Source organism: Melospiza georgiana, chromosome 5 (assembly GCF_028018845.1).
Source record: "Melospiza georgiana isolate bMelGeo1 chromosome 5, bMelGeo1.pri, whole genome shotgun sequence".
NCBI classification, from domain to species: Eukaryota; Metazoa; Chordata; class Aves; order Passeriformes; family Passerellidae; genus Melospiza; species Melospiza georgiana.
Genome location: NC_080434.1, coordinates 31,548,706 through 31,688,436, shown reverse-complemented (window position 1 = coordinate 31,688,436; position 139,731 = coordinate 31,548,706). Strand labels below are relative to the sequence as shown.

At 44.9% G+C, this 139,731-nt stretch overlaps 7 protein-coding genes and 1 long non-coding RNA gene across 11 annotated transcripts in view; 4 read left to right on the top strand and 4 right to left on the bottom strand.

Annotated features, from left to right (window-relative positions):
* The window catches only part of BMP3 (bone morphogenetic protein 3), an 11,889-nt gene extending 2,019 nt beyond the window's left edge, over window positions 1–9,870 (top strand). Inside the window, exons 2-3 of the mRNA XM_058024424.1 lie at window positions 5,339–6,228; window positions 8,124–9,870. Coding sequence (XP_057880407.1) covers window positions 5,339–6,228; window positions 8,124–8,315 — 1,082 coding nt within the window. The 3' untranslated portion in view covers window positions 8,316–9,870. The remainder of the gene's footprint in view (window positions 1–5,338; window positions 6,229–8,123) is intronic.
* Window positions 9,871–34,518: 24,648 nt separating this feature from the next.
* Window positions 34,519–36,876, top strand: LOC131084116 (uncharacterized). The gene is made up of 3 exons (XR_009114507.1): window positions 34,519–34,707; window positions 34,953–35,042; window positions 36,634–36,876. It is a non-coding gene; the product is annotated as an uncharacterized LOC131084116 (long non-coding RNA).
* A 5,777-nt stretch (window positions 36,877–42,653) lies between these two features.
* On the bottom strand, window positions 42,654–64,876 carry KLHL8 (kelch like family member 8). Of its 2 annotated transcripts, none has more exons than XM_058024406.1 (10): window positions 64,826–64,876; window positions 56,122–56,431; window positions 52,670–53,218; window positions 50,328–50,514; window positions 49,495–49,638; window positions 48,243–48,354; window positions 46,453–46,621; window positions 45,799–45,958; window positions 44,626–44,827; window positions 42,654–44,219 (listed from the first exon to the last, which is right to left on the bottom strand). In XM_058024406.1, the coding sequence occupies exons 2-10, from the start codon at window positions 56,320–56,322 to the stop codon at window positions 44,096–44,098; spliced, it is 1,848 nt and encodes a 615-aa protein (XP_057880389.1). In that variant the 5' UTR covers window positions 56,323–56,431; window positions 64,826–64,876; the 3' UTR covers window positions 42,654–44,095. The 2 variants fall into 2 exon arrangements, with proteins under 2 accessions (XP_057880389.1, XP_057880390.1); XM_058024407.1 differs by lacking the exon at window positions 64,826–64,876 and adding an exon at window positions 63,131–63,226.
* An 8,113-nt stretch (window positions 64,877–72,989) lies between these two features.
* On the bottom strand, window positions 72,990–80,569 carry LOC131084062 (estradiol 17-beta-dehydrogenase 11-like). The gene is given in 8 exon segments (XM_058025158.1): window positions 72,990–73,561; window positions 74,266–74,382; window positions 74,655–74,792; window positions 75,488–75,594; window positions 76,232–76,363; window positions 77,433–77,540; window positions 79,753–80,241; window positions 80,549–80,569. Coding segments are annotated over 8 exon segments (1,200 nt in total). The 3' UTR covers window positions 72,990–73,473.
* Window positions 80,570–83,404: 2,835 nt separating this feature from the next.
* Window positions 83,405–95,464, bottom strand: LOC131083415 (17-beta-hydroxysteroid dehydrogenase 13-like). The gene is made up of 7 exons (XM_058024121.1): window positions 95,163–95,464; window positions 93,226–93,333; window positions 91,261–91,392; window positions 90,517–90,623; window positions 85,927–86,064; window positions 85,549–85,665; window positions 83,405–84,131 (listed from the first exon to the last, which is right to left on the bottom strand). Exons 1-7 carry the CDS (start codon window positions 95,370–95,372, stop codon window positions 84,044–84,046), a joined length of 900 nt encoding a protein of 299 aa, XP_057880104.1. The 5' UTR covers window positions 95,373–95,464; the 3' UTR covers window positions 83,405–84,043.
* A 113-nt stretch (window positions 95,465–95,577) lies between these two features.
* On the top strand, window positions 95,578–101,772 carry NUDT9 (nudix hydrolase 9). Of its 2 annotated transcripts, none has more exons than XM_058024119.1 (8): window positions 95,578–95,646; window positions 96,918–97,154; window positions 98,187–98,282; window positions 98,766–98,852; window positions 99,744–99,855; window positions 100,025–100,171; window positions 100,420–100,504; window positions 101,447–101,772. In XM_058024119.1, the coding sequence occupies exons 1-8, from the start codon at window positions 95,615–95,617 to the stop codon at window positions 101,620–101,622; spliced, it is 972 nt and encodes a 323-aa protein (XP_057880102.1). In that variant the 5' UTR covers window positions 95,578–95,614; the 3' UTR covers window positions 101,623–101,772. The 2 variants fall into 2 exon arrangements, with proteins under 2 accessions (XP_057880102.1, XP_057880101.1); XM_058024118.1 differs by lacking the exon at window positions 95,578–95,646 and adding an exon at window positions 96,163–96,315.
* Window positions 101,773–103,020: 1,248 nt separating this feature from the next.
* On the bottom strand, window positions 103,021–117,170 carry SPARCL1 (SPARC like 1). Of its 2 annotated transcripts, XM_058024440.1 has the most exons (11): window positions 116,798–117,170; window positions 113,588–113,705; window positions 113,432–113,485; window positions 109,814–110,956; window positions 109,067–109,136; window positions 108,273–108,400; window positions 107,568–107,688; window positions 106,692–106,828; window positions 106,091–106,239; window positions 105,030–105,178; window positions 103,021–104,520 (listed from the first exon to the last, which is right to left on the bottom strand). In XM_058024440.1, exons 2-11 carry the CDS (start codon window positions 113,639–113,641, stop codon window positions 104,492–104,494), a joined length of 2,034 nt encoding a protein of 677 aa, XP_057880423.1. In that variant the 5' UTR covers window positions 113,642–113,705; window positions 116,798–117,170; the 3' UTR covers window positions 103,021–104,491. The 2 variants fall into 2 exon arrangements, with proteins under 2 accessions (XP_057880423.1, XP_057880422.1); XM_058024439.1 differs by lacking the exon at window positions 103,021–104,520 and having other exon boundaries at window positions 104,998–105,178.
* Window positions 117,171–132,090: 14,920 nt separating this feature from the next.
* On the top strand, window positions 132,091–134,397 carry LOC131083841 (dentin matrix acidic phosphoprotein 1-like). The gene is made up of 4 exons (XM_058024813.1): window positions 132,091–132,165; window positions 132,265–132,306; window positions 132,751–133,005; window positions 133,156–134,397. The coding sequence occupies exons 1-4, from the start codon at window positions 132,112–132,114 to the stop codon at window positions 134,395–134,397; spliced, it is 1,593 nt and encodes a 530-aa protein (XP_057880796.1). The 5' UTR covers window positions 132,091–132,111.
* The last annotated feature ends 5,334 nt before the right edge of the window (window positions 134,398–139,731 follow it).

The window sequence follows — 139,731 nt, the reverse complement described above, 5'->3', positions numbered from 1 at the left end:
CTGACAAGGCTTGCCATGAACATGGCACATCCAGCAGTATTCCCCTTTACTTTGTCTCTAGATCCTCTGCTTTCACTGTTGCACTCCTTGGCTCCAAGTTTCAGTCTCCCACTTAATGGGATGCATCAGTTAATTTAATATGTGATGTTGCTATTGCGCCTTCACATTTTACCAGTCCCTCTGCCAGCCCCTTCAGGACTCAACTTTTTGTCTGCTGGGAGCAGAAGTTCCCCCAGAATTGTCCCATGTCTCCTCCATCTACAGCAAAAGGTCTTGAAGCAAATTTTCAGTGGTTTCATTTGCAGTTTAGCCTTGCAATTTAGTCTGACATTTTCAGGAGAGAAACTCTTCTTTTTTTGAAGCACAAATTTTCTGAGCTCTCAAGTGTAGGCGTGGAATCTTTCTGTCCTTGCTTTTCCTCTGCAGGGGCTTCTGCTTCTTCTGCAGCACATGGGAAAGGCCCTTCCCCAATCTCCCAGACAGATTTTGGAGGCTCTGGAGTGTTGTGTGGTGAGACCAAAATCTCATAGGATTTGTTGAAGCTCATCCCTGTTTCTGGTCAGAGAACAGGGGTGTTGCAGGTGGCAGCTGTGGCCCTGTAACCAACAACCAACAAAACCCAGCTAAGACTGATTGATCAAAACAAGCATCCTGATTCCTGATAAAAGCAAGTTTCCCTTTCTGTGGCTCAGTTCTCTGAGGGGATGGAACCAGAGCTTCAGCCCCATGTGGCATCTCTTTGAAGCCTCCTGCCCTGAAATCTCTCATGCACCAGACTTTACGAGGCTGGACTGTTGCTTGTTTGAGCTGGGGCTTTTGGCCACTGATTTTGATGAACATTCATGTGATCATTCAGGCAAATTTGTTTCCTGTTAATCTTGCTAAATTACCTGTGTGCATAACTGTATACTTTGAATAGCCCAGGAAAAGGAACCTGTGGCTGTGACAAAGATGAAAAGAAACCCCAGGCCTGAAATCCTTGAGGAGTGCAGTGAGGATGTACATATATCTTTCTCTGAGTATTTAGTTACACTTTAGCACTGTTCTCTTTTATGGACTTAACTGCTCTAATTTGTTTCTCTGTATGTGAGTGTGATTTCTGCAGCAGCTCTTCTCGCTGTTGCAGGACATTTCTGGGACAGCTCTGGTAGTCCTTGTTTTGCTTTGGACAGGCCTTTTCCAGTTCTTTACCTGTGGGTGCCGCAGGAGTGAGTGGTTTTCCATGCGTTGTCGCTCTAAAAGACATGTAGGAAGAACATGAGCCGCAGTGGAGCGCTGGGGCAGTTCTGGCAAGGGAACTCTGGAGATGTGGTCCTGCAGGGGTGTCTGTACACGACTGGTCTCTCCTCCTGGAAGAGACCTGAGCAGAAGTGTGCTTACTCTCAGCACTGCCTCTGGAGGTGTGCTGGTGGCTGCCCAGGCTCAGGAGTTGGAGGTCACATACAGCATGAAAAAAATAAAAGAGACCGGAAAGATAAAAGCCTCAAATGCAGATTAGATTTGCTTCTGAAAGCATTTTTAATCCTAGCATCACTTAAGGAACACAGCTTGCAAATGAGTCCTGACTTTGTTTGGAAGGTCCTCCTAATGGTGTTATAGTAAAGATATACAGTCAGAAATTACTTTAAACTCTTTTTTAATGACTGAAGTTCAAGTAATTTCAGGTATTACACCTTCCCCTAGGCCAATTCTTGTGGTTTTAGAGATATGTTCTCCTCCCTTTCCAAAGGCTTTTCTTTCCTTTGTTGTGGTGCGAAGTGCCCACGCAAATGGGGAAACGGAGCTCACCAGCTGCCATCAGCCTGCAGAAACCAGTCCAGGCCAAATGCTGGCCCCTCTGAGCACCAGAGTATCAGGGGCTCTTTGCAATAAGAGCGTTACAAATATCCGGTCAGAAGACTTGTGTTTTTTCCTTCTGTGTGTTTCTTCAGTTTTGGGGTTTGCTGGGTTTTTTTGCTGCACTCATATAAATACAATGCAAGCAGTAGCATCCTGGTATTTTTCAGGAACTTGACTAACATTAAGCTAAGATTTGGGCAGATGGGCCCAAATCTGCAAGCCTCTGAGGCAAATGGGCAGGATCTGTAGGTTGGGCCTCTCAGGACAGAATTTTCTGGCTTCTGTCACTGTGTGTCTCACAGCGGTGCCATGCGTGTGAACGACCTGTGTTCACAGTTCCCTGCTGGTCCCTGTTTCTAGAACACATTGCTTCAGCCTGAGGAGCTGTGGCATCAGAGCACAGGCTGTGCACAAGTTGCTTTCATCCCAGCAGCCCAAGTGCAATGAGTCATGGCTGTGAGGATTCTGCCCGTATTTGTGTCTGCTGTGGATGTACCCCCTTAGCCTGCTTGGCTTGTGCCAGCTTTGGGCTAGATGTTGTGTTTAGTCTTCATACCTGCTGTGGTCCTCCTGCTTAAAATATAGAGAGAAGAGATCAAGTGGCCACTGTGCAGCACACTTAGGCTGTGCAATGTGCAGATTTGTGGGTTTCGTACCATGAAACCTTCATGTAAGTTAGGTCCTGGGTATGCAGCTTTGCTGTTTCTGCACAAGTTGTTTATTTGAGCAGTTGATAGCTTTAGTCCGTGGTGAACTTGCTGCTGTTTTATATCAAGTTGCTAGCTGCTGTGATGTTACCTGTTTTGCTAAAAGAGTTAGTAAAACCAGTTTGGCACTCGGTCCTATGCTCTTTCAAAAGGGAGAACTGCATCCCATCTTTTTCTTTTGCACAGAACACAAATTGGTAACTAGGAAGCAGCAGCCAAGTAAGAGGAAGATGGGAGAAAAGAGAAAATCTGGTTTCCAAATCTGTTTTTCTTGAGGAACTTGTTCCTGTTTCCAGCTCCTAGTGAACTTTTGTATATGGGCTGTGAAGTGATGAGAACAGGATTTTGCACTGGAAACGCCAATCCATTCTTAACCAGGCCCTGGCACAAGGGCACCTCTGTAATACCTCCTTTAAATGATGGCTAATGGTGACTGTATAACTAAATAGTCCTCGTTATTGCATCCTTTTTCACCCGTGGGATAGATTTGGCAGTCCATAAAAATGTCAGGGCATCCTCTATAAAGGTAAACACACCACATGTTAGCAGATTCATTCCAGCTTATTGATGCCTGAAATCCCCCTTGTGACAGGAATCTGCCTGTGCCAGCGACCTCGGTCTTGACAGACCTACTGCACTTCCTTAAAAATACGTTTTTAATGCTGGTCGCAGGCCTTCCTTGCAGCTGTGGGTTGGTGTGGGGAGGTGAGGAAGTGTGAACCATGCCCCTAAGATCCAGCAGGTACAAGTACTTCAGCTGCTGTGCCAGGAGCTGGGTTCAAGTAAACAGTCTGGAATGGTTTCCAGCAGAGCAAAAACAGTGTCTCGTTTCAATGAAATGAAATTTTCCTGAGTAAAAGATGCTTTTGTAGTTATTTTAAAGCTTCCTTGGCGTGCCTGTAATTTTTAAGGGTAATTTCTAGCCCAGGGAACACTTATTTCAGTGCAATGCTTACACCTGGGAGTCAGGTATTGGTGTCACACAAGTGGTGTGCTGGACCCAGTGCTCCCAAATTTTGATAGAACCCCAAGTTATGCAGTTGGGTTTCTCAAGACAGAATGTGGTGGATCCACAGATGTCTGTGCTGCCCACTAGTAACTGTTGTTGAGGTGATTTTGCAGATAAAAGATGGGGGAATTCAGAGCTGCTGAAGCTTGGAGGTGGTTGTGTAGGAAAATAGCACCATCTACTGCAAGTGCTTTGTCTTGGCATAGAGCTGCAGGCTGGAATTTAGCTTTTAACCAAAATTATAGACTCCATCTATGTGTGCCCCATGCTATCCAGAATTTCTTGATGAATAATAGGAGCTTCCTTTGTCTTCCAATGCAATATGCCAGTTTAGAAAAGGCAGGATTTTTTAAGTGGCATTGGTAATAAAAATTGAGATCAAAACTTGTCCTTCAGCATACAGCAGTGATGCAAATAATAACTTCTTAAACAGGTGCCCATGAGACACCACGAATTCTGGCTCCTGAGACTGATCTACTCAGTGCCCTGCCAAAGTGTGTATTAACCTTATTACATCCCAAAAGTAATGTGTGTAATAACCTTATTACATCAGTGGTTACAAACCAAGCAGAGATCAGGTCCTCATGTATGCCTGGCGCAAGCATAATCAAGGGCTGGTTTTGGCTTGAGGAATAAAAAATGGGATGGAATTGCAGGTAAATCTAGTTCCCTAGGCATCTGTTATAGTGGTATGTGAGTTTTCAGCACTTAGAAAGTTACCTATGTGCTCTGCTGCCAGATGAGGCTGAATGTGTAAACAAAGATGATTCCTTAGGTTATTTGGCCTTTTCACTCTTTTGGCCCTGTTCTACTGAAGAAAACATGGAGTTTTTTCCATAATTCCATGAAGCAGTGCATCTGCTAAGTTGGGGAGAAGGGTTCTCTCTTTCTTGCTGCTTTTTTTAATGTACTGATTGGAATACTATGACACAAAAGTGTTCAGAAGAGGAGGAAGCTGCTTGGATTGCTGGGGTAGGGATGGGGCTGCACAGGGAGAGTCCAGGCATTTGCCACACTTACCTGAGTGGCCCTGGCCATTGGGATACTGCAGGCTGGAGGCACAGGACATGAAATTGTTAATGTCTGTGAAAGATCAGTACTGGAAATGATGTTTTCACTTGCCTGGGCAGGGTCATCCCTAGTCCATGGCCATCTCTGTGCTTCTCATTGCTTGGACTGACCCTTTGAAGAGGACAACACACGCCGTGTTGTCCAAAAAGCGTTTAATTCTGCATGCTCCCATTTCCCTCACATGTCAGGATGTTTCCAGCCCCTTGGGTGGGGCTGCAGACCATACCTTAGCTACACTGTATTTGAGTTTTCCCTGCCAGCCTGGTTTTACAGCCTAACATTCTGATCTGTATTTCTCTTTTCTCTGAAGGACAGACATAACTGCAGCCCACAGGGATTTTTAGAAAAATTACACCTTCCTCTTGAGCCTTGCTGTTGCACTTTGTGGGTGTTAAGAGTCCCCCATGTGTTCTACCCCATGACCCCTCAAATCTGGTTTTGGATTGGCTTTCTTTGCGCTATTGGGGTTGCTCTAGTACCATCTGCCTGCCTTCAGCTGTATGAGTAAATACCTTCTAACTCTGGCATGAAAACTGATGAAGTGTCCAGGATGGAAGGACTAAATGTAGCCAGTGTAACTGACTGCTCTAGAGGGAAACTTCAGGTGTGATTAGTATCTGACTTAGTCAAAAGGCTGTCAGAGCAGCCCTGTGTCCCCTCTGGATGACATTTTTAGATGCCTGTATTCTTATGTGATTACTTGTTTTTCTAGGGAGCCCCGAGGGCCAGGAGGTGTACGTTTTTAACCTGACATCACTCACAGAGTCTGAAAATGTCCTGTCAGCCTCAGTGTATTATTATATTGGTGATCTGCTACATGTGAAGTGGAACTGTTCTGAGCCCAGTGGCTGTTCCCATCACCAGCACAGGAAACCTGAAATTCAGATACACCTTTCAGTTTGGACCTTTCCTTCAGCTGGGAGCCCAGCTCGGAGCCTGGGACATTTCCTCATCAATGTCTCCTCTGCTTACCAGGATGTCCTCTCCTGGCAGTGGAAGGACATTACTCGGCTCCTGCACGAGGCAAAGCAAAACAACGAGCTGCTGATCAGCGTTAAAATGGATCTGCCCGGCCATCATCCCTGGGAAAGGGCCTCTTCCTCCCACGAGCCCTACATCCTGATTTATGCCAACGATTCCGCCATCTCTGAGCCTGAGAGCGTCGTATCCACTCTGCGAGGACACCGTCATCCTCTGGCCAGGGCCCTTCCCAAGCCACAAGGCCACAGGAGGAGGAGACGCTCTGTGAACGTCCTGTTGCCGCTGCAGAACAACGAGCTCCCAGGAGCCCAGTACCAGTACGGGGAGGAGCAGAGCTGGGAGGGCACGAGGCCCTACAAGACCTTCCAGCCACAGCTGGCAGACAGGGCCAGGAGCAAGAAGAAGCAGAGGAAGAGCCATCTGCAGAAGAGCCAGACTCTGCAGTTTGATGAGCAGACACTGAAGAAGGCGAGGAGGAAGCAGTGGAATGAGCCCAGGAGCTGCGCCCGGCGCTACCTCAAGGTGGATTTTGCAGACATTGGCTGGAGCGAGTGGATTATTTCCCCCAAGTCCTTTGACGCCTATTACTGCTCAGGAGAATGCCAATTCCCAATTCCAAAGGTATGATGCTTTTTCACTGTCTGTTACCATAACCTGGGCATTTTGTTTGCCATGTCCGAGGGAATCCAAAAGCAATGGATCCAGGCCCACTCACTGTCAAAATATCCCATGGTTTGTATGAGCTGATTGCATGAGAGTAGCAGGGGAGGCTGATGTGCTCCTAGCCCTGTGACCTGGATTGATGAACTCTGCTCCAAATGTCCAGTGTCATTCTTAGCAACATTCTTAGTAGGTCCTGGAGGCTGCTTAAACCTGGGATTTGAGGCTGGCCTAAAATGAGGGGCATCAGTAAAGGCAGAGCTCTGGGACTCACTGCAGCCTTTCATTCCAAAGTCTTTGGTCCTGCCACAGAGAAGCCAGAGCAGTTGGTTCCAAAATATATGTGGCATTCAGAGCAAAGGGAGTCTCCTTTTGAAAGTGGTGGGTGGAAGAATGGCACCCAAGGGGATGGAGCCCAGGCAAAGCAAGCTGCAGAAGATGGGGTCCTCTCCTTGGACGAATAGAAGACTTGCCTAGCTCCAGCTGCAGGAGCGGGCTTCAAAGCTGGGCATCACAGGATCTGCTGCTACTGAGAGTGTGTTTGCAGAGGGATACCCTGACCCTCAGGCAATAACAGACTACTCTGGGTACATCACATGCCCTTGCTGAGGGTGAGCCTCTAGAGTTAGCAACCTGGTGGGTAATGGAGAACAGATGTACCCCCCCCATGCCTCCAGATGTGCATGTTTTAGCCATGCCCTGGTTTTGCCAGCTGGTTTGACTGCTGTCCAACCCACCTGTGCTGGGAGCATAACCTGGCATAGAGCTTGTGGGCCACAGATGTTCTCCTGTCGGGAATGAGAGCTCACAGCTGCCTTTTGTGCCCTGCTTGTAACCCAGCTGCAAGGACACCCCGCAGGACAGTAGGTGTTCTGCCTTGTGGCATGTGATCAGCAGGCTCAGGACAGCTGTTGGGCTCCCAGTTATTCTGGGGAGAATCCTGCCCAGCAGCTGAGTAAGGGAACGTGGCTGGGGGCTACCAGAGCTTTCACTTCCCTTTGAAGACAGAAATGATACAGAAATCTGAGTTGTATGATAATCCAAAACTTGTTTATAAATCCCTGGCTGCTACTGCTGAGGGGTATAGGTACTCTTGGATTCAAAGCAAACCAACAGAAATGTCTTTGATCAGCTTAGATGGGGACTTAAAACTTCATGTACTAATGTGCTGAGCAAAAGAGATGACAAGCTGGAATTCACAGTTATTCCTGCTCTTTTTGCAGATCCATATCTAACCCTTAAGACTGACTCTTTTTTCCCAGAACCGAATCATCTCTCATTCCAGCAAAACTGCAAGTTGAACATTTGGCCAAAATGACATGGTTCTGTGTATTTCTCAGGGACATGTGATGGGATACACTCTAAGCTGTTTAGATTCCCAGATTGTATGTGTAAGAACAACTCTAAAAGCCAAAGCAAAAGTCCCTGGCTAAAAGCTGCATCCTGTGCATTTTTTATGCTCACTTATCTCTTGTACAGATACTTGGATCAGGAAGCATTTCAGGGTTCAGAGAAAAACTTTTGTGCTTTTCATTTCTCTGCATTGTTTTTTTATTTTTGTGAACACCTTAATGGCTTCTGGTTTTGTGACCAAGCAGTCACCTTACCAGGCAGATTGGCTTTCTCTTCAGAGCAAACCCAAGCTCTGGTGTCCCTTTTTATGAATTTAGGGAGCTTTGCCCTTTGAAGTTTCTCCTCTGAGGAAAAGATCACTTTAGTATGAGGCAGAGCTGGCTGGAGATGTTCCAGCTGAAGGGTCTCAACAGGGCCCTTCAAGAAAGCAATGTGATTGTAGAGTAGTGAATCCATGGCAGCGTGGGTGCAGTGACATGTTCTGCCGTGTCTTTCTCTTGCAGGCCATGAAGCCGTCCAACCATGCCACCATCCAGAGCATTGTGAGAGCCGTCGGAGTCGTCCCCGGCATCCCCGAGCCTTGCTGTGTTCCTGACAAAATGTCTTCCCTCAGTATCTTATTCTTTGATGAGAACAAGAACGTGGTTCTGAAGGTGTACCCCAACATGACAGTGGAGTCCTGTGCGTGCAGATAACACCTTGGTGGGAGGCTGTGGGCAATGCCAGGGTGAGGGCTTGCTGTCTGGGGAAGGGGTGGGCAGGAGTCTCATCACACCTGCTTCGTGTTTGCACTGCCATGCATCTCCTTTGGACAAGAAAATGTAAAGAAATCCAGTCAGTGAGAGTGGGAGCAGGATGGATTCCAAACAGTGGTTCCAAGGGAAGTGAAGACAAACTTCATTTGTCCGTGATTCTGATCAAGACACAAGGCTTGGGAATGACACCTGACTATACCTGTTGGAAGTGAGAGGGGAAGGAAGGATCTGCAGATTTTTGAGACTGCCCAAAGGACATAATGATCTATTTTTGTACAAGATTTTGGAAGCAGCACAGGCTGGTACTTCCTATCTCTGTTCTAATGGTGACTAATGGCGAGGGGAGGTTAGAAATGTAGTAGTCTTCATTTTAAAGCTAAGTTTCTTGCCATAGGTTTTAGAGTAGTACAAGGCAGCAAAACAAATCTGACATCCTGAAAGCTGTAGGTAAGCCCAGGGGATGTGCATCTCCTTGGTAGGAGGTTACCCACCTTGTGTGCGAGTTCCTTTCCCCTGACAGTGCTCTGTAATTGAGCCCTTGGGAGCTCAGCAGCCCCGGGCACAGGAGCTCCAAGCAGCCCTGCTGAGGGCATCCCTCTGAATTCTGCTATGGACACTTAGCAGGCCAGGGCTGTGGAAATGCCACCCTCAGTCAGGTGGCTGAATGACTTGTTCACCTCACCTCGAGTTCTAGAACAGTCTTCCAAATAATCTGTGGGCTGCCTGCCTGCAAGAGTGCTGTTGCCAGGCTGTGCAGTGGCCTCTACTCCCAGGTAACAAGTGACAGGACGAGGGATCACAGCCTCCAGCTGCACCAGGGAAGGGTCAGGCTGGACATAAGGAAAAATTTCTTCATGGACAGGATGGTCAGGCAGTGGAAGGGGCTGCCCAGTGAGGTGCTGGAGTCACCCTCCATGGAGCTGTTCAGGAAAGGGGCACTCGGTGCTCTGATTTAGCTGGCAAGGTGGTGATTCAGTTCTTCCATCCTCGGGGGGCCCTGAACTCATCAGCAGCAGGGTGTCACTCCTGGGACAGGGCTGGTCCCAGAGATTGGCACCCTCAGCTGAGGAGAGGCTTGTGAGTTTGCAGGATGGGTTTAGTGGCTCCTTTTTCCTTCTAAAACCAGCATTTTTTAATGTTTTCTGGGGAAAGGTTTATCTATGTACAGACTGTCAATTTAAAAAAGTGAAAATCACCCCCAAGAAAGAAAAGTTATTTTGTATATGGAAAGAAACTTTTACAGATGCTTCTAATTTATTTTGTATCCATGGCCCTCCTAATGTATCCTCCTTTATCTCAGCACTCTTCAAGCCTTGCAGTTTTCTCTGTCAGTGCAAAGATGAGCTGCCAGGACTGTAGGGGAGCTCCAAAGGACAGGAGCACCCGCAGGGTGAAGGGCATGTTTCACTGCTGATGGATAAGCTTGTCTGCTCTGTATTGTTTTCCTCCAGTCATGTGGACGTTGTGCTTGGAATTCCGGAGAAGCGGAAAATAAAACGGCTTTAAAATGAAAATCCATGTTTTCCTGTGTGGCACTCAGATGTTTCCAAGAACATTCAGGGCCGCCTGGGAGAGCCTTTCCTGAACCTCTTCAGGCTTCTGGTCTCGGGGCTGTGGGGTTTGTTGTGCAGAAAACATCCCAGGCTGTCTGCCCCGGGTCTGGATGTGCATTTCCACAGTTCCTCAGAGCGGGGAAAGGCCAAGAGGCTGGCAGGAAGGGCTTCCTCCCAGGCCTGAGCAGCCTCAGGACACCTCAAGTTTTGTTTTTAAATGTTTGTTCTCTTTTGTTTCCAAGCCCAGGGCTAAGCTGGAGAAAAGGTGGAGAGAGTAGCAAGTGCGACTCCCATGTTTAGATCCATCCTTGGATTCCAGGCTCTCCTGGTGGGTCTGTGCTGCCTGAGGGAAGGAAACGTTGGCAGTACCTGTTTGTTCACCTGTGCAGCTGGGAGGAGACACTGAGCATGGAATTGCAGGGAAGCTGCACTTGTGTAGTGACTGGAGGAGAAGCATCCTGCCCCAAGTGCTGTGTTCATTTCCCCTCTGGATCCTTGTTTCCCTCTATGTCTCTGTATCCCTCTGTCCTTGTTGTGTAACTGGTTTTTCTCCGTCTTTCTCCATGCCTCACTCCAGTTCCTTTTTATTCTCTGTGGCACTCCCTGAGACATTGTTCCTCACAGGATCCTTGTGTCCCATTCCCTGTTCCTGTTTTTTTGCCTTTTTTCTGGCTTTTCTTGCCTTTTTTTCTTGCCCCCAGGTAGGCTGAACATTTCTACTGCTTATGGCTTCCTCTCCTCTCCTCTCCTCTCCTCTCCTCTCCTCTCCTCTCCTCTCCTCTCCTCTCCTCTCCTCTCCTCTCCTCTCCTCTCCTCTCCTCTCCTCTCCTCTCCTCTCCTCTCCTCTCCTCTCCTCTCCTCTCCTCTCCTCTCCTCTCCTCTCCTCTCCTCTCCTCTCCTCTCCTCTCCTCTCCTCTCCTCTCCTCTCCTCTCCTCTCCTCTCCTCTCCTCTCCTCTCCTCTCCTCTCCTCTCCTCTCCTCTCCTCTCCTCTCCTCTCCTCTCCTCTCCTCTCCTCTCCTCTCCTCTCCTCTCCTCTCCTCTCCTCTCCTCTCCTCTCCTCTCCTCTCCTCTCCTCTCCTCTCCTCTCCTCTCCTCTCCTCTCCTCTCCTCTCCTCTCCTCTCCTCTCCTCTCCTCTCCTCTCCTCTCCTCTCCTCTCCTCTCCTCTCCTCTCCTCTCCTCTCCCTGTAGTAGAAACTTTCAGGCTACCTGGGAGTAAGAGAACCCCAAACTATAATGATTTAAAGAAAACTATTTACTCCCTGGGAGCCTGCCTGAAATTTTCTACTGCACCAGACATACAGCAGGCAAGAAAAACTGCAAGAAAGGCCAAAAAAAAGGCAAGAAAGGCAAGAAAAAAGGAAAAAAAAAGGAAGAAGAACAGCAGGAAGAAAGGCAAGAAAAAAGGCAGAAAAGGCAAGAAAAAAGGGAAGAAAAGCCAGAAAATGCAAGAAAGGGAAGAAAAAAAGGGAAGAGAAAAAGGCAAGAAAGGGAAGAAAAAAAGGCAAGAAAGGCCAGAAAAAAGGCAAGAAGCACCCACTGTAGGACCTTGAAAAAGAGTGTGATTCTATTGTTTACATTATAGGAAATATGCCTTTGTGACCCTGTAGTGGTTCTGACGCTGGTGGATGGACCTGCTGGGGCAGTGACAGTATGATCTGTGTAGCATATTGGCATCAGTTTGATTTAATCAGTGAGAGTGCAGGGGAGTCCTATAGATTGCTTCATGTTGAAACAAACAGGGTAAGTTTTCATCAGTTGAAACTTTTTTGCAGACCCTCACTGAGCATAATTTGTTGCAGACTCAGTGCATGCTGTGCTGACCTCCTAGGAGTGTAAGGAGCTCATGTGTGCTACTTTTTTGCTTTAGGACACTCTGAGGTATTTATTCCTTTTGGGATACATGATGATAATTCCCAAGACAGGTAGTTATAAGATATGACATTGGGAAAAAGCCTGTGTTGTTGTCAAAAGTTAATTTTTCCTTATTTCTTAGCCAGTAGTTAGCTTTTTGCTTTATTTTTGTGGTATCAGTATTTTATTGTTTAAAAAATTGCTTCAAAATAACTTCAGTGGTTGACCACCAGTATCTTGTTCAGATTTGCCTATTTGCTTGTAGCTAAAATGTTTGCATATTGTTTATCATTCTATTTAAGGAACTGCTGCCCAGTCAACTGGATAATAATAACTGAATAACTATCTGTCTAGGACATAGGGAGAGGATTTAGGTAATGTCTTTGTTTTCAGAAGAAAGTTCCAGTGTAGTTTCTAAATAGAGATGTGAACATGTAGCTTTAGACCCAGTTAAAAAATAAAAGGGCTTGAAGGAAGTGCTGTGCTCCTGTCCAGGGCAGTTGGACTCATTCTGTGCCTTCTTTGGGGGTGAGGAAAAGGGAGTGAAGACTCGGGGCTCTGATGCCATTGGGAGCGCCCCAAGGTCCCCAGGAGAGGGAGCCCCACTGCCGTGCAGGAGCAGGTGGGTGGCAGGCAAGGAATTTGTCTCTAAATTCATTTGGGGAGAAACCCTCTCTATCCACTCATTTGTTTACAGGAATGTAGGAAACACTGACTAGAGACGGGTAGTAGTTTTGAAAATATATTGCCATAACGTTTTTATCTAGGAATGAACCAAGCTGTGCCCTGAAACCATAAGAACAGCTGCAGGGCCTGAAGGCAATAAAGGGCTCTCTGGCACCTTTTGCCTCCGTTCTCTGCCAGTCCCCAAATCGTGTCGCAGTCCCGGAAGAGGCGCTTGTCATCCAGAGTGCCAAAATGAAGACCTGTAAAATCCTAGCTCTGGTTTTTTTACTTCATATTTATGTCATTACAGAAAGCAAGGAAAGAAGAAATGCGACTGGTTCCCACTATTGCTTTGTGAAGGCTTTTTTTAAAGGCTGGTGTGTTTATATTTTTTTTTTCCACTCCAAGCTTGACTTTTCCCCTCGTTTTTCGAGGTCTGCTGCATTGGGTGTCCCAAGGTGGGTTGGATTCCTCAGCAAGGACCTTAGGAGTTGGTGCTGATTCTGCTTTTTCTGAAGGTGTATCAAAGTATGCTAGCAGAATGACAGTTTTTTCCACTGGAAAGCTTTCCCTCTGTGCCATCAGTGCACGCACGTGTTTGAATTGTGGAACCAGATGGACTAAGAAAAGCCAACACCTGCAGCAGATTTCTGTTTGCTCTGTTTTTATGAGAAGTGGGCTGGCTGTGTGCTGGACAGGGAGAGGTGCTGCTGCAGAGTGGCATCAGCCCCAGGTGTGAGCTGTGAGGGTGATGGGGGCTCAGAGCACCCCAGGTGTGAGCTGTGAGGGTGATGGGGGCTGGCTCCTGCCAGGGGGAGGCTGTTTTAGGGGGAGGGTTTGCCTCAGCTCCCTTTTGCATAGAGCTGCTGAGTAGAGGGGTTTATGGGGGGCTCCCAGGGTTGTCTCATGGAAGGACTGTGAGAGCTTCTCACAGGGTCTGGGGGAACACCTGGATTCACGCTTGGATAAGTGGAGCATTGCTTAAAGGAGGTGCTGAGGGACGAATCTTTGTGCTGGGAAGCAGCAGCCGAACAGGTGAGCCCCTGTGGATTTGTAGCAGGGCCTTTTGTCCTTTCCCTTTTCAATTTCATCTTGCCAATGCCTCCCCGGTGCCCTCAGGGAAAAAAAATGGAACTTATGAGGACAAAACAAATTAAGCAGAGGGAAGAAGCTACTCTTCTGTTATTGTCTGTGTTTGAACCCCTTCACTTGTGGTTTTAAGGGTGTTGATTGAAGGAAAACTGCCTTTTTTAGGCTGTTGGGGGTATCACAGGTGTGAAAAACTCCGATCACTTGTTTTTAAAATTTTTAAAAGTTTAATAGTAATAAAATGGTTTAAAAGAAGAGTAACACAAAATAATAACAGTTTGGACAAATTGAATTAAGACAATATGAGACAATAAAAACAAAGAGTTATGGACGTCCGGGTGCCTTTTTCTGGCACCACAAGCCCGAAAAAGGACACCCCTGAACAAAGGATTAACCCCCAAGAACAATAGCCCATTGCATATTCACACACCTCATACATGATGCACAAATTCCATTCAAACACAGGATTCTGTCTGTTCACTGTCAACTTGTTCCTTCTAATCCTAACAGCGCCTTCAAGGTGGGAAGAAGTTAGTTCCATCTGATAAGAGGGCAATAAATTCTTTTCCCTGAAAGATTTAGGTGTCCTGTGGCTGCTATGTGGTGGAGTGCCTCATTCCTCTCTTTAAAAAAAAAAAAAAACCACTAACTTAGTTCTTATTTTAACAATTTTTATAACCTAAAACTATATTTAACACAGTACTTAAGAGAATTAATACAGCATTTCTTTCTAACACAACACATATAACATTCATTTTAATATTTGCGAAAAGCCAATCATATAATACATGCATTTTTCACAACAGGGGTGACAGGGAATCCCTGCATTTTATTTTAAGGGGAATGGGAAAAGTATTGTTGTCATATTATGGGTTTGATTTGAAGGTAGCTACCCCATTTTCATCATCCTAAGGTTTAAATTGAGGGGGCAGCCCTGGTGTCCCTCCTTTTAAAGGGTTTGAATTGAGGTCAAAATCCCCCTTTCCCCATCATTTGAAGGCTTTCATTTGAGGAACACCCATTCTTTTCTGCTCTTCTAGGGTATGAAATTGAAGGGGAGAACACATTTATTTGCCCTTGTTGAAGTGAGGTGAGCACCGCCTGTGGCGTCAGTTTCGGGGTTCAATTGCAGGAGCCTGCAGCTCTCGCAGCATTTGCAGGGCTGCAGTCGGGCTGTGCCGCTGCATTTGAGGGCTGTCGGGATCATCAGTTTGTCAGAGGGACCCCGAGAAAGTCTGTTTTCCTAGCCCAGCGCTTAAAGAAGGAGTCAGGGCTCTTAATTTCTCAGTCTCAAGGTTGTTTATTTTATCTTATCTATAAAAAATCTTCTCCTGCCCTGCCGAGGTCAGCTCAGCAACACAGTCTGAGGCACTCTGCCTGCTCACAGGGTGGCGTTATGTCTTTATACTACAAATTACATATACAATGTTTACAATCACTTTCCAATACCCATCACCTCTGTTAGACTGTGAGCTTCTACTCTAAACCAATCGGTAAGTGCCAACATCACAGCAGAAGATGGAGGCCAAGAAGAAGAAGGAAAAAGGCTGGACACACGCAGTTCCCTCCATCTTGCCTCCTGAACCCCCATACCAAAAACCCTAAAATCTACTTTTCCACCTTGTGATAACTTTATTAATATTCTGCTTAAACTCTTGTGGCTTGCTGATCTTCATACAAAGTTGGTAATTTGCTCCACAGGTCATAATCCAAACCACAGGCATTTTGAGCTCTATGCCAGGGTCTCTGAGACCTCTGGCAGGGGTCTGGGCTGCTCAGGACAGCCAGAGGGATGTCCTGGGTCCTGAACAAAGACAAGACTAACAGGGAAGTTCCTCCTGAAGGGGAAAAAGCAATTCTTATCTCTGAGGTTTAAGCATAGGGGGCGTCTTCTTGCATCTGTCACCCCCAGGATTTCCAAAGCCCGGGCTGCAGAAACCCTCGGGGTTAGCAGGAACTGACAGCGATTCTGGCAGCCAACACTGCCCTCCTGTGTGGGTTGTTTGAACTCCATTCTACAATGGATTTCTTTTCTGGGGTTAATAAATGCATTTAGGGTGCATGGACGAGCATCTCACTTCATGACTCCATCTAAATTCCAGAAAATAATTTTAAAATCTTCACAAATCATTACTTACCTTTTTTTTAGGAATTAATTTGAAAACATAAATGACTGTGTAAAAATAGAAATATTCCTTCTAAATTTATATACAATTTTATGTCCTGTGTAGTCATTTTTAAAAGCTCTACAGAACTCTGCTGGATCAGCTTCAACAGTGAAACTTGTCAGCTTCAGTGCTGGATCAGCTTCAGTGAAACTTGTGAGAGAAAGGGTACTTCATTCCTTCATATACTGAGCATTCAAACTATGATCTACCACAACTCACTCAAAATAGAAAAACATGGTGAGGTTAGAAACAGACAGAAGCATTTTGCCATAACCTTTGCAGATCTTTAAAACACCATCAAGAGAAATCAGAATGTTGTCAGACTATTATCCCAGCAGATTTCTGATAGTCCTTATAGTGTAAAAAACAATAAAATTCTTACAAATCTAAACACCTTCCAGCACCCTCAAAACATGAAGAGCTGTTCATCTCTAACCATGGAACTCGTGTCACAGTCTGCGCATCATGTGGATATACACAAACATGTCAATCTCCTTCAGAAATAACTGAGCCCCTTTCAGGCATAGCTGATTTTAATTTATTATGTAATCATCTTACTTCTGTCATTCATCTAGAAATTCCTGTGAAATTTCAATCCAGGATTGCAGTCAAAGACAGCATTAATACAACATTGAGTTAGTGTGCTCAAGTAGTTCCAAACAACAAGTCACAGAAAGATTAATTTAGCCACATTTTCTCTCTTTACTACCAAGTAAAAGGGCTAGGACACAAGGCAATAGCCTCAAGTGGTGCTAGAAAGAGCCGGACATTTCTCCATGAAAGCCTTTCAGGTTTCTTCTCTGCCCATAGCCCTGTAACCTCACTGTGCCATAGGGAAGATACCAAGGAGACCAGAATTTACTGAAAATGCAGACAATGGGCATGTTCTGTGTCCCATACACTTCCCGATGACTGCAAAGGCACATGGGCTGCAGTGACATTCCATGTGCCAGGTGGGATCTGGTGTCACCCAGGTGCCCTCAGCCCCAGGCTGGCAGGGCTCTGGCCCCTTTCCCTGCAGCTTTCCTGGCTCCATGATGGCCACAAGCCTTGCCCAAAGCCAGATGCCATGGCAGCTTTCCCCCTTTGGCCATGCACAGTTCCCTCACCCTGAGTGGCACCACTGGCACCCGGCTTGCCTGCCTGGCCCCTGCGCACCGCCAGCCTCTTCCAGGGCACCCTGAACCCTGCTCTGCCCAAAGGGATGGCAGCAGCCCCTGCACACGTGCTGGGGGTCTATGTACAAATCGTGAAAGGGATGGGACTGCTGTGGAACGTGCCTCGAGCTGTTTATTTTTCAGCATCAGTCTCATTACATGGTTATGCCAATGGGAAGATGCTAGCAGCTCATGTCCCCGACAGCACACAAGAACTCAGTGTTACAACACAAAAGTTTTTTGACCAATCACACAAAGCAAAAACATATTGACAGTAGTTCTATCCAACCACTATAGCACATGTACCTTTGGTTAAAACAATGTTTGCTTATTTTGAATACAAGACCTGCTTATAAGCCTTAAAATACAATGCACAGAGCTCTATTATTAAGCTTAGAACTTCCTAACATCTGGCTAGATATACTTTTCTGTAGCTTAGGGAATTATTCTAGACAAGCATTAATACACAAACCATTGTTCAATTTGTCCTTACTTTTCTACTTCTTTAATTTTTCTGCTGACAAATCTTACGGCTGCTGCTTAGCTCCAATTGCAGTTCTGCTGTCTCTGAGGCCTGCCTTTTGCAGCTTTCCCAAAACCCTCTGATTTTAAGAATTCCATAGGGGATGTGGCAGGAAGCTCTTGGCAAACCTGCTTAGCCCTTCTGAGCCTGGGAGCCACAGCTGCCCTCAGGCTGCCAGGGAGAGCAGCAGCAGCCTCTTGCAGCAGCTGCAGCCTCCTGCAGGTGCCTCCCAAGCCTCCTTTGCTCGGGGCTGAACATGCCCAGCTCCCTCAGCAGCCCTTCACCATCTCTGGACATGCCCCAGCCTCATAGTGTGGTCCCAAACCTGAGCCCAGGATTCCAGATGCACCCTCAGAAGTGCTGAATACAGGGACATTGGTCCTAAATCATAGAATATTCTGAGCTGGAGGGGATACATGAGGATAGATCCTAAAGTATGCCAAAAATTCTCACAATAGTGTTCAAATGTTGGGAGCAGCACCAGAAAGAAGACATTTTTTATATCAGAGCATCAAACAACCTGAATTAATCAAATTAAATGAAGAAACAGGTTACGATGGAATAAACCAAATTTATTCATATATTGCTTTTCGTAATTTTAGAACTTGGCTTTATGTGATTGGTTTTTAGCATTTGTCACTTTCCTTTTCTTGAGTAGAAATGAAGTAGTTCATTTAAAAATAACACCAAGGTGTAACCACCCCTGGCAGTAATGAAGGCCATCAATAACAGTGGTAATGCCTCCAGGATAAAAAAGTCAAGGTAAAAAAAGAAATGACCCCAGATTGCAGCCAGAGAAGAGACCACAGTGCCGAGAGTGGGTCCACCCTGGGGAGAGCCCGTGTGCTGCTGCCTGGCAGGCTGGGGTCCCACAGTGCAGTGCAGCAGGGGGCGTGGGCAGCTCCAGCAGGGTTCCGTGCCCTCTGACCCTTCTTTGGAACCTGGGACATTCTGTTGCTACCCAGGCCGTGCCAACGGTGGAACTGTCTTTGTTGGGGCACTCTTTGGGCAGTGCCCTGCAGAGTGCACAGCTCAGAGAGAGCACAGCTCCACGCAGGGAGTGTTGCTTGGCCTCAGAGCTTGTTTGCAGCGCGTTTATTTACTGCCACTCAGGAGTCACTCATCACCCACAAGCCTGGTGGCTTGTGCAAGGTAATTCTGTGCTTTTCTGCCACGGGGCAACCAGGCCAGCCATGGCTGTCTCTGCTGCATTCCAGCACTGAGCACCAACAGGAACAGCTTCAAACCCAGGCTCTGCTCCTGCCTCTGTAAGGTGACAGCAGTTTACTGGGAAAGAGCCACTGACCAGGGAAATTGCCTTTAAAGCCTTCTTTATGCAACCATTTAGCATTATTATTCCGCAGCTTGCAGTGGGACAAATAACTTTCAAGTGGACAGAGCAAGGTTGCAGGAGGGCTTGCTGCTGATTCAGCTTGAATTTTAAGTGTCTCTGAAAAGCAGAAGAGCCAGGCAACCCCCGGGAAAGGAGGGTGACATGGGAAGCTCAAAGGCCCCTGGGCTCCACTCCATGTGCTGCCAAAAGGTGCCAGCACTGAGGAGAGGCTTAAGGGCAGACCCATCAGATGTGGGCAGGGGGAGCTCTGGGCTTTTCCTGGGCAGTGCCTGCAGCAGGTGCTCCAGCTGGGGCCTGGGATTGCCCCGTTGGAAGTGGGAGCAGCTGCTCGAGGCTGCTCTTACAGTTGAACTGTCACAGCCAGGGACTCCAGGGGGAGGTTGCAAAGTCCATGTGGAAACACCCACATCCCAACATGAAGCCAAATCTATTTATTTATATTTCTTCCAGTTTTAAGGCTCAAGGCCATTATAATTACAATGGCCTTGTCTGTATCTGTATTTGTATATCATATGTATATAAGAACAATGACCACCAGAATATTTGAATCATTCAAGGATAGGTTGGACAAGTCTTTGAAAAACCCATTCTAGTGAAAGGTGTCCTTGCCCATGGCAGAGGAGTGGAACAAGGTGAAATCTTAGGCCCCTTCCAACCTAAAACATTCTATGCTTCTATGGTTTTATGGGGCTGTGGTTCTATGAATCTGACGTGTTCTCTGACTCTATGTCAAGTTTTCCCTTCAAATACCTCAGTATATGCAAAACACCAAAGTTTGTCCATAAAAATATCATGTGAAGTTTAGTGATAGCAACATTTGAAGGAAAAGTTCTTGAGGTGGGTACATAAGGTTTAAGTTTCCAAGCAGCTTCCAAGCTTCCTTGTTTCATTAGAACACCTCTTTGCCTGTGGCTGGGTGGAGAAGGCAGAAAGAAGTGAAATCAAATATGTCCTGCTATGGGATGCAGAAATGAACCTGGCCAAAAAATGTGCTGTCAAAAGCTTGTAAGAATTCCCATCAGGGTCACTGGGGTGCCTGCTCTCCTCTCCACAGCGAGGAAAGCTTATGTTCAGAAGCACAGCTTGGTTGCAAGAGCATTTGTGCCTTGTCCGAGTAGTGTCCGGTTAATGCTGCCCGTGCAGCCTTGAATCCATGGAGCTCCAGTGAGGCTCAAAACCTGGCCTTGTCAAGGGCATTTGGCTGTTCAGTGGAATCTAGATTTCCTGCTGGCCACTTGTGTGCTTTGTGGTCATCTTAAGGATAAGCTGGTGACAGAGCAGGCCTCCCAGCCATGCTGTTTATTCACAAGTAGGTGTGCATGTCTCTCTACACAAGTTATGTCAATGCCAGGTCCACTCAACAGAAGTTAGAAGAAAGCTGGAATGACTTCTCCCTGTATGCTCTTGCTACTTCTGCCACCTTGATTTATTTTAAATTCAAGTGGGCACTTTGTTCTTTTAAGGCAGTTTGTTTCCCAGCCAACATTTTGGTTTTCATGATGGTGAGGAGGCAGCAAACATGCAGTGTTGCTTCCAGATGTGTCCTCTGAGCTTAGTGTGAGTGTCTATTCTTAGGCTTCCCAGCTGCATCGGGAGGTGGGGGTTTGACAGGATTCGCATCTGTAATGGCCTGTGTCTCTCTGTGTCTTGCAGGATGGTTCCTGCTGGTCCCTTCCCTGGTGTTAAAGCCATGGCCTAGAGCCCAGCTGCTTCACCTCTTCCCCAAGTGTCTGTGCTCTTGTTTCACACCAGTTGTTCTCAGTGGGGTGGTGCAGAAGACTTCACAGGATGCTCCTGTAGCCTCCTCCCCAGTGAGAAATCTGCTCCCTCTAGAGTGTGAGATGCTGCAAGTGAATGTCAGAAATTTAAATGTAAATGTTTTCAGTCCTTTTTCTGCATTTTTGAGATCTTGCACTTCAAGATTTCCTCTTGCATCTGCTGAGGGAATATTGTTACTTTTTCATATAGAACTGTCGTTTTATGGGGTTTTTTCCCTCCATTTCTTTCCTTCCTCTTTCCACAAATGCTGCCATTCATGCGGGGCCCATTTCGTTGTCTACAGGCAGGGTTGCAGGGTTCTTAGGGCACTTTTGTTCTGAAAATTGAACTAAATTTCCTGGAGCCTATAGCAGTGGCCTGGTTTGTTGTGCTCTTGGCCAAATCTGGGGTTAAGTGCTGACTTGAAATGCAGCAACACTGCTGAGGGAAGGGGAAAATGGATCTCTTGATTCTCCCATTCTCAGCTACGTGTGTTTGGATGGTTTATGTTTAGGAGCACTGGAATGACTCCCAGTCGGGCACCCAGGTTCTAAGTGTAGCAAGTCCCTGGAGATCTTGACCTCCCCTTTAGGCACAAATTTGTGCAGATAATCACTCCTGGTGATTTTCTGTTTGTTCTCTTCCAGAGAAGGTGACTCGAACTGAGGCTTCATAATGGAACCAGTGGACAACCAGAACAGCGACTATAGGTAGGAATTAATTTGAAGTAATCTTGGTTTTCTGGGTGCTGTGATGAATGTTGTGATGGTTTAGAAAAAGAATTCCTCCTCCAATGCAAGAATCAGAATTCTGGAGTGGGACAAGTGAAGTAAGGATTGTCCTATTAGTGAGAGTGGGTTCAGAGAACATTGCTATTTTAAGAGCTTCTGTTACAGCCCCAGGCCTGGATGTTATCATGGGTCAGGGCAGATCCTCTGCTTAACTTTCTGAAACTAATCTCTTATTACTGGAGCCAGGGCTCTCCCTTCTGCAGTTTGGGATGCTTTCGGCCTGGGAGTATTTTCCTGTTTCAGTCCGTAGGTGATATTTCAGGGCAGGCATTCAGTTTCATCTGCCTCTTTGAACAGTCAGGTTGTTGGGGTTGACACATCAAGTGTAGAGCAGCAGCAGCAAGTACAGGATTATTTTTAACTTTCCACTGCTGAGCTGTTTTCCCCCTGGAGATGGAGGGTGTGGGACTGTGCAGTCCCCCTGCACCAAGGCTCCCAGGTGCTGGGCGTGTTGGTGCTGAGTCTGGAGGTGCAGTTCCCAAAGTTCCCTGGCCTCAAGGGAACTGTGCAGGATTGTGAATGGCAGCAGAGCTCAGCTTTGCAAGGGCTTTGAAGAGTATCTTGACAAACACCTTCAATGGCCAGGTCAGACATGGGCAGCAAAGGTGTGTCCAGGGCTGGGGAGGCTGGGAGATCTGTAGGCTTATCTAAAAAGTCTGGGCATTTCAGTAGCATGCAGACTTATGTACTCTGAATTAGGAATGCCATCCAGTGCAAAAACCTGTTTAGTTTAAGTAATGGCCCCTCAGTATGAGATGAGGCAGCTGTGCCTTGGCTCTAGGAATGATTAAACTTTCAGGAGCTGATTATTGGTGTGGTGTTGGAGTAAGTGTCACTGCTGGAGCAGACAAGGCTCTCCCCTTGCAACATGGGACACTTGGGAAGTTGGATTTGCAAAGAAGAGTTTATGAATTGTATGTATAGAGAAGGCTGTACAGTAGAGTAGAAATAGATACCAGCATCCACTGTGCCTGCATGCTTTCCCTTCCCTGATGTCCATGAATATCAGAGCCAGAGTTTCCCTCATTTTGCAGTAGTCTTTCAAAGGCCAGGGATAGTTTAAAGGATCTGGTTTCCCATGATGGGACACTTTATTGGTGTTTTGTTGTGGGGCAGGTGTGATTGAGTACATGCATAGGTGGCGGAGTAGGAACAGGGGGATTTGACCTGGTGTTTGCTGAATGTCTGAGAACTCCTTTCTAATCACGCTGATAGGATGGCTTTAAATGCAGCTACATGATTTTCGAGGGAAGCAGCTTTCCAAATATCCATTTAAAGTAGAGAGTGAATTTCCAAGATTGTTTATAAAGTGGACAAAGTTCAAGCCTTGAAAGTTGAAACACCTTCAGAATAGAAGATTCTGTTTGACTCACAAGGAGGGAGACTGGGCTGAGAGGTCTGAAGGAGAACAAGAGTGCCAGTTTCTCCCATTAATCATTGCAAGAGGATTTGCCAGCTCATGTGCTGATCACCCCTGTGATTTCACAAGGAAATGGGGGCAGAGTCTTTCCCTTCCCACCCTTCTTGATAGCTGGGATCAGGAGTAGCAATCCCTGAGAAGGATGTGTGCTATGTGTCTCGTTGCTCTGGGGCACAGCACACACTGGACAGAACTGATCTGTCCACTGTCAGCATCCTGAGAATTTCAACATTGCTTTGCTGCTGGACATGTGCCCTTGTGGGAAAGCCCCCATTTCTGCACGGAGTATAAACAGGGGTTTGAGTGTTAAGTATATTTTCTTTGTCTCTGTCTGAAAGCTGGTACAACAACAGAGAATTGCTCCGTATTCTGGAGGAAGAGAGGCGGAGGAGGAAGGTATCTCCAGAGGAGAAGACTCCCCTCTTTCCCAGGCCCTACAAGGTAATGGGAGTGGAGTGCAGGCTGGAAGGAGAGAAGGAGGGAGGCTTGGGGTGGGAAAGGAGAGCTGTATCTTCTGCATGGGCTGTAGCAGACTTGAGCCTCATCCCTGCAAACACAGCATCTTCCCATCTCCATCTGCTGCACTGAACATCCTTGTGCGGATGCATGGTGATTCCACGAAGATGCTGAGCAATGTCTCTTGCTGAGCTGGATCTCTTGCTTGGGGTGTTTCTGACATTTCCCCCTCTATTCTTGTGTTGCAGACCAATAAAGAAGATGAGCTGTCAAGACGCATTAAGAAATTGCTAGGCGAGTGGGACCCCAAGGTGTCCCTGAGCCATGAGTCCCCTCTGAATCCCATATGGATTCCAAGAAAGCCCAAACCCAGCTCCCGGGCCCCCAGTCGCAGGCCAGCCTCCAGTAAGAAAAATCCATATGAGGACATATGGAGAGAACCCTCACCAGAATCACTGGGCATCAGATTTCACCCTGAGCAGAACTACAATGACAGCAATGAAGGTCTCTCAAATCGGAGGTCAGAAGCCAAAGCTCCACAATCCAAAATTCTTCCTGAGCTTGTCAAGGTGAGTTCAATTGTTGGGGTCCTCTGTTATTGGCAATCCCTCAAGGCCAAGGGACCAGCACACAGGCCCTGACTCCTCAGGTCAAAGGCACTTGGTTCCCAGGTGCGTTTTGGGGTTTTGCCAGGCTCCTCCATCACCACTGGGATGTTGCTGTGCCCTATAGAATGTAGGAGCCCACAGTGCTGAGCCATGGCAGCTGGTTCAGGAGGGCCATGGAGATGGTTTTCAAATTGTGTTTGGCCTTTGGAAGGAGAAGGAAGAGCTGGAGGCTGCAGTCAGCTTTTCCTGGAAAAGGGTGTCTATCAGCTGCAAAGGACTGAAGGCAACACCTTGTGGAAAATAAGAGGAAGCTGAGAGAAGTAGAGCACTGCAGGGCCTTGCCTTCTGCAGGAGCCATTCTTCAAAAAGACAGAGCACCATTCTGGATCTCAAGCTCTTGAAAGTGCAGAGTGCTGCAATCAGCCTCAGGGTACCAGCAATGGGCAGTGTTCGTCCTTGCTGCTTGGAAGCCCAGCTGAGGGAGTATCAGTGTGCGGAAAGGAGCAGGGATGCTGCATCTTCTTTGGAGAGTGTGGTGAGGGAGGGGAAGGAGTGGGTGCCCAGAAAAAGTGTTTCTGAGAGAGGGGTGGAGTCCTTGCCAGCTTCTGCCACCAGCTGAGGGTGGACTCAGCTCTTTGGGGTAGCCCAAAGCCAACTTCTCTCCATAGTGTGTCTCTGGGCACCCCTGGAGAACCTCCACTGGTCCAAATTTGGCTGCTAAATCCATCACTTTGTCAAGCAGTGGGAGAGTGAGAAATGGTAGTATGGGATTTGCAAATCCTGCAGGGGCAAAAAGAGGATGCCTAAAGTCAGCCAAAATTTGCACAAACTGTGGTGCATCTTTCTAGAAGTGTCAGAAGTCAGTGTCTTGTCCAGACTGCTGTTGTCTTCAGAAGAATAAGGAGTCTCATTTTATTTGGGTGAATGAGAAATATTCTCCTCTCTCTAGAACTGGCTTAGAAGAATTGGGAACTATTATTTCTGACTGTTTTTCTTTTAACTAAGGAAGCTTTTTGCACAACTTTTTAAATGCAGAGGCAGCCTCTGCCTTAGAAGATAAAGTTTAGCTTCTTCATAGTATAATAGTGTAATTCCATAAAGGGAGAAGACTGCACAGACATACTTATATAATAATAATAATAACAGTAATGATAAATAGCAATAGTAGTAGTTTAAGAATGGAAACACTATTTCCAAAACTGCCAGGTTCCAAAGGGATTTCCTCTTTTTCTCAGAGGCAGAAGAGATGACTTTGGGAATTTCAACTGGTTTTCCACTTGGCCTCCATTATCAATTCCCCTTCAGATGGGCCTTTTGATCCTTCGTAGCGTTTCATTATTAATGAAATTACATGATATTTCTAGAGTTGTTGGCAACCAAATGCTGCTGTGGGTATGTCAATTAGTAAAAAACCAAAACAAACTTGTTCTGCCTCCCTCATTCTTGTTTCAGAAAAAGAAACCCATTGATGTGTCATCCACTGAAAAAACTTTGAAGGTTGGTGCTCTTCCATAATAGATCTCTGTATTTGCTTATGTTTTGCATATATTAAAGAAATGGCTGGGGAAAAATACATGACTCAGCTCCTATTCACTCAGCAGACATTGCTTGCCCTGAAAGTATATTCTGGGGTGGGCTGAGAAGTAGGGATAAAAGCTGGAGTTGCAAGATCAGCCTTCCTCTCAGTCTGTGAGCGTAGCACTGTCTAGAGCAGTTCAAGAACCAGACTGAACACTCATGCCAGGCAGCCAGAGCTGCTCCTCCCTCAAGCTGGGGGTTGCCTTCCCTGAGCTCCCCTCATCCAAAGGCTCTGGACCTGCTGCCTCATGTCTGGGCTTCTAAATTTCCATTTGGGAAACAAAGGGAAACCAGCCCCATGCGTTACTGAGAACCAGATGCCATTGTGCCTTGGAGTGTTTCTGAGTGGGCAATGTGACAGCAAACCTCTCTTCCCTCTTTTCCGTTGTTTTCAGCAGGCTCTGTATCTGTAGAGCTGTAGCATGTTTGAGCCAGAGGAGGTAGATGAATGGAAAATGCTTCAGGGACTCATACTTTTGTTTCAGTTCTGATCTACAATGTGATGTTTTTCATGAACACTTGAAGCATGTCATCTGTGTGGAAGCACAAGCCCCATTTTATCTTGATTGTCAGCAAAAGCATTATCTGAGAGTGTTAGACAGAAGTGGGAGTGTGAGAGTGCTGCCGACCAAGTCAGTTTTAGATGTTGCCTGCACCAGGCACACAGACATGCCTTTAAATCATCCCCGCTGGTTGCATTGTGCTGAGTTCCCTGAGCTAACCTTGCCTCCCCCTCTCCTCTCTGTTTTTGTGAACAAAACAGGTCGTGGAAAAGACAACTTCTTCACTTGGTCCTCCAAGGTACAGTTGTGTTCCCAAACTACCCTCTAGGCCAGACAAAACTGCTTTTCCTTTGAGGGGGAGAGGGGAAGGGGTTCCTGGTTTCCCTTGAAGATGCAGGCTTTGGTTTGATGCTGCTGAGGGCTGCTGTTGAAAATTGGTTTTATTTTGGCGGGGTTACAGGAAAGCTCCCATTAGAAATGAATAATCTAGGCATGCTGGAGTTTGCCTAAGAACCAGACTTGTATTTCCCCAGGTGTTAGTTCTTTTCTCTTCCTCTCCCCCAGTGGGTCTGTAGATCCTATGTTTTTGTATTGACCAAGAATCCATCCTGAAACGTGTTACCCTTTATTGGAAGTGTTTCCTTTGGGGGTTGGGGCTTTCAGAAACACACTGGGCCGTTTTGGTATTTTTTTCAACTTTAGTCAGCTGAATGCATCTTTGCAATGTAGCAGTGAGATCCTGTCTGCATTCTTGTCTGGCTGTGTGTGAATTAAATGTTTGATTATTCCCAGAGTGTTTTTTCATATGGTGTTTTATTTTTGGAGCACAGCAATGTATTCCTCTGGCCTTCTCCCCTCTGCTCTCAGTGCCCAAACTCAGGGCTCAGTTTCAGTTTTGAATGCTGCCATGTCAGTGGAATAAGTAAGTAACCTTCCCCCCTGCTGCTTCCTAATTTTGTCACCTTGTGGCCTTGCAGAGTTTTCCAGTCCCAGCACAAGAAGGTGGCGTCAGCACAGCCCAGCAACTCGGAGTCAGGGAGCACCAGGAACTGCCACAGCCACTCAGTGTCTGCATTTCCAAGAGCACCAGCACCTAAGGTGAGTGCAAATCAAATGCAGAGGCTGCTCCCACAGCCCCTTGCCTCACACTCTGCTGTCTGAGGGCAGTCAGGACAGGAGACCTTAATTACTGTCACTGTTCAGGTATCCCCTTGAGACCTCTGCAGCAGCATCAGACATTTCTTGCCTTTCTGGATTTTGTCATTAATAAACCCTTCCTGGACTTCTGGTTCCAAACCTGGCAGTGTTGCCACTTGTCCTTTGGCATCATTGTCCAACCCTTCTGGAGTTTTCACTCCAGGATTAGTCCATTTTGAAGCTGAGGGATGAAACTTTGAGTGAATGTGCTGAATGATCCTCCTCTACAGTAGGGATCTCTGGACTGGCTCCTGAGTGACTGGTTTCTTTCCATGGGTGTTTTGGACAATGGCTCTGTGAGCGAAAAATCCCTTTTTTCATTTTCTCCTCAGTTCTGTTGATGTCATATAGTCTTCCTTCTACTTGCTCTGAACGATGAACCTGTCTTTGCTAACACAGTCCTGCAGTGCTGAGGCCTGGAGAGGGAGGAGGAGGAAGACACAGTGAGGCTGCAGCCTTGGATCTCTAGCCTGTGTGCTGGATGTTCAGTATGGGAGAGGTGGTTGGGCCACAGGGCTGGGCTCCTTGGCTCTGAGGAAATATGCAGTGAGCCGTGCTGCATGGAGGAGAAAGATTCAGCCAGAGAAAGGATCTTGGGAAGGCTGACCAAGGGGGCCCTTTGGCTGAAATCTCACCCCTCCCTCCTGTTTTGGGTGAAACAAGAGCTGTGGGGAGACCCCTGCCCTGCAGGGACCCAGACAGTGAGAAGGTCTAGAGCAGAAGAAACTCTGATGTTCTTCCCTCCTCCTGCTTTGAATTCCATCTGAATTAAAGTGTTTGGCCTCAGTTATGCTAAACAGCCACACACCAAACAGGATTCTTCCTGGGACCTCCCTGGACATCCCCTAGGACAGCCACTTCTTCCAGGCCAGGAGTTTGGCTCATTCAATGTCTTAGGCACATGTCACCTGCAGCTGGGAATTCCTTATTGATGGCTTCTTTTCCTGGCAGCACTAAATACTTGAGGCTTCCAGCTGGAACAGGCAAGCACAATCCAGTGCAGAGTGAATTAATCCACAGGGCATAACTGTGCAGGGACTCATTTTGCCTTCACAGAGACACTGAACAGCTCTTTCCCCTCTTCCCCAAAGCAGAACCTTTGCTCTCCTCTATCACCCTGGTCTCTTTAAAGCATCTTTCCAAATGAGCTGTGAGAAGCCTTAAAAGTAGTGCATCAATGAAGCTTAGATGTATCTCTTGTCCTCCTGTGCCAGGTTTTACCTCTTCTCTGAGCACCTGAACAAAGATGTTGGTAAAGCCAGCCTCCTTGTTCATGTCTTTAGGAGCCCCTCAGCCCAGCAGACAGCCTTGTATTGCCTGCCCTGACAGACTGGGGTGTGTGAGAGGCTTCATGGCAGGGCCAAGAGTTAGGAAGTGTCAGGGTGCAGAAAAAAAAGGGCAAGTCAAGCTGTGCTCCTCTGCAGTTTACCAAGTCTAGAGCCAAGAAGAAGAATTTGAGGACAACTCAAGATCACTGCTATTCTCAGGTAGAAGAGGTCTTCCTTGAAGTTCACTGAAAACAGATGAAGAGTCTGCTTTGTCCTGCATGAGCTCCATGTGTGGGTGCTTTTCTTGTGCCAGAAACGCTCACCAGAATCAAAGCAACCTTGCAGAGCTGGTCCATTACCTGGGCTTAGTTTGAAGTTCGTGATCTCTGCTTTAGTCCTTCGGAAAAACTCCTGTGCCTGAAAGCCTGAACCTTTTTCTGTGTTCAAGTGCTGTGTGTAATAAGCAGTAGGATGTCTTTCCAGGAGCCCAAGTGATGATGGTTAAGTGCTTTCCCAAGCAAAGGCTCAGTCTTGGCAGGAGGACCCAGCCTGGAGCCAGCCCGAGTTACCTGAGTAGGAACAGTGTTCTGAGCTGGAAGCCAAGTACCAACTGCACCTTGCAGGGGTTGCAGTTAAATCAAGGTTGCTTTGTTTTGTTTTGTTTTTTTTCTTACTTCAGAAAAATGAGTCTGATATTATTTAGGTGAATGACAAATATTACTCCCTCTCTAGAACTGAATTGGGAATTTCTCTAGAACTGGAAACTTTTATTTCTGTTTTGTCTTAACTAATGAAACTTTGCTCAACTCTTTCACATGCAGAGGTTGCTATGCCTTTGCAGGCAAAGCTTAGCTGCTACAATAGCAACTAAAGGAAGTGATATTCAATAAAGGGAGGAGACTGCGGAGACATACTTTCTTAATAAGAGGAATAAAGAGTCAGCAATGGAAACTGTTTCCTGACTGCCAGGGAAGCCTGACATTGATCTTGCCAGAGGTGACTGGTGGTTTCAGCTCTTGCTCTGCTCGGTCTCTGTTCCTTACTGCCCTTCAGATGAAACTGTTATTCCTTACTAGCATTCCATAATGAATGGACTTGCGTGGCATTTTTAGAGCTGCTGTCAGGAGCTCATGTTTACTGAGTGCATGTTGTTTGCTATCGATGAGTAAAATACCCAAACAAACTCACAGTGCTTCCCTCTTTCTTGTTTCAGCCCACTGTGGACACTGATGTGCCGTTCATTGAAGGAATATTGAAGGTGGGTACTCCTCAATACCAGATCTCCATGAGAAAGCCTGTACAAATCCACGGGGAAGTGGATCCCTCTGACTCTGGGAAAGGTGAAACTCTCTCTGTGTGCATCAGGAAAACTCCTGAGAGTTGCTTCTCTCCTCTCTTTCCAGGAAATGAGCACCCCCATGTCACCTCTCCTGCTAACCCTTCAGTCACCTGTGAGAACACAGACTTACAAATTTCCATTGCAGGCAAAGGTAACCCAGCCCACTTGATTTATGGTCTCCTCGAGCCAGGTCTTATAAGCTCTCAGAGATTTAGATCACACCCAAGATAGCTCAGCTACCTCAGATGGCATAAAATCAGCAGGATGGCTTCTGTGGTAGTGTTGGAAACAGAAAAGTTTTAATAAAAGGCAAAATAACAAAACTCTTTACAAAGAAAAACTGAGCCAGGTGCAAGAGGTTCTTGCCCCAGGTAAAACACCACACAAAAGTGGTTAGTTTCTTTGTTCTCTTCTTTTTCTAGGGAATTGCTTAGGCTGGACTTTTTCGCTTCTGTCCAATTGGCTATCCTTAAGTTTGAGGTGAAGTCTGTCAAGTCCTATCAAGTGTCTTTTTACCTAATAGAGCAGAGAAACTTCTAGGCTTTTTTCTTTCTTAAGGAGACAAAGCACAGTTTTGTCACTCCATCAACAAGGAGCACATTCCTATGCCCACTTTTTTCAGGGCTTCTGATAAATTACAAGAGATCTTTCTGCTGAGCAGAAGCTCAGTGTTGGCAGAAGGAGCCTGCCTGGAGACCTGCCTGAGTTCCCTGACCCTAAACAGTGATGGGAGTTAGAAACCAAGCAGAAACTGCATCTTGTGTGGGGTTGCATTATACCCAGGTGTTTTTGTTGTTTTTTTTTTTTTTTTTCACTTCAGTACAAGAAAGAGTCTGATTTTATTTGTCTAAATGACAAAAAATCTTGTGAACTGTCTTAGATTAATTGGGAACTATTATTTCTAACTGTTTTGGGATTTTTTTAAACTACTGAGGCTTTATGCACAACTCTTACATGCAGAGGCAGCCTGTGTCTTTGCAAGCAAGGCTCAACTTCTTCAACAGCAACTTAGGGAAAGTGCAGTTTCATAAAGGGAGCACACCATGAAAACATACCTTATTTAAAAAATAGTGATAACAAGTATATGATAATGATGATAATAATAATAAAATAGTGATAAATAAATAAATATAGTAACAGTAATAAAGAGAAGTAGGAGCAGTAGTTTAGAAATGGAAACAGTGCTCCCTGACCAGCAGATTCCAAAGGGAAGACAGACATCTGAGAGGAGGAGGGGGAGTTGACATTGCTGGGTTCAACTCTTTGCATGCCTGGTCTCCATTATTAACTGCCCTTCAGATGAGCTTTTTCATTCTTGCTCTCTTTTTATTATTTTTACATCTGCAATACATTTATGGAGCTGTTGGTAAGCAAAGGTTTGCTGAGTTCCTGCCAATTAGTAAAAAACCCAAACAAACTCCTTCTGTTTCCCTCGTTCTTGTTTCAGACAAAGAAGCCCTCTGATGTGCCATTGACTGGAGAAATTTTGAAGGTAAGTGGTCTTAAGTAGAAGATCTCTGTGTATGCTTATGTTTTGCATACATTAAGGAAATAAGTGGGGACAAAATACATTTTGAGAGCTGCTTCTCTCCCTCTCTTTCCAGGAAATGAGCAGCTCACTGCCATCTCTCCTGTCACATGTCCAGACGCCTACAAGAGCAGAGACTTCCCAACTTCCATCGGCAACAAAGGTGACCCAGCCCATTTATGCCAGGGCTTCTGATAAATTATGAGATCTTTCTGCTTAGCAGAAATCCAGCTCAGCTATTTGGCAGCTCTTGGAGTGTTTGAAAAATATTTACTCAAAAATGCATATGCCTATAACATGCCATTAACACAGTTTTGATGTCAGCAGATGTGTTGTTTAGCTACATGCTAAGCTACTTTATCCTTTTATTCTAGGAATCCCACCCTGATGGATCTGCAGCACAGAAGCAAAGTAAGTAGAAATGCAAAGAAAACACAATTCTTTGTGTGCTGACAGGTATAATTTTGTGTGTTATATGTAGCAGAGACCATCAAGTGTTCACACTGGTTAAGCAGCATGATTTCCTCTGTTTTGCTGAACAGGGATGAATTTAGGAATGGCTTAAGAAACTGTAACCAATCATTATCTAGACCTCAAGGCAGCACTTCAGCAGAGGACAAGCAGTATTTAGTTAGGAAACTCCCATCTGGAGTGATGGACAATCTTGGTGGCAGACCCCTCCCTAGAAGAAAGTGACTCTCTAATCTGGTGCTAAGAGACCACAGGGTAAAATATGCTACAAGGGAGGCATATAAAGGCACCCTTTTCATTTTTGCTTTCCAGAGCAGGCTAGCACAGCTTCAGAAACGTTGCCAAGTTCTCAGCCAAGAACATCGTAAGTAACCAGACTCTGTTCTTATCTCTGCTGGGAAGTTACTTAAAAGAACCTGGAATGCACAAAAAATTGGGTTATTAGTAATTTCTTCTCAGAAAACATCATTGCAGGGAATTTTCACCAACAGAAAAATTGTTGCTTTATGATGGACTCACTAAATTGTTTAGGTTTGAAAAGGACTTGAAGATCATCAAGTCCTGTTGTTAATCCAGCAATGCCAAGTGCACTAAACCATGTCATGACTACAATGACTGTGATTAAAACCCAAACAAAATAAAAGTAAAGAAAAAAATCTTAAGTCTTCGTGTAGCAGACTAAAGATTTTGTCTTCTTTTAATCTGTGGTGCTTAACATCTTGTCACACTTCGTACTTGTCAACCTGATAATGCATTAGGCTGACATAAATGCTAAGGGATACCAGCTGAATCTGATAATTCCTGCATATGGTTTTGATGCCTGGCAGGACAAGTAATGCTACAGCTACCTAAACTGTATAGATCTACTGATGACATTTTAAAGTTATTTTGTTGTAAAACTTTCTTCAATTGACCAAGTAGAAGTTTCCAAAAAAGTGTTGTAGTTATTTTATTTAAAAAGAAATATAAAGAAACAAAGAAATATAGTATTTGGCATGGACTTTTTAAGAACCTTATTTTATATGCTAATAATATAGCTAGTTGCAGAGTGGGATGAAGCCAAAATTTCTATACTTATGGGAATTGTGTATGTTTGTCTGGATGAGTGTGAGTTGGAGGTTTGATAATTTCCAAGCATTTTTTTACTCTGGTGCTTTGTACTTTGAGTATGGCACTGTCTTACTCTGGCCTTCTCCCCTCTGCTCTCAGTGCCCAAACTCAGGGCTCAGTTTTAGTTTTGAATGCTGCCATGTCAGTGGAATAAGTAAGTAACCTTCCCCCCTGCTGCTTCCTAATTTTGTCACCTGGTGCCTTGCAGAGTTTTCCAGTCCCAGCACAAGAAGGTGGCACCAGCACAGCCCAGCAACTCGGAGCCAGGGAGCACCAGGGACGGCCACAGCCCCTCAGTCTGGGACATAGACCTCAGCTCCAGTGACAGTGAGGACAGCCTTCCAAGGGTGCTGGACCTGCCAGCACGTCAGGTGAGTACAGAGACCATGGAGAGGCTGCTTCCACAGCCCCTTTCCCTCTGCAGTGTGGTATCTTAGAAAGGAAGCAGATGTTGTACTCTGTTACCAAATTCTGCCTAGTTTGTTCTGGAAATACTGATTTGTAAGACCCCTCTCACTGCAATGAAAGCTTAGGTATTTGCACTGACTGGTTTATGAGTTTTGTTCCTCACATATCCATCCATGGTGCTCAAGGAGCAAGTTAGTGCCCGTGGCCTGTTGGAGTCATTTTTTCACAGGCCAAAGGCCAGACCTTATGACCTCTGGGCAAGAGTCCTGGGCTCTGGTGAGCTGTGCTAGGACAGAAAGAGTCAAAGAAGGCACCAGTCTTGAATACTTCTTTTCTCTTTTTTTGGCAGCCTGGGCCATCAACTGCTAAAAAGTGGTGCCTTGACAACCTGGTCACTCAGACAAAGCAAGGAGCAGTGCCAAGAGAGAGTCTCAGGGAAATTGCCCGTGGGAAGGGACATGAGAAGGGTGTGAAGCAGAAGCAGGGCATCAGCAGCAGCTCCTGCCAGCAGCACTCCAAGGCAAGGGAGCCTCCTCACAAGAGCTTTGGCCAAATGGCCACGGATTTCCACAAGACCTTTGCCCAAGGGGCCAAGGACACTCACAAGATCTCTGGCCAAATGACCAAGCATTTTCACAAGACCTCTGGCCAAGTGGCTAAGGCTCCTCAGAAATCTCATGTTATGAGCACACACAGCTCTCTGAAGCCTCCTGTGCACACCAAGGAGCCATCGCGGGTATCAAAGATTGTGGGTGTCAAAAGGCCCTGCGAGCCCTTGGTGCATGACAAATCCAGGAAAGTCCTGAAGCTGGACAGTAAGCCTGGTCCTTCGGAGGTCAGAGACCACTCCTCCAAAGACAAGCTGAAAGTCCAAGAAGCAGAGAACCCAAAACCTGCTTTCAGAAGTGGCCTGACGCTGGGAGTGCAAAAACACTTTGAGAAGAGGAAGCACCAGGACCCTGACAAGAGCTGTGCCCGCGTGCCCAAGGCTCCTGACCAGAGCTGGAGCCAAGTGGCCAAGGCTCATCATGAATCTGATGTTAGGTCCAAACATGGCTTTCTGAAGCCTCCTGTGCGCACCAAGGAGGCCTTGCTCAGGAATACTCTGGATATCAAAAGGCCCAGTATGTCCTGGGTACACAATCAGTCTAAGAAAGTCTGGAAGACAGAGAGGGAGCCTGGTCTTTTGCAGGCCACAGACCAGTCTTGCAAGGACCAGCCCAAAGTCAAGAAAACAATGAAGCCAAAAGCCACCAACAAAGAAGACCTGAAGCTGACACTTCAGAAGCTCTCTGAGAAGAGAAAGGACAAGGACTCCCACCAAGCCAACGCCAAAGGCTTTTTGGAGCCCAGGCTCCAGAGACATGCTCAGGAATGTGATGCCCTCATCCCCAGTGGCCACAGGCCCAAGGATTTGCACAAGGGGAAAGTGCCCCGGCCTCCTGGGGACAAGAGGTTGTTCTCGCCTGCAAGGGAGGCAGGCTTGAAGAGGAAAGCCATGATGAGTCCTGAGGAATTCCCTGGAAAGAAGAAGGTGAGAGGGGCTGGGGGAGGTGGGTTTGGACAATGACCAAGGTGGTGTTTGGAAAACCCATGTGGAGTTCCTGATTCATAGGTTGGCAGTAGAGCCATGGTGCTTCTCCTCTAAAGGGAGTTCCAGTGTGTTATTTTTAATGTTTTCAACCAGAATCTATCAAACTGAGCTGTATTGGTCTGTACTTTACATGAACTTTTAAGACCTGAGTGAATTTTTCTCTCTGTTTTTATTCTTCCTGCTAGAGGGAAGACAAGGGAGACACTCCCAGGAAGAAAAAGGAATGAGACAAAATAATTTCAGCTTTCAGCAAACAAAGCCTCCAATAAACTGAAGTGAGTATGCCGTGATGGGATGTCAGAAAGATGTGTAAATCTAAGTCTCTCTTCAGAAGGGTAGGATGAAGAACTGTATCTCCTGTCCAGACACTCAAGAGAGTTTGCTTCTGACATGGTGTGCCTTCTGCAACTACAGCTACTGCATATTGGCTTTTCATGCTGGAAGATACTGTTGGTTGGGGGTTTATGTATAAATTATGAATGGGATGGGATTGTTGTGGAACATGTCTTGAGTTGTTTATTTTTTAGCATTAGTCTTATTACATGGTTATGACAATGAGAAGATGTTAGTAGTTTGCATTTTTGGTAGCAAAGAACTTAATGTTACAACTTGTTTTAAAAGTTTTTTGACCAATCACACAAAGCAGAAGTATATTGACAGTAGTTCTATCTAACTACTGTAAGTACAAGTATTTTTTGTTAAAATGCTGTTTGCTTATTTTGAATGTAATACTTGTTTGTAAGCTTTAAAACACAATGCACAGAGCTCTATTATTAAGCTTAGGACTTCTTAATTTCTTGCTAGATAAACTTTTCTGTAGCTCAGGGAGTTATTTGAGAGAAGTGTTAATATACAGACTATTGCTTTATTTTTCCTTATTTTTCTACTTCTCATATAATCTTTCTGTTGGTAAATCTTACGGCCATTGCTTAGCTCTAATTGTAGTTTTGTTGTCTCGGAGGTTTGCTTTTTGTAACTTTCCTAAAACTCTCTGATTTTAAGAATTTCCACAGAAGCTACCAGTGCAGAAAGCAGCTCTGAAAGTGTAGATGGGTAAGGGTAGGGAGCCTTTCCCTTCTGACATCCTCTGAAAGCACAGAGATGTTAGGGCTGATGATTGGCTGGGGGAAGGGATGTTCCAATTGCATTAGGAATGGAAGAACTTTAATTCTGAAATTCCTCCCTTTTCCTCAGGGAAACTGAGCAGCTGTCTTAGTCACGTGCTGGCTTTTGGAGTGGGAAGGGTTAGGAGGTAGTTTTGGGCAGAGAGGACTCTGGATCACGTCAGGGCTGGTGCTGTGTTCTGTGTCAAATCCTCCTTGGTGCAGCATCAGCTGAGCCAGGGCAGAGCAGCTGGGGAGTCTGTGTGCAGTGAGCAGGGACCAAAGCATGGTAAAAGTGAGTGCTGAAAGAGGTGAGAGGGCTGTCCCATGCACAGCAGAGTCAGGCAAGAAGTGCAGCCTTACACCTGAGCCTTCTCACTGGGTTCAGCTTAATTTCCTGCTCTTCTGATGCTGCAGTGAGCTGGGATTCGCTGCTTGGTGTGTTCTTGGAAATTTTGCGAAGCTGACTAAAAATGGTGGAAGTGAGCAGTGGTGAAACAAAGTTGAGAGCTATTTGGTGCTGCCTCTTGTTGCCAGAATTCCATGGATGTCCTGATTTCAGATGATCAGAGATGTGCTAGGCCACTCTGTTATTGAATGTGAAAGTCTCTGCCAATTCAAACTCCTTCTTATTTGAAGCCTCTCACCTTTGAAAGTGTTGCCTTGTTGAGACAATGGCATGAATGGCAGAATGTAGCCAAGCTTTTAAGAAATGCCTACATTATATGTACATCATAGTCATGAATTTGCCTCTCTTGTCCAGAGCATAAGAAGATTCATTCCAAACTGAGAGGAAAAATGCACTGCTGCGACCACTACCGGCCATGACTGATGCACAATGTGCACCAAGTTTGACCCAAATGAGACAATGACCCAAAAGAGACCCAGAACTGAGATGGACAACCTAGACCTGCCTGACGTGGATAACCCTGCCAGAAACCAGGATGCTTTGTTTGCCAGCACAGGAAAGTGGAGGAAGACCACAAGGAGGAATCCCAGGGCATCAACATCGGTATGCAGGTGAGCTGGTGGGAGTATTCCTGCAACCCTCACATGCTGTGTGATTCACTTCAGAAACATCCTCTCAGATGAGTGACCATCTCTAACTGTAGGCAACTGCAGATAAAACGAGTGCATTTATAAAAAGGAGCGGGTTTATAAAAAGAAATTGTGGTTTACTTAAAAATAACCTGTGGGTGTGACTGCAACGTGGGCCTAAAGTTTTATATCATGCGAACAAAATTGTTGCATTTATGGGTTAAAAAGTTAGATTTTACTGGCTCTTTATACAAATTTGTCTGTTTACTGATGGCTCAGGCTATAGGGTCTAGGATGTTTGGGCAGGGGAGCAAGGGCTGAGTGTCAGGCTGCACACTATTATGAGTATTAGGCCACACTGTGCACAGTGTATTAGCTGCCTTCTAATTACTTGCTTTTTCCCAATAATTTTCCTGCTTCCAGCACTCACTGTGCTCCCAGCCATTGAGCAAGGAAACCTGCTGTTGAATTTCTCCGTGCTTGGGAAAAGTTTATTGGTACAAAGCACTGTGAGCTGCCAGGTGAGAAGCCAAGGTTCCATTTCAATTATTGGAGGGATTGCTGGGAGAGAAGGCAAGAATGGGAGAGCCCGGTGCATAGACTATGCCTGGGAGAAATGAACATTTTCTCTGGAAATTTAGGAAAACCTGGCTTTGGAATCGCTTTAGGCATCTCTCTCTGACCAGCTTTCTCTCTGTGGTTTTTCAGGGATCAGCTGGGGATGAGAAGAATCCTCTTCCTGTGATTTCTCTGCCACATGAAGACAAGACAAGAAGACCTGAAGTTAGACCAGTAAGTGTTTGTTTTACAACCCTGCCTGTAGTTTCTGAAGACACCAGACAGGGCTGGCCCTGCAGCCACCGTGGCTTCTGCTTCCTCACGAGCACTTTTGGGAGCAAAGAGAGAGGGAGGGATGGGGAGAGCTGCCCTGTCAGGGAAGAACTTGCTAAGTCACTTGGCTACAGCTGAACAGCACTTGAATTTTTGAATCCTTGCTGGGTCTTTAATCAGTATTGGCCAACAGAAATTCCTAGAGCTGCTGATACATTTTTTCTTGCACAATTTAGTCATTACAAGTGTTGCATTGTCCTGTGGTGCAAGCAGTGGGGAATACTGAAAACTGTAACCTGCCATCCCATGGGCCTTTGCAGTGTCATTTTCCATATAACACCAAGTTTTGTGGGCTTCTCTGGGCAAAGGCATGCATTGCCATGATCTGCTGGCAAACTTGCAAAAGAATATAAACATGGTGTACCTGGCTGAGTGGCTGGGAGGCTGTAAAAATCCTCTCAGGAAAGAGGCAGCTGCTGAAAATCAAAAAGTTTTGCAGGTCCTCTTGTAGTAAAGTCACTCCAGTCATTGATTGTGTTCTGCCAGGTGTGCTTGTTGGATTAATCCAACCAAATATTTTCTCTTTCCCTCCTTATGCTCCAGAGTTTTCTGCTGAACAAAGCCAAGTGATATGACCAAGACCTGGTCTGACCTCATACACGGAATGAGACAGAATTTACAGTGACCCAGACTGGAACCAAGTGATTGATTGAGTCTCCAGGATGTAAATAGTTCCAAGTTCTCCGTTCCATTGAAACTTTACAAAGAGTTTTGTTTTGGTTTTATTTATTGTTCAATGCAAAGCACCTGCATTGTTTTGTTTTAAATACAGTTGTAAGTTCTTTTGGTTACTTTTGGAAAGCGTGTGGTTTTTGAAGGTAATGCTTTTCTAGCTTGCAGAAGAAGGGATGAGGTGTGATACCTGCCTATGAAATGACCTAGTGCAATGAATTGTGCAATGAATTGTCGGAATGGGCCCATGTCATGATGGTCTATAAATGTCTCTATTATGAATAACTTACAGGACCATTGTCACACCTATTGCTGCCAAGGAAATCTGCACTCAGACTGTGTTACTAAGGGTCTTGCTCAGTTTCAGCCTTGTCAGACCCAAGTTTGGGTGGCACAATGACACCCAAAGTGTGGCTGGAAACAGCTCTGTCTGTCTCCTGTGCTGGAGGGATAGGACTGAGGGGGGGGGATTCCTCCTTGGGCTGCTTTTTGGCATTTGGGTTGGGGGAGACACAAAACTGCAATGGGTCCTTGGGATTGCTTGGACATTGTTGTGAGTCTGAGAGGCTCCAGGGAAAGGAATCTCTTCTGACAAAGGAGGAAATAAATGGCTGAATGGGGAACATAAGTAATATTTTTATTTGGATATTTGCTGGTAAGCACTGGTGGTCTCAGTGAGTGTCCAAGAGCAGAATTTGGTACCAAAGTAGGGTCCCTCTCTTCCTGTGGGAGAGGACTCAGTCTCCCTCTCAGCCACACCCTAGGATAGGCCCAGTGACTTAGAAATCTGCCAAGGGAATCCAAAATGGAAAAATGAGCTGTTTGCAAGCACTTCTCCCTTGCCATGCTAAGAGTGGAGGCAGCATCCACAGCACCAGTGTGTTCAGTTCACACCCTTCTCTACCCAAAGATTTCCTGGGAATTATTCTTGCAGTATGGCTCAAGGAGCTATTTTTTTCAGAGAAGTCACACTTCTGTGAAAAAAAAAAAAGGAAAGCCCAAAACCCTTCAAGTTTTTCAGTCACCTTTCAGTTGACTTTGATGGGCTTTGGATCAATGTTATTTATCCAAGATACTTAGAATCAAGTTCAAAAACTGTTAAACAAGAAATTTTACTTGCATAAGTAGTTTCATTGTGCCTCAAACATAGATGAGCAGGTTCCTTTTTACAGTCATATTCCCTCATCTACCTGCTCAAGTCACAGTATTGCAATATGAAAGCAAATGATTGGTAATGGTCATAAGACAGTCAATAAAACACAGATGCTTGATGTCAGTGAGAGATTCTGGAATCTTGATTTATCACCCTGCTAGTCCAGTGTGTTGACACTCTTGTCTACACAAAGATTTCCTGGTGTGTGACAGCAGCATCCTGCCATCCTCACACCCAGTGGTGTGTCTGCCTTAGCCCTCTGCTGCTGTCACATGCCTTCCCTATCTCTGACAGACCTGTGCCAATGTGGAGAGAAGGATGGTATCCCAAAATAATTGTGATTACAAGAAAGAATTATCTCCACATCATTTTATGATGTAGGAACAGGTCTGCACAGATTTAGCAGTACCCCCTTTGTAAAATGCCTGTTTGTGGGTTTGAGGCTCAAGAAAATGAACAATAAATACCAGCAAAATGCCCACATTTCCAAAAGGGGTTTCTGCAGAAAGTGCTCCTGCCTGGAGTCATTCTGCCTTCTGGCCCTGCAGGACCACCAGGATTAAGGCTGGATCTTTCTGCATCCTCAAGGGATTGGCCTTTTATGTTCATTCTATTAAAATTCTGAGTGCATTTCAGGGATAAGCTTGTCTAATGGGTGGAAGGAAGGTCCATATTCCCCCTCCCCATTTTACCTATCAAACCTTATTTACTCCTCGTCCCTGGAGTTGTCCCTGCCCATAGCAGGAGGGTTGGAACTAAACCATCTTTAACGTCTCTTTCAGCCCATGCCATTCTATGATTCTATGAAATAACAGAAAATTTAAAAAAAATCCATTGTATTTCAACCTTGAGCCAGGTCAGGGGCCTGCAATAGGTTAGGAAAGATGCTCATTGTTTTCCCTTGGGGCTACTCTAGGACATGAACAAGATGACTGTTCTGGTTTGAAAGCAAACCAGTGAGAGACTCCAAGTCAGAAACACAATTTATTAGAAAAAGGGAAAAAAACCCAAAATACAAAAGAAAAACCACTGACACAGTCAGAATACAACCTGACACCTTGGTAGTTAGGGTGGTGGTAGCAGTCCAGATGAAATGGTCTTGTTGAAGTGGTGATCCCATAGAAAAGATCTGGTAGCTCATGTACTCTGGAAACCAGTGGGTGTTTGTTCTTTCCTCTGCATGGGCACAGCTGACGAAATTACAAACACTTTTTAACTTAATTGAATAAAAAGGGTGAAATGTAGCCATGATATTTTCTGAAAAATCCTCTCCTTAGGATTTTTCCTCCTGACCTCAGGAACAAGATGTAAACAACGATTATCTGCTGCTGTGGAATGCAACAGGTGCATCTGTGATTGGTGTCATGCAGTTGTTTCTAATTAATGGCCAATCACAGTCAGCTGGCTCAGACTCTCTGTCCAAGCCACAAGCCTTTGTTATTAATTCCTTCTTTTGCTATTCTTAGCCAGCCTTCTGATGAAATCCTTTCTTCTATTCTTTTAGTATAGTTTTAATATAATATATATAAAATAATAAATCAAGCCTTCTGAAACATGGAGTCAGATCCTCGTCTCTTCCCTCATCCTCGGACCCCTGTGACCACTGTCACACAGCCGGTGTTCCCACAGGAGGGAAGTCTGCAGTCTTTCTGATAGAAGTGGACACATGTATTTGGTTTGTATTTTAAAAAATACAAGTATCATATGCTTTGCCTTTTAAAACATTCTGTTCTTAGCTGAGTATTTTAGCAGGATATCAAAAGCAAAGAGGTTTGCTGTCCGAATGGCTCTATTAGGAATACAATTCCATAGGGAAAGAGGAGAATTAAATAGTATTTGAAGCTGGGATAGTAAAACCACATGGACCTCAAATCCCTTTGAACATAAATAAGGTGTGGGGGGTAGGGACTTCTACCACTGCATGGCTGCTCTGTCCCTCAGCATGGAATGGAGGGGAAATTCTTTTGTCATCACGGTCCCTTGCCAGGACAGGTGTCAAATGACAACAGCTTTATGTGCAGGTAGGTCCCTGCAGTTTGTCACCACAGTAACTCTGTATTTTTATTTCTTGTTATACTTTGTTGTCATTAGCACACTTCCAGCAATAGCGATTCTAAAACCAGCTCTGCACAAAATGTATTTATTTAGCTGTGGTGCCATCCAAGATCAACAATGTGGGACACCACTGTTCTGGGAACAGGCTGTTCCTTATAAACCTGCTTTGCAGTTTTCTTGCCAGTCCTTAGGGATACACCTCCAGAGCCCTGACAAGAGTGTTGGGGCGGGGGTGTACATTGAAATACAAATGAGATGCCTGTTTTAGGATCCTGTTCAGAGCTAGCACCATGTGACTTCCAGCTCTTCCCACACGGCAGAGGATCCCAGAGCTCTTCCTGTTACCTGATTTCCCTGCTGCTTCTCCCTTTGGTGCCTGGCATGTGCTCAGTGTGGTTCACATGCATGTGTCACCCACAGGCTGCACCCACGGGTGCCACACTTCCCTACCAAGAAGAGAAGTGCATCAGCTGGCAACCTGCACTGCCAGGCTACCTGGTTTCAAACAGCAGAGTGGTTTTGGTTTAGAAGGGGGCCGGGCCTGCAGTAGGGGCGCCCAGCCCAGCCACTGTTACCTCTTTTCAACCAGAAAAGAAGAGATTTCCCATGATTTTTATTTTTTCACAAGTGTATCAGGTGTATCAGCTTTCTCTTTGCATCACTTCTGTGAGTGCCTCCCATGCAAAACCACTACACAGTCAGGGCCATTTGGTAAACTCAGGGCTTATGTTAGCCAGGACATCCATTTGGTCCCAGAGAGGGAACTTTTATTCCTCCTTTTCACACGTCAGAGTCAGGTGAAGAGCCACAAGGGGAACCACATCCTTGTGAGGAGGGCAGCAGCATGGTGCAGCCCATGGCGGTAATGCAGGATTCTCTCTGCTAAAAGAAGCTTCCTGTAGAGAAATGTTCACTGCAGAAACCAAAGAATACTCAATGCTGTTTCTCAGCATGCTCCAGACAAACAACAAATGAGGTGCTTTGAAGTAAAAATGTTTTATTGCAATATTTCATTATTTACAGCACCATTCCCTTTGGGTGCAAAAAGTACACCAAAGTGCAAAGCAATTTTGGGCAGGAAAGCCAAATGATGGTAACTTAGCAGAAAAACACAACTGTGCCTCCTCACTCTGGCTGTCCTGCTTCCTCCAGGTCCTGAATACAGAGAAGTTTGCTGCTCTCCCTGGGCATTTGGAACAACCTGGCAATTGTGAAACTTTGGTCACAAAGGATTGTCAGTTGTTGGTCTGTTCAAGGTGATGCAGGAACAGGAATCTGCAGTCTTTCCTGCAGGACTTCACTTGGGATTCAGGGTTTGTAATGGTGTAACAAGACATCTTTGTATGCAGGGCCGTTATGCTGCTATCTCAATTTTTGATGGAAATACTGGTTTATTCCTAATTATCTTTCTTGCTGACTCTCTTTGATTCATTTAAGGTTTTGAGGTTATTTATCTGCTCCCTTAAAAGAGCAAGTAACTCAAAAAAAAATGTTACCAGAGTTGCTACTGGATACTGAAATCAGTCGAGTCTTCCAGTGTTGCACTTAAAAAGTTTTACAGAATACCACAAATTTTATTATGCATTTCCATTTTCTATAAAAATGGTGATTCAAAACACCACTGAAGCCTACATTTTTACACACTATCATCTCAAAATAGGACAAATTATACTGGTTACTTCAGGACCCCACAACAGAAACTCTCCTTTGGAAAGGGGGTAGTAAGTACCAATTTTATGGAAGACTAGAGAATGGCAGTATTCCAGTGGCTAAACTCAGGTCAAGAATCTTTCCAGCTTTCTAATAAGTTTATTATTTGAGAAAGTACTTTGAAAGACAGTTTTGTTTTCAGACAGAATCCCTGCAATTTCCACTGGTGCCAGCATTCCCTTAGGAGATAAGCAGTGAACTTCTCTGCCTCAATTATCTCAGGGTACATCAGAGATGTCATTACCTCTAAAACTAGAGACACCTTCTGTTACAAAGCTCTTGTACAACGGGGAAACATTTAAGACTCCATTCCAGAAAATAAGTTAAATGAAATGTCCTCCAGAGAACATGTAGCAGTAGCTGCTGCTGCTCTCCTTACCACATGCCTGATTTACAGCTCAATATTGAGTCCTTGCAACAGCTGCCTCAAATGATTTTGAAATTGTAGCTTCTCAGAAATGGGATGATTGCAGTTCTTGGCAGGTTTCTTCTTGTGGGTCACACTTTTATTCCATGTTTTCACAGGCTTTTCTGTATCACTACTGATGGAAAGCCACCAAAAGCTTTACAGTTGCAGAAAATACCATTTTCACAAAGAAAATGTACTGGATTTATTCCTCAACCTACCATACAAAACACAGTGTTTAGAAGCTCTGTGGTGCCTCCCTTGCAGCATTCCTTTGGAATTTGGAGGAGATGGCAGAGCTCACATGCAATCCACAACGTTGCTGGATCCCTGGCCCACGTCCCGGATCTGGCTGCTGAGACAGGAGCACACGGCCACGCCTGCCCCTGCCCTGCAGTGCGACACCGAGCCCACGAGCTCCCACCTGCAGGGGAAAAAGAAAAGTAAGTTCCTGCCCTTTCTGAGCAACCTGAAAGTATTTTCTGTGCCTGAAATTCTATTACACTGCCCAGCTCTTCACTCTGCACAAAAATGCACCCCATTTAGTGCAAAATCAGACTGAAACAAGTACAAGAATATAGATTGTTATTGAATGAAAGGGCGACAACAAGGATTAGAGAGGAGCAGAGGAGGAGGAGGAGGTGCTTAAATATTTGCAAGACTGCCCATGTGATATAAGCAGCAGTCCTGCATTGATAGCCATGGATATGACTCAGTTATTACCAGGAAACAACAGCAAGGCTCCTCCAGCACACTGCTTCTATACTGCTACGTTTTCATACAGGCAGATTTCCTTGTCTTATTAGGACAAACAAAACATTTGAAATTACCTGTTCACTATGGGATCAAATGCTTCCACTGTATTCAGGTACACGTTGCCATTATGACCTCCAACTGCAAAAATTTTTCCCATCAGTGTTGCTATGCCAACACCACCCCTTGGAGTTGTGAGCTCTGCCACGTATTCCCATTTGTTACAGCGTGGGTCAAACCGCTCCACCGAGCTCAGGGGCGAGTTGTCATCAAACCCACCTGCAAACAACCACCACAGGTCAGCTTCTGGCACTGCTGTGCAGGGAATATCCAAAACTGGCATCATCAGGTCATTCTCAGCATTTGGGGGCCCTGTCCAGCACTCTCCTTACCAGAACTTTACAAGCTCCCAGAAATTAATCCAACAGCTCACACTCTTCTCACTGCTCAAGCATCAGCTGAGCAATAACTTTCTTCTACTCAAGTAGCAAGGATTCTAATTTTATTATTTTTCCCTCTGAATTCATCATATTTATAATGAAACAGCTTCCCAATTGGAAGTGAAAGAAACCTAACACCAGTAAAAGGATGGTCTCAAACTTATTTTACTTTATGCAAAACACACTCTAGCAGTGTTCTCAAATTACAGCATTGGCAAATATTTGAGTAGGAGAAAAAATTTCATATAAGACTAAGTGATGCATTCCTCTTGCTGGGGAAACTGTCAGAGAAGCATTTTGTTCAAATTCTATTTAAGCACTTACAATAATACACAAGTCAGAGTTTTTTAAACTATCACTGTGGCACACCTGCTTGGCATCTTCCTCTCTCAGGAAACCAGGTAAATACAAGCCAGCACACAAGACAAGAAGCTGTGGAGTAAGTGCAAAAAACGCTACTGCTGTCTACACTCAGATCACAACTGGAGTTATGTTTGAAAGCACATGAACTCAAGAATCATTTCCTAAAAGAAAACTCAAGAATACTGAGTCTTGAGAGGATTTTCTAATAAAGATCTACTGTCCTGAACAGATCAGGCCTCCTGAAATGTGGGTTAGGAGCTGCTTTCCATTTCCTTGCTAATGCACCTTCGTTTAAGCATGACCTGGTTGTGCTTGCATTCTTCTCCTGCCCAAGAACACCAAGTACAGTCAGCTCTATCTGTTCCCAGTTCCTCTAGCAACAACAGCCTCTTCCAAAGCCAAGCACTTGGCAGCAGCAGCACTACAAAATGCCACATCCCTACTCACCCACAACATACAAGCAGCCGTGGAGCTCACTGACACCGTTCCCAGCCCTTCGCTGACCCATCTCTTTTACTTCCATCCACTTATCCAAGTGGGGATCATATTTCTCCACACTGGAAAGAGATGCTACACCATCATTGCCACCCACGGCGTAAACATGGTTCTGGAAAACAGTTGTACAAATATTATTTGTGATGTAGTTGCCTTTACTCAGCTTTTCATAAGCAGTGTTAAAATTATATGAAAATGTGGTATATTCATTTCATTTAAGAATTCCAACAACAGGTTTAATTATCTAACATAAATTCTATCTCTTCCAATGAAAGAAGTGCAACAGTTTTGTAGTGTTGCAGCTATTTTTCAGAGCATGGGGGGATTAAAGTAGAGCATGCATTTGGTACCTTTAAACATAATGACCATGACAGCTGAGTGAGATAGGAAGCACTATCCATATCATTAGAACAGTACTCCTCCCAGTACCTCAAAAACCGCTGAAACAGTTCAATTTGCTGTATTATCTCAAGTATGCTCACTTTTTGCACAGGATTTTGATGACTAGAAGTGCTCACACCCACCAGCTGCATTTAGTTTCAGACCTTGTGCTCTGCCTGGTGATGCAGCTTTGAGAAGCAGCGGGGCTGCCCAGCAGTGACTCACCACCAGCGCCACGGAGCCCACGCCCCCGCGGGGAGTGTTCATGGAGGCCACGGTGCTCCAGCGGTCCGAGTCGATGTCGTAGCGCTCCACGTCGCCGAAGCACGTGTTGTCATCCAGGCCCCCAATGGCATAAATGGGGCCGCCCAGGGACGCCAGGGCGATGCCTCTCCTAGGAAAGCACAGCAGCAACACCTCAGTGCAAGGCCTCAGCCAGAGGGAGCCACACAGCCACTGCTACGGTGCATGAACGGCACCTGCTTCAAACCAGGGGGAAAAGAGCAATGGAAATTTTAGAAGTGACATTTATAGAAAATCATGTTGCTGGCCCGCTGCACACAGGTGTCCTTTTCACTGAAGGTCAACTCTAAGGCCAAATCCTCTGCTCACATATTTGGATACATGGCAATGTCTTAGATATGATTTCTCTATTTTATTAAATCTGAAGATGAACCAAAACCTTCTGGGTTAAACTTTGTTGCTATAGCTGGCTGCTACCATTTGAGAATGATTGGGGGTGATACTAATACATATTAAAAGGCAAACCTGTGCTGGATATTAAATAGCTGAACTCTAGCCAGATTTAATTGCGGTTTCTTCCATTGTGGTGGTTTTTAATTGAGTGCTAAGATGGTTGTCAGATTTGTTTCTAACAATTAGACTACAATCAGTATTATAAAACTGAAAGTAGGTCTAGAATAAAAGCATTAAGTTTCTGCTTCAACCACCAAGTGAGGTGAACTACCATGTTACTGACAACACTGTTGTCTCATTAAAGAGGGAAGGTTCAGAGATACTGAGGCAGGAGCAAGGAAGGCACAATCCTTCTACAGAACAAACACTGTGGCAATATCCTGGCCTTACCTTTTGCCTCAGCAGGTAACACAGACACCACTTCATGGTGGCATTTTTCTCTACTAAGTATTCCAAGCCTTCCATGAATGGGAGGAGTGGAGCTGGGAGGTAGCCAAGGCACAGCAGCCCTTTCATTTACCTGGGTACTCAATAATAAATGTCACAGAAATCTAGGGCTGATTGTTGCTGAGATTATGCCCTGGGGTGGAGACAGGATGGAAGAAGTAGAGCAAGCCACTTCTAGGAGTCTGGGCCTTCTACTTTAACTAGGTCACAGCTACAAATAGCTTTCAGACTTAAGCCATACTTATTATTTCACTCCTACTTGCACGTGATGCTTTGAAAAACAAAAAACAACACAACAGAATGCAGAATTAGGGACACTGATTTCAATAACAGCAGAAAAAAAATACAGATCTGTGAGTCCAGTAACTCCTTATAAGAAACTTAAATGTCAAGACAAAAAACAGTCCTCAAAGTCTGACTTTCAGATTGCATGTTTCTGGCCTTTTGTGTGAAAAACATAGGCAGCTTTTTTTCCTGCTGTAGTATTTAACTTTTTTCATTTTCACTGTGCAGTATTTCACTTCTTATGTTATGCTGGCAGTTATCTCACTCATTCCTAAAAAGAGCAAAAACTGCACAGAACCAGTTCATCAGTTCCAAGTTGTTTACTGGGCACAGCAGAAAGGCCCTGGACACCAGAATGTAAGCACAGCTGGAGCAGAAGATGTCCCTGGTCCAGAAGCCAGCTCCTCCAAAAAAAGAACAGAAGGGTGATACATTCATAGCATAAAGCTCCAAAATAGGGGAAAGAAATTCCTAGAAATGGAACAGTTTGGAAACACCAAAAAAAAGCAGGACAGACAGGATGTTTTTCAGCATCAGCAAGAAATGGTACACCACAGACTAGGACTTGGAGTGTGGGACACATGTACCTCTTTGTGTTCATTGATGCCTTCATCATCCACTTGTTTGTGAGAGGATCAAATACTTCCATGCTTCCTAAGTGTTCATTTCCATCATGTCCACCTACTGCGTAGACTTTACCTGAACACACAGACATCTTTTAAAACAGACATTGCTTGGCAACATCTCAGTTTCATTTATATAATATCCCTGCCTATGTGGAGACCAAGAGGTCAAATAAAGGTTCAAGTTTTAAAATGTTTTCAGTATCAGAGTTTTATATGCTATATTTATAACCAGGAATCTATTCCAATGAGAACTTTTATACAAAGCTTGAGATGATGTAAACAAAAAACCTTCCCATAATTTAAGTACTGCAGGTCGAATCAGTTTGGACACATGTACCAGTCTCTCCAGATTTTATATGAAGAAAAATTATCTCTGTTCTGCTGCAGCAACAGAGGGGCTGCTAAGTACAAGAGAAAGCTGCATTATTGGTGCTAAGCTGCTCTGGACTGCACAGGTCTGTTTTCAGAAGATGGAGACCCAAAAATAAAGCTAGGTCTGCTCTTGGAAGACCTAGCTTACCTGGTCTTAGTAACCTTCCAGGATGGATTTAAGTAGGAAGGGAGCTAATATGAGTACTAGCAAATTCTGGGCAACTGCTGTGTAAGGCAATTCCTTTATAAATGGATTTTAAAAATCACCTATTTAAGGCCAGAAGCTATATACAGCTCAGTTGGGCTGGGAGGAACCTTTAAAGGTCACCTAGTCCAGCCCCTCTGCAAGGAGCAGGGACACTTTCATTTTCAGATTGCTTATAGCACTATCCAGTCTGACCTTGAGCACTTCCAGAGATGGGACATTTACCACCTCTCTGGGCAACCTGTTCCAGGTTTTCACCAACCTCACTGTAAAAAACTTCTGCTTGATATCTAGTTCAAATCTACGCTCTCTTAGTTTAAAACCATTACCTCTTGTCCTATTACAAGAAACCCCACTAAAAAGACTGTAAAGTACAGAAAGGCCACAATAAGGTCTCTTCCCAAGTCTGAACAGCCCTACTCTGTCAGTTCCCAGTAATGTTTTTTCCATAAGCACAGTCTCAGATTGGCTCTGGACCAAACATTCTTTCAAAGGGGGAGTAGCTTTACTAAACTGAAGACTATTCAACAATTAAACAATTAGTCTGCTTCTTGTACAGCTAGTAAAAAGCACCAACTCTGCAAAAGGAGCAAACAAGTCCCTTTTGCCTGAGGTTGCTTGAATAGGGTTACTGACCTCCCACAGAGATCACACCCACATGCCTCCTCCGGCTGTTCATTTCAGGGCCGAAGAACCAGCTGTTCTTACTGATGGAGTAACACTCAATGCTGCGGAAGGGGTCACCTGATCCACCTCTGCCTCCGACACAGAACAGCACACCTGGAGAACACAAAACAGGCTTACAGAGAACTAGCAGGAGGATGGGCAAAAACAATTGTACAGCAGAGCAAACTGAAATTATGTAGTTTGGGGGAAGCTGTATTTCACTTCAAGGAGCACAGTCATTGCCCTTCATAACTGGGTACTGGATTTTGGCTTTTGCTTGACATACCGCTATGGCAATTAGCTATCTATGCTCTTGTAAAAACAATGCCTATTTTAAATATGCTTTTTGTGGTTTGGCTTAAGGAGGTAAATTGTTTGTTAAATATAATGATATAGAAATTATGATCTGCAGTCAATATTCATCACTCACTTTTGGTGTTGGTTAGCCAAAGAAGTTAGCTCAACCTTCAACACCAAAAGATTACTGTCCACTGTTTTCAGTACAGCTTTGAAAAGATTGCCTGGTCATAACATACATATAACATACATAACAGCTCTAGCTTTAACAAAGATAGAGCTAATCCAGATAAAGAAAGAAAATGACTGCTAAAGTTCTGCAAGGAAAATGCAGCACATTACCGAAATACCAAAGAGGTACATAATGGCTTTGCCAATTTTGCATTAAGTCATTAACAACCCTCGATATCAAGCTAAACCTGCTTTGATATCAAGACACCTGCACAGATGTGCTGCTTTTTCTCCACACCACTCCCTACTGGGTAACCAGACACACATTTAATTACCAGCAGTCTGCTTCCTTGGTGTTGTGCGAATGGAGTACTCAAAGTCAGGCACTGCCCTGCTGCTCAGGTGAAGATGGTAGTTCCTTGCTTCATCCAGCAAATCCCTACATTTTAGATTCTGCTTGACAATCTCTTCCTTTGCCACAACACCCATAAGGAAAGAAATGGGCAAGAGAGGCAGCCGTACCTGACATAAAAATGAACACAGTTGGAGAACATGGCTGAGCTGCTGTCACCATGCAGTGCTGCACATGCAGCAGCCGGCAACTCCGGAGTGAGCCAGTCGGCAGCCCCACACTTCTCAATAAGGAGAGCAGCTCTCAGAGTTGCTCCACACAACAGTGATATGAACAGTTCTTTCTAGTGATAATGTTTGCTACAACCATTAGCATTTCAGGCACAGTGGAGAAGCGTCCCTTGGCCCAGCTGTGCTGAGGAAAGAGACGAGCTGCTGCCCATGCTGCACCTGCACCCGCCCAGTGTGATGCAGGCAGCACCTGCAGCTTTACCCGGGCTCTGTCAGATTAGTCTGCTGTTGGGTATGAATCTTCAGCTCACTGCCATGCCAGTATAAGAGGGCTTGTTCATTGGAAAATGGCTCATTTTCTTTGGGTGGCAAGTCAAAAAGGAAACAGTCACCATGAACTAAGTGTCTATAAAGGAGGTATTGCTAGTCCAGTAACACCTTTCTTTAAGGCAGACTTGGCAGACTTCACGCTTAAAAAAAGTAGTAAATATTGAGAGAGTAATAATTGAGAGTAATAAATATTACTTTAAAAAAGTAATAATTGTTTCCTTCTCTAAATCCTTCCTGCCATTTATTTTAGCAAACCTTTCATCCTTCTTTTTAAGACAGTGCAGAATACAAAGTACAATCAGAGGCAAAGGTGGGACAGATGTTAGTGGGGGGAACTGAAGCAAATCTCCACCTGACCTCCTAAGGTTTGGAGTCAACACTGTCAAGCAGCTCTCAGTTGGCTCAACAGCAATGGTGCAGATGTCCAGTACCTCCAGTGCTTCTCAGAGCAGCAGGATGGGGCTGTTATAGCACTGACAAGAATCTTTGTCTTGAAGCAAGCATGTGTCTCTACCCGTTCTTCCTCACCTCCTTGCTTTCAGTCCCACTTTTTCCTTTATTTTGGCCCAGCTTATTTGAGGCTACTTTAAAGCACCACTGTAGCCCTGCTGACAGGCTCCTAAGGTTAGTAACATGGTAAGAACTCCAGGCTGTTAAATTCAGAACCTCATTATAACACTGAAACCCATAAGGCTGAATATGACATAGATAATCACTGTCTAGAAGCCCAGGCATGTCTTCTGCTGGCAGTAATGTCCAAGTCAACCAATGTCTCCATATGCTCTGGCAAACAGCCCATATTTACAAGAAGGGGTTTACTTTTTCTTTGCTTGAATCTAGTCTCTGCTTTCCATCAACAGAATAAAACTGTTAATCTCATCTGCTAGCATAAGTGGGCAATAAATATAAATTTCTGTTAAAAAACCTTTAATTATATTGCCTGTAAGTTTAAGTATAGCATAATAAAGAAGGGGGTTTTGTACCAAAAATCTCATGCTAGTCTAGATGAAACTGAAGGTTTTTGGAAGACAGCTAATAGACCATTGTGATCTTTTCCTAGGAAATGTGAAAAATGATTCATGAAGACAATGACAGCAGCATCTCAGGGGACCTCTCATTACTCACATAATGCCAATATTATCAATTCAGCCAAATGCAAAATAATCAAGTTAGAGTTCAGTGACAACTAAAACTGCCCAGCCAATCCTACCTGCTGAGACACATGGAATGTTTTGCAGCACATGGTATGCAAATTCTTCCCAGTGCAGGCTCCCCACATCTGTCTCAAATACTGTGACACAACTTGATGTGACACATCTCTCTTAGTTTCCTTTCCCAGCCATGTAAGAAAGTGCAACAGCTTTGCCTCCTTTCTTAAGTACAAATACATAACAGCAAGGACAGCGAGCATATCAGGCTGTAGGAGTGGCAAGCCAAGTGAAGTGATGGATTTATATTCTCTCAGTTTTGTGTCAGTATAAAACATTTCTGCTCAACCACAGATGTAGCTTTTTGTTGGTTCCCCACCTCCCAGCCATGAGCATAAACTGAGTACTCTTCTCCCTACAGAAACAGGAGAATATCACTTCCCTCCTGTATTCAAGAACTCTAACTCGCTTCCACTGTCAATTCCCAACCCTGAATACCGGACAAGGCACCAAAACCTAAGAGCATTTTTCACCTTGAGATGTACCCACGTACAAAAAGGTGATTACACAACTAAACCAGTGATGAGACAGGGACTTGGTGCCTCGGTCTGCCCTACCTGTGCAAGGATCTCATCCAGCCACGTAGCATGATGCTGTGGATTGGCCAGCAGCCACTTGATAGCAGCACTGTAAACTTGCTTTTCATTTTCAATATTCAGGTCACTGGAGGACAGGAGTTTATGGAGGTGCTGTGGTGACACACTCACAAAGTCCTCGCACTCCATCACTTCTGTGAAATGTTCACAAGCAAACTGATCGGCCATGTTCATTAGGTCGACACGGTTGTGGCTCTCGGCAAACGCCCTGACTGCCAGGCAGTTGGAGGGGTGGAAGTGCAGCTTCATGTACTCACAGCAGGCCTTGGCCACCAGCTCTACCTGCAGGATGCAGGCGGCGTACAGCAGGGGCTGCACGTTGTCCACCGTCAGCGTGAGCCGCGAGGAGTACGCGAACTTCACCAGGTCCTCGATGGCATCGCCGTCAAAGTCCCTGATCTCAATCAGCTTCTGCTTGGCTTCAGCCATTTCCGAAAGAAACATGGCTCGGAAGTACGGGATAACACAAGCCAGCACCAGTTTGTGGCAGGAGATTAGCTTTGAACCAACCTGAAAGAGAAAAGAACAAAAAACCCTCAATGCCTTACTGGAACGTCAGTTTTGGCTGTGAAAGCAGGAACAGTGAAACTGAAATAAGAATTCTGGACTCTATGTATTTTGTCCACTCAAATTAACCCAATTTGTGCTGTATTTCTGACATTACATCCAAGTATCCCAAGAAATTCTAAGCTGTAGCTTGGCCATGACAGCAGAGCAAAGCAGTAACACAGGTAAGCAATAGCAGTGATGCACCGAACTTGCCTTCCTTTAAAAGCCTCATGAAATATCCTTAGAAATATTCTAGATGCATCTTGGGGACAGGAGGAGACTGCTAGATACTTATTTTATATGTACTTAGAGACTTTAAGGGGGTCAAATTAGAAAGGGACATTTTTAGACTACTAAATTTAGATTTCTGGACTTCTGGACTTCAACTACTGTTGAAGAACTGATGTTTATAGAAGCAAATTCATGTAAAAACACAGGAATAGCATGGAATAACAGCTATTTCAGGGCTGATTACAAGTTACCAATCACTTCAATATTTTTAGAATGCTTACCCACAAAAGACAGTGTACTCCCCATAAAGAAAAGGTATTTCTCAAAATTCTGATCAGAAAATGTAAAATAAGCTGTTTGTGTACAAAATTCTATAATTCCACTACATTAAAAAATAATCTAAGTATTGAAAAGAATATATGTGTTCCAGGAGTGCTTTCTTTGTCACTCTGCACTAACATAAAGGGATACCTGGCTAACATAAGCAACCAGTTTCCCTGACAGACTCAAATTTCATGTTCACTTTCAGATGAAGGCATTACAGAGAGCTGTTGTGCATTTGAGAAAAGATACTAAATTATAAAGGATATTTTGGTTTTTTTCTAGCTGTGATTCAATGCTCACTTGCTCTTACCTTTTTAAAGAGTATGATCAACACAAGTGTAACCTACCTGGTGAGTAGTGAGCTGACTACAGAAAGCAAACACACAAGAAAGAGTATGCAGATTAAAAAAGAGGAAAAGATGGATTCTTCAGTGTGAGATCATCCCAGAAAGAACAATTCAGACCGACCAAATGAACAAAAAGCAAACCACCAGGAGAAAAGCAGATGGTATTAATCTGCCACTCTTCACCTTCTAACAGCCTTCTAAGACTGTTCATATGACAGCAGCAGGAGAGTAGGTGAAATTCCAGAATTTAACTTTTGGAGCAGAGGGAGTCTTCCTGAGTGCTCTCACAGCTTATCACTGTTACACCATCAGCACTCCAACTAACTACCACATTGATACAGAAAGATGCTACTTGTGGTCTGCTGTACCAGGGAAAGGTCTGAGGCCATTCTTACCTTCAGACACTTTAATTCTGCCCATCGTTCCACTCTCTAAACCTCTCTTTTGAATTCAGTGGCTTTACTATGTTACCCAAATCTGCTTAATTTTAAATTACAGAATGGTTTGGGTTGGAAGAGACCTTAAAGGTTATCTCATTCTACCCCCTGCCATGGGCAGGGAGACCTTATATAGCATGTTCTTGCTATCTGGAAATCAGATACTCCAGTTACTATCATATTTTAAGAGCAGCAGTTAAAACAATAATTGGTCTGACAAAAGCAACGCTAGAATTGCTCACTAACTCAGGTCACACACAAAAGCAGAAAGTTCAGTAGAGATCTGATGATTCTTACAACATGAGTGAGACCTGAGCACTACGGGAAGAAAAACTGTGCCCCCCTGAAAATTCTAATTCAAGTGCATAGGTCACAGTTACTTGGAAATCCCTCATTTGGGAAGCCATACAGTAAGATGAATGTCCACAGGTTGCTCTGGCCTTCACTGGAAGCCAAGTCATGTCATCCAACATTCTTAAGTTACCAAAATAGCTCCACACAGATCATACAGGTGAACATTAATACAAGCCTAACTTAGGGAAAGTTAAACTGCAGCTCCTGTAAAGTGTTTTTTCCAAGGCAAGTTTCCATAGCAGGAATATACATTGAACTATACTTATAAAATAAGACTTTCTGCCTTTTTTTTTTGCAAGGGTAGGTGGAACAGAAGGAAGGTAAGAATGAGATCAACAAGAAAAGGGATGAGGAGGGTTGGTAACACCAGGGACAAGCATCTGTCAAAGATTATCCCTGTTCATATCTAACAGTCTAAGTAGCAGGCTAACAACTTCTCCTAAAGGCATCTGTCATTTGTTCTTGGTTTAGGAACTGTGCTTCATTCCTTAAATAATTATCTTGAACGAGTAAGTTGTTTAGCTAAGCAATACTCAATATTCAAAGGTGCTGGCACCCACTTCTATGTATGCTAAATACAAGTTTATTGTAATCAAGATATAAGTAATATACAGCTGTGTTACAAATAATGCCTTAAAGCAATGCTATGAAAGAATCATAAAATTTGCTTCATCCCCTCTCTTTCTTTACTCTTTGATCAGCTGCAGAACACAACCATCTGGGTTTTTTTTTCCTTCTTTCTTTGAAGAATGATAGAAGTTAGATTTGTTCCAGAAATCCTGTTTGCTGAGAAGAATCTAGCAAAATAACACAAAATGCAGACATGGAGCTAAAACTGGGGATGAAAGTATATTGAGAAGAAAGAGGCTACAAGTGGCTGGAACTGCACAGTAAATAGCGACCAACTGTGGGAACTTCTGAGAAGGCAAGTTGGATAAACTCAAAGTCATGTACTTCCACTCTCAGATTATCAATATTTTAGGTGTTTTCATTTCAGCTGTAAACTTCCTAAATAAGGAGAAAACCTCTAGAATCTCTAGAAATGTCTCAGATTCAAGAGGTATTCTGTGGTTTCCCCACCCTTGCCAATATTCACAGCCAACTCCCAACACGCTTATCTGCAGCTGAATCTTCAGACCGATACATGCAAAGGATATGTGGCAAGTATCACCTTTAGTGTAACATCACAGAGCTCTCCAGCTTCAAAGAAGTGAAGAAGAGAGCTGTGAAAATCCTTCCAAGCCTCGTTGGCCTCAAACACGAAGACATCCTCATCACTGATGGAAGGCTGAGTTTGCTGCTGCTGCTGCCGCCTTTTCCCCTTTATCAGCTGTTGTTTTGACTGCTCAGGAACCATGGATTCTGAAGCCATTGGCTGTCACTGCATCAGTCTCCAAAAACTCCTGCCAAGATAAAGTCCAGCTCATCAGGAGTTGGGTCCTAAAATTCAGTTCTGTTCATCTTCCTGTTCAAAAACACACCTAAAAAAAGAAAATGAGACATTAGGTAATGCTAGTACGTAACACTTCAATTACATTATTATACCACCTATGATCTTGGGGAAGGTTAGAGGTGAAGGGACCACAAAAGAGACCCACAGTTAAGAATCCTATGTAGGCACCTTTAGGAAAAGCCATTATTTATGAACTTGTTGTCCACACTTCTTGATAAAGACATGAAAAAAAAAGGTAAATACGTACCACAGAATCATACAATTTGGGTTCATTTGGGTTCATGAAAGGAACTTAAAAGATTATACAGTTCCAACCTTCCATTAGACCAGGTTGCTCAGAGCCCCATCCACCCTGGCCTTGAACCCTTCAGGGATGGGGTATCTGCAGTGCTTTTGGAAACATTTTCCATTGTCTCACCACCCTCACAGCAAGAACTTCTGCCTAACGTCTAATCTAAATCTCTCCTCTTTTCATTGGAACTGTTCCCATTTGTCCTATGACCACCTGCCGGTGTAAAAAGTAACTCTCCCTGTCTTTCATAAGCCACCTTTAAGTGCTGGAAGGTTCTCCACAGTATACTGAGAAGCATGATCCTCTTACACTGACCACCTTTGGTTTCATGGCTTTCTAGTAATTTATGATGCATTCATTCTTCATTCTATGCTAAGAGCTGACTGCTATAATTCAGGGATTTCTGCTCATGGACTCTGGTGTTGGAGGATGTGGACTGGCCAAATGAACAAAAAATTCTTCTGCAATAAAAAATTAAGTCACATGTCTGGGAGCAGAACTGATTTTCCTTTGGGAGATTTTGGAAGTGTCCATGTCTCTTACTAAATTTATAGCTCTTCATGCATCAGTACTGGGGAAAAGGCAGGAAGTGACCTGAGGCAACTGCACTTGCTCCTGCTGTAGGTCACAGGGTCGCTGCTAGCAGCATCCTGTGTGGGGACAGAGCTGGTGGCTGCACTGGGCCAGGCAGGTTCAAGTGAGATCAAACATGCAATATTTGCCTGTGGTGCTTTAAGTGAGGTAAGTATTCTTCCTTTAAAAGATATTTAAGAGAAAGACCTTACTTCTTCCAAAACTACAAATTAGCTCAAAGATATTATTGGTCATGGGATCTTTACACATTTCATAGCAACGAATACTTTTTTCTGCTGAAAACTTAGCTTCATTATACCAGATTTGACAAATTACTAAGGCATTTTTCTAGTTCATTGTGATATTTTGGTTCTCAAATTAATTCTCCATAACTGGTACTCATGTTTAAAATGCCCTTCAAAGAGCTCACCACAGCACTGAGATCTGAAGCTGACACAGAGGTTCAGACACAATCTCCTGAGGTTATAAGAATTAACACAAACAAACAAGAGGGAAAAGACTGACGTTGAAATGCTGTACAGAGATGCTGAAAGGCATCATTATTCATTCAACACTATAATGTAGGTAAAATACAGCACCTCTAGCCAACACTTGTAGGGAACTCATTTTGGTCTTTGATGGACACTTTTGCTTCACCACTCCCTGCTCACTCACATCCAACCATTGCTACAGCGACTGAAGACACTGCTTTCAGACAGAACTGCCAGACTGCTAAATGAGAGTTCACAGCTCCCAAGCCATGAGGTTTTTCCATCTGACATAAATGCTACATTTACCTTCCTGCTTTAACTGCAGCTGCATGCAGACTTTTTTCACCTGTTCTGTGTCTCAAGGTAAAAAAGGCTGATGTGCACATTTCACCTATTCTGGATATGCCACTGTAAACACCAACATAAAACCCATGAGCCTTAAGAAAAAAAACAGTGCTGTTGGGGTGAATTTTTTGTGCTACAAATGAACTAAGCAATAGTACAAAAGCCAGACATAACTGATTTTAAGCAATGCTCTTCATCCATATCTCATGCTCATAGCAAAAAAAGGTCTTGGAGATGCTCTGAGCTCTTGCCTGTAAGAAAAGAACTTCAGTGCATACTTGGATTTATATATTTGATACATACTAAGTACCCACTTGATATCATAGGGGAAGAAACTAGAAATTACCCTAGAGGAAACCAATGGCTTTACTCAGGCACACAGCCATAGATAAGAAAATCACGTCTATGAGAGAGTGCCCAGTATTATGATATCAAATGTGTGTATGGGAGCATGAGAACAAGTCAGTTACTGTTCCTCAGGTAAAAAGAAGTTTCTGCAACATGTTAAAAATTAACAAGTGTAATATAACCTTCAGAAATGTTCAGACAGCAATTGACTGAGATACTGCAGCTTTTTTCTGATGAGACTTGGTGGCAGGTAGATTTTTATTCGTCCCCCAAGTCACCAATTCAGCATCTTGTTTCTGTCATACACCTAGGTCATGCAAATCTTTTTAGACATCTGTCCCCAAATCTTCCACTGGTCTTAATTACAGAAGCTCACAATTTGAGTGTTTAAACAAATCTCTGCTATGGAAAGTACCAGCTGTAGCCATACTTCATTTGAAAGAAAATACTGGCTTGGGCTCATCTTTAGCCATAAGCCTTTTCTGTTCTCAGATTTCAAATAAAAAAGAAATTAATTTTAGTAGCACTTGACTCAAGATACTAAATTCTGAAAATCTGAAAATCGCACCAAAATTATGAAGGTTAGTATATTTCAACTCCACAAACTAAGAGACGAGCTTTTACAGATTTACTCCCCAAACCAACAGTAATTCAACAATAACATCCAACTACTTGAGGTTAGTTTCACCCTGGGTGAATGCCACACACACACACAGAGAGTCTTTCCTTTCTAGAACAAAACGCTGTCTTGGCCATTCAGAACTTCTAAACAACGTCCCCTTTTTCACCCTGACAATTAAGTCTTCTGTATACATATTTTGATGACATTAAGGGCATAAGTGACCATCACAGCAAGTGACTGACTCCAAGGGAACTAAAGTAAGTGCCTCATTCATAACATCATCTATCAATCCTTGTGAACAGCTACTTGACACTTTCCATGAAGAAGTAGCTGTCTGAATAAAAAAGAAAAACAAACAAAACAAGCAAATCCCACACATCTTTACAGCTCACCATCATTTGCTGAGAGCCAGTCAGCAATTTCCTTGTTCAAGTTAAATATTTAGGAGTACTGATGATGTCTGCTATTCTCAAGCTGTTCCAGACCCCAAAGTCTGACCCCAAAGGCTGGCCCTCAGGCAAGGGACTGAGGATCTCCTCCTAGCTGTTCCTCAAACTTATAAAAGCAAGAAAGGATGGGAGATCAGAGCACAAAAAGCTATCTTACAACTGCTCTAATTCAGATAACATCTGAATTCAGTAACATCTGAAAGTGACATGATTTTGATTCAGACATTCTAGCTAAATCTTAAACTGAAATGTAAAACTTTTCAAGTCACATTGAGTAATTGTGTTCAGTAGAGATAAAATACCTCCATTTTGAAGCAAAAAGAAATTAAAACATTAGGCAGTGATAGGACAGGAATAACATCACTCTGTTTTCCCCCATTATGAAATTAAATCCCAGGAACCCTGGTGGACGAGCCAATTGTGATAGATGAGTAATGCAATGACTGACTCTCACAATTAATGGACAAATATCATGTATACAGGTTAAAAAGTTTTATAGATTTATAGATATATTTTACCCCCTCATGTGGTTACCAAGGGACAGCTGGATTTGGGACATCTGGCAGGGCTGGCTTGTCACTATGGTGACACCTGACCTCCCATCAGGATTTGAGGAAGAGATCTTCACCACTGGACAGTGAAGAAGGGGTTGATGGACAGAACTTCAAGAGGGGTTAAAGGGTTAAAAAGGGGAAACCTCCCTTGTGAGGGGGCTGAGCACATGGCAGAGAAAATCTTTTGCTCCTGGCGTCGTAACCTTTTTTCTCTATTCAGTCTTTTGTTGTATTTTTGATAAGGTTTGATAAACCTTCCTAAACCAGGAGAAGGGAGTAGCTATTTCTCACACAAGCTAGACAGCGGAGTACATGGCCTCCTTTCCCCTGTGGAGCACCTCCAGAGGCAGTGTCCCAGAAAGAAGGGATCATCCTTATTCTTTGTCTGACACACAGGAGGAAGGTACTTCAGTGATATTAAACAAGCAAAACCTTGACTGCTGCTGTAACAAAAACTAGGCAGTGTTCAGATAAGAGGTATTATGATTCCTGTAAATCCAACAGTGCTTATGATCAGTGGTACAGAAGCTGGAAAAAAGGTGGCAGAAGTGCAGGAAAAATAAAGATATAGATGAAGTTTCCCCAAATATCCTGTATGTAATTTTGACTACTTACCCGCAAGATGAACTAAAATCACATCACCATCTGTGCAAAGAAGGGTGGTGAGCCTCCCTCAAAAACCAAAAAGGCACTTTAATTGGAGGAAAAAAGAAATTTCCCTTTGTATGTGTGGCTGTGTAAAACTAACTTGTCTAACATAGAGCCTGGTGAGTCTCTGTGGGTAAGGAAATGCTCTCACTGCTGCCCACAAAATCAGAACAGCAGAGGCAGCAACAACATCTCCTCCAGTTTAATCCAGCTAACAGAGAAATTTGAGTTGTTGTCTTGTGTTGGGGCTAAGAAAACTTGAATGTTTGGAGAGAGGACAGCTGGCAGAGCTAAGGAAGACCCTTTAGGGAGGGAGAGAGGTGGGAAGGGCAGGAGGCAGCTGCAGTGCAAACTGCAGACAAGCAGCAGCTTTGGCAGGGACTGTGCCCGCAGCTGTTTCACTGCCCAGGCTGGCCACTGCTGCACCATCGAGAAGGAACACGGAGGGGGAAAAGCTGATAATGATAAAATAGTGTAGAAAATCCTCGGTTCTCTCCCATTCTCATCTTTAAATCTATTAAAGATGGTGTGGAAACATTATGCAAAACTGTTCAGATGCCCACACTAATTAGGTCAAATTAGACAAGGCTGGAAAACATGGGAACATTCAAATTACACACTGTATTACAACCCTAAGCCTACTGCACTTTTCAGCAGAAAGTTATTTAAGAAAGGAAAAACAAGTCAGAAACCACCCATCTAACTGGTTTAGCTTCTTTAAAACCACCAGGATTGCTTTTGTAGAAACACACAGAAAAGTTTCTCAGACAACACTAATTTACAGTTTCTAAATCCTTTCAGCATTTCAAAGGTTCTTTGCAGCAAAAAGTGATATTATTGTTTTGTTTTACTTTTGTTTCACACAGACTGGTCAGCAACAGTGAAATGGATACAGCTAGCACCATCTCTCATAAGTTTGTATAATGAAAATCCCATCAGTGCTGCAGACACACAAGCTGTGAATGAGGACTGCCCTTCCTTGGAAAAAATGCAACAAAAAAGGTGTTTTGTATAGCATGAAAAACATAGATAAAATTTATTTTGGAAATAATTCTTCCTGGCAGTCTCTTCATGCTGTTTTGAGACAGCTTCTTCCCAGCTCGCTTTGATTCAGTGCTCAGTGAAGTTCTCCTGAGGTTTAATCCCAGCTTCCATGAAACACCAGAAAGGCCACCTGTCTCTGGGGATTTATAGAATGACAGGTTGACAATTTTGTTCAGTTTTGCATCATAAAAAAACAAACAAAACCCTCATATGCCATGATTTATTTATGCTTCACTTTTACTTGTGAACAATCAGCAAAATCGCTCACAAGTCACAAAACAGCAAAGCAGGACTCTGCTTTGCAGATACAGGGGTAACTAAGGCAAGGATTATTTACACAATGTAAATTTTGGAAGGCCTGAAAAGTAGACCACAAAATAAAAACCACTGAAAATCAGTGCAATGGGAGCACAGTGAAGTGCTGATGGATAGATACAAAACTTAACTAGCCTACTGCATTCACAAGAACACAACAGTCCCTTACCAAGGGGAGGCACTATGATAGACCGTATTAAAATAGTTTAATAGTCTCCACAGCAGCATTTAGTTCAGCCATTCCCGTTCTCCCATTAACAGAGAGTAAAATTATTTCTAAGTCATTTGGCAGCTTCCTTTGAATTATGATTTTAAAAATTTAAGATTCTAGCGGAGGGTTAGAACCAATTCATACTGAAGTTAGATACACTAACGATAAGTCAATGATTATTAGATGCTTAAGCTAAAGGTAATTATTAGAGCTTATTTACAGAAGGAAGTGGAGCAAGCGAACCATTATGGAACATACTGAAACCAGTAGAACAATGCCCAGCACCTGGACTCTGTGTTAATCCATCACGAAGCAGGGCCCTTGGATCATGCCAGAGGGCCACAGAGACCTGATGAAGACCTTCTGGCCTTCATCCTTGGGACCACTGACCATTCTTCAAGAGAAGAAGTGCACACACATGAAGCACTAATAACCTCATTTTAATACAAAGTGGGGATGGGAGGTGCTGGGGTTATGCATATGTATTATTCTGGGAAATAAACAGAAGGCAAAATTCGTTGTGTGATGCGGTCACACATTTCAGGGATGATCCCATCCATGTCACCTGCCCAGCATAATAAACTTTCTAACTTTAACTAGCCAGAATCTTTGTCTGTGATTTTTGATTTTAATGTTTCAACTTTATCCTCAACATGTAAATCAAGGCATGGTATCCACTAGAGCATTCCAGAAATGTAGCCAAACAATACTTCCCATGCACACACCAGTCCCTTCCTCCCAGGACTCTCTGCCTCAGCTGCCAACCACCATCACATGCTCTCATTTAGAGCTGAGATTCACAAGATAAACAGCTCAAACCATAAAGCAGTGTTACCTTCCTTTTGTCCCAGAGCTGCAAGGCTCCTTCCAAATCTGAAATCCAGAGGTGGCAGAGGTAATACAAGACAAACAGCTTCACAACCCAAGATGCTGCAACCATTGTAGGAAATTATTATTACAAAAATCTGTTTGGTGAAACATGCTGGGGAAGAACTAAAGCACTGGCTAAGGTGGTGCTGCGCTGCCTTGCATCAAATTACTGGCAGCCATTACACAAGGATCCTGTCTTTGTGTGACCACACTGATTACATTTGCCTTTACAAATAAACAGCCAACTAGAAAACTGGATGCCAGGCTACTGGCATTCCACTAACAATTAAAAAAATAAATAAGGTTATGAGCACACTGCACAGAAACCCCATGCACAACCTTGCCAGGTAACAATGCAGTCACACTTCTTTCACAGCACAAGAGTTCGCACAGATTACAGGGGACTCAGCCCAAACTAACTCAAAAACCTCAAACTACATTGCTTGAAGGTGGCTGAACCTTTTGCAACTTAACCTCCACCTCCAGCAAAGACATATGAGACACGTCTGTTGTGGTTTTAATCTGACAGCACTTGATGAGCTATTTTACTTGTTGTGGTACTTCTCCAAAGTGTGATTTGTTTCTAGATTATCCTTGCAGAAGCCTTTGCAAACATTGCAGAAAGCCGGGTTTCTCTGAGTTTTGTAACTCTGACAAGTGTAGGTCACACAGGAATGACTAAGGCACAGGAGGAAACACAGATACACTTCCCAGTGGCCAGTAAGCAATTGTCTTTGAGTGCAGATGGAAAAGGGGAACTTACCAAAGGAGGAAGTCAAGCAGCAGGCAGTTCCAAGGGCCGGGGGAGCTGTGACATCTTAAATTCTTATTTATTTGAGAAAGAAGGAGAAGCTAGGAACTCCTGAGGCCTTCCCCAGTAACAATCGGCAATTTCTTGCTGGTTTGTTTTTTTGGTTTTTTTTAAACAAAAATATTTGTTGAGGGTTAAGCTAAGTGACTACTCTTTATCCTTTACAAAATGCCAATTGTGGGCTGTCTAAGGCACTACCTTTGGCTGCAGTCTCCACATGGAGCAGCCTGAAACGCGGGGAATCCCGGCTCAGTTAATTTTTAATTAACTCCTTTAATTTATCTCCTTCTCGGACGGTACGGCTGCCGGGGCTCTCTCTGTGAATGCCCCCGCAGCACAAGTCCCCTGATGCCGAGCCCGGCCACGGCGCTGCCTCTGGACTCTCCAAGCACAGTCCCGCCCTCGTAACCATTTGCACCGATTCCACCTTAATTCCCCGCACACCGGCGCTCGCTCCAGCTCCCTGGCCCCGATCGCGGCGATGCCCGTGGGCGAGGACGAAGCCGGGCCGGTCCCGCGGCCCTCCCGGGAACGGCTCCGGGCCGTCCCGCCCTAGCGGGGGTGCCCCGGGGGCCGGAGCCCTCGGCGCTGCTGCGAGGAGGGGGAGACCGCGGCACCGCCCGCCACGCCGAGCCCGCTCCCGGGACACTGAGAGGAACCTGAGGGCAGGGGGCGCGTTACATAAGGGCGGGGGAGCCGCCATGGCGGTACGAGCGCGGTACGACGACGTGGGACGGCGGGGAAAGGATGCGGGGTGGGATGGAGCCCTCCGGGTGCGGGGGAAGGGGAGGCGTGCGGTGAGAGCCGGGGTGAGCCCCGCGGTACCCGCCCGGTGCCCGCCCCGCTCACCTGCGCTGCCCCTGCCGCCGCGGCGGGTCCGGCGGAGCGCCCGCCGCCCGCCAGGGGGCGCCCCGTGCGCATGCGTCGAGGGGCGGGGGCAAGGCCGGAGCCTGGCGGCGCTTCCCGCGCTCCCGCCCCCTCAGATTCGCGGGGGAAGGCTGTTCTGTCTGTTCGCTCGGTGGGGTGTGTGGCGAATAGACTTTCCCGGCTCTTGGCGCAAAAAAGGGTTGCCCTTCAGCGGGAAACAGAAACAGGCAGAGCAGCTCCTGAGAAATACCATGTCCCTGTCCCTCCAGTTAGTGCAATCTCCACCGGAATAATCTACCCCCTTCTTGAGGGGAAGCCGTGAGGAGTGGCTGAGGTCACTTGATCTGTTCAGCCTGGAAAAGAGGAAACTGAGGAGAGATCCCATTGCAGTTACAGCTTCCTCGGGAAGAGAAGCGAGGGGGCATACACTGAGCTCTTCACTCTCCTGACCAGTGACAGGACCCGAGGAAACAGCCTGAAGCTGTGTCAGGGGAGGTTTAGGTTGGATATCAGGAAAAGGGGTGGTTGGTCAACCACCCACAGGGTGTTTGGGCACTGAAACAGGCTCCCCAGAAAACTGGTCACAGCACCAAGCCCGACAGAGTTCCAAGAAGCATTTGGACAATGCTGTAAGGCGCAGGGTGTGACTCTTGGTGATGTCCTGTGCAGGGCCAGGATTTGGACTCAATGATCCTTGTGGGTCCCTTCCACATCAGCATGTTGTGTGATTCTTTGATTCTTTAATAAAAAGATCAGAGTGATCCTGCTTCAGATTTTGAAGGAACTGCTCTCCATGAGTCCAGTGAGAGAAGGATGTTATACAGAGAAGGAAAGGCTGTAGTAGCTCCTTCCTCTTCCACCTGTCCACCAGCTCTGGTCTCTACAAGTGTATATTATATCTATATCTATATATCTATACCTATATACATATCATGCAGAGAGATACATACAGCCCCTCCAGTACAGGAATACATTTCGCCAATACACACTTTTCCCCTGGTTTGATTTAGTCTCTTTGTTAGTAGTATCTTTCTCTGCCTGTGGAGTAATAAGTGTAAACCTTGGTCCCATTTGGTCAAAGCTTGACTTCAGAACTTTAAAAGAATTGGCCAGGAAAATTTTGCAGGCTGTTAGAACCAAAGAAAGACCTTAAGAAAGAAATAGATGCCCTGGGGAGTGTGGAGTCTTCCTTGCATAGAAGCAAGCACAGCTTGCCAAGTGAAAATGCCAGTCACCTCCAGCCCCATGGATTAAGAGCCCAATAGATTTCCCAATTCCATACTGCAGAGCTGAAAGCTGGACTCCCACTGGATGCCAAATGTGCATAATAATTCTAGGATTTCCTTTTTTCCTGAATCCAACACAATTCTGCTGAAAGGCAGGAAGGTGTTTTATAAATCCCTATTTATCTGAGAATGAGTTGCTGGAGCTTTGCAGTTCCACACAGAGAGCACATATACCGTTTTTAGGAGGAGATGCACGTCTATTTAGGAATCTTTAAAGGCAAAAATGTCCAACTAAATAACACTTCTGTTTGAGGTGGTCTGTTTGACAAAGAGACAGAACTCTGTCCCTGAAAATATGGGGATCATTGTTATTATCTCAAATATATCTGATGGGTTTGGGTTGTTATTCCACACCCCTGTGCCTTTTATTCCATAAAGGCCAGAGGCAGTGAAAATTCAGTGGCAAACAGCTGAATTGATTATGTGACGTGTTTATCAAAAAATTGCACTAGTTGTGATCAAGCCAGCACATTTAGGTTTTGCATAAATCTCAGACAATTCCTGTTCAGCGATGTATTTTTTCTGGTTTGTTTGGTTGTTTTTTTGCTTGTTTTTTTCCTGAACATAAAAATCTCAAGCAATCCTCCTTAAGTTCATCCATGTTTTTGAAAGGTACTAACCTGGATGTATGTGGCAGAGATGTTGCTGTCCAGGTAGAGTTTCCAGAAGGCTGGAATCAGACAAAATGACCTGTACAGACTTGTGTTTTGCAGATTTCTCCTCCCCTTCTATCACAGTGTACGCTTATATTCCCTATTGGCCTCAGAGTTTCTACATCATACACCCATCATACACAGTGCCCAGCCTGGCAGCTGCTTTACTTCCCCAGACTGGTTGTCTTCAAGATGAAAGTCTGACACCTAAGAAGTGCCAAGGGAGGAAATATTATCTTCCAGCTTTCTCAGACAAGTGTTGGGGATTGAAGCAAGGTCTGTGAAAAGGTAGAAGTCATCAGTGGGCAGACTGCTGTTCTAAATGAGGAACTTTGTGCTCTTATTTCTGGCTTTGAGAGTTAGTGATACTGCTTCTAATATATTGTGTCTCTCATCCAATGCTCGTGGAAACCACCAAAAAGGCTCTGATTGACTTAAATCATAGTTTGATCAGGCCTTCGACCCACAAAGGTGCCATTGTTTGGTTTTACTGCCATTGTGGTGCTTGGCATAGTGCTGCTCCTGCTCACACATACATTCAGATATATACATCTACTAACTCCTCACAAGCAGTGCTTTATAGGGGCAAGATATAATCCCTGGTGACAGAAATAGGTTACATTTTCCTGGATGTCAGCCGACTTTGAGGCTGAATTTCTGGTGATCTATTGTGACTGTTCTGGTAAATGCTTTACCTCTGTTCTCTTAGTAAATGTAAAATAAGTATTTGTCTGGATTCTCTTAAAGCCTTGAGTTTAAAATTGTAGAAGCTTTTTGGATTAGCAATTGTAGAGACCTCTAAAACTTCAGTAGTTTGTCTTCCTGCTCTAAAGGCAACAAATTTTAAAATATTGTTATTCCCTGATAGTAACAATTCTCAAAAGAAAATAAAAAGATACAACTTATATAGCTGGATTTTTGTGTGTGTGTGGTTTTGTTTTGTTTTTTTCAGCTGTTTCAGAGGGACAAAAAGGAAGTTCACTTGGTCCAAAAGACAAATCATAACTTGGCAGCTGAGGGACAGGACATAACCTTGAGTGAAAAAGATCTTTAGGTGTTGAGTGACTGTGGCTTTGTGTGCTAATATCAGCTACATCAGCATGAGACAGATATGTCTACAAGGTGAAAACCCACAGGAGCATCAACACCTTCCTTGAGAAAGCTTCAAAGAGAAAATCCGTGCCAGGTAGCTGTGTCTTGCCAAGAAGGTGTCATGCACTGGGTATAGCTTTGCACCATGTTACTTGAATCTTCCAGAGAATCTGTGTTAGATGCTGGATGAAGAACAGTCCTTTCCCCCAACTTCTTAGTCCACAACTGCACTAACACAGCCATACCCACTGCCAGGCTCCAAGGTAGCAGGTAATCATGGGGCTATACATACAACAAAAACATCTCTTTCTTAGTGCCTTTGAGCTAGCACTGAGGTAGCTCAGCACTGCCCAGCACAGGCATTATCTAAAATGGCCTTTAGAGTATTGAGGATCATGCTTTAGGATTTGTCTGCCTGTGATCCATATTATGTTTTTAAGCACTTGGGAAGGTCAGTGTTTAATGTAACTGTGCATGGAGAGTCCCAAGTTTCATGACCTCCAAGGCATCAGATGTGTTGTGTGTGACAGGGCAAAACTGAAATAATCTATGTCTTGAAAAACAACCATCTGAAAAATCTGTGCTGCCACTTCCTTATCTATAGGCCTGAGGCATGCATCAACATTTGTCATCCTGCTGAAGGAGAGTACACCCCTGTCTGGCATGTTTCTTCCCTTTTCTCTCTTCCCTGCTCCTAAGGAGAGAGAGCATGAAATGAACTACAAACTCTCCTGCCCCTAAATTGGTTACTGATTAACCATATGGATTAGGCAAAAATCCTTGTGAGTCAGGATTTCTTTATCTAGAAAATGAACCTGTGAACAGTGACTATAAACTGTGTTCCTAAAATGATGCATTTTAATGATTCTCAGTCACCCATTCCTAGTGTCATGTCCATTACAACTCACCCATGTAATAGGAGTCTCCTTTCCAAGGTGTCTCCATAGTCCTGTGCAGAAAATCTCAGTATCTCAGCTGTTAGCTGTAACTGTGTCTCTGTTAATCAGTATCCTGATTGATTTTTGTTGGTTGGGTTTGGTTTTTTTTGCACCAGAACTGACCATAGCTCTGAGTGACCTAAAAGGGTACTTCTAAGAAAATAACTGATATAATATTTCAATAGCCAAACTGAATCGTATTTCTATATCTTTTATTTTAAAGAAAGCAAGCAAGCAGCACTGGGTGTGCTGTGAGTGGAGTGGAGTGGTGACTCCCTGGCCACCCAGTGCTGCTTGCTTGCTGTCTTTAAAATAAAAGATATAGAAATAATTTTGGTTTGGCAACAAAATTTTATATCATAACTAATTAATCTAATTTTTTTAGCTTTTTCTGGCCCATACTACATTGCTTGCTCTAAATCATGATGTAACCTCCTTCCAGACAAGTTCATTAAAATCCCCTTAAAATTGTACTTGTGTTTAAAAGGGCTTTTGGTACAATTTAATGTCTAAGAGAGAGAGGAGGATGGAAGTGGAAATGTGCCACATGAGCAGATGTTCAGCTGGGAAGGTAACATTAATGATTAGGCTGTGCAGCCAGAACTGGTGTTAACAGCACATGCATCCTTTGAGGATTTAGAGAACTGAACTACACATAAATACTTGCTTTTTCCCCTTCCTTGTTTTTCATACCAGAGAAACTTGAATCTTGTCTTTTGCCAGTATAATTCCAGTGTAACTACAGAGAAATCACTGAAAGAAAATAAATGCAGATCACCACATCTGCATAATATTAAAGTCAGCTATTGCACAATTTTCAATTTTTCACCTCTCCTAGAATGCAGGTATTGGTTCTATAATGCTCAAAAGAGTCCTTACGTACTGTATTCCAGGTCAGCACTGCAGAGGGAAGCAGCAGCACCTCATTATGGAAAAGCAATGTGGCCATCAAAGGACTAGTGCAAGCTCCTGCTCAGGTTTTTTCTCCCATTAGAGATTACCTCATTATTAGCAAGCTGGGAGGCACTGGTGAACATGAGTGTCTGGAACTCCTTTATATAACAATACTGCCACTATTTGGCAGTTTTTGGGGGGGACACAAGACAGATGATGGACTTTGGACCTGGTTAACATAAGAGATTTGATAACAGGATGCCCTGGAAAAAGCAAACAGAACTTTGAAAATGAGATCTAGATTGCAAGAAGATTAAATCAAACAGGCTAACCAGAAAAAAGAAAATCTCATTAAACTCTGCAAGCAAGAGACATTGCTATATGCAAAAATTTGTGTATGTAATTTTAACCTAATCATTGCAGTACACATTACTAATCTCCCTAAAATAGTATATAAGCATATATATCCCACAATAAAATCAGTCTCTGAATCAGTCTCCCTCTCTCTCACCATCACTGACATCTATTGTCACCAGATTATTTTTGAGCACTGACTGTATCTTCCTGTTGCAGCACCAGTTTAACTAGAATGTTTCTTGAAAATCATTTTGAATGTGATGATTTAGAAAACGGTCAGCTACCAGCTATGAACATTAAAAGGCTGAGAACAAAGAGAGGAAATAGTTTGCACAAGAATAAGTTTAATCCTAAAAGCACCTGTCTTCTTGGATAAATGTAAGCTTATTCATATTCTGATAGAAGTTTTGCAGTAAAGCTACAATCCTACAATTCTCTTGATGATGAGCTCAAACAAAGCAAGGGACCTGCTTGGAAAAAGGAAAAAAATGCATGGTCAGATAATAGATGCAGAATTAAAGAATCTGAGAGATTGAAGGTACCAAAAAGTTGAGTCAGAATTTTGCAGAGAGTTTTGCAACACTCTGAACCACCAGTGATCTCAGATGTGTAATTACAGTGGAGAAGTAGTAAAAAACCACAAAACAATACAAAAACCCATCCTGAACTGCTGGGTTCAGGAGATTCTGTGCATTTAGAAATCCATGTTCTGAACTGCTGCCTAAAATTGCCTGGATTTTTATGCATACTGTTACTACCTGCAAGCATTAAAAAGTAGTGTCCTAGTAATGACACTGGGGCCTGGGTGCTAGCAGACAGTGGCACTGAGAAGTACAGCCCTGATTTTCTCTTGTAAGTGGCCTAGGTTTGTGCCAAGAAACACAGGTTGAGCTGATTCTCCCAGCATTCTGAGTAGGATTCAAGGACTTTGGAAAAATGTGGCAGAGCCAGTCTCCAAAGAAGTACCCTCAGACCCGGCTAGAGACAGTCCAGGTGGCAGTGCTGTGGGGACTTGTAGTCCATGCCATTAGAAATTCTGTAAGCAGTTCATCTTTACGCCTCTTGCTTTGGGGACCAGAGCCCCTGTCACCTGGCAGGGCAGTCCCACCCTGCTGGCAGCAGCCCCTCAGGGAGTACACAGTGCACCGGGCACATGAAATCCCTCTGGGACCCTCACTCTCCTGTGCTTTTTAAAAGCAGAACAGCTGGAAGAGCTGAGGAAGGTGCTCCATAGACCTCTAGCCAACATCATGGGGCTTTTAACTGAGCTGTTGCTCATCATGTCTGAGGGAGACTACACTGACTCCAGCTCAAAGATTAAGAACTAGTCTCTTCCTACTTTTCCCTTGGAACCTAGTTCTCTGCTTAATTAACACATCAGCATTTGGGCCAGACTCCAATTGCACAGCTCAGTGGTGCTGTCCTTTTCCTGGCACAGGGCTCCAGTCAGTGCTGGGGCCAAGGAAGAGGAGGCAGGGAGGGCATGGAAGCACAAGAGACATCTCAGCAGGAGGCAAAGCACGGGGCCAGAGTCACTAACCTGACTCCTAAGGAGTCCTTAGGCCAGGGTGTGAGGTACCACTCTTCAAATTTGGGACTTGGCTGTAGGTGGCTGCATGAAACACACTCACATGGACTCCTGCTGGGCACCCATGCATGACCAGAGTTTGGGCTAAGCTCCAGTTGGGTGTTGTGGCCAGAAAGACAAGTGGTGCCTCCATTCTGTCACTGGTGTTCAGGAGATGAAGGCTGAAATCCTTGCTTTTGCATATGCTTCTTTATGCCAAGTACAAGACTTGGAAACTCAAGCAACATGGAGAAGAGCAAGTAGCTCTCATTTGTGACAGACCTGTCCTCTCAGAAAGAGCTGAGTATGTAGTTCAAATAGAAGGAAGGAAAAATAAACTTCTTTCAGAGTAGACAAAAGTCACTAAGTCACTCTACTCAGATTTGGGGGATGCCACTGAGGTAGGGAAAACAAACTTACAAAATAGCTTACTGAAAATGCATGGAAATTGTACTCCTTTATCCTTCAGGACTCAAAGCATGCTTCTCTCAAATGCTTTGGGGGTTGGAGGGTCCTGGTTTTAAATACTAACCACATCTAACACTCTCAGAAATTTGCTTACCTTTTCTTTCTTTTATTTTCGCTTTCTCTATGAAGCAAAATATCCAAAGCTGGGAACTTGAGCTTCACTCACCCTGAGTGTCATGTTACATGAATGTTCCATGAGTAAAAAGGAAACTATTTTTGTTTCCTTTTTTGTCATTTAGCTCATCTAGCAACTATTTGTGCTGATGGCAACAAAACATTTACCTGTTGCCCGCTAAGAGCAGGAGGGGCTGGGTGGTAAGGGCTCTCCCTTTTCTGAAGAAAAGGAGCCTTGGTTTACAGAACAGCTTGAAAGGCTCAGGTGAACAGGACAGATTCCAACTGTGCCAAAGGTGGCAGCACATTCAGGCCTGCCTGGGATGGCTGTGGGCCAGCAGTGCCTGCAGCAGGAATTGCACAAGTGGGTGCACAGATCTTCTGTGCTCTGGAGAGGTCTTTGACCCGTGTGCCAGCAGCTGCTGCTCTCTTGGATCCCAGGCCAAAGACCTTCAGGGATTTCACCTCCTGTGCCATCAGAGCAGGCCCCTGGCTTGTGATGAGGAGCTGTGTGCAGGCTCATCTGCAGCCTCCCGCTGCACCCCCTGCCTTAGCCTTGGCCCTGGCACCTGTGTGGACTGTACTTGTGGCACCCAGTCATTTGTAGAGAAATTCTGCACTGTTTTCACGAGGTGTTTTAAAGATGTCTGGAAAGTGCACAGGAGCAGTGTGAGCAATGATACAGGGAAAGGTGTGTTCTGTATTCCTTGATACTGTACCTTAAATGCATCTCTAGCATGTGATTATGACTTTCACTGCCAAGAGACACTGTGGTCCTTGTGGTAAAGAACTTATATGCATTTATTCACATTAAGGCATATTGATGGTGCAAATACATAATTGATAATCAATGTAATTAGGTATATTACATATAGATCTGTATTATTTCAGGTATTTCCTACAAAAATAGGGGAAATTCAATGTTTTTTAGAGCGTTTTATAATTCAACATTATAAACTGAGGTGAAAACAGACTACCCATGTTTGAGGAAATTCCTGACTACCTCAGCACAATGAGACAAAGGTGATGGGATGTACATTCAAAGCAGCCCTTCTAGAGCTGCATCACTGCTTTGCTAACACTCCCTGTTATGCAGCTGTGTTCCAGCTGCAGGTGTGGGATAAGCCCTTAGGTGTGCCTGGGAATGGTGGCCTGGAAGCCCCTGCCTGAGCTCTGTTTGGAATCCAGGCAGCTGAACTACGCTCAGCACATGTTCTCTTTTCACTGGTGCCTCTGGGAAATGAGAATCAATTTTTGCTTTTCACTGTGTGTTTCTCTGCCCAATGATTGCATCAAACTTGACTTCAGACATCTTCTTCAGAAGGTTCAGGGCACGTTCTGGAAACACCCTGGAAGAGACAGTAACATGAAATTAAAAGTGGGATAGAAACCTAAATGATGGGAAAAAATGTCACTGCAGGTAAGGGAAGAGCTGGTCTGGCAGGAGAATGCATGCACACACATGAACTGAGACTATGTATTAAACTGGGCATTATTTCCTAAGGACATGTAGAACTTGTCAATCTCTGACAAGTTTTAACCCAAGTCCCACCCTATTTTTTTTATGACAATTCCAGGACACGTATGTACCAACCATGATTCAGGCTGCAATATTGCTGCAGAATCCAGAAAGTTTTCATACTGAACAGAGACACAAGTATTTGCTTTCTCTTTGCAACAGAGCCCTTTAAAAACAAATTTTCCTGCCTCAATGGCCTGAATTTTTGGTGTTGACATGGAGAAACAAACACTCAGGTCCTCATCTCATTCTGGGGCTGTGCTGGGGCTGCTGTTTCAGAGAATGTAGTGGCCTGCAGAGCAGTGAAGCTCTGCACTGACACCAGTCAGCTGCAGCAAGTGGTTCAATGCAAAGGCCTGTGAGAGGGCTCAACAAAATCTCAAGATGATGTCTGCTGTTGTCACTGGAAAGATCCACTGCATTATTAACGACCTTGTGATATGTTCTAAAATACAACTTTATCTTGAATCAGATTTTACAAGTTTGAGGGTACACTCAGCAGGTTACAGTTGATACATTTTTTGCCCTACTCACCTTTCAATCAGTAAAGCTATGCTCTGATTTGATGGAACGAAAACCATTTTCTGGTTGGTCACTATTCCTTCCATCAAAGCCTGTACGACTTCTTCAATCTCCAAAATCTTTCCAAGCCTACACAGGAAAGCAAACATGTAAGAGCTGCAGTGATAAAAAGGGGTGGTACCAGGTCATCTGGGAGGCTTCACAAATGTACAAACTCAGGTAATTCAAATGCAACAATTACAAAACAATTACATGGGTTAAAGGACATTGCAGACTTTCTTTAGTTAATGATACAAACTGTTGTTATACAGCCAGCTGGAACAGAGGCCTAAAGCTGGGGATAATATGCAGTGCCTTAATGCAAAGAAGGAAAGACAGGAATGCAGAGTATTGAGAGTTACCTTGTACTGGGGTTTTTGACAAATCCAGTGTTTATAAAAACAGGACAAAGGCACGTTGTTTTGATTCCATCCTTTCCAAGGGCTGAGAGCTCCTCTGTCAGAGCTTTATGAAATCCAACTGCAGCGAACTTGCTTGAGCTGCAGAAAGGGAGGAAGTACAAATGAGAAGGCAGAAATCCTATTTCCACCTTTCTACCACTGCAAATGGCCTAAACCATCATACACATACAGTGCAGGGTAGGATGCAAAAACCTCCAAATAATATAATCCAGCTGAGAGGCAGAGCAAGGATTATATTAACTTTCTGTGTGCCAGACTGTAGTGCTGGACAAGATATTGAAACTTGTGGAGTAATTGTGGAAAGCAGACAGGGTATGAACAGGCAAACAAAGCAGAGATGAAAACATCAGGAGATCTTAGAAAAAATTAACTAGCATGTGTCAATTGATGCACATCAAATTTTTCCCATGAGAGAAGATTCTTGGAAGGAATGCATCATGAATGTCTGAAATTAGGAAGGATGGGCAGGGTAGAAATGGAGATTAAGCTCTGACTACATATTGTATCACACAGGAGCATCTCAAATCAACTGTGTGTGCTTTGAAATAGTGGGATATCATGCAAGAAAAATGTAGAGGAGGAACGACCTGCCACGGAAATAGGTGTGGGCCTTAAGTTTCAATGAATTCCAAAGAAAATAGATATCACATGACTATTCTTTCATACAAATATTGCTAACAATTCAGTCAGAGCCAATTACTTGGTACTTCCTGATGGAAAAGATGCAATTAAAATTTTTAAAAATGAAGCAAGCTGATTACAAAATGACTTACCAATATGTCACCATGAAAGGAACCACAAAATGACCTGCTGCTGAAGCCACGGTGACAATGTGCCCATAGTTGTTGTTCATCATGACTGGCAGGAAAGCTCTCGTGGTCTTGGAAGTCATTTAAAACAAGAGGCATATTGCAGGGGGCGGGAAGGAGGAAAAGAACATGGTTTTCTTAGGCATACTCAGCACTGACTCTCAGAGTTATTCCCCACGTGGCCAAAGCTCTCCCTAAAGCTCTGATCTGCACAGCACCTCAGATTCCAGAGCCACAGGGATACCTGCTCTCTGACCAGTGGTGCAGCTGGCAACCTGCTCTCCAAAGGCTGCAGCAGTTGGCCATAAACAGGAAATGGTTTTCACATCTTTCCTTTGCTGCTTTTAAGGTTTCAGGTGTCAGCAGAAATGCTGGCAGGGTCTCCCCCCGGCACATGAACAATAAACCACTTGTCGATCTGTGGCTTCTCTTTTCTTCTGCCACAAACAAGTCCTGCTGAAGCCCTCCCACCCTGTCAGGCCCACGACACCTCTGACAGAGGCCTTCTGTGCGTGCTGCAGGTGAGGCTGTCAGCAGCCAGCTCACATCAGCAAGAAGCCATTCCAGTTTCCCAGCACACAGCCTGCTTGGGTGCCCTGTGCTGTAACAGTTCATTTGGCAATTTCACTGCTAATCATGGTTGGCCTAAGCATGCATCCTCATTGACACTCCCAAACAAGTGTGTATATAGATGGTGGTGGCCCTTACCCACATGTGGCCCAGAATGTTGACTTCAAACATCCTTTCTATCTGGTGGTCCTGAGTCGAGAGAAAGTCGGCAGCTGTAATCACACCAGCATTGTTCACCAGGACAGTCACATCCCCAATATCCTTCTTCACCTTTTAGAGAGAAAACAAAAGCCCAAAATTGTGTCTGTCACTCAGGAGGGAAAAAAAAAGTAAAGGTGGGGAAGATGAACCATGGTTAAATTCTTAACATTGCATCTTCAAGGGAGAGGGAGGTCATGCCATATTTCCAGATGTGGCAGGAACTTTGCAGCAGAGCCATGGGATCTGGTTTAGATCTGATTCTTCCCTATTCATTAATGTCAGTATTTATTGTGTTCCATAAACTGTGCACAGTTTGGACCGTGTAGTCACAATTGGTGTGGGAAAAGGATTTGTAGAGAGTTCTCAGGGCCTGACAGAAGGTGCTCACAGCATGCATCCGTATGCAAACCGAGACAAGAAATGCTGACTTAGAAACGCCATGGGATAGGACAGATATTGTTGAGAGAGAAATGGAGCTAGAAAAAAGTTTCAAAAGATGGCCTTGCAAATAAGACTAGATACTTTGGAGAAATAGAACTATGAATCCTGCATTGTACTGGGACCCACGAGGGGTAGTTTCAGATGATTGACTTTAAGGCATCTACAGCATGGTGTGGCAAAAAGCTGATCGGTAAAGAAAGGCTTATAGTGTATTGTAATTAGGAAATAGTTGGCTTCTGATTGTGATGATGTGAATTATAACATCTTTATTGTCTCACCCTTCTCATCAGACTGAAAATGGAATAAAAGTTCTTAAGATGCCTCTCAGTTGCTCGATCTCTGGGTCAGGAAAAGGGTGTTGTCCAACACTTGGGACCACAGAGGTACAGATGTTTTGAAGCAGCTGGACCACAGCCATTCCAATAAAATGTTTCATATGTTCTCATGCTATGTTCCTTCAGAGGCTGCAACCCTAGAGAGCAAACTTGGCAAGAGGATGTGATATGCTGGAGCCTCCCAAACCGGATGAGATTGGCTGTGATCTTGGAAATGCTACAGCACTCTGTGTCCAGAGAGCAGCGAGGAATGGAGAGCTTCCAGGGGTTTGCAGGATTTGTGTGCAACAAAGAGATTTCCTGCCTTCTCTGGAAATCAAGCATAGTTGGGAAAGCCTTTGGCCATGCCCCTGCTGCCCCACCTTGTCTGCAGCGCTGTAGATCTCCTCCCGTTTGCTGCAGTCCACCACGAAGGTTTGAACAGTGGCTCCCAGCTTCTGGCATTCTGCTGCCGTCTCCTCAACGCCGTGCTGGAAGAGGCAAAGAGAAAGACACAGCTGTGCACAGCTGTCCCCTCAGCACGGCTGAGCAGCAGAGGCTGAAAATGTTCCTGGATTGAGCAAGCACTGCCCAGCCCCTGAACAGTTCATAGCTACCCAGGGAAAGAGCTACAGGTGGGGTTGTTGAAAGAATAGGCATTCCAGTTGGAATTTTTGGACCTTTGTAGAGTGATTACCAGAAAGGAAATCACAGAATCTTGAAATGGTTTGTGTTGGAAAGGATCTTAAAGACTATATAGTTCCAACTTTCCCTTGCAATGGGCAGGACACTAGATGAAGTTCTCTATTCAATCTGGCCTTGAATATTTCAAGGGATGAGGCATCTCTAAATTCTCTGGGCAACCTGTTTTAGTACCTTACCATCCTCACAGTAAAGAATTTTTTCCTAGTATCCAACCTATCTCATCTCTTTCAGTTTGAAGCCATTTCTCTCTGTCCTGTCACTACATGCTCTTGGATATACTCTCTATCAATCTTTTTGTAAGCCCTCTTCACATACTGGAAGGTTTCAATTAAGTCACTCCAAAGCCATCTGTTTTCCAGGCTGAACAATCCCATTTCTCTTAGCCTTAGGAATGTGGCATCAAGAGTGAATTTGGCTTGGTGAGGCACACGTAACAGCAAAAAGAGGACACGCAGTGCCTATCACAGCACAGCAGGCAGCACTGTGGGTGTAAACAGAGCTCTTGCAACACAGGCCTGGCTGACACCCCAAGGTGGCTCTATGCATTTCTGTACTCACATGCTGGGTGTGAGAAGAGCCACACTTGTATTGGGTCTGGCTGAGATAGAATTCATTTCCCCATAGCATCCTCACAGTGCTCTACTTTGCACTAGTTGCTAGGAAGGGGTTGATAACACACCCGTTTTTTGGTTGCTGCTGAGCAGTGCTGAGGCAGCATCATGGCTGTGTTCCCAACATTCCCCGCCCCATCAATAGAGCCTGGGAGTGGACACAAGCAGGAAAGCAGAGCAAAACTGACCAAAGAGAAATTCCATATCATATGACAGCTCAGATATAAAAGCCAAGAAAAAGAGGAAGAAGAGGAGGGGCATCTGGTATTTACAATGTTTGCCTTCCAGAGTAAGCACTTGCCAGGATGTGGGTGATCATCTCTTGCTGACGGGAAGTAGAGAATAAAATTTTTTTTTCTCTTTGCTTCTGTGCACACAACCTTTCAGCTTCGCTTTAGCAAACTGCTTTATTTCATCCTACAAGTCATCATTTCCCACGTTATTTCCTCTATCCAGTCCATCTGAGAAGAGGGGATGATAGAGCAGCTTGGTGGGCACCTGGCATGCAACCAAGGTCAATGCACCACAACTGTTCACAGTGCAAAGAGACTTTCCTTACCGGATTGCACTTGACAGACACAGAACAGAAGCTTCCTTCTGTTACTGTATCAGCTCACTAACCAGAGCAGAAATTATTTTGCTGTTGTCTTGTCCCCAGGTGCCAGAAGGCCATGCCAGTGGGGCCCTGTGCTGGGGTCTGTTTTGCAGCTTCAGGATAACACAATTAGCTTCTTTGCTGACCCAATGCGTCAGAAACAGGAAGCCCAGCCTTTCACCCACCCTGTTGCACCTACACCCAGCAGTTTACCTTGATCCCTTCTGAATACCATGCAGCATGTTTGCATCTGCCCATCCTCCACTTGCCAAGGTCCTTTACGCGTGCAGCTGCCCAGAGGGCAGCCGGGCTCACATACAGCCCGGCACAGGGATGCTGCTGCTGCTGAGAGTGCAGGGAAAACACATCTGCCAGCATGGCACAGGAAACACCTGAGGCTACAGAGGGAACAAACGAAGGCAGACCTGCTGCTCTTTGCAAACAGCCTTCTGGTATCAGCGGGCTTTCTCTGCCAGCCCAGGCAGCAGCTGCACCAGCAGCTTCCCGAGCACTCCTTTCCCTGTCGCAGGGGCTCTGCCGGCTGTTGCCTGCTCCCTCCCGAGTGGCACCGAGGGACTGTGGGACCAGAGCCCCACATGCTCTGCTGCAAGCGGGGCCAAATCCCCTCCTGGCGCTCGGCATCCCAGCCGGAGGAGCCGAGCGGGAGCCGATGGGAGCGGGCTGGAAGGGGCTGGGCGATGAGGGCGCAATGTGGTGCTGCCCTTCTTACGCCCCTAAATGCCCCGTGGACTCGGAGGTGACACGGAGCGAGGACATGAGTGTGTCCATTACCTTGTTGATGTCCCACAGGACCAGCCTGCTCTGGCGCTTGGCGAACTCCAAGGCGGTCGCTCGCCCGACGCCATGGCCAGCGCCCGTGATGAGCACCAGCTCCCCGGCGAGAGACTTTCTCCTCACAGGCACGAACAGCTTCACAAAAGCCTCCAGGTAGGAATAGAGAAGCGTGGCCAGGAACAGGAGAAGCTCCAGAAACAGATTCATTGTTCTCCTGGAGCTCTTTCGAGGACCGAACTGAACTTTACTCCCCTTTGTAGGGGCCCGCGGGTTGTTGATTTACCCGCTGCCGGCTCCGGGCGCGCCGCGGGTCCCGTCACTCCCGCAGGATCCACCCCAGCACCGGCGGCTGCTCCGCCCCGCTCTCCCAGGCTGAGCTCCCGGAGTCCCTGTGCTGGTGGCCCTGCGGTGGCGCTGGGTGAGCGGTGCAGAGGAGCTGCAGTCTGCACCCCAACCTGCCCTCGCAGAACCACGGCCGCCCTGCAGCTAACAGGACGAACCGGACGTGGATAAAGAAATGTGGCTTTTAGGGCGTTTTCTGCCCTCTTGGCTAAGGAAAACAGAGACGATAGAGCAGTGCGAGCCCCTCTGTGTTCTGCCCTTGGTTTTGATCTGTCAGTTGTCCCAACTGTTCATTCTCTGCTTCGTTTGTCCCCACACAGGTGGCAGTGCCTTCCTGTTCCTCTCTCAGGCCCCTGCATCAAGGAAGCAGAAAACATGTTCTTGTTTGTCATTTGCTGCAGGTGGAAAATGGACGGAAGGGGCAATAAAATTGCTCATCCAGTTTACTGACAGAAGCATCTTGAAGGTCCATTCTACTCTGTATTGTAATTCTTTTCAATTTTTGAGCTTTGCACCTGTCAAGTCGCTCAGTGCCATAAGGTCCTTGAGCAGTTTTCTTCATGGTCCCTCTTTCCATTGCATCTCTGCAAAGCCTGCCTGGTCAGCAGGCTTTGTCCCCCACCATCCTCTGCCAGGTCCCTTAAGGAAAGCTGAATGAGACAAGTCCTTTCGAACTTCTGGAACTCCACAGGTGAGCTCTTGCCTAGCTGTTTGTCTTACTATGTCTTTTATTTAGTTATCCATACTGAGACCTTCCATCTTATGCTGCAGCTGCTTAGTTTCCATAAGTCCTTTGAAAAATGGCATTAAATTGCATGAATTGGAATATTTTTATTTAGTCTAAATCACACAACTCACACTTGGGCTCACTTGTATATAATGGAGTATCCAGAGCCTTAAGCAGAACAGGAATGCTTACAGGAAATAGGAGAAAAGTACTTTCAGGTGTTTCTTCACCTCTATCAATGTAACTCATGGCCTTTCCTGGAAAAGATTGCTAACCTTACTCCTTTACTTTTCAGTTAGAAAATCTGATGTATCACAGTCATGTTCATCATTTTATTTAAGGATGTTTTTGAGCTGCTTGGGGAAGAGTGAAGGGTTCACAAACATCTAACAACTGACAAAAATCGCATCCAGTTAATACCACAGTTTTTAAAAAGTATTATTTTTGCCCTGGTGGTTTGGTTGCAGCTCACCATGTCTGTGGGAGACTGGGTCAGTTCCAGCAGAGAGATTTTGAGCTAGGTACATCCTACTTTTCTCTTGGAACCTAGTTCTCTGCTTAATTAACACATCAGCATTTGGGCCAGACTCCAATTGCACAGCTCAGTGGTGCTGTCCTTTTCCTGGCACAGGGCTCCAGTCAGTGCTGGGGCCAAGGAAGAGGAGGCAGGGAGGGCATGGAAGCACAAGAGACATCTCAGCAGGAGGCAAAGCACGGGGCCAGAGTCTCTAACCTGACTCCTAAGGAGTCCTTAGGCCAGGGTGTGAGGTACCACTCTTCAAATTTGGGACTTGGCTGTAGGTGGCTGCATGAAACACACTCACTTGGACTCCTGCTGGGCACCCATGCATGACCAGAGTTTGGGCTAAGCTCCAGTTGAGTGTTGTGGCCACAAAGGGAACTGAGGAGCCTGGGAGGCTTGGTGCCTCAATTCTGTCCCTGGTGTTCAGGAGATGAAAGCTGAAATCCTTGCTTTTGCATATGTTTCCTCATGCCAAGCACGAGATTTGCAGCCATAGAAGACACAGAACAGAACCACAGCCACACACGGAGTACTGCACAAGTTGTCTTGCCCAGTAATTCCTCTGGGCTCTGAGACCCTGGACTAGATCTGGCAAAGCAGGAATCACTACAGTCTCCCCTTCCTTAGGAGCAAGTGTGCTAAGAAACAAACTCTGCAGAAGAGCACTGTCATCCCCTGGATAGGCTTTTGTTCCAATTTTTGGCTTCCAGGAGAAGGCTAGCATCTTGTCTGATGTCTCCTACTGAAGTCAGTCCTTCCCTAGTCTAAGAAAAGGGCCAAAGTCATCCAATGTTGACTTTTCTTCAGGGTCTTTTTAAGCTTTTTTCTGTGGAGTCACTGGACTGTGACTCCTTTGAGCAAGAAATCAAGTCATGAAACAGAAGAAATGCGGAAGGTGGGTAGAAAGAGAAAATAAGCTGGGTGGGAATTTAAGAATGCTTGCCAGCCATACAAGAGACAACTGGTAAGTACCTGCAAATCTGTAAAGTACTGATTTAGCTCTTATGTTCCAGTGAGTGCTAAGTGCAAACATTTTGGCTGGTATGCTGCTTGCTCTGACAGATCTGTTGAACTTTTGAAGCATCTGTAGTTTTAGACTTTTTGACTCCTCACTAGGTAAGAATAGGCAAAAGTGAACATGATCAAAAAGCTACACAGATGTGGCTTCAAGTGTCTCGCATGCTACAGGATAGTCATGGTAGCAAGAGGGCAATATGCACCTCAAAAAGAAGCAAGGATGCAGCCCTGTTTCTTTTTGGCTTGGTTTTTAAATGAAAACCATGCCTAAGTATTATTTGATTGGTTTATAATCTTTTTTTTAATGTCCTGAATTTTTTTGAACCACCTTTTTTCCACTCCTGTCTCAGCTACGGGAATCTTGCACTGTGAATCACAAGAACTGAAGCTGGGAAGTGTCCTGTTACATGAATATTCCATGAGCCAAAAGGAAAACAGTTGTGTGTTATTTAAGCTGTCAACAGTGCTTCTACCTGTTGCCAGCTAAGAGCAGGAGGGGCTGGGTGGTAAGGGCTCTCCCTTTTCTGAAGAACTGTTTACAGAACAGCTTGAAAGGCTCAGGTGAACAGGACAGATTCCAACTGTGCTGAAGGTGGCAGCGCATTCAGGCCTGCCTGGGATGGCTGTGGGCCAGCAGTGCCTGCAGCAGGAATTGCACAAGTGGGTGCACAGATCCTCTGTGCTCTGGAGAGGTCTTTGACCCATGTGCCAGCAGCTGCTGCTGTCTTGGACCCCAGGCCAAAGACCTTCAGGGATTTCACCTCCTGTGCCAACAGAGCAGGCCCCTGGCTTGTGATGAGGAGCTGTGTGCAGGCTCGTCTGGAGCCTCCCCCTGCACCCCCTGCCCTGGCACCACATATAAGCCCTGGCCCCTGCATGGGTTTCACTGCCTGGCCCTGTACCTCACTGGTCCTGATGTGGCTTCCTCGTGTGCCTGGGGACTGCCTCATCCCTGCAGACTCTGGCTGATCCTTTCAGCACTGCAGCATGTGCTCCACTGGTACTGCACCTGGATACCACTTCCATTGCTGAGAGACACCTTTGGGTTAGAAAAATGTATTTATTTGCAATATGGAGTTTTGGTGGTGCTAATGCATAATTGATAAATGTTGTAATTAGGCATTACATTACAAATAAGGCTGTATTATTTCAGTAATACAAATAATTAATTCAATAATGCTCATTATAAATGCACACGAAACTCTAAGTGTTCATTAGAGCACATTTTTTAAATTTAAAATTATTGAGATGAAACAGGCCACCCACCTCCTCTATAAATTGCTTCTTGCAAGATGCTTTTGCTCAGGGATGAGTCCAGATTAACATGTTCTCAGGCAATATCTTTGCACTCAACTAAGGAGCTGTGTTGTCCCAAACATGGGCTTTGGGGGCATCTTGCCTGCCCCAGCACAATGAGACAAAGGTGATGGGATATACATTGAAAGCAGCCCTTCTAGAGCTGCATCACTGCTTTGCTATTATGCAGCCTGCTATTATTACACCCTGTTATACAGCTGTGTTCCAGCTGCAGGTGTGGGATAAGCCCTTAGGTGTGCCTGGGAATGGTGGCCTGGAAGCCCCTGCCTGAGCTCTGTTTTGAATCCAGGCAGCTGAACTACGCTCAGCACATGTTCTCTTTTCACTGGTGCCTCTGGGAAATGAGAATCAATTCTTGCTTTTCACCGTGTGCTTCTCTGCCCAATGACTGCATCAAACTTTGGAGTGGTCATCTTCTTCAGAAGGTTCAGGGCACGTTCTGGAAACACCCTGGAAGAGACAGTGACATGAAATTAAAAGTGGGATAGAAAGTTAAATGAGGGGGGAAAATGTCACTGCAGGTGAGGGAAGAGCTGGTCTGGTGCTGGGATTCATAAAGTTAGAGGGTTTTGAGAAAATGGTTAAAAAGAGCAAGTGTCAGGCAGAAGTTTTGTTAGCATTGTACATATAGCAAAAAAGTTTTCTAAGTAGTAGAGCAGATGTGACAAATAACAGTAGACTTTAAGATCTCTGTGCTTTATCTCTTATGAACCAGTTTTTGTTTTAACTACCAGTACATGTGTTTCATACGATTAGATAGAATTCTTGTCAATATGTTTTACTCTATGTGTAATTAGCCAAAACCTAACCCAAAATACTTTTATGCTGTACTGTAATACAACACCTCCTTAACATTTCCTGTAAATCAGCAAGCTGTTAACATCCTGTCTCCATTATCCTAACAATATACTGAGACTAATGTGCTGAATAAATAGCTCATGTCACTAGTCCAAATTTGCTCCATCTCTGTTCGTGATTGTAAATAGTTTGCCGGCAGCAGTCTGGCAGCAGAATGCATGCACACATATAAACTGAGGCTATGTGTTAAACTGGGCATTACTTCCATAGCTCCCACCAATCTCTGACTAATTAAAGTCTATTCTTGGCCTTTTAGGACAGTTCCAATGCCAAGTATCTGTGGGCAGTATGTGAACTACAGTATTGCTGCAAGAACCAGGACGTTTTAATATTGTACAGATGTAGATAAGTATTACATGTCATGCTCTGAAAAGCAGTAGGCCTGTGGAAGGATGAGATTTTAAAACTGAAGTGCAGTTTTCACTCCTAAGATTCCTCCTTTTAAAGAGCTTTGTCTCTTTATTTCCCTGTCCTAAATTATGACCAAAAAAGCAAAGTTATTCTAAGTGCTTTGACAGCATCAGTTTTGACTTGCCTATGCTTCTGCAGACTTGCACTCTCAACAAGCAGTTCTTGGAGTTGCAAAAGGATTTAAAATATTTTTACCGCTGTCTGGTGTTTGGTTTAGCAAACAAGAAACTACCAAGTGTTTCATGAGATACTATAGGATTTAACGGAGAATCTAACTTAGTTGTTAGGATGGAAATTCCAGATTTGGAACTGGAGCTCTGGTAAAAACACCTCCTCAAAAGAGCAGCTGCACTGGATAATTAAGTTGTATGGGAGGATAAATCTCGCTTTACATACAGAGAGCAGTACAGTCCTTTTGAAGCAATGTTCTCAGCCTCTGTGCCCTCAGTGCTGACATAAAGAAACAAACACTACTAAGCAGCAGGTCCTCAGCTCTTTCTGTAACTTCTGCTGACTCAGAGGTTACAAGTTTGAACCTTGTATACTCAGGTAGTATTGTTGTTTCCACATCCATTGTTTAATTTTGCTTTGTACTTACATTTCAGAAAGCAAAGCAATGTTAAGCTGTGGTGGAACGAAAACCATTTTCTGGTTGGTCACTATTCCTTCCATCAAAGCCTGTACGACTTCTTCAATCTCCAAAATCTTTCCAAGCCTACACAGGAAAGCAAACATGTAAGAGCTGCAGTGATAAAAAGGAGTGGTACCAGGTCATCTGGGAGGCTTCACAAATGTACAAACTCAGGTAATTCAAATGCAACAATTACATGGGTTAAAGGACATTGCAGACTTTCTTTAGTTAATGATACAAACTGCTGTTATACAGCCAGCTGGAACAGAGGCCTAAAGCTGGGGATAATATGCAGTGCCTTAATGCAAAGAAGGAAAGGCAGGAATGCAGAGTATTGAGAGTTACCTTGTACTGGGGTTTTTGACAAATCCAGTGTTTATAAAAACAGGACAAAGGCACGTTGTTTTGATTCCATCCTTTCCAAGGGCAGACAGCTCCTCTGTCAGACCTTTATGAAATCCAACTGCAGCGAACTTGCTTGAGCTGCAGAAAGGGAGGAAGTACAAATGAGAAGGCAGAAATCCTATTTCCACCTTTCTACCACTGCAAACAGCCTAAACCATCATCTGCCTCTTAGTTGCTCAGGTGCTGTTTAAGGTAATGGCTAGGGGAGGGGTGAGGACTGGCGCACCTCTGCTCTACCTTGTATCCTAACCCATACCCCTTATTTTCACTATGGGCTCTCTATCCCTCTACCCCTCTTTCTGCTCCTTGCTATGTGGAGACAAACCCCTCCAAATAATAAAAACCATCTGAGAGACAGGGCAGGGACTATTCTAACTGTGCCTGTGCCAGAATGTAGTGGTGGATTAGATATTGAAATTTGTGGATTAATTGTGCAATGCTCTTTCTGCTCCTTGCTATGTGGAGACAAACCCCTCCAAATAATAAAAACCATCTGAGAGACAGGGCAGGGACTATTCTAACTGTGCCTGTGCCAGAATGTAGTGGTGGATTAGATATTGAAACTTGTGGATTAATTGTGTAATGCACAGCAGGTATCTCAAAAAAGGGCACTTTAGCTGCAAACAGACAGACAAACGTTAGGAATTCTTAGAAAACTGCAACTGAAGTACATTAATCCACGGACATCTTGTTTTTTCGCATGAGAGAAGATTCCTAAAAGTAATGCAGCCTGAATCTCCAAAATTAGGAAAGATGAGCAGGGTAGAAATGGAGATTAACCTGCTACTGTTTATTGTACCACACAGGAGTATCTTGTAACAATTTTGTCTGACTTTTGAAATAGAGAAGCATTATGCAAGCAGAACTGAAGAACAACCTGCCGTGGAAATAGGTATGGGCCTGAGGTTTGAATCAACTCCAAAAAAGGAAAACCACAGAATCAGTTTATTGACTGCTGTGGATTTGGCAGCATAATCCCAGTAAAATTCCTGGCTGAAGAGTTCTCACATTGCTGACAGTGAGTGACTCTCTAAGAAGGAGTATTCCTGGCAAAAGATTGTTCTAAGAAGGAGTGTTCCTGGGGAAGACTGCTGCAGCTGGAGCTGCCATTATGGAAGGCTGGATGTGATGCAGGATGGCAACACACAGTCTAATGGGTTTTTGGTGCCTGCACTGTGATTTTCCTGACACCTTTCAAGGAGAAAAGCAATTTGATGTCATGATGGCAGAAGGTCGGGGGGAAGGTCAGCAGGGAGGACCTCATGGTGGGAGGCTGTTATAGGACACCCAGCCAGGACAAACAGGCAGATGAGGTGCTCTGCAAGCAGCTGGCAGAAGCCTCATGGTTTCCAGCCCTTCAACTTGCCAAATGTCTGCTGGAAATACAACACAGCAGAGAGGAAGCAGCCTAGGAGGTTCCTGGAGTGTTTGGAAGACAAACTCCTAATATAGCTGGTAAGAGAACCTACTGGAAGAGGTGCCCTGGTAGACCTGTTGTTTGTGAACAAAGGACTGGTTGATGTGGTAGTTGGTGGCAGTCTTGGGCAAAGGGACCATGAAATGTCAGAGTTTTCAATAGTGGGTGAAGTAAAGAGGGGCACCAGAACTTCCACCTTGGATTCTGGTGGGCAGATCTTGGCCTTGTTTAGGACACTGATTGACAGAGTCAGTCCTGAAGGGTAAAGGGGTCCAGGAAGGCTGGATACACTTTAAAAAGAAATTGTGAAATATTCAAGAGCAGCCCATATAGTTGAAGGACAAGTGGTCAGGGAAAAAAGACAAGCCTGGTTAAACAGAGAACTTAGGCTGGAACTCTGGGGTAAAAAACCAATGTATTCTTTCCAGATGGAGGGTCAGATAACTTGGGAGGACTATAAAGATGTTGCAAGGTCATGTAGGGAGAAGATCAGAAGGACCAAAGCCCAACTAGAACTTGGCCTTGGAGACAACAAAAAAATTTTCTATAAATACAGCAAAAGGAGGGTCAAGGAGTGTCTCCATCATTTGTTGAATGCAGAAGGTAGTGTAACAACAGCAGATGAGGAAAAGGCAGAGGAACTTCATACATTCTTTGTCTCAGTCTTTAATATTGTCCAGTTGTCCCTCAGGATTCTCAGCTCCCAGAGCTGGGAGTTAGTGACAGAGAGCTGAGGGAAGGGCTTATAATCCAGGAGGAGATGGTTAGTGATCTGCTGTGCCAACTCGACACTCAAAAATCTATGACTTTTGATGGGATCCATGCCAGAGTAATGAGGGAACTGTTGAAAGAACTTGCCAAACCATTTTCAATCACCTACCAGCAGTCCTAATTAACTGGACAAGTTTCATCTGTCTGGCAGTTAGCAAATGTAATACCCATCCAAAAGGTTGGAAGGATTATCCAGAGAATTGCAGGCCTGTAAGCTTAACCTTGGTTGTGGGCAAGGTTATGGAAGAGATCATCCCGAGTACCATTTCAAGGCACACACAGGACAACCAGGGGATCAAGCCCAGCCAACATGGATTTTTGAAAGGAAGGCCCTGCTTGACCTACCTGATCTCCTTGTATGAAAAAGTGGCCCACCTAGTAGATGAGGGGAAGGCTGTGGATGTGTCTATCCAGGGTCTATCTAGACTTCAGTAAAGTGTTTGACACCATCTGCCACAGCATCCTCCTAGAAAAACTGAGTGCTTGCAGCTTGGGTGGGTGGAGTCTTCAATGGGTAAAAATCTGCCTGGATGGCTGGGCCCAGAGTGCTGTGGTGAATGGAGATAAATCCTTTGGGCAGTTGGTCACCAGTGGTGTCCCCAGGGCTCCACCTGGGGCTGGTCCTGTTTAACATCTTTGTGGATGGTCTGGACACGGGGATCAAGTGCACCCTCAGTAATTGTGCAGAAGACACTGAGCTGATGTGCTCAGGGGATGGAAGGCTCTGCTGGAGACCTGGACAGACTCCATCAGTGGGCTGAGGACACAGCTGCAGGAAGCTCAAGAAGGTGAAGTGTCAGGTTCTGTGCCTGAGCCATGCAGTGATACAGGCTGGGTGAGGAATGGCTGGGGACAGAAAGGGACACCTGGGGTGCTGGCTGACAGCAGCTGAACCTGAGCCAGTGTGCCCATGTGGCCAAGAGGGCTGATGGCACCCTGGCCTGGGTCAGCCAGCAGGACAGAGAAGTGGCTGTTCCTGCACTGGGCCCTGGTAAGGCCACACCTCGAGCGCTGTGTCCAGTTCTGGGCCTCTCACTTAAAAAGGACATTGAGAAGCTGCAGTGTGTCCAGAGAAGAGAAACAAGGCTCAGGAAGGGTCTGTAAAACGTCTTAGGGGAATGGCTGAGGGAGCTGGGTTTGTTTAGTCAGGAGAAGAGTAGGCTCAGGCCTCATGGCTGTCTACAACTCCCTGAAAGAGGGTTGGATGGAGGTAGGGTCAGTCTCCTCTGCCATGCCCGCGGTAAGAGGAATAGAGGAAATGGTCTTAAACTGAGACAGGAGAAATTCAGATGAGATATTAGAAAAAAATCTTCTCACTATTAGGGTGATCAGGCACTGGAATAGGTTCCTCAGGCAGGTGGGGCAGTCACCATCCTGCAGATGTTTAAGAGGCATTTGGAGCTGGCACTGGGTTGTAGCATCCCATGAACTCTCTCCTCTCAGTCAATTCCCAAGTCCTCTGCCCTGGCAATGGTGGTGTCTAACTACCACAGAGTAATCCTCCTGCTGGGAAAAGACAGACTCCCACATGGACTTCCCCTGGTTTCCCCTTTCCCTGTCCCCTCACTGGCTTGCTACCACTGGTGGCCAGCCCCCCTCCTCTAGAGACCAATCCCCTTTGCCCTGCTTTTAGCTCTGCCCCCCACGCCTTTCCCTTCTTAAGCTGCTGCACCAGGTGGAGAAAGAGCGTGTGGTTGTGCTGTCTCACTGGGTCCCCTTCGGCCATGCTCTGCTGGAATAAAACCTTGCAAAAAGGAGCCTTTCTTGCCTCTCTCACTGAGCCAACTATGGTGAGTGTTGTGTAGGGATCTGACTGCACTGCCTTGAACGTTAACCCAACCTGCTTTTCTACAGGAGAGGTTTGTTGGGAACTGATAATAGGCAGCAGCACCTACCATTCAACACCTGCTTCTTTACTGGATGATGTGGTTTAGGGCCTACAGTGGCAGTATTGCCTGGATGGTTGGACTGGATGATCTTAAAGGTCTCTTCCAACCCTGATGATTCTATGATACTATTTTACACTCTACAGTCAATGCCACAATGGTAAAAAGATCAAAAGCTCCTCAGTACAGGTTTACTTGACAACACTACAAGAAATCACAGAATAAATACATTCTAAGAAGGAGAAGGGAAGAGGATACCTTTTTTATTAAGCAAAAGTCTGCATTGGTGGGGAGAGAAAACAGGAGAGTCTTTCATTAGTAGATGTGTTACATGACTATTCTTTCGTACAGACATTGCTAACAATGTAGTCAGAGCTAATTACTTGGTACTTCCTGATAGAAAAGATGCAATTAAAAATTTTAAAAACTAAGCAAGCTGATTTCAAAATGACTTACCAATATGCCACCATGAAAGGAGTCACAAAATGACCTGCTGCTGAAGCCACGGTGACAATGTGCCCATAGTTGTTGTTCATCATGACTGGCAGGAAAGCTCTCGTGGTCTTGGAAGTCATTTAAAACAAGAAGCAAAATGCAGGGGACAGGAAGGAGGAAAAGAACATGGTTTTCTTAGGCATACTCAGCACTGACTCTCAGAGTTATTCCCCACGTGGCCAAAGCTCTCCCTAAAGCTCTGATCTGCACAGCACCTCAGATTCCAGAGCCACAGGGATACCTGCTCTCTGACCAGTGGTGCAGCTGGCAACCTGCTCTCCAAAGGCTGCAGCAGTTGGCCATAAACAGGAAATGGTTTTCTCATCTTTCCTTTGCTGCTTTTAAGGTTTCAGGTGTCAGCAGAAATGCTGGCAGGGTCTCACCCCGGCACATGAACAATAAACCACTTGTCAGTCTGTGGCTTCTCTTTTCTTCTGCCACAAACAAGTCCTGCTGAAGCCCTCCCACCCTGTCAGCCCCACGACACCTCTGACAGAGGCCTTGTGTGCGTGCTGCAGGTGAGGCTGTCAGCAGCCAGCTCACATCAGCAAGAAGCCATTCCAGTTTCCCAGCACACAGCCTGCTTGGGTGCCCTGTGCTGTAACAGTTCATTTGGTAATTTCACTGCTCATCATGGTTGGCCTAAACATGCATCCTCATTGACACTCCCAAACAGCTGTATATACAGATGGTGGTGGCCCTTACCCACATGTGGCCCAGAATGTTGACTTCAAACATCCTTTCTATCTGGTGGTCCTGAGTCGAGAGAAAGTCGGCAGCTGTAATCACACCAGCATTGTTCACCAGGACAGTCACATCCCCAATATCCTTCTTCACCTTTTAGAGCGAAAACAAAAGCCCAAAATTGTGTCTGTCACTCAGGAGAGGAAAAAAAAAAGTAAAGGTGGGGAAGATGAACCATAGTTAAATTCTTAACATTGCATCCTCAAGGGAGAGGTAGATCATGCCACATTTCCAGATGTGGCAGGAACTTTGCAGTAGAGCCATGGAATCTGGTTTAGATCTGATTCTTCCCCATTCATCAATGTCAGTATTTATTGTGTTCCATAAACTGTGCACAGTTTGGACCGTGTAGTCACAATTGGTGTGGGAAAAGGATTTGTAGAGAGTTCTCAGGGCCTGACAGAAGGTGCTCACAGTATGCATCCGTATGCAAACCGAGACAAGAAATGCTGACTTAGAAACGCCATGGGATAGGACAGATATTGTTGAGAGAGAAATGGAGCTAGAAAAAAGTTTCAAAAGATGGCCTTGCAAATAAGACTAGATACTTTGGAGGAACAGAACTATGAATCTTGCATCATATTGGGACCCACGAGGGGTAGTTTCAGATGATTGACTTTAGGCATCTACAGCATGGTGTGGCAAAAAGTTGATCGGTCAAGAAAGGCTTATAGTGTATTGTAATTAGGAAATAGTTGGCTTCTGATTGTGATGGTGTGAATTATAACTTCTTTATTGTCTCACCCTTCTCATCAGACTGAAAATGGAATAAAAGTTTTTAAAATGCCTCTCAGTTGCCCCATCTCTGGGTCAGGAAAAGGTTGTTGTCCAACACTTGGGACCACAGAGGTACAGACTGTTTTGAGGCAGCTGGACCACAGCCATTCCAATAAAGTGTTTCATATGTTCTCAGTGCTATGTTCCTTCAGAGGCTGCAACCCTAGAGAGCAAACTTGGCAAGAGGATGTGATATGCTGGAGCCTCCCAAACAGGATGAGACTGGCTGTGATCTTGGAAATGCTACAGCACTCTGTGTCCAGAGAGCAACGAGGAATGGAGAGCTTCCAGGGGCTTGCAGGATTTGTGTGTAACACGTCTTCTCTAGTTTTCCTGCCTTCTCTGGAAATCAAGCATGGTTGGGACAGCCTTTGGCCATGCCCCTGCTGTCCTGTGGTAGCAGCTCTCTGGCCACAGAGAGCAACAAATAACTTTCCCATGCCTTTCTGGGGAAGACTGTGAGAAGAGGCGAGAAAAGAATGAGAAACAATTCTTATCTTCACTTGCTGGACCTGGTATTGTGAACATGTGGAATGTGTTCCTGAGATTTGTTTACCAAATTGTGGTGCCTTAATTAGCCAATAGTGATGGTGTTAGGATTGGAGTGTGGCAGATGTCTTTTATGAAAAACCCTTTCCTTATGATTTTTCCTCCTGAGAAGCTGAGAGGCCTCAGGAACAAAATACAAACATTGATTATCTGCTTCTGTGGAATGCAACAGGTGGATCTTTGATTGGTCCATGTTGGTTGTTTCTAATTAATGGCCAATCACACCCCAGCTGGCTCGGAAAGAGAGTACAAGACGAAGTCTTTGTTATCATTCTTTCGCTATTCTTAGGATTTAATCAGAAGGCTAGCTTTCTTCTACTCTTTTAGTATAGTTTTAATGTAATATATATCATAAAATAATAAATCAAGTCTTCTGAAACAAAGTCAGATCCTTGTCTCTTCCCTCATCCAAAAACTCCTGTGAACACCATCACATTGGAGGACAAATTAGGTCTAACTGAATCATACCTGTCTATAAAAGCAATGGGTTTCTTAATAATTATAATAATATAACAAAGAGATTGATCAGCCTTCTGTGAATCATGGAGTCAGTGCTAATTATTACCCGGGTGGGGGCCTGTCACAAGGAGATTGCCCCACCTTGTCTGCAGCGCTGTAGATCTCCTCCCGTTTGCTGCAGTCCACCACGAAGGTTTGAACAGTGGCTCCCAGCTTCTGGCATTCTGCTGCCGTCTCCTCAACGCCGTGCTGGAAGAGGCAAAGAGAAAGACACAGCTGTGCACAGCTGTCCCCTCAGCATGGCTGAGCAGCAGAGGCTGAAAATGTTCCTGGATTGAGCAAGCACTGCCCAGCCCCTGAACAGTTCATAGCCACCCAGGGAAAGAGCTGTAGATGGTTTTGCTGAGAGGACAGGCATTCCAGCTGGAAATTTAGGATCCGCATGTAGCGACAGCCAGAAAGGCAGGGTGGCAACAAGAGTGAGTTTGGCTTGGTAAGGCAGACAGAGCAAGGCTGCAGAAAGGGGGCACAGGCTGCCTATCACAGCACAGCAGACAGCACTGTGAGTGTAAACAGCTTGTAAAATACAGGCCTGGCTGGCACCCTGACACACTGGCTGTACGTGTTTCTGTATTTACATGCTGGGTGTGAGAAGAGAGGTGCCCTCCACAGTTCACAATGTACAAAAATTTTAATTTCTGAATGACCTTTGATACACACAGGTCAGAAGCTCCCTGAAGTCATTACATCAACTCGTTAAGCCAAAGCAGAAGTGACTTTGTTGTAACCCTGTTCCCAGGTGCCAGAAGGCCATGTCAGTGGAACCTGTGCAGTGAAAATCTCTAGGTCATAAATAGCCTGGGTCAGCAGTGCCTCTGTTGGGGTGACTGGGCAGCTGTCCTCAGCACCAGCTGCTGTTTAATGCTGAGAGCCCCCAAGAAGGAGCCCTTGTCAAGGCACTTGGGTTGGAGGAGCATACTCCTAAATCCTCTGGAATCCACAGCCTCCCTTGATACTGTGTTTCAGTTCGTGCTGACACCCACGCATACAATCTACTTCCCAGCTCTAAAGCCAGGTGTCGCTCGCTACTAAATTTATACCTAAATCTCTCCATTCCACCCAGTGAACATCAACAATTTTCTGTTTCATTGCAGCCCTGCATGCACTGCAGCGGTGCCATGCCTCCTTCCAGCCCTCCAAAGTCTGGTCTTAGGCATAATGGGTACCATTAACAGACACTGAAAATGTTCAACACTATCTTCCCTGTTTATCCATCCTCTCACACAGCTTGTCTCAGGTTTGATGTATTTTTGTTTGTGGAAGGCTAGGTTCTGTTTTGCAGCTTCACGATGAACTCCTTTGCTGACCCAGCGTGTCAGAAACAGAAAACCCAGCCTCTCACCCACCCTGTTGCACCTACACCCAGCACTTGGCCTGGATTCTTCAGAATGCCAGGCTGCATGTTTGTATCTGCCCATCTTCCACTTGCCACGGTTTTTCCATTCCATTCAAATCATCTGAAATAAAGAGCTTGGGCCGGTGTAAACATTTAGAGAGATGCCACCTACGCGTGCAGCTGCCCAGAGGGCAGCCGGGCTCACATACAGCCCGGCACAGGGATGCTGCTGCTGCTGAGAGTGCAGGGAAAACACATCTGCCAGCATTGCACAGGAAACACCTGAGGCTACAGAGAGAACAAACGAAGGCAGACCTGCTGCTCTTTGCAAACAGCCTTCTGGTATCAGCGGGCTTTCTCTGCCAGCCCAGGCAGCAGCTGCACCAGCAGCTTCCCGAGCACTCCTTTCCCTGTCGCAGGGGCTCTGCCGGCTGTTGCCTGCTCCCTCCCGAGTGGCACCGAGGGACTGTGGGACCAGAGCCCCACATGCTCTGCTGCAAGCGGGGCCAAATCCTCTCCTGGCGCTCGGCATCCCAGCCGGAGGAGCCGAGCGGGAGCCGATGGGAGCGGGCTGGAAGGGGCTGGGCGATGAGGGCGCAATGTGGTGCTGCCCTTCTTACGCCCCTAAATGCCCCGTGGACTCGGAGGTGACACGGAGCGAGGACATGAGTGTGTCCATTACCTTGTTGATGTCCCACAGGACCAGCCTGCTCTGGCGCTTGGCGAACTCCAAGGCGGTCGCTCGCCCGACGCCATGGCCAGCGCCCGTGATGAGCACCAGCTCCCCGGCGAGAGACTTTCTCCTCACAGGCACGAACAGCTTCACAAAAGCCTCCAGGTAGGAATAGAGAAGCGTGGCCAGGAACAGGAGAAGCTCCAGAAACAGATTCATTGTTTTCCTGGGGCTCTTTTGAGGACCGAACTGCGCTGGAGCCAGCAGCGCCGCCCGCCCCACAGCCTGCCGAGGCCACGCCCCGGGGTTCGGCGCCCAATCAGAGCGTGGCTGAGCGCGGGGGCGTGTCCGTGGGCGGTGCAAGGCCGTGGGCGTGTGGGGGCCCGGCCGCGCGGGGCTGGGCGCGCCCCGAACCGCGCTGTCGGTTCCTCTTCCGGGTTCCGCAGGGGAGGGACAATAACATGGGAAATGGATACTCGTACCTTGGGATAAGGTAGTTGATTAAAGTAAAAGATATAAAAGAGAAAAGGTTATTTTCTATTTCCCCGCGGGAAGCAGGGCTTCCGTATGCACATCGGTCTCTCCGGAAGGCAAGCACTGTAAATAACGAATGCCCTCCATTCCCTTCCTTATGTTTTATGTCTGAGGTTTGGGTCAGCTAGCCTGGTTGTGTTCCCGTCCAGGATCTTGCTCACTGGTATGGCTGGGAATGCTGGGGACACAGCAGTGATGCTGTGGGAGCGCTGCCCAGCGGCAGCCAAACACGGCTGTGTCACCGACCCTCTCCTGAGTGCCAGCGCACGTCCCGGCACTGCGGGGCTGCCCTGGGCACGGAGCTCCGCCCCAGCCAGAGCCGGCACCGGGCGCTGCCCCTGATGCCGCTCCCGCCAATGCGGGGCCAGTTTGTACGAGCGCGGGGCGGCACGAAGCGGGACCAAGGGGCGGGATCAAGGGGCGGCATCCTGCAGCGGGCAGCCTCGCATCGCAGGCCCAGCGCCCCGGCCCGGCCCCGGGGCTGAGGCGGAGGCGGGATCGCTGGCGGTGCGGGCGCAGCGGGGCCGATGCCGCTGCCGGCCGGTGCTCTGCCTCGGGTGGTGGTCGTGCTCTCGTTCTCCGTCCTGCTGAGGGCCCGGGGCGCTGCCCAGCGCCGCCCCGCCCACAGGTACGGCGGGCTGTGGCGGTGGCCATGGGACCCCGGATCGCGTCCCGGTGTCGCTGCCCGCGGTCGGCGGCCCGTTCCGCCGGGAGCAGCTCGGCCCAGATCCCGGGGCTGCCGCTTGGCCGGAGTGTGCGGTGTCCCGCAGGGTGTCCCTTTGGGGGAAAGGCAAGCAGAGCTGTCCCTTAAAAGTGATGTAACGGAAAATACAAGAGCGGGTTTGCCCTTTCCCACGTCTCTGTTAAAGGTTTTTGTTGTGAACTTCAGGCATTTCGTGAGTTGAATATTAGGAGGACTTTCTTCTAATTCCATTAGACGTTGGAATGGGCTGCGCAGGGAGGTGGTGGGATCACCATCCCCAGAGGTGTTCAAGGAAAGACTGGGCATGGTGCTTGTACCATGGTCGTGTCACCACTACCATGGTCGAGGTGACACGACGGTATTTGTTCATAGTTTGGCCATAATGATATCAAAGGTTTTTTCCAACTTAATTGATTCTGTGAAAGACCTGAGTCTATTCCACTTGCTGTATTGTACTTTAAAGACTGGGGATTAAAGAGCATGTTAAAATATAATGAATTGAGATGTTATTTTTATTTTTCTTTTAGTAATTTATCTGCTAGCTGTTGGTCCCGTCTTCATCCTGCAAACATGTTCAACAGCTATAATGTGAAGTTCCACCACAGAAAAGCTCTCACCTCCCCATATCCAGGATCACACATTGAGCGTAGCCAAGTTCCTGAAGATAAAGTGGGCTGGCTGACTGAGTGGGAAGATTATAATCCTGTGGAGTACACTGCAAAGTCTGTTTTGGCCAGACCCAATTGGGCAGACCCCCAAATCAAGTGAGTAGAAATGGTGACTCTTTTCCCCTGAGAACATGAAAGGAGGAAATAATCATGAATTGAGTTAACAAGATCATCTTAAGTGATGTGTAATTCTACAGTGATGTGTGAAAATTAAGATTTAGGAAAGTGGTAGTTAGAGAACCGAGTACTTTGGATTGTTGTGAAGGTCTTTGATGCATGATTTTACTGAGCTGATGGTTGAGATTAGAATAATGGACAGCTATTGATGTTGTGCACATGTTTCTCTGTGTTGTGAGCCAAATAAAAATTTAATTCTCCTTAAGAATTTGGAAGAACATTTTAGTGATACACTTGTTTGTTTATTTATGGTTGGGATGCAACATGAAAAAAGAAAGTGTAATTGTAGTTTTTTAAGGGAGCGCTCTGACTCAGGAAATGTGAAAGGTTGTGCCACACAGATTTTTGTTGTGACTGTGTAACAATGTGGGTGTCAGTTCTTCTGTCTTGAGTAATAAGGGATAAGACAAGAGGAAATAGCCTCATGTTGTGCCAGGGGAGGTTTAGATTGGATATTATGAAAAATTTCGCCAAGAAGTTTATCAGGCACTGGAACAGGTTGCCTAGGGAACTGGTGAAATCACTTTCCCTGGAGGCATTTAAAAGATATTTGGATGTGGCACATGGGGGCATGGTTTAGCAGTGGGCTTGGCAGTGCTGCATTGAACTTGGTGATTTTAGGTGTCTTTTCCAACCAAAAGGATTCTGTGATTCTACACCTCTAATCTTAACAAAAATACTTTTGAAACACTTTGTCTAAGAGAAGATTGAGAGAGATGCAATATTAAATACTTTAGTTCTGCACTTTTGCTTGCAGAGCTAAATACAGAGGGTCTGTAATCAGAAAAGCTTAGGACTTCATTGCCTCCTTTAGAAAAGGGAGGGCCTGCAACTCCAGTTGTAGTAAAAACTGCTCATCCACACACAAAGGGGTGCTGCTGGTCTGATGGCTGGCATTCAAGCTTTTGTGTTTTGTAATTTGTCTCTGTTAAATTCTTATTTGCTGCACAGCGATGAAGGTTTTTCTCCCAAATTCAATGAGAGAGATGGAGAAGTGGAGAGGAAGAGTCTGAATGGCTTGTATGTGGTCGAAAATGGGAGACCCCGGTGAGTGTGGGGTTTTTGTTTGTGTATTCATTTTAGTGGTGCAGTTTCAGTGCTCTTACAGGTCCGTCAGTTCCAATACATGGTACCTACTAGGACAAAGCCAAGAGAGAAAAATGGAATCTATTTTGAGAATCTGAGTTGGTGAATGAGAAGAACGTGTTGTGTCTCTCACCCTTTAAAGCATGTATGTGCTTTAACACAAAAAAAATGTGTTGCTGTCCTTCCATTTTTGGTTATTTAATCTTGATGTGTGTTTTTTTGAGTTTATTTCAGTTGGGTTTTTTTGTTTGGTTTTTCTTTTTTTTTGTAGAATGTTTTGAATGTGGGGAATAAACACATTTAATTGGAAATTTAGCAGAAAATAAACTCCTTTTTGTTTCAGCTGGTCCTCAGAGATCAGAGGAGCTGGGTGTGGCTGGGCTTACTTTCCAATTGGAACCAGTTCAGGACTACATGAGTCATGTACTGTGGCATTTGTTTCAGCAATCCAGTGGGAAGGACTGGCCTCACTGGCCGAGGATTGTTAGGGCGCTGGGGACCAAACCATGCTGCTGATCCTGTTGTAACCAGGTAAGGGGCAGGTAACTGCAAGGTACCTTGCACTAGAGAAAAAATCCATGCATTTTGGTTCTTGTCTGCTTCTCTGGGTAAGGTATTAGTTTTCATGGCCATTTTTTCTGTTTGTAAGCCCGTTCTGCTTTTGTTAATGTAAGAAATACTAACTTGACTTAGTCTATGACAGGAGGAGGTAGGATTAGGATGCTCTTTTTGTCACTGTATGCTTTGTTTTGATGTGCTTTTTCAGCAGGATGTGTGTGTACATGCTAACCATTTTACACAAAGTATTCAGAAAAGATTGTGTGGTTAACAGAAGTGAGAGTTAGAGAGTGCCATGCCAAAGACAGAAACATTGTGGAAAATCATCCTGATGCATTTCACTCCTTCCCCTTTCCTGAAGGATGCCAATGCTACTGAACTGCTTCCTTGAAAGTGAATGCTGGAATTTTTAAAAAATTTATTTATTTATTTTAATTTTTTTTTAGACAGATTTTTGCTCTGCCTATTGGTAGTTCTTAGTTCTTTGCTGAAGGTGATGGTGACTGCTTGTGGCTTTATCCTGGTGCTGCTGCGGTTTGTGTGACCATTTTGTTCCAGCAGAAACATTCTCATCCTCTTAGTATGAATTATGACAAGTGCAGTTGGAGAGCTTTCAGAGGAGCTGCTGCCACCAGCCTGGCTGCAGAAACATACCTGATGGCCATTTTCTGCCCTTTTGGCTGAGGAAAACCCTCATTGTTCCGTCCTTGGTTGCGATCCTGCTGGATGGCACTTGTTGGTTGCCTCAGCTGTTCATTCTCTGCTTTGTTTGTCCCCACACAGGTTGCAGTGCCTTGCTCTTCCTCTCTCAGGCCCAGGTGTCAGGAAGCAGCAAAACATATTCTTGTTTATCATTTTCTGCAGGTGGAAAAGGGATGGAAGTGGCAATAAAGTTGCTCATCCAGTTTCTGGCAAGAACATCTTGCAGTTTGTAGCCATCAAGAGGAGAGACTGTGGGGAGTGGGCCATTCCAGGGGTAAGGACAAAGCTTCAGAGGCAGCTGGCATTTCCCTGCTGGTGAAGCCATGAGACAGATATGGCACATGTGTGATGCAAGTGGATGTAATATACTAAGAGCTAGGAGTTAAAATGTGTAGAGTCTGAGGGATAGCATTGTTTTGTTTGTTTGTTTCCCCCCATCCAAGGGAATGGTGGATCCAGGGGAAAAGATCACTGCTACTCTGAAGAGAGAATTTGAGGAGGAGGCCTTGAACTCTCTGCAGAAATCCCCTGAGGAGAAAGCAAAATTGGAGAAGCAGCTCCAGAAGCTGTTCAGCCAGGAACACTTTGTGGTGAGCTCTGTGTCTCTTGTGGTAGCCTTTTGAGCTGTGCATGTAACTCATAGCTGTATAAAACCTGAAGAAGTGCAGTGAAATGAAAATATGTTGTGATGCTCATCTTCTTGGGGTGTAGGAAATTGAAGGGACTGTCGAAAACTCTGTAACGGCAAATGTCTCAGAAGGAAAGAAAAAAAGTATGACTGATTCCACCTTGTTTGTTTTGACACTGAGCTGGTTCTGGTTTGTTCGGGCCCTTATAGGTGTACAGAGGATATGTGGATGACCCTCGTAACACTGATAATGCCTGGATGGAGACAGAGGCTGTGAACTATCACGATGAAACAGGTAAATATCTCCAGGCACGCTCTTAGTTGCCTTTTACTCCATGTGTTGGTTTGAAATTGGGGCTGTTGTTGAGCTGAGAATGGCAGTGAAATCAGGGGAGCATGAAAGTCAGGTGTAAAATATGGGACTAGATTCTTAAATTAATCTGTTACCTTGGACTCCCATTTTTCACCTGTAATATAAATCAATCTGCCTAGATGTTTCTGATGTGTTCAAGCCAGAGACTTCATGCAATGACATTTCCACTGAATTTGGGATAGTGGGTGCCAGTTGTCAAGTTTCACATGTCACTGGTCCCAGATTTATTTGTCCCCCAAAGTAAAGATAGTGTATCTTTGGCCTCTGTTTCCAATACAGAAGAGAAAAGCATTTCCTTGGTTGTTGTTTATGAAGTCCTGAGATCCTTTTTAAAAACAGAGTGAAAACTTGGAGAAAAAAAAGCAATTCAGAAGCAAAGGCATCCCCTTTTTAAAACTAGTATTTTTTATTTTGGGGCCTTCAGTAAAATTTCAATTCTTTTTCATAAGCGTATATAAGTTTTAGAATTCAGTTTGTCCTGTAGAATAGTATGTGAGAAAAGGAGCAGTCAAATATTAAGCAAACAAGCAAAAATCCAGGCAGATGTATTGGCTAAACTTGGGTGATAAGTACATGTTGTCATGATGGTTTCCAGTAACTTTTCATGCTGCTGGTGATATCCTAGGAACGATGACAGGGTGTTAAGACCATTTCTGCCGTTCCGATTTGCCTTAAAATAGTGCAAGTCTGAAAAAGGTTTTGGCAGAGATTCAGTGAGAGATGGAGTTGTTTTTTCTCTGAGAAGCTTTTGAAGGTTGCTGCCTGTGAAGGAGCATTGGAAAGGCAGAACTAATAGGATGTGAGAGGGGAAAAAGCAGGAAGAAAAGATGCAATAGCGTGTTCTAACTCTCGTTTTGTGAACAGGTGAGACAATGGATAACTTGCCTCTGGAAGCAGGTGATGATGCTGGAGTGGTGAAGTGGGTTGACATCAGTGAGAAGCTTGAGCTGTATGCGAGTCACAGCTACTTCATCAAGCTGGTGACTGAGAAACAGGGAGCCCACTGGAGTGAGGATCCTGGCTCTGAGTGCCACGAGTGATGGAAACTGGGAACTGACAGACTCTGAAAGGAGAATATGTTTTCCAGCCTTGAAACAGATGTCCTTGTCATCCTTAGTGAAAATTCTGTGAAATTCTCCTTGAAACCAGGAGAAACACTGGACAGTGATAAACAGAGGCTTTTTCAGAGACTTCAGATTGCTTCTTTTGATTTCTTAGCTAGTGTGAAATGAGAAGAATGTGGAGCTCTTGCTTTGCTTTCTTGGCTTCATTATTTGCAGCTGTTTCATAAAGTCTGCAGATCTGCATGGCAGCACTGGCATTCTAACTGGTGGTAGTTCACAGGCTCTTTATTTTTGCACTGATTCCTTTCCAGGAATATGAATCCCTAAGGAATGAGAGACTTGTGGGATAACCTGAATAATGATTTAAGTGCTGCATAATAAAGTGAAATTTCTTTTCTGAGTCATTTCACTTAACATATCTTTGCAGGAATTTTGTACTTTGAGTGATTAGTTTTCACATTCAATTACTTTTTAGTTTACAGTGTGGCTGGGATTCACATCTGAATGTGTGACTGTGCCTCTGTGTCAGAGAAGTTGTGACTGATTTGAGGAGCTGAATTTTGTGGTTCCTTTTCTTCTCACAGCTTGTGGGGTACAGTACAGCTGTTGTGGAGACTGCATCATCAACAGAATCATTGGAAAGAGCGACCTTGAAATATAATCTTGTAAATTGTGCTGGTTTCTTACTCTACAGGTGATGTGAATAACTTGCAGTCTGGAGGCTGATGGGGGCTTTCTGTAGCATTTGTGCTGCTAACAGGGGCTGCACAACAGTTGCTGACATTTCTCTCTGTGTTTTTAATCAATTGCTGTTAATTGTGTACTGGTGTCAGGAGTTGGTGACAGTGACAGCTGAAAGTTGATGTTGAGACCTGAGGACTTCAGGAATTTTGATCCATGGGTTGAAGTGAGTTGGTGATAAATGTCATGGTCTGGAATTACCTTGTGTAACAATACTGTGACACACTCATGCACTGTTGAGACTTTATCCACATCCTGCTTAACTAATTAATGGGTTTAGGACTTTCTCCTTTTCAACCCTACCCCTGCCTCCCAATTAGCTAGTGAAACCTGGAGGAGTTATGGGTGTTTATGCAGGAAACCCTGGGAATCTTGCAGAGTTATTAGTGTTCTTTTCAAAGGAAAAGGTAGTGTCAAAAGCTATTAATTTTTCTTTCAATCCTTGCTCACCTCTTCCTGCCCATCTGTTTTCTTCTGTGATGTGCTGCACTATGCAGAGTAGACTCCCAGCAGCGTAGTTGGATTTTGAAAGCATGATCCATAAGAGCAGACCCTTCTTAGAGAGTTAGGGGATGTGGATCTAATTTTTAATATCTGTCTGGCATCAGAAAACCACAAAATGTTATGAATCATCACTTCTTCAGATGTTTTGAGTTATTAGTTTACTTCTCAGCTGATAAAAACTGCAGGTTTTTTTTGTAACAACCGCTACTAATCCTTAGAGGATCGACAGGCTTGGCAGTGGAAATGTGTTATGAAAAGAGTATTTGTTGTTTATTTTTTCACTGTAGATATTCTGACTGTAGCGATGCTGGAGGAGTACTCGGGTGATAATACTGAGAGTACTGAAGCTGCAAACTAGAGGCAGCATAAATTCTTTTTCCTGAAGAAATGGGCATTTGTGGGTTAAAGTCATTACCTTTTGAGGCCAGCTGTGTACTGGCAGTGTACTTGCAGTTTGAGAGCTGTGTTTTTGCCACCCAACCCTGTGTGGGGTAAACAAAAGACAGAGCAAATAAGCAGGTGGCTGCAGCCAGGCTGGAAAAGTGCTGTCAAAATTACTTTCTCTTCCAAGATATTTGACGTCCCAGGGAAAGGATCTTTTCCAAATGGAACTAGCATAGAGAATGTGCTTTTGTACATGCTGTCCAGGCTGAGTTATTTACACTGCTGTGTAATGTTGCAGAATGTGAAGTGAGCAACAAGTCAGGATTATGGAAAAAAAATGGCAGTGCTAGGAAGTAATCTTTGGTTTGTGTAAGAAGTCATTGTGTTGAAAATAATCACAGCTAGCTTAATTCATTGTATCCCAGGGCATCAGCCTGACACAGGACTACAATTATCAGCCTTTGCTGGTTCAAGAGCAAATTAGCAGAGGGGATGGGACTTCCACTATTTAAGCTATCAAAATAGCATTTCTCACTCCCATCTTCTTTTCTTTGGAGAGATGACATGGTACAGGTGAAAGGTGTTTGCTGATCATCCTTTGTGGGAATAGCATTTGGGGCTTTTTCCTTAAAGCAGAATGGAATGTTTTCAGTGAAGTGCTTACCTTAAAATCACCAATTTATGAGGATTCAGGAATAATCTTATCCTGTCCTGAGGTTTTTTTATGCTTAAATTGTGCCTCTCTTGAGGAGAGCAAAAGATGGGCAAAGGTGCAAGAAACACAATTTTCTTCAACAAAGTTGTGATGAAACCCATATCTCCAATAGACTTCTATTTTATTTGAGACTTCTATGCAGCATGTTAAGCTGACAATACAGTAAATAAAGGAAACAGATCCCATTTCAGTGGGTGATAACATCTACATTCTATCATTCTACTGAAGAGTTTTGTAAACAGCATAGTCATTAGGTTAGTAGTATTTATTGGTTCAGAAAGATCATGGATACATGTGGGGGGGCAACACTGTTTTTTAGCTATGAAGTAGTTAAACTTTTCTGCTGTTAATGAATGTAGGAATTTTCTGCGCTTGGGTTGTTTGGTAAGAGTTCAGTGAACCTCATTCCACCATTTTCTTGAAGGCTCTTAAGCTGTTAATTACAAAAGTAAGCAGGATTCATCAATTTTAGTACAGTAGTGGGAGTCTGTTCAGCTGGGCTCAGAAAAGGAGATTTTCATTTATGTCCTCTGCAACAAAGAAGAAGAAAACATTATTAACGTTTTATGCTGAAGAGACAGTTTTATGCTGTATCACTGTCAATAAAGTGACTGATGCTATGAATGAGCAATCACTGGCACAAGTATACATGTACTAAGATAACTCCTTGCAGCTTTCATCCTTCATGGCTGGTAAAGTGTTATCAGAAGAGCTGGAAAAATTCTGGGAAGAGCAAAGGTTCCATGTATCTGACTTCTGACCAGAATCAGCCTCCACTTAAATTAGGGACTTGCAAGTAGGATTTTAAACACATTTCTTCAGTCTGCTTGTTTGGCCAAATGCCCTCTGTCCCATAACTCTTCTGGGATTAACCTGTGCTACGTTGTTAACCCTCTTGACCTTTTGCAGGCTTGTTATTAGTGTTCTGTATTCCTCTCGGCACTGTAGCTCACAATTTCTTTGCCTTACTTTGAGATCTGAGTAATGTTCTTGGCAGGAACATTCTGTCAGGTACATCTGCCTATTCTTTTAGGTTTACCTTCCTTAATCCCAAAGCAGTGGCACCATTCCTTCAAAGCAATGAGTTTGTTCTTGTCTCCATCGCACTCTTGGAAGAAACGGGTAATGCAGTGTTCCATGGGAACAAGGGAGGCTCTCAAGGGTGCAAGCTCCGAGTGTGTTAATAATCTGAAAGAAAGGACAGGTATGGAGAGGTGCATTTCCTTCATAAATCAGCAGGATTATCAAAGCTGATCTAAGATGCTACAAGACAGCAATGATGGCTTTATCAGAGATGCTCCAGTGGATTTTGTTGCGGTGCTTCTGCAACAATAGTGAATGTGTCCCAGGTCATGATAAAGATGTCTAATATCTGATGAACTAAAATGCTTTTGCTGAATATTTGTTTGCCAACATCTTTTTTCCTACAACAAGTATTACTTTTGTAGTAATTACAGGTACTGACAGGAGCAACTTGCTCACAACTCATCGCTTGTGGAGTTTTGCTGTTAATCCTCAGGATATCAAGCTTGCAAAGTGCTTAACTATGTTCTAAATGTTCTAAAACAATAAGTGTGATTGTCCTGAGATATTGAGGGTCTGAACTTGGAAATACAGATTCCATCACTGGTTGATATGACCAAAACCTTGAAATCTGAGTTATGTTCTCAGAAGGTGGAAGCTTCCTCTGGACTGTGACTATATTTGCTCCTTAAACTGAGAGACCTCTGTGGTGTTAGTTGAAAATTATGGATACCTCACTTTTGCTGCCAGGGCTCTGTCCTTTGTACTTAGCCTGTTTCTCTTAGCTTCAGTATAAAAGGACTTCTTCCTGGCTGAGAGCATTAATAGGTATTAAGACACTGTAGAACTTACAGTGTAATACTTGATTGTGCAAGGCAAGAGGATAGCAGATTCTGACCTAGGATATGATCAGGAAAACAATGAGAGAAAAAGTTCTGTGTTAGAGAGGGGGTGATAATGGCTTCTAACAGCTAAGGGACTGGTTCTGTATGTAGAGAATCCCTTGAGGTGTGTAGAAAAGTAAACTAGCCTGAGTTTAATCAGCAAATCAGAACTGAGCCATATATATTTTTTTACCTGTCAACAGGGTGCTGGTCAAGCTGGTGAAACTGCCAGTGCACAGGATACACATACATGTGGTAATTTTTCTCAAAGTCATGCAGGAGCAGCTCAACCGGGTGGTCACCAGCCCCAAGGCGCTTGTCGTTCTGATAGATCTTTTTTACCTGAGCTCAACACAGAAATTGTTATTTTTTGTTTCAGGTTGAAGATCTGTCTTGAACAGAGCTATCTGGCAAGAAGGTGTTTTGGAGAAATGAAACTTGATAATAAAATATTACTAGGGAAATGTGTTTTAGTGTTGGTGACCATATGCAGCATGAAAAGCTTGCCTTAGTAGTCCACGACATTTTTGCTGCTGTCTATGTCACCTTTGGCAGTAACTAGAAAGGACGTGAAATTCTTGTGGTTTAATTGTCAAACTCAGCTAATGGGGGCAGTAGCCTCAGCTTGTTAGGAGATTAAACCAGTTTTATCCCATCTTCTGTCCTGAGGCAAGCAACTCTTGTTTTGGGGGAAATAAGCCATCTTAGAAGTCGTCTAATTGATGCCATTTTGTATGAGATGTTCTGGGCTAGTCCCTATAACTGCATGGTCTTATTTGACAAGGATTGCTGACCTTATTCCTTTGCTTTTCAGTTAGAATCCCAGAAGTGTTCAGGTCACGTTCATAAAATTGAATAAGGATGTTCTTAAGCCAGTCTCGCATCCGGAGGGGAAACTGATCCACTTCATAATCAGTACAGGGGGGGATGTCTGTGCCAAAGAAAAAAGCTTTTGTTAACAAGTCATCTGTTAAGCCCCCATTCCAGCATTTCTGAGATTTGAGATCTACTTCCAGTAAAAATTAGAATTGATGGAGCTGTTAATACATAAAATTTTGAATGTACCTAATGTGTTCAATTAAAAATCTACAATTTTTTTAGTGCACGTGCTTAACCAGTTGTGCAAACCACAGCCTTTGTATATCTGTGCAGCTTTTGAGCATAATTGTGCAGTGAAGCTCTAATCAGTCAGTTGCATGAAAGTAGAGTTTTTGACAGCAAAGGAATATTCTGGCTGGGAATGCACTTTCCTCCTGCCATATGCAGCAGTCAAAGAGGTTGGAAATCAGTTCTGGCTTTTAGATCCTGACTTCTACATTTTGCATCTAAGTTTGGTTGATGTTTTTTAGTTTTTTGTTTTCCATGGGGGTTTGAGAGTTAATAAATGAAAATTTATTAACTGGTCAAGAATTTACAAAAATCTTCAAAGGCTATAGCAATAGGAACATATAAGGCAGTGCAGGGGGAAGATAAGGTCAACAAAAAATTGGTGTAAGCACAGGAGAGATGTCTAGGTTTCAGATAATTTTTAAACATTGAAGACCTTAATTAGCAGATAATTGATGCACAAGTTGCAGATCACAGGAAGAAGGGCGATTTAGGGCTGGCAGATGTGTTAAACTACTGACTCTTTATACAGAGCTGAATTCTTCAAAGGAAAAGAAGCTTACATTTGCAGGAGCCCATATAGTCTAGGTGCAGCTGGCGTCCTATTTTTGTCCCTTCCAGTTGACATTTGGTGCCAAAGAGCTGACATGTGCCATCATAAGTCTTGTTATCCGTACCACAAACCTAGAGAAAGGAAAACCGCCACCCCACCACTGTGTTGAGAAAAATCCTTGCCACTCAGAGGCATTACAGTAATAAAACATCATTAACATGTGGTGAATACCAACAGGAGTGCATGTGATCGGTAGTATTGGAATTAGTTGTTATTGTATGCCCTCATGAGGACTAGTTGTCTGTACTTGCATGCCCAGTTATGCAACACTTCAGTTTAGTTCTATGGTTGTCATATAGCCTCTGAGATGCTGTGGGATTATTTCACTGGATGTGTACTAAGCATGTGCTCTAAAATACCAAATGGATACATAGAATTTTTAGTGACAGGGAAAAGGTAGAATCCCTGAGACTGAGTGAAGCAAGTCAGTCACTCTGTAGTTACATGGGTTCATACTGCTCTCAAACCACACTCAGTGAGTTTTTGTGCTTTATACTTAATTTTTCAATTACTGGAATCACTCAAACTCACTTGCATGCTTTTTAGGGTAGAACCATGCTAAATAATAGCAGGGGAATATGTTATCTTGTGAACCCTTTAGGTTCACAAGCCCTTTAGACTTTTCCCAGTCCTGTGCACTGGGTGAAATACTCACATGCTCATAGTCTTTGGTGGGAGGGCAAGCAGCAGGATCTTGGCAAATGCAGTGGGGTTTCCCTTGTTTGTCTGCATGACAGACTTTGCCTCTTTTGCAGTGGAAGTTCCGACATGTGTCTGGCAGTCCTAGCAGGAAAGAGGGACTATTAGAGGTGCTGGGATAAAGCCAAGTGTTTGTCAGATACTACTGAGAGCCAAAGAAAAACAGCCCAGTATTCACCAAGAAGTTCAAATGCATTTTTAATTTTGCATTTTTAAGTTTGTTATGAAGCTGGATCTTGTATTGAATAAAACAAGCCAAACTTTAAATGAGAATTTTTTGTGAGACTTCTAGCAGTCCCAGATTTGAACTGGATGGGGAAATTATTAAATTTTTTTAGAAAAAGCTGTTTGTTCTGTAGGGGCTGACATTCAGACATTCACCTCCAGACAACCAACTTCCTTTGGTGAAACATATCCCATCTCTCTTTGCTGAATCAAGCACTGGCCTTTGTCCTGCTCCTACTTGAATTCAAGCTACTGTTCTGAAACTGAAAGCTCTCAGTGCAAGGTAAGCCCCATTTCTGTATCACTAACACAAAAGTTTGTGCACTGCCTACAAAAGTTTTTCACTAACAAATTACTAAATCCAAGGGAGTGTGGAAGGGGTTCTCTGGGAACACAGGATTAGGCACAAGCCCAGTTCAGTCACATGAAATCCTGTGCTGCAAAAGGCAGAAAAGAAATACAGACCAGCAGGTTCCCCAGTGGCAGAGAGTTGGGAGTTACATGACAGCTTTGCTTGGGGCTTACCTATGAGAGCCTCCTCATTCCTGCTGCTGGCACTTTCCATCTCACCATGGGAACTGTCTGTAGTCTTAACCTGCACAGTCACAGAGGCATAAGCAGAAAGTTGTGGTAAATCTTGGGAAGAAAAAAAATACTTGGCCTAATTTTTTTTTCAGGTCCAAATACAGAGCCGACTGAGGCACAATTTGCTCTGTTTTGCTATGCAAAACCTGTGAGAAGAGCATAAAGCCTCTGGTAGTATTACCATGCTCTTGTTATTTGGGGGAAAAATAGAGTAAGAGGTGGAGAGAGAGAGAGAAATGGGAACTCAGTAAGGCCTGAGTTTCTTATAATTATTCTATTGACTCTAGTCCTGCCTTTCCAAGCTGTTCACTTTTGTGTAGTAGCATTTAAAATCTTTGTGAGAGATGAGTGAACAGGCTGGCCTAGTAAGCTGGAGACTGGGTTTCAGGTTTTTCATCTGTGTATCTGTATTTATTTGTGTGTTTCATTACACACCCCACTGGGTCTGGAGCTCTTATGTGAATGGTGTTCACTTCCTTTCTAGTCCAATTCACCTTAGTGCTCTGGATGCAGTGACACAGCATGACCCAGAGGAACAGTGAGTATAAAGGAAGATGAGACTTCTGCATATTAATAAGTCACCTGTTTTTCTCCAACAGGTCATTTCAATAATCAGGAATTTAAATTTAGAACTGGTTCCTCTCCCCCTTTTTGTAGTACTCAAGTTTTATTTCAAAGATAATTTACCTTATCTTCACTGTCCATTGAATTCATGTTCTGAATGGAGCTACTCATTTTCAGTTGCTGCTTGTTGTCAGAATTGGGTGGCTCATGAGCATAGTAATCTTGTTCAGAGTGAGCAAGGTCTTTAATTTTGACAACTTGGTAATCCTCAGTCTCTCTGTGAACTGCAGTGTCATCTTCAATGGTTCCTTCCCCTCCAGGCTCGGTACTGGTGCTCTCCTGGTCGTTACTCTGGATTCTCTCCTCTTCCTCATAGGCTGTGTCTTTCCAGGTATTGCTGAGATATTCCTCACCACCACTGTCATGACTGTCATCGTCATTACTGTCTTCCCTATCTTGTGTTTTCCCCACCGTGTCATGATCACTCTGGTAGTTCACTTGAATATGGTAGTTTCTCTCTTGACTTTGCTGTTTGCCATCCTGATATTCATTATGGGTTTTTTGAGAGAGGGGGATTTCTTCTTCATAGGACTTCTTCCTGTTCTCCCTCTCTTCTTCCTCTAGGTCAAATTTCTTGCTGTGTCTCTTGGTTTTCCAGGTTAGTTGTCTGGAATCTCTCAGTTCATCATCTAATTGCATGCTGTTCTCATGTTCCTGTCTTTTGTATTGGTCACCTTGATGTGTCTGATGGTCTTTGTGTTTTGTGTCTCTGTAATCAGTTTCTTCACCCCATTTCTCGTCCTCTTCTTCCATGCTTTCCTCATCATCGTTTTCACTGTTTTTTTCAGACAGGCCAACAGCATTTTTGTTATATTTCCACATGTTATGCTCATGCTCAAGGCTGAAAGCACCCACTGGGTGTTCTGTGTGGCCTGGAAGGTGTTGGTTTGCCGTGTTCCCATGTTTCTCATGATTCCTGAGCTGGTCGTGCTCAGAGCTGGACTGTTCTCTGCCGCTGCTCCCAGAGTCACTGTCCTGGGTATCTGAAACCAAACCTAGTTTATTGTGCAGTGCAAGGAAATCAATGCTTTTCAGGCTGTTTTTCACTTGATGCTTGCTCCCAGTTCTTTCTTGCTTCCTCATGGTCTGGGGCCCATCCCTGTCTTCAGAGCCTGGTTTTAAGTTTCTGGGAGTGGGCAGCAAATCATCCTCATCTACATAGCCTGTGTTCTCTTCCTTTGAAGCTTCTGGATGAATATATTCACTCTTTAAAAAAAATTAAATAGCAGATTAATAAATCTTAGGATTTATTTGAAGCTGATGCAGTGTTATTTTTGCCTTGTATTGCAAAGCATGGCACTGGCTTTATTTGTTTTCTTTGTATGTGCTCCTCTTAAACTAGCCTAGGGCACGACATTCACAGCTGATGTGCCTTCTCTTTCTCAGAAAATCTGTTTATCTGTCCGTTCTTTTATTGATGGAGTTTCTGGAGAGGTCTATCCAACTCTGTTTCAGAGAGAGATGCATATGGGTGTCTTGTGAAATCTCAGAATGCTTAATTAGTATTTTAGTCATAACCATAGGCACTTGTAGGCTGCAGTAATTATCACTTAGCTCAGAGAAGGGGGATGTGAAACATAACTTCCTGCACAGATAAGGGAAAAATAAGGGACCTTGGAAAAGTGGAGCAGATGAAGAGAGAGCACCTCTCACAAGGTGTCATGGTAGGAATTCCTGAGAAGTGCCTTGCAATGATTTTATAATCCACATATAAATCTACTTTGAGTCCAATCTATCATTACTTCCTGGCTGAAGTCACCAAGAACTATCATGTGTGGTGACAAATATATAATCAACAATAGATGTTTGAGTGCCTTTTTTTTTCTTATTCTGTCAAGACAATAGCAGAAGTGGTACCTTCAGTGGAAATGGTTCAAATGCTGAGGAGAAAGCAGGTACTGAAATGACTGTCAGGTCTTGCTGGAGCAATTGCCTTTCTGCTGCTGTGTGTGTTTCTGAACAACACCTATGGATGTTCAGTGTTGCCTACTGCTTACAAGAATGTAGCACCTGATGCTGATATTTCTTAAAGCTTTTGGGGGGTTTAATTTGGGAAGAATGGTCCTTCTCACTTGGTCCATCCAAGTTGCTGGAATAGCTTTTTTCCTTTAGTTTGACTGCTTGGAAACAAGCACTCTACTCACAAGCATTTATTTTATTTTTGAAGGTAAGATTGAAAATATTAATTTGATTCTGGTAGATCAGCTATATCCTATTTCCTAATGTCAAAGTGGTATCTTAATGTTTTACTGTTTTGTCTTTTGCCTGGTGTCCTTGCTGATGTGGAAATAGCTCAGGGAACTATATTCACTGTATCAATTCCAACTCTAACTTTTTCAGGGGAAGACTGTATGTCTAACAGAATCTAACAGAGTCTAACAGAATATAACAGAAATTAACTGGAGCTTTTCCAAAGTTCTACAGGTTCAGAAAACACAAGGCCAAACAGTCTTTAAGATTTTCTGTTGTGGGTACCTGTGCTTGAAGTAGCAGTTTGAGAAAGATTTGGCTCAAGTCTTGACAGGAAGCCTTGTCCTGCACCAGTTCTGCAGAGATGTGCCTGGATACAGCTTCCAGGTGCTGCTTCCTGTTATACCTTTGTTCCCTGGGTAAAATCAGCTCTTAGAACTCAAGCACTCGTGAAGGAACTTGGGCAAATTTTATCACTATCTGTGATTAGATACTGTGGGGGAGAGCTGGCTTTTGGTAGATGATGCACACACTTGGAACTGATGATTCATTGGCTATTGCAAGGTTTTGCTTTGATGTGTCTTATGTGTATTATTTCTGGTAGAGAGCTGTAGGCTGCAAACTAATCTTTGTACCATTTCCTCTGCTGGATGCTTCATTAGGAAAAGTTAATTTTTTTTTGTTTTCATAGTGCAGAGCATGATCCAGATTGACATGAAATGTATCTGGAAAGCTGTATAGAGTGGGATATAGTTTATAATTAAAAAAATTTAAAATGGTTAGCATAAGAGTTGGGATTTTGAATCTCTTACTACAGAGCATGATATGAGTTTAGTAGTTCTGAAACCCCCAGTGGCTTGGCGACAAGATCCATTGTGTCTGTATCACAAAGGCTCAGTGCAATAAACAGGAATTTTTATTTGGGTCAGCCATGAATGCAAAACTATGGGCATCATCATTAGCACACATATGTGGCATAGGGAGGGCTGGTGCAATCCTCTGTCTCATTGCCATCAGGGCATGTGGCCTGTCAGCCGCAGATTACTCTGCCAGGACAAGCTGTGTCCAATGCTCTGCACCATGAATAGTGAAACATATGGTGGCTAAAATTCTTACATATTTGAGACTACATGCGATCCCCTGGTGTGATAAATTGAGAATTTCATCCTCCTCCTACACTGGAGCTGTGATAACAACAATTTTGTCACTGGAGCTTATTATTTGTGCAAATATGGGCAATGATGATATGTGGGGATTCATTTAAGATAATTTTCTCAATAAGTAAAACTTCCATTTTGAGCTTTAGATTTTGTCCTGTTTGCAATTGTTAATATGCAAGGCATGAGATACTTGGCACTAATTCTTGAGGTGAGAGGGTCTAAAGGTTTTTAACATAAATCAATTTGCCAAGCAGTATGTATGTGGTAATGTGTTTTTATATTTAGGATTAATAAAGTAAGTTACTTCTTATTGTTTAAAGAACAAGAGTACCTTTTCTGGAGTTTTCTGTCTGTGAGTTCTGAGCTTGTGGTTTACAGGATGGGTCTAAAAAAGACAAATATATGAATATCTGCACATCCATAAGCATAGGATATTCTCAGAATAGGAAATTAAGTGCCTGATAATAATAGCCTGGTGAGGACTTACTGAAATAGCAAAAACTGGTCCTACAAGACAAATGAAGAGGGCTACAGCCTTCATGTTTTCCAGATCTTGTAGAGGACAATAGTTGATGGTACAGGGGTAGAGCTTAGAGGTTTCCTTTCTGCAAGAAACATGAAAACAAAACAAGTTAGGATTTGGGTATAATGACCTAGAAATGTCTGATTGAAGCAATGTAGTGGTTCCCTTAAGTTGTTAAGGCTAGAGACCCACAAAATTGTTACACAGTGTCCTGCAAACTCAGATGTGAGACCGGCTTAACTAGAGGACACTTTAGTCTCAGTTCTTTGACAGTGATGAAGGTACAGGCTGTGTTCACAAACTCCAGGTGGGTGTTCCTGAAAGGCAGAGCTGTGAACAGACATAGGTTAAGTATTTAAATACTTACAGATAGTTCTAAGTACTTATCCACCCCTATGAGATACCACTTTGTGAAAAATGCCTCTTTTAATTGAAGGCAATAAAGTGAGGCAGTGCCTGCTTGTGGCACCTCTGCGGCTGAGGTGTCTCTTGGCTGCTCCCCTCTGTGTCTGGTAGGAAGAATTAGGTGGTGAAATTCTGCTCAGCAGGTCTCCAAGCTCAGAAGTGCTGCCCAGGCTGCTGGAAGAAGGGGTGCAGTCCTGCTTCTGTGTTTTCTTGGAAATTGTCACCCAAAGTGTACACTTTTGAAAGATCCCTCTGTTAAACAGTGTTTAATGTAATTATCTTTCCTCAATGAAGATCAAAATACTCATTAGTGGGGCATATCTTGTATGCATTCCATTTTTCCTTGCAGTTAGTCTCCAAATTACCTCTCGACTAATTATCTATTATCTCTTTGGCATTCACAGTTAGTTGTCCAAGATGTTTTCAGAGGGAAAGGCAGAATACAACAAAAGCCAATAATGAGCACATGCAAAATGCCTCACTGGGCTGGATATGGGCAGTCACTCCAGATCAGGGCAAGTATGGTTAGACTGAGGATTATGCAGGCAACTTGTCAGAAATGCAGGGCAATAATCCAGCTTCTTGTAAAGCCCTAAAAACTGCATACTGTGCTTTTTGAAGGCCTTGCAAGTGACTGAAGAAAGAAGGATTTGAATGTCAGGTAGGCTTGATTTCCATTTCTTTCTGTTGCTGGTGAGCAACACAGACCTGGGCATGTCCCTTTACTGAGTTTCCTTTTATAAAACTCTCATTTGTCATATTTGTTTTGGTAAACTAGTTTGAGAGTTATAAATGAAAAGTTCTCCATGTTGTGTTTTATTTATAATTGCAATTTTATAATTTGGCTTGTCTCTATCTGTAAATGTTGCCTCTACCACCTTTGCTCAAATAATCAAAAACTAGTTGGAATAAATCTGAGTTAAGGTGGCAGGAGAGGATTTTGTATTTTCTTTTTAACAGCAAGCCTGCAGCAGCCCATAGGAAGTATAAGGCTTGAATTAAGTATTTAGTCTTGAATAAGTATTAAATTATTAGGGAAGCCTGACCACACTGATTGGAGTGTCCTATGATGGATTGTGAGATGATATTTTTTACACTAAGTGGGAAGGCACTTCATTCTTGCTTTAATTTCCAAATATGTCCTAGGAAAGAATTTTTAAAAGCAATCTTTTGTAACACATAAGTTTAATACAACTGTCAGAAAGGAACAATTACACAAGAAACTTTTTTTAAAAATATGAGCAGGGAGACATCTCTCTGGGAAAATGAAATCATTATACTCTGAAGGAGAATTTGTAGCAAGACCTAGCCAAAAGTTGAATAGGAAAATTTCTTGTGTACAATGGGGTTTTTGACCAAGAAATGAGTAATTTAACTATACTTCATCTTGGGTTATTGAGCAAGCAATGCTGACAAGGGATGCTGGGTTTGCATGGCATAGAGGCTACAGGCTGCCATTCTAATAGAGTCAGCAGTCACTTGAAATACTAATCAATTACATGAATCTTTAATAAAAGCATAAGTGTGATACTTTTAAATTATAACTGATATAGCACATTCCTGTCTCCAGATCTGTCTCAAAAGCCCCTTGTGAGAGCATGAGCACATTATACATGTAGAAGCTGGTTCATGTGTGCACACACATAAAACTCATAGGCAGATTTTGAGGCAGATTTCTGATCTGAGTAAAAGAAGAGATCACAAAAAGGAAAAAAAATTAAAGCATTAAAATTATTTCACTCATTTTGTACCAGTAAATAGCTGATAGTGAGAATTGATCCCTCTGATGCTGCCAGTTTTACAGCTGCAAAAGCCATTGGACATAAGTCCTTGATGGCTGGCTGCAATAAGATCAAAACCAAACCAAAAGTATTTCAGGACAAGTTAAAACAATTTTTAACAAACCATTCACATTAACTTACTGTACTTGTTTAATCTCTTATGTTTCCTTTCTACCATTTCATTTTATTTAATGCTTGTGTAGATCTTGTTAGATCTTTAGTTTTTAGAGTTTTGGGGTTTTTTGTTTTTTGTTTTTGTTTTTTTTTAATTGGTTTTTTTCTTTGTTTATTTTTTAACCAGAGCTGTCTGTAATTTAAGACCAGATCAAGTCACAATGAGCTGCTTTGATTTAATTTGAGGAGGATCAAAATGAGACTTACTTATTATGCAGAATTATTTTGATATTAGTTGGTGGGTTTTGTCTTCTCCCAGATCCTGCATTTCTTTCAAGGGTTCCCTGTTTGGTACATGTTTTCACTAGGTCTACCAACACGTTTTTGAAAGGTTCCTCCAAGACCAGCCAGCATTTCTCTCTCTTTCTTTTCCAACATGAGAAAAGAAGGTGTATCTGTTTTTTTGGTCTTGTCTATTGGACTAAGGTTCGTGAACTGATATTTCAAGAGACTGTTGAAGGGAAATTAGGTCGCACCGTGGCTTTCAGCTGGACCACTGTATGGTTCCAAAGGAGGTGTGTGCTTTTCTTGGCTCTTGTTGGCCATAATGCTTCATTGCTTTGCAGGATCACTGGTAAAATAATTATTCCAGTGGTAAGATAAGGGTTGTATTCCTAAACACAGAAACTACACATTATTTTCTCTTATAAAGGTAATTTTCTGTTCTAGACATAAACATCTGAAATGTGTTATCCTTAAAACAGGTGACACTCTATGAAAGCTTCAGCTCTTTTGTAGTCAGTGGAAAAAAATTGCAGAAGGTTAGATATAAAACATTCTAAAGTTTTAATTAAGAATAAAGAAGAAACAGTACCATAGCAGTAGAAGAGGTGCTCCTTCTTGGCCTGCCACTGATGTACCAGAAATCCTTGAGCCTTGCAAAATGTTGCTGCTTTTCTTGAGATGTGTTTTGGTGTCTGGAACAGACCTTGCCACCATGTGCCTTGTGCTGCAAGTGTCAGTGAAGGAGGATGGTACTCTTTGGGTCTTGGTTGAACAAGGAATCCTAGGCTTCCATGGGGCGAGGTGGGGGCAGTGGGCTGGTGGAATTCTGCTGGATTATTGAATCAGAAAGACAATTCAGTGTCACAGGCTCTGGGCCAGCGGAGCTCAGCGGCTGTGTGGGAAGGACATATTTAGTGATTTGCAGGGAGGGGAGCCAAAGGGAGTGGGTGCAAGAGTTTCTGCTGCATCAGCTGCTCCCAGAAGCGCTGAACCAAGGGATCTGCTGGGGCAGCCACACTGTTGGCTGGAAAAGTGGAACACAGGGGATGCCAGCCCCTGCTGAACTGCCCAGTGCTGTTTCAGTATGCTGCACATGGTGCGAGTGAGCCTGCAAAAAGGTAGAAATTCTAAATTAGGTATGTAAAACCCAGAATTGGTTGGAGGCTCTTGCATAACTGAGGAGTTTGCTGTTTGGAAGCTGTTGCTATGGCTGTGCTGCCTGTCTGCCATCAGAGCGAGCTGGTGAGGAGTGTGGAATCCTCCATGAACCTCTGCAGCAGAGGCTTTGTGGCTTCTGGTTCTGCAAGCATTAATAAGTTTATTCTTTATTCTTTTTTTTTTTTTTGTCATCTCATTATTCCATAAAATGCTCCACCTGAACTGGAGTGCTTTCTGGGAAGTTGTCCAGAAATAGTGGAGGGAATGCACCAATGTAAGAGCAAAAGCACTTCCAGTGATAAAGGCAGCAATCCAGTCTAAAATTCCACATTCTGCCAATATCCTTTCTTCCTAAGGAGGGCACTTTACATATTGTGTTGACATGATTGGAAGAGAGGTTGAAGCAAAATGAAATAAAGTGTGTGAATGGTAAGAACTGTAATGCAAATGCTGAAAATTCAGTCCCTTTAGATAATATTTTAATTGGTTCTTTTTAAAGTTACAGTTTTACTGGCTTCTGTTCACCCAAAATGGCAATAGACAATGGGTGTTGATTAGAAAAAATAGAGTGAGAAATGTACAAAAATTTACTATGTTTTATGTGGCCAACTGTGAAGTTTATAGTTAACAAAAAATTTTTTTAAAAAACCAAAAGAGCCTGAAATCAGAGCTGAGCCCTCACTCTGTACACCAAGCAGAAAAAAACCCCTTTGACAAAAGTCCATGAGAAATTCTTTAAATCCTTTTCCCTTTTATCTCTGCTTCTCTGCCTGGAAACTAATCCATGCCTATTGGAGTTGAAATTCTGCTTGTCTGTCAGCCAGTCGGTGCCTGAAAGGAGTGGGCATTATTTCAGAACTTCCCGTTTGTTTTTTCTTTTGTTGTGCATGCTGAAAAGATGATTGGTTTTATCTATTCAAAACACTTTGTGCTGTACCATCAGATTAGCTTTACTGGGTTATCAAAGATAAGTGGCTTTGCTGTGGTTTTTCAGCGTTTGAGATATGGATGGACTCTCAGCTGATAAAAGAAAACTGTTCAGGTGGCAACCCAGAAATTAGGACAAGTACAGCAATGTTAATTTTATGGTAACTAAATATATTAACTCTTTTTGTCATAAGATTTTCTGATAATGGCTATTAACCTTGCCTTGAAGTTCTTAATTCACAGAAAAAAAGTGCCAGACTCTGAAGAATTGTGCAGAAACTTGAAGTGGAAATTTGTAGGAGTCTGAAGGTTATTATTGGAAAACTGTATGTGATTTGTAGGCTTTGCCTGATTCTGCATTTAAACAGCTTTCTTAGGACTTGCAGGACAGTGGGGAGGAAACATTTTGGTTTGGAGGATATTGAGGAATTATTGCTTATCAGAGCTGTTACATATTTACAAAATACTTCATTAAGCAAAATTTTCAATCTTTGCTTTTGATGACAAAATGCTTCACTTGAGAACATCTCTGGTTGTTTTCTGATGTCGCTGAGAGGTCTGGGCTTGTCTTGGAGCCATCAGTCCTAGTGCTGCAGTCCTCAGCCAGTCCCTCTGTGTCAGGCAGTGTGCTTTCTGGAAACCTTTCCAGTGGTGGATTAGTAATTCCCTAACCAGAAAGAGGTGCTGGGCTATCGAGGTGAAGTATGGGGGGAAGAGGGGAGGCAAGCAGTTGCTGAGCCAAGTGAAAGGGAGGATATGCAGCAAACAATAAAGATTAAACATAGAAGAAAGAAAACCGAGGAGTACAGGGCGGTGAAAAAATTTGATTTATCTGTCTCACTGTGGCAGCTGCTAGACAGACACTTTAAACAAAGGAAGAAGAGCAAAACCTCAGAGGATTTTGTGTTATATTTATTAATGTCCCTGTCTCTGGCAGCAATGATCTGTTGGTCAAATTGACTGTGGATTAGGATCAAAAGACATGTTTTTATTGGAGCTGTCTGCCCTTTTGCATGCTCAGTCCTGCCAGAGGGTTCATATTTCTGCCCACAAGAGAGTGGTGTTGAGCCATTGGCTTCCAGACCACGCACCAGGCTTCAGCTTCCAGGTTTTTAAAATGAAAAGTAAATTTTAACATCAGTGTGTGACAGTGGTCACAGCAGTTTTCAGGATGAGGGAAGAGACGTAGATCTGAATCCACATTTCAGAAGGCTTGATTTATTATTTTATGATATATATTATATTATAACTATAGTAAAGAATAGAAGGAAAAGTTTCATCTCAGAAGGCTGGCTAAGCTAAGAATAGAAAGGAATGAATAACAAAAGTTTGTGTCTCGGACAGAGAGTCCAAGGTAGCTGGGCTGTGGTTGGCCATTAATTGTAAACATCCAAGATGGGCCAATCACAGATGCACCTGATGCATTCCACAGCAGCAGATAACCATTGTTTACATTCTGTTCCTGGAGCCTCTCAGCTTCTCATGAAGAAAAAATCCTAAGAAAGGATTTTCATAAAAAGATGTCTGCGACATCAGTGCTCATTCTGATTTACAAATAAAGTTTGGCTGTTCCATCAAATATGCTTTACCCCTAAATGAAAAGGTGTGTAAGCAAGGTGGAACGCCAGTGTTTTAGTGTAGATAAAGAAACCGTGCACACATACTGGCTATTATATCGATGATATAGTACCTAGCTGTGTGTCTATGTGTTTTCTCTTTTTACTACAGAGGAAAAAAACAGCAAAATGAACCACAATACAACAGTCAGACATGAAACAGTTTGAGTCTGATTGCAGTCAGTGCTGATGTGTGTGTGCTGTGGAGTTCCAGGTGGCGAAGGTCACAGTCTGCCAGGTGGTGTTGAGAGGGCTCTGAGCACGTCCCTGGCTGCCTCTTAGCCATTAAATAAGTGATCGGGAAATTTAGGGAAACCTCGGTGTAACTTCCTTAACAAAAGGTGCATCTGAAGCCTTTCATGAGCTGATGAAATGGCCTTCATTTAGATAACTGTATGAACTATTTAGATTCTCAAAAGATCACAACTTGTAGCAACTCCCATTGGAAATGTTGGCAAGTACTGCTTGTCCTTTCCTACTGGAAGTAATTTATAGGGTTCATGTGGACCATAGAGGCATTTCATGGGGAGTTTAGTTTTCTTGAGAAAGGTAGAAAAATTGGTTGGAGACAGTGCTGGGGGTAGGAGGGAGTTGACGCCTCTGACCAGTTCTGTTCAGTTGTGCCACACCAAAGGAATACTGGAGGTGGGGGCCTTCTATGCTTTATTTTTGGGGAGGAGGGAGAATATCAGTTGTGGCTCTTTAGGTATCTTACAATAGTGATTCTGGCCAGGAAGTTTGCCCAAGTATTTTTGCATACATTTCTTTCTAAATTAACATATCTACCAAAAAAAAGTCACTGATAATTATAGTAAATATAGTAAATATAATATATAGATGTGTACATAGACAAATATAAGTTATAACCCCTGGACTAAGTAATATTAGTATATTACTCCTTTTCTCTTTTCTCACAAGAAAGAAAGCTTGAGTTCCTTCTGGAGGCTTCTTGTGCTGAATTTGGAATTAAGCTTTTTATATTCTGGGAAATGAATTTTTGGCACAGTTTATTTTACTCTAAAGGCTGCCCTTCTCTACTGTCTTTTTTGACTCCAAAGGAAATGCCTGGAGTCCTTTTATGATTAGCAAGCATCTCTGGACTGTAATAATGAATGCATATGAGCTGCTGATGAGTATATTGAAACCTAGTTATCTCCCAAGAACTTTACAGTGAAAATCTCACAAAGTGTGGCTTATCATTAAAAGCTTTTAAAAAATCACAGAGATGTGAAGTTAAAGGTCTTCCTATTTGTTCTTTTTGTGGCCTGCTACTTGGTCAGTTCTGCATCTAAAATCAGGTTCTCTTGAACACAGATGATGTGGTTGCAATTTCTCTTTTGCTCTAATCCAGGAGCCCTCCCTCACCAGTGTTTTATTCCATGAAGCAGTAGTTCTGCCTACTTTCACATTCCAATTTTTTTATTGCCCTGAGTTTTCCAACCCTTCAGCAGTCTCAGTTAGTCAAAACCCTGTTGCGGCTTTGTATTTCTTATTCTACCTGTGTTAAATGCTGTATGGGATGCAGTTCTGTCTGTGATTTTCATGATGCCTGGGAAGACAAGAAGTTCCAGGCAGAGCTCCTGTTCCCTGGATGTATGGAATGAGTCATGCTTCCTGGTGTGCAGAAAGCAGCTCCAAACAGGGCCCAGGCTCCAGCACGGCCGCCCCTGTGCTGCTGCTATATCAGGCTCTGTCTGTGATGCAGTCAGCGTGTTAGAGACTCCCATCCCTCTCTCCTGAGAGCTGCTGCTCTGGACTGGGTCATGCTTGACCACAGTGCCTGCATAGGATGAAATTATATGTTTAAAAAGGAGGAAGAGAAATAAACATCTTGCCCAGCCGGGGAACATTTGAGTCCCATTGGGGAGGAGCTATTTTAAAGCTCAGACTGAAAGATGTCTATTTTTGCCCTTCAGCCAGACAGACTCAGCTAATGGTCTAAATTGTTCAAACCATTTTCTTGACCAAATTCTTAAAAAGAGGAGTGAAAATGAGCAGGAAGAGTCCTTAAGCCAGCAAGAGGTAGACAGGGCTCAAACCTGAAAAGATCTTATCTATACCCTTCTGTTCTTTGGGGCTGTAGAGATGTGCTTTATTTTTATAGTTGTAGTGTGCATTTGCTTTAATAATGAGCCAAACAGATTAAGTTCAGTGTGAGGATTTTAAGAGCAATACTGCTGAAAACACACTGTGGAGGCTGTGCAATCTCCACGTGTGTCTCATGAGCAGGTTGTTATTTCACTCAATCGTTTCAGATGCACAGCATGGCTGGAGGCTTTTGGGGAAGTGTAACACAGCTAGGACTGCTCATTGTGGCTCATCTTCCTTGTTTCTGATGTTCTGCTGAGCACTTTCCTTAAAACTGCCCATGTAGATGGGTTTAAATCTTAGGATAGGGGATGCATGGGTGCCATTTAATTGGATTTCCAACCTGACTGCCCTGTGAAGCAATTCTGCAGCTGTTTGGGAGCACCATGAAGCAAATGTAAGCGGGGGAAAAGCCAAGTGCACTTGTGATGGGGACTCTGATGTAAAAAGTGTCAATGCACACAATGGAGTTTGTCAAGGTTGTTTATTTAGTGAGTGCTGTGATCTTTGGTGGTGACAGAAAGGCAGTGAAGCTGGTGAAGGGTCTGGAGCACAAGTCTGTTGAGGAATGGCTGAGGGAGCTGGGGGTGTTTAGCCTGGAAAAAAAGGAGGCTCAAGGGAAACCTTATCAGTCTCAACAACTGCCTGAAAGGAGGGTATAGCCAGGTGGGGGGCAGTGTCTTCTCCCCAGCAAGCAGTGACAGGACAAGAAGACTGCCTCCAGCTGTGCCAGGGGTGGTTTAGGTTGTAAATTAGGAAGAATTTACTCACAATAAAGGGTGATTGGACATTGGAGTGGGCTGCCCAGGGACATGGTGGAGTCACCATCACTGGAGCTGTTTATGGAAGGAATGGGTGTGGCACTTGGTGCCATGGTCTGGTTGGCATGGTGGTATTTGGTCACAGGTTGGACTTGATGATTGCTGAGGTCTTTGCCAACCTAAAGTTCTGTGACAAGCAGAAAGCCTTGGTCCATAAAGAGACAAGGATTATGAAAGACTGCAATTAATCTGTTCCTTGTTATTTCAGGAACAGCATGGTCTCAGCATGGAGTGTCATCCTCTCCTCTCATGGTCCTGGTTCTGCTGATATTCCTTAAAGTGTGTGACTTGTTTCAGCTCTAATGCTGGGCCTGTCTTCCTCAGGAATCAGAAAAACCCAAGTGTGATTTTGTGCAGCTAACGAGCCTTTCCTGCTCCTTGGCCTTTCTTACCCTGCTTCCCAGTCAGCATTTCAGAGAGCTTCCCTCGCCCCTGGGAGCTTGGGGACAGCAGCCCTTGGGGCATTTTGGCTTGGCTATGGGCAGCTAGGCATTTCCCTGAATCAGAAAGTTGCTTTTAGGATTTTCAGAGCACAGGAGGCTTTTGGTACCCTCCCCATGGCATTGTGTCCCCAGTTTCTGGGTGATTGCCCCCCTCTTCCCTCAGGTTTTTCACCTGGCTTCGTGCATCCTCAACTCCATGCGACTGCCTGTTCCTCAAATAGAAATAAATACTGAGGAGAGTGAGTTATTCATTCCAGCACAAAGGTCAGGCTGCTATCAAACCTGCCATCTGCGTATGTGATGTCTCACAGCCTCTCAAAAGACAGAAACGGGGCTGTGGGTGAGTGGGTGTAATGTCTGGAATGTCTATAATGTCTGTTGTTCAGCCAGCCAGGGGTTTAAAAATACCACTTGTGAATGACCTGATGAGAGCAGTTTTAGAAGGCAATCCACAACCAGCACGTTTCAGTTTTCTGATGGGAAAGGTATTTGAAGAGGTGTTTATATCAAAACAAAATTTACTAAACAAGAAGGGAACGGGACACTGAGGGGAGATAAATATCCGTGGAGTGGCTGGTGGCTTTCACTGCAGTTCTAATGCCTGTTTGGGGTCACTCAGGGCACTGGATTTGTACTGGGGAGAGGGGAGCAGAGGGGCAATGAGATGGGTGATCAAAGACTGGTGTTCATTTCCAAGCACCCTTCTCTAGTGCTGTAGCAACAACTTCCTGTCTGTATGAGTTATGCTAATTTCAGTGCTGAGAAATCCAAAAATAGCTGAGGAGAGAGGAATCAAATTATAGTTTTGCCATGGGATGAGGTAGTGGGAAGGAAAAGTATGCTGTACCTTCTCCCCATGTGTGGGCATGGGTGCCTGTCTCCCTGTGCTCAGAAGGAAGCAGGACCCAAACTGGGAGCAAGCCAAGCACTTGTGTGGAAGTGTCACCTTGTAGAGATCCCTGGCTGTTGCCTGCTTTGCCCCAGAAATTCATCTCCTCAGGTCCGCAGCCATTAAAGAACAGCCTGTCAGCAGCACCCCATATTGTGTAGAGCAAGATCTCCATGGCCACCATTTCAGGATCTAATCATTACAGAAAAGGAAAGGATAATAGCTTGGAATATTTCTACATTTAAAATTCTCCATAATGCTATATATTTTCTAGTTTCTTTGTTATCCCCAAAGGCAGAAGTTTCAGCCCAAGTTCTGGTGAGCTGTGCATTACTCTGGGGTCTGCAGTGCCTAGCCCATGCCCAGCTCTTGCTCCCACATGTCAGCCCCCCATGTGCTGCATCCCACACCTCCATCATGGAGCATTTCCCTGTGCTGCACCACTGTGATGGAATCATGACTATTAGCCCCTTGTTGGCGGTGGGGCTGTCCTGGTACAGCACAACAAGGGCTGGGTTTGTCAATGGGAAGTGGCTTTTCTGGAAAATATCACAACCTGAGTGGGGTTTGATGATGCCTCTTTGAGTGCACTAATGCTCAGCTAGCTCACATGGCTTTGTTTTGTGTTTTGGTTTTGTTGAAAGGAAAAAGCAAGGGGGGAAGTGAATCAAACTGAAACCTCCCTTTATTCTATTTATTTTTCAGTTGGAGGGAACGGAAAGATTTGAGCTTACCTGCTGGAGCACATTAGTCATGTGAAGAGATGATGCCTGTGGGCATGGGCAAGATTTGAGTGTGGGCTGGATAGTGAAGTGCTTAAGCCCACAGTGCTGAGAGGATTATGGATGAGATGGATCAGCTTTTGTGATTCTGGCCTGATTTCTTCAATAAGGAGTGCCAGGACCCTGCTGAAGGTAAAAGGATGCCCTGGCACATAAGCTGGGGTGATACTTCCAGCGATCCTGCGTGGTTGGACAGACAAAGGAAGTCCTTTCATGGCTTTGCATTCCCATTTGGGTTGGTTCTGGGGAGGAGCCTGGTGGAAGACAGAGGTGGTGATGCTACTTCCTCGTAGTAAGCCACAAAGTGTACCATGTAATTACATCTGGGCAGAGCAGGGCTGCCCCCACAGCACAGTTACGTACGTGACTGGAGCAGACAGTGCTGGAATTTGCAGATATGTCAGGAGTCAGAAATACTAGAAACCCTCAGGAAAGGTTTTGTCAATAACTGAAGCCCTGAAGTTACTAAAAAAAGTTGGAGGGGAGCTTTGTATTCCTGCTCCTGCTCTGGGACCATGCAGGTAGGGAAGAGGCAGCACATGTTCTCAACCGTGCTTCCCCATTCAGCACCTTGCTCTCATTTGTTTGCATCAGTTTTCCCAGCTTGCAAAGCAAACATATTTTCACATATTTTTGTTTGTGACTGGTTATGCAAAATCAAATTCTGTGCACGAGAGTCAATGCTTACCCAGTATTCATTTCTTATAAGCTTTTTTTAAAGATTCCTGCTCCTAATCTCTTGTGCAATAATCTTTTGTGCATTCGGTGTTCAGAAAAAAAACACCAGTAATGAGAGAGTATTCCAGCAGGAATAGTGAAGAGGAGCTAGACTGAGTCAAAAGGTATTGACTGTCATGTGCAATCACACATATGCAGCTGCTTTGAGGTATACCATTGAATTCTACTGGAAGTTTAACAGAGTGTGAATGAGTTGTGTAAGAATTCATCTGTCATTTACAGCTGCTCATTGAAGGTGATTGGTATGAAATTACAAAGAGCAACCTGGGGGGGGGGCTGGGGGGATGGTTAGGAAGTTTTGTTTATCGGTAAATCAAACAATGAAGAGTGTTAAAGTCATCATGGAAGAGTGAAGGCTGGATCCAGCCTTTGTGACTGGTATCTAAATTGGGTGGATTGACTACTGAGGGAATAAGTTGAAGATCTCATAAATGTAGGTGTTAAAAGCAATCAGCTTCAATTCCGACTGCAGTCCCTGTGAAAGTGGAGCAGAAATGCAGATCCCTGCCTCAGGATCAGGGGTGGCTGCTGTCAGTTGCCATGGTGATGTTCCCTTGCTGTATTTTAAGGTGCTGGAGTCAGCTGTGCCCAGCTTGCCTGGGAAGTGCACACCAGCGTTTTGGCTGCTGGCTGAATGCTGATACAGGTTTGTCACCAGCAATCCCACATACTGTTTTCAGGAAAACAACATCCAGTAAGCAATTCCAGATTTTTCTTTGTTGCTCTGATATTCAGAACACGCTTATACTGCTTAAGCTTGGCCTGCCCCTCCCCACAGTATTTAATGACCTTTTTAGGAACCACGGAAAACCAAGGAAAAACATCTCCTTGGATTTAATACTTGTTTCTTGCTGAAAAGAAGTTTATCATAGGCATGCAGATTCCTGTATAGAGTAACTTCTATGGGATTTTTGTTCCATAGACCTTTGTGCAATATGGAATATTGTGGAAGATGTGAGTACAGCACTCACATAATAATTGTTAATAAAAAGTTAGATTGTGAACCAAATGAAAGTCACCAGATGTGTGATGTGCTATGCTTTTATTTTCTGAGGTTGTATTAGTTGAGACTTCTGCGGTTTCCGGTTTGGTATTTTTTGGTGGTGGTGTTGTTTGTTTTTTTTTTTTTTTTTTCTTTTTTGTGTTTGGTTTTTTTGCCTTTTTTTGTTTGGTTTTTTTTTTTTTTTTTTGGTTCCTTATATTATTTTTTTTTAAGTTATTAGGATTTTGAAGATTCAAATGTCCTTGGAGGTATGAGCCAAATTGCTGATGATCTCTTGCTTCTCTTGCTCAGAGCTGCACTGATGGTGTCAGTTTTTCCAGGCTCCCAGGGGACTGTGGTAGCGCTTCCTGTCCAGCTACACTGAGCAGCAACAAATTTAGCCCGAGTGAGCCATAATGACAGTACAGGAATCAGAGCACTCCTGACTGCTCTCCAGGAGGGTCTGGCTCTCCATACAGACATCTTCATCCCTCGAGCTGCCCCCCTGTCCTGGCTTCTCTGCTCCCTCTGGGCACCTCGTGCCTCCACATTACCTGTTTGCACTCCTGCAGTGCCTACAGTCATACAATCATTTCCACCAGTCGTTTCCTTCTGATGTTTTTTTCCCCTCCAACAAGGAATCAGGATGCTGTGACTCGCACATACCCGACCCGCACAAACAGCACAACTGCCCCTATGTCACCCTGAGCAGTTCACTGATGTGATCAGGGGCAAGGCTGCCCCTGAGCAAGCACAGGGTGAAAGCTGAAGAAACCTTTTCATATTAGACTGCATTATTGTTCCACTTCCAGCTTGTGATTGACAAACACTTACTGCTCCGACCTCCCAAGGGGTTGCATTGTGAGCAAGAAGTGATTGTAAAAGATATTGTACTCTGAGTGAGATGTTAGGAGCTGTAATTGCCCTCCAGTGTCTCTATGATTACTGCTGTCAGTGCTGAGCTATTGACAGCCCAGTGTCCCTGGAGCTACCTGGTGGCTGTGCCAGCACTGTCAGAACAGGTCCCTGCTGTGAGGCAGAGCTGAGCATCTGTCCCTGCCCTTGTTTTGACTGAGGGCAGCAAGATGCAGCAGTGCCTGTGTGCAGGAAGGTTTGTTGGATCTGAAAGTGGCCAGGCAGAAATGAGACATCCTTATCCACACCTGATGAAGTCACAGCCTCAAATCAGTGAATTCAGCCAAGTTGATGGATGAATATAGATTTATAGAACCTGAAAATCCAGTCACACACATCTGGGAGGGATGGCACAGAGCACTTGTCCAGCCATGAGCTTCAGCTGCAGTGTGCATGATGTGGATAGCAGTTAATGCTCCATGTGTTTTGCTTTGGCAAAAGTGGCACAGAGCAGGTACAACACCTGTGGGACTTTGTCCCAACAGACCATCGGGGTGATATGCTGGTTTTGCTGGAGCTCATTGCTCAGAGCAGGATGGTAGAAAAATGCTATAAATAGACATATATAGAGTGTGAGGCTGGCACAGGTTGCATAAGTTTTGGGAAAGGGCATGGTGCATCTTGTGAGTAGGATAAGGTTGGCAGCTCCCCTTGACAGCGTCACAGAAACTTTAAACAATCTGTGATGTCTGAAATAGATGCCTGAAATAGAGCAAATGACTGGTGCCTTTGAAGTGCCTTTTTTATCTGTCTGTAGAGGAAACTCCATGGTGGACCTGGAATAGGGTTAATGATCCTTCTCCTGTGCTGACAGGATGCCAGGGGAGAGGGCTGTTGGTTTTATGCAGAGGTCTAGCATGAGCAGGTGCCTTGTGTGTGTCTGTATTTCAGGGCCCCTGGACTCAAGCTCCTGTGAGGTGTTCTTTTCCAGCAAGGAGAAGTAGCAAATTTTAGAGGCTTAGAAGAAATCAAGCCTGTGCATGGCTCTGTGTTGTGACAAACATGCTGGTAGTTCCAAATCACAGCATTTGCAGCTATGGGACTTGCTCCCAGAAGGAGTTGGAATATCAGTGTTGCTCTTCAAACACCTAAAATGTCATCATTAGCTACTGGACTCTGTGTCATGTTAATGCTGTGAATGGCAGACAATGTTTACTCAGGTAACAAAATGAAACTGTGTTATAACACCTGTCACCAGAAAGTGTGGGGGAAAGGGATTTGGATTTGGATCTGACCATAAGGTAGGTAGGAGGTGGTGCTGAGTGTTTGGTTGAGTGCTGAGGACGTGTGCTTTGGGTCCTGCTCTCATCCTAGTCTTCCCTACTCCCCTCATTCATTGATCCTTTTCCTTTTGATGCTGCTGTCAAAATCCTTAAGTCTACTCAGGAGAGAAGTGCACCAGCAACATTAATATTATTAAAGTACCGTGGACTGGAAAAAAAGAAGAGAAAACTGTTTTTTTCAACACTATTTAGTTCTTGAATTTTTGATGCTGAGCTGATCAGTGGAGGAGAGCAGGGTTCTGTTCTTCCTCCGCCAGCTGGCGGGCTGTAGTGCCAGCTAGTCCTTTTCTTTGGTGTCTCTTATTCCTCCTGCTGTCTGCACTCATTTCTTTCCTCTGTTCTTATGAACCCTACACAGTCCAGACTGTCAAACAGAGTGATATTCCTGCATCTTCATACCAGCCCTGCCAGTTTTCTAGTTTCTGACTTGGCCACATACTCCCTGGTAGTCTGAGGGTGCAAACTGTATCCTGGCCAGGCTTCCCCATCTTCCTTCCAGGGCCTGAGCATCTTGGTAGGGTAGGGCTTGTGGAAATGCCCAGTGTCATTTAAAACACCCAACAGACAGCTGCTGCTCCCCTCCTCAATCCATCTCTCACCTTTGATGTAACAACAATAATCCTTTATATTATTTTTTCTTTAAAAGGTTAATGGTAAAGTTGCAATATGTGGGCTGGGGTTTCCTTTCCTTGAAAAACACAGGCAGATCTGCTTGGGCAATCTGGCTAATGCTGTAGGATGATCTCTGGAAGGGATTTGGGGTGCAGACCTCATCGATGGAGCCAGGGCTATTGGAGATTACAGGGGTGTGGGTCAGGTCAGTGTGCTGTCAGTGAGCATTGTTGGGTGTGCTGGTGTTTCAGGGCCTTTGCAAAGGAGGGAAGTGACCTTGGGGTAGTGGCTGGTGGGGCAATGGGTGACATGTGCTATAAAAGAGCTGGGCATGCAGAGCTTGGTGTTTATCTCTTTCTTGCACTGCAGCACCTGGATGTGAGGCACCACCAGATCTTTGGGGGTTAAGTTAAATGCAGGTTTGGCATAAAAAAAAAAAAAAAGACAAAACATGGTAATTGTTGGAGGTGCTTAAAAAAGGTTGGTAACATGAACTCATAACTGGCTGGGGACAGGGGTATAATTTTGACACAGGTCAAAAGGAAAATACATCCCATGGTATCTGCGGCAGGGATCAGGTGGGGAAGAAGAGGGAAAACATCTGCTGAAGGTATGGGCACAGGAATGAGCGGCTTGATGGTGACCATCTTGAGGCCAAGGAGCTGTGGGGAAAGCAGTGGGGCCACAGTGGCACTGGCACCTCCCTGCATGGGGCGCAGGAGGAAGAAGAAAAATTATACTCATCACATTCAGCACCTTGTAGTCCTCACAGGACAGACACACATGGACTGTGGGCTGGTAATGAGGGGGGAACAGCAGGAGATTGTGAGGATGAAATTACACCCAGCAGCAGACTGACATGTCTGGTTTCACAAGATGCTCTGTCCAGCACGAGGCATGCCATCTGGATGCTGTTTTCTACAGCCTGAGCTAATTCAGATAACCTGCAGATTAAGCCCTGGCTTAATCCTGACCCTGCCCAAGTTTCCTTCAGTCATTTATTTCACAGTGCCAGCATCTCCTGTGAATGTCAGCAAAGCTGCAACCCTGTTCATGTCCCCATGGCACATATTGTGGTCTGAGTTTTCCAGAGCAGAGGTAACATCTCCTCCCTGTCCAGCAGCTGGAAGGAGCACTGGAATGCTACACTCAGTGCAGAGTGTGTGATGCTCCCTATACTCTTCCATTTAGTATTTCCCTTCTTCCTGGTACAAGCACCTGTGTGGGCATGAAAATAAGATGAGTACTCTCTTTCTAGGGTGGTTTTGTGCTCCTGCCCCAAGGTACAGAACAGGGCTGAGACCTGGCAGGGAAATGGTCCCTGTGTGTTTCAGCACCCTGGCCCATGGCACAGGGCAAACTCTGCTCCCAAGGTTAGGTTGCACAGGTTGGGAGGACATCATCCCTGGGATGGGGTCCAATGCTTGGCGTGGGTGACGCTGTAGTTGTTTGCCTGTGTCATGGAGGGAAGTGTGTGAATGGGATAAATTTAGCAGTCAAAACACAGGGCCAGCACAGTCTGTCATTAACTGCCCTCCCACCCCATCATCCTGCAACCACAAGGAGCTTTTTTAGGGCCAGCGTCATGGCAGAGGCCAGAGGAAGTGTGGGAGGCCAGTTCCTGGTGACACCTCCAGGTGCAGCAGCGCTGCCCGGTGGTGCCATTGGCTGCCCTGGCCCGGGGCTGGCACTGACCAGCAGTTAAATGCCTGCCCTGGCACCCTGGGACACACAGCCTGGAGCATTCCAACACAGACAGCCAGCTCATCCCTTCCCCAGCACCACAGGAGACGGACACGTGCATCACACCTTGAGGTAAAGGTCTTGGTTTCTTTGGGTTGTTCTGGCATTGCCTGGAGGGAAAATGGCAATGTTTGAAAAAAGGGGTTGAAGATTTCTTCACAAGTTTTGGTTGAAAGCAGGAGGATTATCCTCAGGGATGTAGGTGTTGCTTTGTCAGGGAAGAAGTCAGAAGTGTGCTCTTTCCAGCATGTTTTGGGTGCAGGGTGATGTTCAGTGTGGTTAGTGTATCCCATAGGGAAGAGGTGCTGGGCTGGGCTTAAAGAAAATGCTTGGAAAATGAGAGCAGAGCTGGAGGAAAGCCCCCACTGCTTTATCTGCCTGCCAGGAAGCAGTGCTGCTGGGGTGCCCACCCAGAGGGCTCTGGGGATGCAGCTCTCTGTGGCGTTATCTCATTGGGATGCTCCACTTTGGAACAGTAGGAGATTTTATGAGGCTGTGGGGACCACTCAAGGGGGAGGTGCAGCTCTGCAGCCCATGGTCTCACAGTGCTGCCCATCTGAGGCACAGGCTCCTGTCACAACCACTGAGCTCAGCCGAGTGGTGACATTACTATGGGAACAGGAAACGCAGGAAAACTCTCCTGCTCCTTAATGATGCTCAGACAAAAAATCTGCCAGTACATGGCTGGGTATTTCAAATCCCAAACTAAAGGGAGTTTTCTGTGCAGGAGGTGCCAGGAGGTGGCACAAGGACAAATCCCTGGCTTGTTTGATGACACGCCAGGCTGAGCACTGTGATTTGGGAGGGCTTTGTGGGACCAGATTCCAGCCAGAGTCACATGCAAAGGCTTTGCTCTAGCCTGCAAATATTTCATTCCTTGTTGCAGCCACAGGGACCACGACTGACATGAGGGCTGCATTCCTGGTGCTGCTCCTATGGGCTGTGGCCTGTGCTTACCCTGTAAGTACCCCCTGGACTGACACTCCTACCCCAAACCCCTTGGTTTTGCCCCGCCAAGGCACACTGATCACTGACCAAATGTCTCCTGGATGTGTTTAGGTGCCTGGCCATGAACCCTCCCACCCCAGCGCCCTGCAGGAGGTAAGCCACAGGTGCTGCTGTCCCACAGGGAGCAGCCCCTCAGGGAGCAAGTCTGGGATGGGGAGCCAGCTCTGGGCAGGCATCCTGGCACCAGGAACCTAGGAGGGATCTGCTGCTTCTATGGGTCTTTGTCTGTCTGCTCAGTCTTTTCAAGCTGGGTTGGTTTCACCCTGTTTTGACTTGCCTCCCTGCAAAAGTTCCCAGTTCACCTGACACCTTTTGCTGTGCTGGCCCTGAAATAGCCCAGCTTGGGCTTTTCTGGGCTGCCCTTTTGCTGGTGGCTACTTTTGTATCTGCAGAAATAAATAAAGGGCTGAGGTGCAAGTAATAGAAAAGACTTGAGCTCTTGCATGGCTTGGGAGTGAGGCCCTGCAGCAGCAGCAGTAAAAGTACTGTGGTTGGTGTTTAATAAACCAAAAGCACCATGTCATGTTTTGCCTCCAGGATACCGCAAATGAAGATTACATTGGCAAGCTGGGCAACCGCCTAGATGGTGGGGATGGCAGGCATCATCCTGCCAATCCAGAGACAGGGGACAATGCACTTGTCAGGGACCTGGCAGGTGGGAATGCCGTGGATGAGGAGCTGGATGAGCTCAGTGGCCAAGATGTGGGAGGCCGAGTTGGGCAGGCTCAGCACATGAACCAGGTGGACCATGAAGACATGAGTGCCCACAATGGGAACGACCTTGGTTTCCTGGTGAGTGAGTGAGTGAGTGAGTGAGTGAGTGAGTGAGTGAGTGAGTGGAGAGGAATGTTTTGTTCTGCCAGGAAAGCTCCCTTGGCCCCAAAGCTGACATCGGTCAAGGTTGTGCTTGGCTTTGCATTCACCTGTTTGTCACCTCCGTAGGAGGTGGATGCCCGTGACACTGAAGATGCTGACAATGGAGACCACTACGGTGCCAGAGCCAACGCGTTTCCCTCCCATGGTGGTGGGTTCCTGGACGAGGAGGATGACAGTGGGGACGACACCTTCGATGCCAATGGGCAAGAAGAGAGGGGTGAAGGCCCTACCTATGGGGCTGGTGCTGATGGGGCAGGGGAACACGAGCACGATGCTGGCCGTGGGGATGCCGGGGCTGGAGTGGGGCACAGCAGCAGCAGCAGCAGCAGCGAGAGCACTGGGGCAGACCACCGACGCTACAGGAACTATGGGCACACCTACAGGCACAGAGGGGCCAGCAGCAGCAGCCAGGAGGAGAGCTATGACTTCCAGGACGAAGCCATGCAGGGAGATGATCCCTCTGTCTTTGACGGCCCAGGCAGCAGCTACAGGATGCGCCACACTGGCCCCCACGCTCTGGGGAACAGTGGGGAGAGTGCCCAGGGGGCTGGCTCCCACCGCTGGGAGGAGGGTGACAGCAGGTCCTCCGAGGTGGAGGATGGTGACTCTGGAGAAGACAGCCCATCTGTGGAGAACAACAGTCAGTCAGAAGAGCCTGTTGACAGCCAGTCAGAGGAAAAAAGCTCCAGCCACTCCAGGGAGGATGGGGATGGGGAGGACAGCCCCTCCAGGGAAGATGAGGACAGTGAGTCCAGGGAGACCACTGCTGAGCAGTCAGATGAAGTGCCAGGGGAGACCCCAGAGGTGGTGAGAACCTTGAATGAGCACAGCAACAGTCAGACCTGGGAAGGTCAGGAGGACTGGGATTCTGCTGAGGACAGGAGTGTGCTGTCCACACCTGACAGTGAGTCCAGGGAAGAAGAGACTGAACTGAGCAAGTCCAGGGAAGATGATGATGACCAGAGCCATTCCACAGAGGAAACTGTGGAGGAGTCGGAGGAGGATGAGAATGACTCTGTGCCAAGCACATCAGCTGAGAGCCCAGAGGTGCCAGAGGATGACAGCAGCCCAGAGGACAACACAGGTGAGGACAGCAGGTCCACAGAGAGCGACAACAGCGAGTCCCAGGAAGATGAGGATGACGGGGAGAGCCACTCCCAGGAGGATGCCACTCAAGAGTCCAGCAGCCACGGGGACGACAGCTCCCTGCAGAGCCTGGAGAGCGGGGCCCACAAGCAGCAGCTGGGCGCCCTCCGGCGCAGACCTGCTGCTGACTATGATGACAATGACTGCCAGGATGGGTACTGACCTGTGCCTCGGGACCTCAGCGGCATCAGGGGTGTGGGGGGAGGAGGGGTTAATTTATTTGCCATATAGCCTGGTTGACTTCTTCTCAAGAAGTGGTTAAAATGGAGTGGTTAATGCTGTGGTTAAAATGGAGCCAGGTTTGCCAGAGCTAGGCCAGGGCATGCTACACAGGGAATGAATGAAAGGCTTGCCAGGCACAGGGAGAACACCGAACCACAGCAAGAAAGGGTATTTTCTGTATCAAACTGGAGAGCAGCTGAGAGCTGTGAGGGCCAACAGGGTGATGCTGCCCACTTGCCCCAGGGGCACAGTGGTGGCTTGGCACTTCGGGGCATGCTGGGCAGGTCCCTGTGTTCACTCCTTGTGTTTACCTACCCAGACTCCAGTTGGCGCTTTCCATTAACTCTATGTCCAGCACATAAAAAGGAAAAGCTACAGCTGGTGTGCACATGTGGTGCATGGGCACAGCAGGGTGTGAAGTACCACTTCAGGATGGGATGTATGTAATATTTTTATTATTTTGTAAGAAATGTACAGAAAACATTATGCTGTATCCTTTTTGCACTTGTATTTCAAAGCTGAAATATACCCTGTTGATTTCTTTAATCATTATTAAAACGACCAAACTCCACTGTAGTGTGGTTTGAGGTGTTGCTGTTTTTTTCTCCTGGGTGTGTCAGGGTCTGCAGTTTGGGGCTGGACCAGAAGGAGCGGGAAGCAAAGGGCAGGATATTTGTGTGGAGAGCCACAGCATCTGGGTGGAGGGGGGAAGCAAAAGCTGAGGGTGTTCCCACTCCCTCTATTTCCAGGTGCCCCAAAGGCCACCCCTGCCCCTTGGTGAACCCGCAGTGGAGTGGAAAATCTGGCTGATGAGCCCAGTGAGCTGGGGCTGAGGCTTTGCTGTATTAGGGCCATCACCTCCTGCAATGTGAGCAAGGGCTGTGCTGCTCTTCCTGAGGAGCTGGAAAGGTGTCCCAGGCCATGAGGACTCTCCTGGTCCACTGGCTTTGTGTGCCCATGGTGGCGCCTGGTACCAGTTCCCTGCAGCAGAGATGCAGGTGAGCAAGGTAAAGGTGTTACCATGAGTAAAGCCTGTTTTACTCCGTGTGACCTTTGGTTGGTTTTTCCCTCCTATCAGCAAATAAACGACATGTTATTTAAAATCACATTATTATAAATGCCACCCAGGCCCTTCTTCCTTGTTCACATGTGCAAAACAATCAGTACAGTGTGGGTTTTCATGCTGAAGGTGAAGCTTGGGCTGTTGTGTCACTGTGCAGTTTTACAGCATGGAGTTGTGGCTCTGCAGGGGACAGTCCCCAAGGGGCCAGGGTGAGTGGGTACATTCCCTTCAGCTCTCAGGTCTCAGGTCTGAGCATTGCAGTACCAAATTCAAGAACTAGTAAAAAAATGAAATCTTTTTCTGCTACTTATAGCAGAACCACACTTAATTTGTAGCCTGTTTCCACCACTTGAAGGCTGGGAACTGAACAACTAGTGGTTTTTATGGAAATTGTGTTTTAATATTCACCCTGTGAAAACCTTTTTCTGCTTCTGTATGAGACCAGCTCTGAAATTTGTGGCTTCCCCATGCTGCTGTCTTGGGAATGAGCCTCTTTCCTGACCCTTCATCCCACTAGTCCCCACTTCACTGTGAATACCTCAGCTGTGACCAAAAAATAAGAGGCCCTTATTTTTTGGACCTCTCGCATCAGTTGTGTGAATAGCTGGGGATACTGTGATGGCAGTGATGCCTGTCAGGGTCATGAGCACCAAAATTCCGGAGTGCAGCTCCACCACTGGGGTGAATGACAGCAATGGCTATCTTGTGTTCGGTGTGGGTCACATCCCTGTCGCTGCAGTTTAAAGTTGTAGCAATGAGTGTTTGCTGCCGCTGCGGGGCAGGCAGGGCTGGGAGCCCTCCCGCGGCCAGCAAGCGGTGCTGCTGTCCAGGCAGGGCCACGCTCTGGTGCCGCCTGAGTCGCAGGGCTGGGTCACACCCCGGGGCCATCGGAGGTGATGGTCACATAGCGACAGCTGGTGGCCGTGGGGATGGAGCAGTTTTTTCGGGATCCCTCCAGGAAGAGGCGTGCAGCTCTGCAGTGAGCTCAGCCTGCGAGAAGCACAGTGGAAACGTGTCAGGAGAGGGGTGAAACCGCTTCTTGCAAATTTGTCGATGACCCTGTGTCCATCTTCATCCTTGTGGGAGTGGTGCTGGGGTGCACAGCAGCCTGGCACAGCGGGGCAGCGGACTGCATGTCCCTGTCCTCCTCACTTCATGCATGGAGAGAAAAACTGGATTGATTTGGGTTTAGTGTGGGCGGGAGGCACGAGTGCCTTGCCAACAGGGCCGAGGGTATCCGGCTGTGTGTTCCTGGGGACATGCTGCCCCTACAGCCGTGTCCTGGCCAGCAGCGCCCAAAACTTGCCTCCCGCTGGCTGGCTGCTCCCCAAAAGCCAGGGAGCCGGTGCCAGGGCTGACTGCTGCTGGCTGGTCCTGCCAGGACAGGTTCCCACGGGACCATCCCTCCGGGGCATTGCCCTTCTCTGGGAAAACCTCCCACCTGGCCTCAGGGAGGAGCGGCTCATGTTGGGCTCACGCAAGGATTTGCCCAGAACCTGCCAAGGACATCTGCAAGGTTTTGGGGGACATTGGTGTTATTGGACTGTCCCTATCAAATGCTGTTCATCTGTGTATAAGCAGGACCACCCTGCTTGACATGTGGCATGGCAGGATTTCACAGGGTGAGGTTTTGGATGGGCAGAAGGAGTGTGACCAAAAGGTGCTCTTTGGGAGGATTTAAAGGCATTTTTAGGAGTTTATGTATTCGGTTTTTGTGCCGTGTGTCTGTGCACTGTGAGCATTGGAGGGGGAAACTCCTGCTCTTTGCTGCTGGGCTGCCAGGATAAGCAGCTGGGAAGGTCAGCCACAGGCTGTGCCATTGCTGGAGATGTTCCTGCCTCCAGTTTCAGGATGATTACGTGATGAAGTTGTCAGATTCAGTTTTCCTGATGGGTTAGGCAGGGATAAAAAATGCCCACGTCAATGTATGCTTTTATTATCCACCCACATGAGGTTCTTTGTGCAGTGGGGGTGGCCTCCAGAGCTGAATGCAGCAATTTACCCAGAAATCAGCATTGGGGGTTAAAGCAGGTATTTTTGGATCCATTTGGGTTTTTGAAAACATGAGTTTGCATAACCTTAAAATAAAGGTTTCTTGTGTTGGTTTTTTTGGGTTTTTGGTTTTTTTGGGTTTTTTTTTTTTTTTTTTTTTTTTTTTTTTTTTTTTTTTTTTTTATTCTAAGAAGAAAAAATTCTATTTTAAATAAGTAGCTGGTGGCTGAAGTGGTGGGAGGCAGCAGTGCTGAGCCTGGCTGTGGCAGCTGAACTTGGGGCAGCCACGGCATACAAGCTGTACTTATTCAACCCCATTATTTTCCTGGATTTGGTGGGAGAAACAGAGAGACCCATGCACTTGCAGGCCACCTCTCCATCCAGCAGTGGCTTTTTTGACAGTGCAGACAAATTTCCTGGGCTTCGCATGGTGATCTGAGTTCCACAGCTGGCTGCAGGCTTTTTCTTGGCCTGTGTTTGTGTTTAGCAAAATGGGAATATCTGTGAAAGAAACATTGATAGAATCACAGAATGATCTTGGTTGGAAGGGACTTTAAACACCGTCTCAATTCAACCCCCCTGCCATGGGCAGGGATACTAGACCAGGTTTCTCAGAGCCCCATCCAACCTGGTCTTGAACACTTCCAGGGATGGGGCACCTACTGCTTCTCTGAGCAACCTGTTCCAGTGCCTCCCCACCCTCGCAGCAGAGAATTTATTCCTAGTATTGAATCTAAACCCTCTCTCTCTCAGTTTGAAGTCATCCTCTCCTTGTCTTGTCACTACATGCCCTTGTAAGAAACTTCTCTTCCTCTTCCTTGTAGGCTCCCTTCAGGTCTGATGGGGTTGTCTGGTCTGTGCCCCCTGGGATGTAATTCTGTTGTGGGAACCACTCCTCTCCAAGCACACAGTGCGGCCAGGAGAGTTTGATTGCATTTCTCTGCCCTTTTCAATGGGGAGGAAAAACCTCTGACGGAATCACTGAGGCCATCAATCTGAACAAAAGAAATATGCCAGACGTGGGAAAACAGCCTGTGACCTCAGTGAAACCCCAAAATGTTACAAACCTTTTGAATGCTCAAAGGAAATTTTTCTTCCAGCTCTCTTTACTGCCATGCACTTTGATGGCAAATAACTTTCCCATCCCTGGCTTAGCCATGTCCTGGGAATTTTGTGGTTCCCCCAGCACTGCCCCAAGAAGCCAGGCACCACAGGATGGTACAAGTGTAAGTGTTAGCATCCACCAGTACTGCATTCCCCCAGCTCATGATGGAAGCCTTAAATCTTCTCATACTGCACTCCTCAAATTCACGATGAAAACCTTCAGAGTGAGCAAGTGGTTTGCAGTTCAGTTTTTTCCTGTTTCCTGAAAGGCAAATCTGCAAAGAGCTGTTGTATTTTAGCAGAAGGCAACAGGTTACTGAACACAGGGGCTGAAACTGCACCTGGGGGGCCAAGGCAACATCTGCCCTTTCTGTCCTAGACCTGGTGTTGCTTCACCTGCAGAGCAAAAATTAGTTTTATGACAGTGTGAAAACTTTGTAAAGACACCTTTTAAAAAAGGGAAATGAGTGCCTGAGTGTCAAGGTACTTTTTGCAGGAGGCATGTACTTCTCTATGTATTTAGGCCAGTTTGGATGGGGCTTTAAGCAACCTGGTCTGGTGGGAGGTGTCCCTGCCCATGGCAGGGGACTGGGACTAGATGAGATTTAGGGTCCCCTCCAATCCAAAGCATTCTGTGATTCTGTGATGTGTGGATACATACATCACTCTTCTGCAATTCATGTGTGTACATAATAACAAATAACCAGTTCAAGAGCAGCAGTTCCTGCTGATACACACAGCACACTGCCTCTGCTGCAAGTGGGGCCTTTTTAATGCCATACTCAGGGGTTTTACCAAGTTACAGCAGTGTATGCAGTGACAGGGAGGTAGGAGTCATCACCAGAACAGCACAGAAGCAGCGTGCTTCCACCCCATCCAGATGCCTGCAAGTCCAGGGACACTGATTTAACTTTGTTAGAGAGCTCAGTTCCTGAGCTGAATGTGCAGGGGGTTGGTTGTTACTTCTGCAATGAACAGAGGCTACCTTCCTGCTTGCCTTCTGAAAATAAGAGTTTTTGGGAGGGTTATTTGTCTTTTTCTCCTGAGAATGTGTTTGAGAGCTCTCACATGGATGGAGGCAGAGACAGCTGGGGGGACCAGACCTGGTAACTTGC

Excerpts from the sequence above, each read along its gene's own strand:
- KLHL8 (XM_058024406.1), bottom strand. The coding sequence starts at position 56,322 with ATGGCTTCAGAATCCATGGTTCCTGAGCAGTCAAAACAACAGCTGATA. Across the intron at positions 49,639-50,327 it reads ACCAAGGAAGCAGACTGCTG|GTGTGCTGTTCTGTGTCGGA; the intron begins GTAATTAAATGT and ends TGTGTTCTCCAG. Across the intron at positions 44,220-44,625 it reads TTTGATCCCATAGTGAACAG|GTGGGAGCTCGTGGGCTCGG; the intron begins GTAATTTCAAAT and ends TTTCCCCTGCAG.
- LOC131083415 (XM_058024121.1), bottom strand. The coding sequence starts at position 95,372 with ATGAATCTGTTTCTGGAGCTTCTCCTGTTCCTGGCCACGCTTCTCTAT. Across the intron at positions 93,334-95,162 it reads TCCTGTGGGACATCAACAAG|CACGGCGTTGAGGAGACGGC; the intron begins GTAATGGACACA and ends TGCCTCTTCCAG. Across the intron at positions 90,624-91,260 it reads ACATTCTGGGCCACATGTGG|ACCACGAGAGCTTTCCTGCC; the intron begins GTAAGGGCCACC and ends ATGACTTCCAAG.
- NUDT9 (XM_058024118.1), top strand. The coding sequence starts at position 96,215 with ATGCCGCTGCCGGCCGGTGCTCTGCCTCGGGTGGTGGTCGTGCTCTCG. Across the intron at positions 97,155-98,186 it reads TGGGCAGACCCCCAAATCAA|CGATGAAGGTTTTTCTCCCA; the intron begins GTGAGTAGAAAT and ends TTTGCTGCACAG. Across the intron at positions 99,856-100,024 it reads GGGAGTGGGCCATTCCAGGG|GGAATGGTGGATCCAGGGGA; the intron begins GTAAGGACAAAG and ends CCCCCATCCAAG.
- SPARCL1 (XM_058024439.1), bottom strand. The coding sequence starts at position 113,641 with ATGAAGGCTGTAGCCCTCTTCATTTGTCTTGTAGGACCAGTTTTTGCT. Across the intron at positions 107,689-108,272 it reads CCACCAAAGACTATGAGCAT|GTTTGTGGTACGGATAACAA; the intron begins GTGAGTATTTCA and ends TCCTTTCTCTAG. Across the intron at positions 106,829-107,567 it reads CTATATGGGCTCCTGCAAAT|ACATCCCCCCCTGTACTGAT; the intron begins GTAAGCTTCTTT and ends TCTTTGGCACAG.
- LOC131083841 (XM_058024813.1), top strand. The coding sequence starts at position 132,112 with ATGAGGGCTGCATTCCTGGTGCTGCTCCTATGGGCTGTGGCCTGTGCT. Across the intron at positions 132,307-132,750 it reads ACCCCAGCGCCCTGCAGGAG|GATACCGCAAATGAAGATTA; the intron begins GTAAGCCACAGG and ends TTTTGCCTCCAG. Across the intron at positions 133,006-133,155 it reads GGAACGACCTTGGTTTCCTG|GAGGTGGATGCCCGTGACAC; the intron begins GTGAGTGAGTGA and ends TCACCTCCGTAG.